Raw genomic sequence first — 144,179 nt, forward strand, 5'->3', positions numbered from 1 at the left:
AATTCTTGAAAGATGCAAAGCACAGCATTCAGGGGCAAAATGTCACATTGTCACTAATTTATTTAAGATTACTCCTTCATTAAAAATTACTTTTTGAAAATGGAATTTGGGGACACCTGCGTGACTCAGCAGTTAAGCATCTTCCTTTGGCTCAGGGCGTGATCCTGGATTCCCTGGGATTGAGTCCTGCATCAGGCTCCTTGCATGGAGCCTGCTCTCCTCCCTCTGCCTGTGTCTCTGCCTTTCTTTCTGTGTCTCTCATGAATAAATAAATAAAATCTTTATTTTAAAAAAAGGAAATTGAATTTGTATTTGGGAGAAGATAAATTTGGACTCATGTTGCCTAATATGCGTCAGAATAAACTCTAACATGATCATAAATCTGAATGTAGTGTTGCCAGTTAAAATGTAGAGTTGTCTACATTTGCCCCTTGGTACATACTTTACAAAAAATTATTTGTTACTCAAGTGAAATAAAAATTTAACTGATTGTACTGTATTTTTATTTGCCAATTTTAGCAATACTATCTAAATGGAAAAAATGAAACCATAGAAGTACTAAAACCATGAATGAATTTATTACCTGGGAACAGAGAAAGGCCTTCTATCTTAGTCCCAAAATCCAGAGCAACAGGATTGATAAATTCTACTACATAACAATTAAAAATTTGTTTTTACATGACCAAAAAAAATAACCCCATCCAACCTCCTGCCACCCTCACAAAAAAAAAGAAAAAAAAATTTTTTTTTCAATAAAAGCACAGTTAAAAGAAAAATGAGAAATAAGGGGGAAATATTTGTAACCTATATAACATTCAAAGAGTTAATCTCTATAATACAGAGAGCATTTTTAAAAACCAAGGTAACGAAGACCAAAAATAGAAAAATGGGCAAAAAAACATGAATGGACAGTTCAGAGTAAAAGGAAATGACCCTTATACATATGATAAGATTATAGTTTCACCTGTAAAAAACGGAATGTGAATTAAACAGTACTGAGATACCACCTCTTACCTATCAGATTAGCAAAAGTCCAAATTTGACAACACTGAAGGAGCTACAGACTTGGGGAGTGCAAAATGGCACAATTTCCCTGAAAGGGGGATTGGTGAGATCTAATAAAGTTACATGTCTATTTACCCTTTAATTCAGCAATCTCAGTTTAGAAATGAGCCCCAAAGATACATATACATAAATATAAAACAATATATGCTGAAGATTATTTGCGGAAGCCTTATTTGTAGAGCAAAAGATTGGAAACAGCATAGATATCCCACAGTAAGGTTGGGTAAAACTTATGGTGTATCCACACAGTGGAGTACTATTCAAATATTAAATAAACAAACGAACAAAAAAAGATGAAAATCTTTACTGATAAAGTAGGGAGTGACCTCCACAATATATTAAGTGAAAAAAGCAAGTGTAGACTAATGGACCTTTTGTGTAAGAAAAAAGGCAAAATATATGCTTGTTTATCTTTGCAAAAAGAAACACTGGAAGGATTTAGCTGGAAACTAATCAAAATGATTACCTATAGAGGGTGGGAATGGGGTTGGGTGGGTGGAGGGTCTAGATACTGAAGTGAAATTCCTCTGAGAACAACTTTATAGAGTTTTGATTCTTGAGCTATGTAATGAGGTTTTTATATTTAAAAATAAAATTACAGCTAAAAAGAGCAAACATTAAAATTGAAACCAAATGGAAACAGAACCTAATTATATATCAAATTGCTCACGTAAAAACAGCAATAACAACAACAACAAAAAACAAATTGCTCACGTAAACTCAGAGATACAAGAATTATTTCAAGTGGAAGGACCTTGACTGAACATCCTTAATATGACACCATCTAAGGACAAAAAGAATTTTAAAGAAGACTTAAGCATCAGTCAGAAAATATATTGATATTGATATTTTAGTATTGGCATTTTAATCTAAAAACTTTTTTAGTGATCAACAATTTTATATATTACTCAGTGCTCATCAAGATAAGTGTACTTTTAATCACCTTCACCTATTTTTATCCATCTTACCACCTACTTCCCCTCCTATAACCATATTTTTGTTCTCTATAGTTAAGAATCTGTTTTTTGGGTTGTTCCCTTTTTTCCTGTTTTCTTTCTTAAAATCCACATGAGTGAAATCATATGATACTTGTCTTTCTCTACTGTTTTATTTTGCTTAGCATTATACTCTCTAGATCCATCTGTGTTGTTGCAAATGGCCAGATTTTATTCTTTTTTATGGTCGAATACTATTCCAGTGTGTGTGTGTGTGTGTGTGTGCGTGCTCGCACCACATTTTATCCATTCATCTATCAATGAACACTTGGGCTGCTCCCATAATTTGGCTATTGTAAATAATGTTGCAATAAACATAGGGGCGCATATATCCTTTAGAATTAATGTTTTCATAAACAATACCCAATAGTGGAATTACTGGATCATATGGTAATTGTATTTTGAAGTTTTTGAGGAACCTTCATACTGTTTTCACAAGTGGCTGTAATAGTTTGGATTCCCACCAACAGTGCATGAGGGTTCCTTTTCTTTCTTTCTTTCTTTTTTTTTTTTTAAGATTTTATTTACTTATTCACGAGAGACACAGAGGTAGAGACACAGGCAGAGGGAGAAGCAGGCTCCATGTGGGTAGCCCGATGCAGGACTTGATCCTGGGCCCAGGGGATCACACCCTGAGCCTAAGGCAGGTGGTCAACCGAAGAGCCACCCAGGCATCCTGGTTCCTTTTTGTCTACATTCTCAACACTTGTTTCCTGGGTTCTTGAGTTTAGCCATTCTGACAGGTGTAAGGTGATACTTCATTGTGGCTTTGATTTGCATTTCCTTGATGATGAGGGATATTGAGCATCTTTTTATGTGTCTATTGGCCATCTGTCGGTCTTCTTTGGAGAATTGTCTGTTTATGTCTTTTGCCCATTTTTAAAATTGGATTGTTTTTTGGTGTTGAGCTATATAAATTCTGTATATATTTTGGATATTAACCCTTTATCAGATATGCCATTTGCAAATATCTTTTCCTATTCAGTAGATTGTCTTTTAGTTTTGTTGATAGTTTCCTTTGTTGTGCAAAACCTTTTTTTTTAATAACAATGTATTTTGTAAGGACCAAGATTTCTAGAATAAGAGAAATGAGATACAAATGTAGAAGCGCTAAAGAAAAAAGACAGTCTGTTAAATTTGAATTGAAAATCAATATATGAACTTGTAATTTAAAAAATACATTTCCTATCTCTGAACACTGAAAAGGCCTAGAAACAATGGTACCCAGTAGCAAAGAAAACATCTGTCATTCACATTTTGTTTCTATTACTATTTCCAAACTGAAGGAAACAAGGTACCTTGGAGAAATGACTGAGTCTAGGTCTGTGACAGGGAGGGTGCAGTTCTGTAAGAGGGAAGATACATAAGTGAGTCTAAGACATTTTGTGCCAGTAAGTTAGGAAGTTTCCCAAAACTAATGGCATCATGTCAAAAAGATAGGGAACTCAGTATAAAGCGACTTGTACTGGCTCCCAAAGAATAAGGATTACGGGATCCCTGGGTGGTGCAGCGGTTTGGCGCTTGCCTTTGGCCCAGGGCACGATCCTGGAGACCCGGGATTGAATCCCATGTCGGGCTCCCACGTCGGGCTCCCGGTGCATGGAGCCTGCTTCTCCCTCTGCCTATGTCTCTACCTCTGTGTGTGTGTGTGTGACTATCATAAAAAAGAAAAAAATTTGAAACAACTTGAGTCTTAAAAAACTCATGAATCTACAATGATACTCAAAAAGAGAAAGCCAGAAAAAAAAAATCTTTTCCACTACTTCAAGAAGGTATTATTAGATCAAATCCTTTACTTTAAAAATTTATCATTAAAGGGAAAAAAATTAAACAGTTACCCTGCTTTTTATAGTATTATTGAAGAAGAGTTCTTTTACACAGATCTTTCTATTAATGTAGAAAGAATAATAGAATTGAAACATTTTATTTAGAGACCAAGGATTTCACTATTAATTCAGGAAAGATTTATTAATAGACCATGAAATCATGGTGAAAATTTGTTGCAGGAATAGGAAATTGGCACTGTGCCAAAGCCTCACTCTAACTACCTGCTTGTTAACTACAAAGGGTGAAATATACCTAAAGGAGAGATCTGATAGTCACCATCAAAACAAGTGATCAAATTTAACATCAAATTAGTAGTTTGATGTATCTCTTGAAGTAATACAAAATGAAGTAAGTTCATAGCTATACTCTGACATATTCCTGCCAAAATGTTTAACCTGAATTTTATCACTCCTTTAGAGCACACTCTTGGATATATCCAGATTATGGGGCATTCTTAGAGAAAACCAGTCAGGTCTCTTAAAAAATAAAAAGATGAGAGGACTATTTTTAGAATAAAAGCAACTGAAGAGATTTAACTACTAAATGCAATACCTGAAACTTTATTGGATCCTCATTTGTAAAAAACAAAAACAAAACAAAACTCCTATAAAGATATTTTGGGGATACCTGGGAAAATTTGAATATAAACTGAATAGTAAATAATGTTAGGAAATAAGTATTAATTTCCTTAGGTGTGATGATGGTACTATAGTTATGAAGGAGAATGTCCTCATTCTCATAAAACATAAACCAATATATTTTTGGATGAGGCATCATGATATTTGTTTTTGCTTTCAAATTATTTTGTAAATAGCAAACAGCACGTATAAATACATACCTATAAAGCAAACATGCTAAAATGTTAGTCACTGGATCAGTGTAATGAGGATATAGGCATTCATTGTATTATTCTTCGAACTTTGATCTCTTTGAAGTTTTTCATAAAAATATTAGGAAAAAAAAGCATTTGAGTCAAACTTTGGAGAACAGAATGTGAAAGCTATTCTTTTATATGTGTATGAATATTATTCTTAAAGACTTATTCTTGTTTTTTTTTTTTAAGATTTTAATTTATTTATTCATGAGAGACACAGAGAGAGGCAGAGACACAGGCAGAGGGAGAAGCAGGCTCCATGCGGGGAGCCCAATGTGGGACTCTGTCCTGAGATCCCAGGATCATGCCCTAAGCGGAAGGCAGGCACTGAACCACTGAGCCATCCAGGCATCCCCTTAAAGACTTATTCTTACATTAATCATAGACAGACTCAGAAAACAGATTTAAAAAGTCTATGACACACAACCTAGAGACAGCTACTTATAATATTTTGATGTAATATGTGTGTGTGTATACACATCTCCAGTATAATGTGCACTATTTTTGTATTCTTTTTCAGCTAACAATATCGTGGATATCTGTCATTGAACATTAACATGTTTCCTGGCCTCACGACATTCCATTGTAGAGATGTTTCGTAACCTACTTAACGAGGCCTCCATGTCGGATGGTGCAATAAACATTGACATCTTTGTGTTAATAAACATCTTTCGTTCAAGCGTCTGATTACTTGGAAGGGTAAGAATTCAGGCTGTGGAAAGGGTGGTGTGGAAATAGGAGCAGAGGCACGGAGAGACGAGAAGAATAAGGCGTGCGTGGTGAAAGCCGAAGTTTACTTTTGGATACGTGGGCCTCCATCAGCGAGGAGGAGGAGAGGGGACAGCGTAGGATGATCTTTTTTTTTTTTTTTTTAAGATTTTATTTATTTATAGACAGAGAGAGAGAGAGAGAGAGAGAGGCAGAGACACAGGCAGAGGGAGAAGCAGGCCCCATGCAGGGAGCCCGATGCAGGACTCGACCCCAGGTCTCCAGGATCACGCCCTGGGCCAAAGGCAGGCGCCAAACCTCTGCGCCACCCAGGGATCCCCCCAGGATGATCTTTAATTGGAAATTAGTTTGAGAAGAGACCTGTTCTCCCCTAATCTTGGGCTATGGCCAGAGCAGCTCTGAGCACTTTCACGTGTCCACCTTATTTAAATTGCAGATACTACTGTTGTTACTCGTATCTATAGGCAAGGAAACTGAGGCACAAGTTGCCCAAGGTTACCAATCCAATGAGAGAGGAAGCCAGGGTTTGAAGGAATGGGAGTCTGGCTGCGGGGCCTGAGCGCTATTATCTCCACTTTGCATACGAGGAATCACCGTAAGATGCTGAGCTTAATTCCCGGGGCCTTACTGACGTCAAAACTTTAGACAATTGCACATATGTTTGCATATTTGCATGTGTGCAAATATACACATCGAGTAGTGAAGTTTCTTATAATAAACAGTGCTTTAAACTTTGAAATAAAGATGAATGAATCCATAAAAAAAAAACAACAACAAACTTTAGACAAAATAGGAGATAGTGACCGTGTAAGATGGATGAGAGCATCCCTAACAAGCACAGAAAGCATTAGTTCAGATGGTAGGAAAACCTTGATACGTCTCTTACGTTCAAAATATAGAAGGCAAAAAACAAAAACAACAAAACAAAACAAAACAAAATATAGAAGGCTTCTAAACTTAGCATCGCTCCCTAAGATGGCCAGTTGGCCCGAACTACACTGATTGGCAGTCAGGCTTCAACAGTGAAAAAACCCAGGTTCCACAGCGTGGTAATTAAATTCCAAAAGGCGCGCGAGCCTGCAGGGTAAACAGTTTCCCGCCTCCCAGCCGGTTGCAGCCAGCTCAGCAACAGCGCCGGGAGCCCGGCGTCGTGACGTCAGCGCAGACCCTACGCCCACCTCGGCGTTCCTCCCCGCATCCGCGCGGCCGAGCAAACCGGCGCGTCGGGACCTTAGCTCCGCCCATCGCCCCGGAAGTTAATGCCGAAGCCACACCCCTCTCCTCGTCCGGCAGGGGCGCAGCCATTTTAATTCATATCTGAGTGGGCGGTGGCGATTCGCGTTGGCTGTCTGGCTCCGCCGGGCCGGGGGTAACTTTACTGGTTTGGGGTGGTTTTTAGTTTAATTTTTCTTTTCTAGCTTCGCATCGCGGGCCAGCTCTCCCTTTCTAGTCAGCTGAGGCCATGTCAGGAGACGGAGCCCCGGAGCAGGTGAGGAAAGAGAGTGGTGGGGCCTCGTGGCGACCTCTTCTCTCCACGTCTGTGTCGGTCCGGGTGCTCCAGCCATGTTCGCCTGAGGAGGGAATTGGGGTCTGAGGAACCCGGAGGACGGGGTTCAGCGGAAATGGTGGGAACCGGGGAGCGAGAGCTGACGGAGACGTGAAATTCTTGTTTTGGCTTCTCTGAGGCGTTAACGCGAACACTTGCTTTAGACAATAGGAAGCTGCTTCGTCCTGTTTAGGTTTATGGGACTACTCCTGGGGGATTCCTTCCTTTAATAACCATTTTTGTTTTGGCATTAGGGTGGTTGAGGATCGATTACTTTGAACGTGTGGCCTCTGTTTTCGAAAAAAACTTGACGGTGTTTCCTCTGCCCCCGCCCCCCCCCTTCCGATATGCCCCCAGAGAGGTGACCAGTTTTGCGAAATAACGTGAGGTGAAACTCGTCTGGAGAAATGGTCTCTTCGCCAGAGCGAATGAAGCCGGAAGCAGTGTAGGAAAAAAAAAAAAGCGTGGTTAATGCTGAGATTTGGGGATTGTGTAGCTTTCTCCTGATACCTTCTTTTTTTTTTTTTTTTTCCCTCTCCCCCTGTCCGCATTTTCATTTTCGTTTTTCAAGCGATCCAAATGTTGCAGCATTTGATAAATCGGAAAACGAGAGGTCCTTTTTTTTTTTTTTTTTTTTTTTGCCCCTTCAAATAAAAACGTCTCCTTTAGTACTGGACGTAAATGATCTACAAGCATTTTTAAAATTCAGGTACTTAGCGAAACGATTGAGGGTGTTTGGCTCTTTATTCAGAATTTTGTAGAGTAGTATTTTTGCCTCTTAGTTTGAAGGAGGAAACTGCTACTTCATGAAAGATGTCAGTCAGTTTGCTTTTCGATTTAAGTCCTGGAATGTTTAGGTAAATAGTTTTTTAAAATGGAGGCCCGCTAGCCTGCAGAGTCTCAATTTCCTGAAATTCCCTGTTGCCACGGTAACGAACTACACTTAGGTTTTTGTTTTTTAAGTCCCCAGCTTAGAAGGTAGAGGCTGTTCTTGGAGGTTGACAGAGGCCAAAGTTGCAGTTCCTCTTGAGTAGTCTGGGGACTGTAAATGTCACGTCGGGAGAGCTTGCTAAATTGAATTTTGTGTTTGCTCGTTGACTGAAACCTTGTTAACATTTTACATGGTTGTCTCGATGCCCAGGAAAGCAAAATCTCCAGTCTCAAAACCATAATATCACATCTGCTTATGTATACCTATGGTTATTCTGAGATGTATACCTAATTTTGTCACTTGAAACTTGAGGAGTAACGTCCTAAGGTTTCATTGAAAGTTTCCAGAACTTTTTGTTAGTTCCAAAATTTTTCTTAAATTATAAGGACACTGAAATGAAATGTCATGACTTTGAATATTTCCGAACTCTCTTGTTTTGAATGAAAGGGGATGGTGGTGAAAATTTACATGAAAAAAAGAAATTAAAAGTTTTACCGTGCAAAGGAAACTTAGTACGTGAGAAAAGTTAAAAGTGAGATGAATGCCTGCAATACAGTTCTTAACCTATAATCAATAACTGTTAACTGTTTTTCCAAACTTGTTTTATCTCTGCTTGCATATTTATTTGAAAGTAAGTCGAGACATATTTCAGGCCCTTATATTTCATCATTCTTTTACTTAAGGACATTGATGCAGTTATATAACCATACCATTTTCTCACCTAAAAAAATTAATAGTTTAACCTATCATTTCTAAAGCCTGGTTCCTGTTCACATTTCCCTAGTTGTCCCAAGAATATGATTCATAGGGTTTTTCTCTCTCTTTTTCTTTTCTCTTATCAGAATCTAATCTGGGTTTACATGCCCCATTAGTTTTGTCTCTTGAATAGTTCTCCTTCCCCCCCTTTTCCCAGGGACTTGTCTGCAGAATCCAAGACAATTTTCTAATAAAACTTATTTTCTGGGTTGATTTGATTTTTGTGTATGTGGTATCATTTAACTCGTCCCTTCATCTTTTGTTATTTCCTGAAAACTTTGTGGTTGGTTAGGTCTAAACTGAGAGCTTTGATAATATTTGAGTTAAATATTTTTGGGTAGAATGGTATAATGTTACATGGAAAGGCACTTCATGCTAGGTTGTTCCACTATTAATGGTGGTTAAGTTCGATTATTTGGGCAGGGAGATGATTGCTGGGTTTCTTCATTGTGAAGGATTATTTTCTCTGCAGTTAGTAATCTGTGGATTGACTTTGTATTCCTCAGTAGCTTTTTAAAACTAGTTATGTGTCAATTGAATCACTTATTACTTTGGAGGTGGCAAATGGTGATGTTAAAAATTCTATTCTGTCTTTACTGACTCGCTCATGTTTTTCTGTAAAGAATTTTTTTCCTTTCTCCTTTTTTTTCCAATATTCTTTTTGTAAAGATTTTATTTATTCATGAGAGACACGGAGCGAGAGAGGCAGAGACACAGGCAGAGGGAGGGAAAAGGCTCCCTGCAGGGAGCTTGATCCGGGGACTCCAGGATCACCCCCTGAGCTGACGGCAGCGCTAAACCGCTGAGCCACCCAGGGATCACTCTTTTCTCCTTTTAAAAAATTATTTATTTTCAAACATTTTATTTATTTGAGAGAGCACAAGCTGGGAGGAGAGGGAGAAGCAGACTCTGCTAAGCAGGGAAGGTTGACATGAGGCTTGATCTAGGATTCTGAAATCATGACCTGAGTGAAAGGCAGACCATTAACTGACTGAGCCACCGGGCACCCCCTTAACCCCCCTATTTTTTTTAAGATTTTTTTTAAATTTAGAGAGCCCATGCAAGTGGGCGGGGTGGGGGGAGCAAAGGGAGGAGGAAAGAATCTCAAGCTGACTCCAGCAGAGTTGGAAGTGAATCTCAGGACACTGAGATCGGGACCTGAGCAGAAACTAAGAGTCAGATGCTTAACTGACTGAGCCACCCCGGTGCCCCATTTTCCTTTCTCTTTTAAAAGGAGATGACTGTGGATTCATGGGTTTCTCTGTATCTAATGTTTAAAAAGTAAGCGATGGTTATTTTTCTTTTGGATGCTTAACTTGTCTTAACCTTTATGGTGTCTCCTGTATCTTTCCTCCATCAACCTAAAAGACGGTTTTTGATGTCTGATTATCAACAGTGTTATTATATAATCTTTTCTTTAATTTTGTAATGATTTCAAACATGTAAAAAACGAAGAAATAGTATAATGTATGATGTTCTTATCATAGAGCTTTAACTGATGGCTGACCTTGTTTTTTCCCCATACTTTTCACTTGCTCTCCCCATCCTCATTATTTCCCAGCAAATCCCAGATATTGGTTTATTCAACTTTAACTGATAGTAATTGAAACACCTTCAATAGTAATTAGATTACACCTTCAAGAGTGACATGGTTAAAAAAATGATTCCACTAGTTTGCCTTGGAACTGGGGTGATGGGGTGGGGTGATGACTGCTAGGTTTCTTCATCGTGAAGGATTATTTTTCCTTTTGCAGTTAGTATTCTGTGGGTTGATGGTGGATCCCTCAGTAACCTTTTAGTCATTGAATATTTAGAGGAACAGGGTACCTAAAATGAGCTGAAATGATAGACAAGAAAAAGACTAAATAATACTAAAGAATAGTAAAAGCAAACAAAGAAACCAAAGCCACTCTGAATGGTGGTGCATTTGCTTTGGAAAGATACCAAAGGATGTGATGGACAAAGAATCTGGCAAGATAGGAAGTGTGGATTTCTTTTAGCCTTTTAGCAGTTGAAGCTCAAAGTTTGTTGAATAAGCCTGATTATATCTTAAATTTGTTATTAAAATATATATGTGGCTATTACTTTCTTGGTATTGAAATTTAGATTTGTGCCTTCTAGAAGGGGGAGATGATTTTGAACAAGTAGGATCACTAGCTAAGGTTTATTGTTGTGGCCCCCCCCCCCCGCCGCCTTTTTAAGCTTTTGTGAGGAAGTTCCATTTTGCATAGAGAGCTATTTAAATTACCTTGCCAGTTTTCAAGGGTATTCTTGATTACTGTTTTTGCCAGTTCAGTGGTGACAAAACTGTGCTTGTAAGTTCCCCTTCACTTCCCTAATGAAAACACATTTAGTTCCTGTGTGGAATTATGGCTATATTTTTGTCATATTTGTGTTTTACTGCTTGGTTCAACTTTTGATCTCATTCTTTTTAAGCTCCATTTTACCTTGTGCAGTACCCCTACAGCATTTAGCTCTTTGGAGTTGCTTCACTAGGGTTTAGACCTGAATTGAAGGGACTGCCGTTTTCCTTGCATCTAGGAATCTTGGAAATTCTGTTTTGACATTTAAAGATGTACAGTAAATGAATGGATGAATTTTGCATTTAAGCTCTATGCCATACATTACAAATTCCCATAGAATTTAATTTTGGAGGACAAAGTAAAATATTCTGGGCGTAAGAGTGGAGGGTTTCTAAAGCTTTATTAGATATGAAGAGAGAGAAAAATGTGTTCAGCCAGGCCTGTTCTTAGGAACCTTTAAATCCCTAAAATTCTGTTTCTGCACTCTTTTTTTAAAGGATTTTATTTATTTATGAGAGGCACAGAGAGAGAGGCAGAGACATAGGCAGAGGGAGAAGCAGGCTCCCCACAAGGAGCCTGATGTGGGTTTCCATCCCAGATCCCAGGATCACGCCCTGAGCAGAAGGCTCAACCGCTGAGCCACCTAGGCATCCCTCTGCACTCATTTAATAAAACAAAATATAACTTCCCCTAGGATTAGGAAGGCATATAATACAAACAAAATGATCCTCACTTTGGAAAATTTGCATGACTTGAAGAAGCATAATTACCGGTAGTTCTTAAAGAGAGGAACTTGCAGCCATAAATCATCGTCTTTTGGTCAAAAATAAGTTTGGGACGTTATGGAAAATAATGAAAACTGTTCTCTGCTATGTACTTCTTAAGATGAAAGATGAATGAAAGATGAAAGACATATGGTGTTGAAACCTGAAACTTGATTTAGGATTTTGTTGGGTAAGCATTAGTGCTTACTAGCAGTTAAAAGGTAATGGTAGTGCCAAAAAAATTTTAAAGCCAATGTGGATTTTGGGGAGGGGAAGGACCAAGTATTAGACGATGTGTTCTTTGGGCCCAGTTATTTTTTGTTTTTAACAATTTTTTTGTAATATTCTTTCCTACATTTTCTCCTCCTGTTGTGATACTTGGTGTAACAATTAGGGGCAGCCAAAATTGAATTCATCTTTATCGTTATTTTTTCGGCCATGTAGAATACACTAGTTGGCAATAACTGTTCCTAAGAGAGATTGGTCTGTATTTATATGAGTATTTATTTTCTTTAGAAGTACAATAGAAAGGTGCTGTGTTAAGAGAGATTGCATTCCTTTAGTGATAATATAGGAGTTTCAGAGAATACAGTTTACATCCCATGTAGACTTTCCAGAATTGCAAAATACATGTTAAGATGTTTGTACCTATTGGGGATCCCTGGGTGGCTCAGCAGTTTGGCACCTGCCTTTGGCCCAGGGCATGATCCTGGAGTTCTGGGATGAGTCCTGCGTCGGGCTCCCGGCATGGAGCCTGCTTCTCCCTCCTCCTGTGTTTCTGCCTCTCTCTCTCTCTGTCTCACATACATACATACATACATACATACATACATACATAAATCTTTTTTTTTTTAAAAGGATGTTTGTACCTATTAAGTGGATAATTGCCAAAAACAGTTCATAGTTTTAAGCTTTTCTGCCGTTATCTCTAAATCTTTTCTGTTTAGGCCAGACCTAGGTGTGAATTTGAGTTTTTTTGTTTTACTGAATAGTTGGTAATGTTGTGAGAATTGATGTAAAAAAGGATTTAAGTTAGCAAATTTTTAGATTAATGGATAATTAATAATCCATAAATACCGAACGAATAAAGCTAAGGAGGACAACAACACTGTGTCCAAATTGATGTTTTTCCAGTGTTTTACTTAGTTTATCTAGTGAATTAATACGTTGGCTACTTTTGGTCTAAAGCCACATTTTTTTGAATTCTAAAAGACTCTGGTCTTTATTTGTAGTTTGCATCTATTTGTTTCCTAGTGAATGAATAAACATTTAATAAGCAAATATGATAAGTACCATTATTTGGACCAACAATCTTTAGCCTGTTTTTTCTTAAGTTTTGATTGTTTACATGTTTAGTAGATTTTTAGTTTCTAGAAGGGTTGAAGAGATTATATGCAGGATACATACTCAGATTTATTTACAAAAAAAAAAAAATCTAGTAGAGTTCTTTTACACTATAAAGGAGTACAGGACTAAGCTGGCATTCAGTCCTAATGTCACCTGTCACATAAACTAAAGGGTTTATTCTCTAGGCATATGAATCATCTCAGTTACTACTTGCAGATAATCTTGCAAAGTGCTACTCTATTTTTAATTTTGAATAAAGGTTATCTACCAAGGGAGACTTAAGACTTCACATAGATAGTATAGTTTATGCAGCTTTATTAATGTTTTAGGGAGGGAAACCTGGGTGGCTCAGCGGTTTAGTGCCTGCCTTCAGCCCAGGGTGTGATCCTGGAGTACCAGGATCGAGTCCTACATTGAACTCCCTGCATGGAGCCTGCTTGTCTCTCTGCCTATGTCTGCCTCTCTCTGTCTCTCATAAATAAATAAACAAAATCTTAAAAAAAATGTTTTAGGGAAAAAAATGGAATGACTTAGGTCTGTTGCCACTTTATTTTTCATTTTGAAAAATACATTTACAGAACAGTTCGATTAAGTAGTGTTTCTCCAAATGGAGTCCATGGTCTATTGAATCATAATCACTGAGGTGATTTATACAAGTATGTGTGTGTACAACTTAATATCAGACTCTGTGAGACTGAGATCTTCATTTGAAACAAGTACCATACGTGATTTTTATGTAAATGAAGCTTGCAAACCATGTAGGAGTTGAAGATACCTGAACCTTAAAAGTTGTTTTTGAATATATTCTTGATAAAATAAGTGGAGAAAAACCGTAGATTGTTTGAGGATGGTTAGGCTTTTGATAGGATTTTATGGTTTTCCTTCCTCTACTGTATTTAATCAGTCATTACCCTTAATAGTGGTAGATAGTCATTACAAAACCATATTTGAGACAGATCCTCTACTTCTGTTGGTCATGGTCAAAACCTATTTATGCAGGATTAAATCCTTTAACTTACCATCTTCTCCTCTATACTTTTTGTGTTCATCACTTGGCTTAAATTTTCACTGACCTTTATTTTAATTTAACTTTGAGATGATGTAGCGTAACACCCTCCTCATTTACCATGAAAGCAGCTATTTGGAGAACTACTTTTTTCCTGTGAAAGTTGTACTCCCTGGTGGGAATGGGAAGAAGAAATTAGATTATTTTATTTTATTCAGCCATTAATCATGTTTGTCATTTCCCCCCTCCCCCCTCCCACCTCCTGTTAATCAGCCCCTTAATATTAGTTAGGCTGCCATATAGAAACTGGTTTGCAGTTTCAGTAAAGCTTAACTTAGAGTTTTTCAGAGGCTATATGAGCCATCCACAGTTATATGAAAAGACCATTAAAAGTGTTTTTCACTTTCTCAACTACATACATAGTCGTATACATAGTTACATAATCATACTTCATCCAAAACAATATATTGCAATAGATTGAAAGCTGAAGCAGATAATGTCTCCTATTCACCCGGATATTAAAGAATCACACACAAAATAAACTGCCATGGTTTTCAATTATTTTTTTTTTTTTTGTTTTGGAAAATATTTTTAAAGAAGATCAGTTTATCTTAAAATGAACTAAAAAACTTTCTATTTTAATTTCTATTATGTGATGATATTGATAGGTATAGCCCACATTTCTAAAAATTTTTCTTTTGTTCTTCAGTTTTTGAGAATGCAGAGTGATTTTTTACAAAAAGTTTGAGAATCGTTGAAATAGTACATAGTGCCTGTGAGGCCCTTGTCAAAGTCTGTTTCTCTGGGTTAGCTTCATAAAAACAAAGTTTTAACATGGTAAGTGGAAGAAACCCACCTAATGGGAGAAAACTTGTAAATCTGATATTTAATAAGGGACTTAATAGATGTATCTATAATACAAAAGACTTGCAATTCAACAATAAAAAGATAACCCAATTAAAAATGGGCAAAGAATCTGAATAAACATTTCTCCAAGGCGAATGGCTAATAAGAGCATCAAAAAATGCTGAACTTGATTAGTGATCAGAGAAATGTAGATCAAGACCACAAGGAGTTCCACTTTACACCTACTAGGATGGGTATAATCATCAAAACACAAGTGTTAGCAAGGATGTGGAGAAATTGGAACCCTCCTAAAACACTGTTGGTCGGAATATAAAATGGTTCAGTCACTTTAGAAAAGTCTGACAGTTCTTCAAAATGTTAAAAATAGAATTCCCTTGTGACCTAGCAGTTTTACCTGAGGTGTATACATGTATGAAAACACAAAATGATCTCCACTCAGAAACTGGAAACAATCCAAATATCCATCAGCAGATAAACAAAATGTGGGATTATCTATCCATACAATGGAATATTATTTGGCATTGAAGAGAAAAGTACCGAAACATGATGAAACTTGAACCTTGGAAACATGCAAAGTAAAAGCCAGAAACAGCACATATTGTGTGTTACAACTGACATTAAATACCTGCACACCCTGGAGACTGAAAGTTTTGGTGGTTCCCTGGGGGTAGGGGATTGGGAAATGGTGATGACTATTAGTATGGTTCTTGTTGGGTGATTACATGTTTTTTAAAAATTTATTGTGAATTGTATACTTGAGATGAGTGATTTGTGTATGGTCTTTTAAAGGCATTTTAAAAAAGAAAATTTAAAAAGGTCAATGTGTAATGAATTTACCCTTCTTTCATACTTTTAGTTAGTTGTACACTTGTTATTATTCAGAGAAATTAAGTATGTTAGCAATACCCTACCACTAGAAAAACAATTTATAGAACAGATGCTAGAGATAATTCCTGAGTAACATTTTGTCCCTATACAAAAAACACATCGTGTAGTTTACAGTTTTTCTGGGTTTTGCACCCATTTGAAATAGTGAATGTTGGTATGTATCTCTGTATATGCTGTACAGTTGTGTTATTTTTCTGGTTTTTACAATTGTGTAAATCAAAGACATTCCCAAAGTCCTACTAATATCATTGGTAATGTACATGGCTTGGGAAATAGTCCAGTTTTTGTTCTGCATTTGATTTGGGGTCCATCCTACTCCCTTTAAGATTCCCTAAAGAGGGACCCTTGGGTGGCTCAGCGGTTGAGCGTCTGCCTTTGGCTCAGGGCGTGATCTCAGAGTCCCACATTGGGCTCCCTGCATGGAGCCTGCTTCTCCTTCTGCCTGTGTCTCTGTCCCCCCCCCCCCTTTCTGTCTCTCATGAATATAAAATAAATAAATAAAAATAAAAATTATTTTTTTAAATAAAAAATAAATAAAATATTTTTTAAAAATTCCCTAAAGAATGGTAATGGGGAGGTCTCTGCCTTTGGCTCAGGTCATGATGTTCAGGTCCACAGCATCAGGCTTCCTGCTCAGTGGGGAGTCTGCTTCTCTCTCTCCCTCTGCACCCCTTTTTCTGTCTCAAATAAAATCTTAAAAAATGATAATGGGATTAAAGTTTATTCCAAAGGCAAAAGCTGGATTTTTGATATAATTTCTTATTGTAATAAGTTTTGGGGATTTATAACCATAGGATAGTTGTTCTTTTGCGATACTAAGCACAGTTTCGACCTCATTCCATTTCAAATGAGCATTGGAAACTTGTCCTAAATGTTCTTAAAGTAACCTATTCCTCTGATCTGGAATAAATTTAGGAAATAGTAATACAGTGCCATTCCTTATGGAGGTCCAGTGTCTTGTGGAATACTAGTAAACTGTTCAAATTTCCTTTGCCCTATAGAAATATGCCCAGGCAAGAGAACAGAAGTATGCTCTTGGCTACCCGCCTGGTTCATCATGATGAATAACTTTTTATTGTAGGAGTTAAATGTGGCCATAACTACCAGAGTGTATTCTTGGCCATTCTGGGTAGTTTCCTTGTTAATTAATGTACTTGATTGAGAATTATCTATGTAGATTGTTTTACGAACTTACATCCTTGACAAGAGGAAAATATGTAGGGGTATAACAGATTCTGAAAAGAGCTGAGCTGTGGTTCTGTCAGATTCTTACTGGACATTGAGAAGATTCATATAATTTAATTATATTTCTTTTTTTTTTTTAAGATTTTATTTATTTATTCAGAGAGAGAGAGAGAGAGAGAGAGAGGCAGAGACAGAGAGAGAAAAGCAGGCTCCATGCAGGGAGCCTGACGTGGGACTTGATCCCAGGACTCCCGGATCACACCCTGGGCCGAAGGCAGGCGCTAAACCACTGAGCCACCCAGGGATCCCCTAATTATATTTCTTATTATGAAATGGAGTTATTACTTAAAAAGGAGTGATTAATGCCTGATCTAGGAGATGCTCAATAGCTGTGGGTTTTTGTTTTTGTTTTTTTACATCTGTTCTCCATCCTTTGCATGGGGTTCTTAGGTGCATTGTAACCCCATCCCTGTGGTGTCTGGTTAGAATTTTAGGGGTTCTATGAAGTTGGGTGGGGAAAATAAAAATTTTTTTTTTTTTTTACTAATCTCTAAAATTGAGCTTTTCCTTCTATTATGAATGTAGGCAAGAAACCACACTAGCAGCATTAGCAACAACTGTAACTGGTTATAAATATTACAAATATTGTCCTTATCATTAGACTCATTACTAGATCCTGTTATTTAATGTGTTATGTATTATTGTGTAAAACTTTGAAAATATTTTAGTGATTACATTTCAATATAATTGGTTTCCTTTGAAGTCTCTCATAGTTTGTGTATTTTGTACACTATCTCATAGTTTGTGTATATTGTGTACAGTACATAGTTTGTAATGTATTTAAGAACATTATTCTTAAAAAAAGAAAAAAAAGAACATTATTCTGAGAGGGGCTCCAGGCTGGCCCAGTCAATAGAGCATGTATGTGACTCTTGATCTCGGGGTTGTGAGTTCAGGCTCCACATATGATGTAGAACTTACTTTAAAAAAAAAAAATGAAGGGTAAATAAAAACATTATTATTCTGAGAAAGAGCCCATAGGCTTTAGTAGACTATAGTCTATGAAAATAGACTTGGTGGGGCACCAAAAAGGGTTAGGAAACCCTTGGAGAGCTAAAGTTTTTGACTAAGGCTGACATTAGAACCATCTGGGGAGTTTTTAAAGTAAATAATGATTAAAAAAAATAAAATTGGTGATGGTTCAGGTCTGTTACTAGAGGTTCTGATTTAATTGATCTATGACTTGGGGCTTGAGCATCTTTTTTAAATCTCCGTTCTTCCAGGTGATTCTAAAGTGCTGTCAGGGTTGAGAATCACTAAAGGAATGCCTTATTTTATGTAGCAAGGAGACATTTATTTATACTTTTTGCTGTGATTTTGTGGTTGAATATTATCTTTTGAGTCTTCTCTGTTCTTTTAGATTATGGTATCTGTTATCTGATGTGGTAGGCTAATACTCAGCAATTGGCTCTTGAGTGAATAGACCTCCCATCCGACCGCTTTGAAACACAACACTAGTTAGCATTGTATTAAAGCAATTCAGGTATAGGTTAGCTGTTTTTTAGTTCCTGATTTGAAGTTCCTATATCATTTCTTATCATTAAGATTTCATAGTTGGTATCTTATAAGATCCTTGTTTCATTCAAAAAATTGTTTTTTCAAGAAGTAAACTCTTTGAAAGGAGAAGTCTTTATTTTGTTGTATCCCAAGTGTCCCGTCAACAATGTGTGGCACATATTAGGCACCGAACAAATATTTTTTCAGGTGAATAGTAAAAATTCAAACAGTAGAAGAGTTTATATTATAAAGTAAGTGTGTGTTTCTGGGAGTCTCTCTCTGTCTCCCCCAGCTCATGTACAATTTTTTTTACGCCCAAAATTATGGAGATAGTTCCATGTTGCTATCTATAGACTTGCCCTGCTGGTTTTTTTTTTTTTAAGTGACTAAAAATTCCTTTATTTAGTTTTTAGGTGTCATGATTTATTTATTTTTAAAGATTTTATTTATTTCTCATGAGAGACAGAGAGAGGCAGAGACACAGGCAGAGGGAAGCAGGCTCCATGCAGGGAGCCAGATGTGGGACTCGATTTCAGGATTCCAGGATCAGGCCCTGGGCCAAAGGCGGCGCTAAACCACTGAGCCACCTGAGCGCCCATGGTGTCATTATTTAAATACTGTTCTTCAGTGCACATCTCTGTGCATGTATGCAGTAGGAGAAGTTGCCAGAAGTGGAATTTAGAATCAGACATTCATATTAAATTTTGATCAAATTACTACTTGCCCCCATAACAATGTGAGAATATTTTTATTTACCCTCGCTAGTGCAGTGTTGGTTATGAAACAGTTTGGGGGATCCCTGGGTGGCTCAGCGGTTTGGCGCCTGCTTTTGGCTCAGGGCATGGTCCTGGGGTCCCGGGATGGAGTCCCACATCTGGCTCCCTGCATGGAGCCTGCTTCTCCCTCTGCCTGTGTCTCTGCCTCTCTCTCTCTCTGTGTCTCTCATGAATAAATAAAATCTTAAAAAAAAAAAAAAACACTTTGGATCTCTGTTTTATGGTTTACATTTGTATTTCCTTTGAATATATAAAGGTCATTGTTACTTCCTTTTCTATGAACTCCAATATTTAGCCCATTTTCTTTTTGAGTTTCTGGTCTTTTATTGACTATACATTAATAAATTTAGTACTCTGCCAAATATGTTGGATATTTTTTAGGTTTGTCTTCTGATTTTGATTATAATACTTTTTCATGCACAATTAAAACTGAATTAAGTGTACTTTTTTCAGAGGTTTCTGACAATTTTCTATGCAAAGATCCATTTCATTATATTTCCCTCTAGTTCTTTTTTGTTGTTTGTTTTAGCCCTTTACTCTATCCGAAATTTACCTTGCTAGAAAGGGTAAAATAGGAATTCAATTTTATCTTAATAAAGTTGACTGCAGTTATTCTAACACCATACGTCGAATAAGCCACCATTCTGATTTGAAATACCACCTTTCTTTGTTCATTTTCCGTAGATCATTCTCTTTCTGAACCATCATGAACCATTGATTCATGAACCATTATCAAACCATTTTGCCATGTCATTTTGGGTTTTAATATATGGTTGGGGCCAGCAATCCTCCTTTATTAAACTTCCCTAGTCTTAGTTTCTTGAGCTAACCTACTTGTAGAGCTCTTAGATTTTAATTTTAGAGCTTATGTTTTAGAAAAGTTTCATACAAAATTACAAAACATACTTTTACCTGTGGTAGATAACAATTTATTCCAAAGAAGAATAGATTTTTCCCGGGTATATTTGTTTTCCTAAACCTATGTCTAAAATATTTTTCCCAATTGGATTTTTGACATTTTTCTGTGAGATGTTAATTGCCACTGGGGGGGAAAAAAAGCTGTTAGGGGCAGTGTTTCCTTCTCTTATCTCCTCTTGAATATTGTGTATTGTCAGATTATAGATTTTAAGAAGTCCTGCAAAAAGACAAAACACTTTTATCTGACTTCTTTGAACATTGCTTTCTTTTTGTGGCACACAGTGGTATTCTGAACAATGATTTGAGAAGTAGTACTTGTATTTTTGCCTCAGGTGCTAGCTATTTTAGGCATCACTTTTTTTAAGATTGTATCTTTAATAAAAATAAAACTATCACCCACACATGACCACTAAACATTTTAGTACAGTCTTAGAAATCTCTTACTGTAAATTTATATTAGTTTTAATGATACTATATATACAATTTGTGATTCATATTTTTAAAACTTTTATATCAAAAAAAACTTTACATATCATTTCATGCTTTTTCTTTTGTGGCTCAGGATGAATGCTCTATAGCAGTGTTTCTCAAAATTGGTCCAGGGACCCGGGAGGTTCCCTAAGACTTTCAGAGGATCTGTGAGTTCATACTGTTTCATAATAAATTTAGGATACTTTTTTTACCCTTTCATTCTTAATCTCTCAGAGTACAGTGGAATTTTTACATGATGTGCTATCACAGCAGATTGAATACAGAAGCAGATACAAAAATCCAGCTACATTTTTTGAAAACCAGACCCTAAGCAGATTGGCAAATATACAAAATAAGGATATTCTTCTCACTGAATTTGTAAATTTATTTCTCATAAAAGTTATGTTAACGTGTAAATTTATTTTTATTGTACATGAAAAATAACATTTTTGTCAGTTTTAATTTGTAATATAGTAAATACTGAAATAATTGCTTGAGCAAAAGCTCTTTGGCATACTCAGTAATTTTTAAGAATATAAAAGAGGTCCTGAGACCACAGAGTTTGAGAATGGCTGCTCTATAATATTTAATATAAAAAGTGGGTTTGTTTAATAATGGCTTTTAAAAGTATGTGATCACTAAATTCTGTTTTCATGGAAGTGACTTAAATGATAACATATACATAGATTGTAGAAAGTGCAGGCCTCTTTTGTAAGAGTACATTTTTATGCTTTGTACTGGGGACTGATAACTTGTGCTTGGATTAAATTAGTCATGAAAGTTTTAAAACCGTAACATCAGTTCCTTATTTTTCTTTCCTCCAGGCAGCTGAGTATGTCCCAGAGAAGGTGAAGAAAGCCGAAAAGAAATTAGAAGAGAATCCATATGACCTTGACGCTTGGAGCATTCTCATTCGAGAGGCACAGGTTTAGTGATATAGGATTACATTTCCTTCTCTATGGGTCCAATCACACTACTTGGTTCTGCAGTAAATAATATTTCATAATCCTAACATTGTAAATGCTGTTTATTGGTTTTCAATTTTAGAATCAACCTATAGACAAAGCACGGAAGACTTATGAACGCCTTGTTGCCCAGTTCCCCAGTTCTGGCAGATTCTGGAAACTATACATTGAAGCAGAGGTTAATATTTTATTTTATTTTTTCTTATATAGCATCTGATGGGAATTGCAGCATACACTAGAGTGATAGAAAACAAGTTAGGAACATTAGATAGCACAACCAGGACAAGGAGGATTTAAATGTCTCTTGCCTTTATTTTGTAATATAGGTTTGAAGGAGTAATTAAAATGAATTTTTGAAATTTGGGTCTTTACAAGCTGATGATTGTTGCATTTTGGAGTTGCAACAACATTAAAACAGTTTCAATGGTATTGGAGTGCTTTAGCCTTTTATTTACTTGTCATGTGTCAATTTATTGCCTCCTGTGTCATTTATTTAGAACTCATTTTCTTTTTATTCCTACTTACAAACTAATATGGTATTATAAGAAAATACAGAAATGTTAGTTTCATAGGGTATATTGAGTGGTGGAATGAAACATGTTAGCTAAAAAATTATTTCAAGTTTTAATTTTGTGAAAATGCATGGTTTGTCAATAAATGTAAGCATTTTGATAATTTAAAGATAAGGTTTTTTAATAGGATAAAGTTTACATTATTCAGGAATAAGCTAATGTGATTCAAATCTGTGTAATCATAATTTACCCAATGATACTTTGGTATTTTTTTTTCTTGCTTTCTAACTTGAAATTTTAAGTTAGGCATGTTTATTTTAAAGAGTAAGGGCCTCATTCTTGTTATGATTAGAAAGAAGGGAAATGTTCATTTTTGACAACTGGAACTAGCAGTCAAGATGATAATAAAGCATTAATGTGTTGATACCAGTGGCACCAGGTAATCATCTTTCAGGTTATGAATTAATGGAAGGGATGAGGTGGGAATAATATCCACATTACAGTGAAAATTCTATCCATTTCTTTTTAACTTAGACTATGAAGTATTCTTATTTTGAATGTTAATTTTGTAATATAAATTCTCAACATAAATACACTGCAGCCTCATCATAACATTATCCATAATGACTGGAATTCGATAATATATAGGTCTGTTTTGGACCTCTTCAGAGGGCTTTAGTCATTCGTAGTACTAAACAGACTTCAGCACAACACGGTGTCTGTCACCTGTGATGTGTTCCTCATAATGGACCCAACTAACAGCCAGTTTAAATTGAGGCTACAGTGTACTTAACTATATTTGTGCTAGAGTTTACAGTATATTACTTCGGGGGTAGGTGGGAATTACTGGATAATAGCAGGAACATTGTGTGTGTGTGTGTTAAATTTTTTGTGTGGTTGTGTATGTGGTATGTATGTGTGTATGTGTGAGAGACTGTACCTTACATGGAGTTTGGTTGTGCTTTTGACCCAAGACCATATCCTTAGGGTTTCATCAGTTATCCTTTGGGACCATTTCTTTCCTTAATATATTTAATCATCAGAGTAGACTGGCGTGGAATTCACCAGGTGAGTGAGTAGGCCTGTCTGAAGTATGCTGAACCCAGTGCTGCTTTGTAATACTCATTAAAGCAAGGAACCTGGATCACCTGTACTTGTTCTGCATTCCAGTTTGATTTTGCAAACACATTAGCTTATATGCAAACTCATCAGAAATGAACATAATTAATACATAATAGTTTTTGTATAATGAAGTAGTGCTTTAGTTTTAGAAATTTCTCATATATTTGGGTATTTATTCATGCATTTTATTAAGCTTAAGTTAAACTGAAATTGGCTTTTAGATACTCCATTCTGTGAGTGTGAACACAATAAGTCTGTTTCTTCCATTTCCTAGCTAAAAATACCAACTGCATTCTAAAAAAGATTTCTAAGACTAGATGTTATTTCAAGGGGCTGAAAATTGTCTAAATAACAGGCTCATTTAATACTTCAGAGCTATTAGCAGTTGCCTGATATATTTAATTCATAATATTTGCAATTCTTTCTCATGCACACACAAATATGAATGTATGTATAAAACATCTTTTGAGAAGAAATGGTAAAGAATTATATATGTGTTTTGTAAAATTGACATTTTTGGTTTAGGAATTAAAATGTTAAATTGCTGATTCAGAAATGCATATCCTGAACTGTGTTTTTCTCTTTCTTGATTTGCTCTTTATTTTTTTTTTATTTTCACATTTTGTACTTTGTTTAGCCTGTACAAGGCTAAAGTTTTCTTTGGTCATATCACCCAGTGTGGCCTTTAATATTTCTGGAGGAGACACATAACCTATTTATAATACATTAAAATCTGAAGTAATAATAACAATGTCTTTACATGAAAGATAATACTAACAGTGTTTACATAACATTTTGTATGCACTCTCAAGAAAATAAAGTTTTTTTTAATACATTTGTTGTAACTCAGTACTTCATGGTGGGAAAAATATGTTTCATTTGTTTATGGTCACCTAAACCAATGCGTATGAGTCCAAATACATTTAGTTCTTTTCAAGTGAAAATACATACATCATTAATAACAGATAATTTTGCTTCCCCAGAGAAATTTGTAAATCCTTCTTAAGAACAAAGTAGCAAAAGGTGGGTTTTTTTGTGGGTTTTTTTTGCTTTCAAACTTGAAATATCAACATCAATTGCAAAAGAGCATAATAAAATTTTTAGTAGAGAAGATAATGATACTAGTCTAATATTTTTATATTTGTCAGTATATCAGCCCATTAGTGGCATTTGCAGTACCTAGTTACTTGTGTAAAATTAAAAGAATAGCTTTATTAAACTAGTTCAGAACTAGGTCAGATTACTTTAGTGTTGCATATGTTAATTATATAGAAACATCAGAGTTAAGTGGAATACCCAGTCAGAGCCTCAATGCTTTTTAAAGAACCACTTTTTAGCGTGGTCAGAAGGGTTGCTAACTATCACAAAATTGAGAACATTTTTATAGTTTTGCCATACTCTTTTTTATGTTCTTTTTTCCCCTTGTGGTTTCTGTAGCTTTTCATGTAGCTAGATAATCAGTGTGACAGCACATAAGCTGCAATATCTTACTGTTAGAAGGAATTTGTTTTGAATTGGGCCAAATTCATAATAAATTTTCCCATGAAAGAATGATTTTTTTATGGGTAGCTGAAGGAGAAATCATGAAGGTAATGCTGCTGATAATAGCAACAATGTATCTTGCTATCTGTGAAAGCTGTAATTCTTTAATAAAAGTGTGTAGAGAATTGATTGCTTTTTATTTAAAAAAATTTAAAAACATGAATCCTTATAAAAATGGGTTGTAAAGTATACATTTCAGTTTTTCAAAATAACCTTTCTACTTGGGAAAAATGACTCTTAAAAATACCTTTCTTCTTGGAAAATGGAAGTGAACTCAGGATGGAACATGAGTGACCTAAATTGAAATAAACTTCTCCACTGTCAATACTGTTTTAATTCCTCTTAGTAGCAGTTCAAACTACTGTTGTTATAATGCTTTGTATATACTGAGCAATGTGATTTTTTAAATGCAGATAAAATTATTGCATTCAGATTATAATTTCTTTCCTATACTTCAGCTTGCAATCTCTTTTTAAAAAAATCTGTACTCTTTTCTTATAGATCTGCTCTTTTCCTGTTTGTAATAAATGTTGGTCCATGTCTGTGTGATTATTCAGATTGTACTCTAAAACACAACATGATCTTTAACTGTAGTTTCTTAAATGCTTGTATACATGTAGTGTAGGGGTGTAAAAGAACACAGGAATGATTTACAAACACAGAACTGAGTAATCAAATATACAAAAGTGCTTTGAATGATTACATACTATTTTCAAAACAAAGGAAATATTTATGTGTTTACTATTAAAACTAGCAAACTTCTATTTCAATTTTTATTGAAATATCCTGTCCACATATTCCTTTCCATTATTGTAGCATAGGTGGTTAGGTTTTGTCACTAATACTAACTTGATCTATACATTTTTTTCCTTTGAGGCCTTTTCACTCAGGCATTATATAATAAAACTATTTTGCAAAATGACATGGTTAATTTAGATAACATTCTTTTTTTTTTTTTTAAAGAATCTTATTTTCTATTCTTTGTCTTCCAGATAATTTAGTATTTTATGTGAAACGCAGTAATTTATTTTCTAGCAAACCTTGTACTGATCAATCTAATAGCTTGTATATTTCTATTTCTCTACTTTATAAAGCAAAATTATAATCTTTGCAGACACTGATAAACATACTGAAAAAGCAATGCTCATCTTTTTCCCTCTGCAAAAGACTCCCAATTTTTAACCCAAATTCTTTATATTCTACTTTACTATGTGTAATAAGATTTATGGTATATTCTGAAAATGTGGAAAAGGCATTGCTAACCAGATTTTAATAAGTACACATCTAAAATTTGTTATGGAACAAAAAGGGCTATTTGAGCATGCAGTTGAAAGGTTCCCTATGAAAAATGCTCTAGCTTAAGTTTCTTGGGCATTTGTGGAATAACAATACTTGCTATATAATACCTAATAGTGTTTTTTGTTTTTAAATTGTGGGGCATTGTAATCAACAAGCTCTTAGGGGACTATTTTGGTATACGACCCACTTCCCCTATTCTAAGAAGTATTAATTAAAGTTATGCTGCAGCATGGCATCCATGAATAAACACATAAGCCCTTAATATTATGGAGTAAAACTTTCATAATTAGAAATACAACTAATCCTAACAGAAAAAGCCTTTTGAGGGTGCTTTGCGTTTTTGGTTCTAACTTAAGCATAAGGGAACCAGGTGGCAATTGACTTTCTCTTAAAAAGAAAGCAATAAGACCTCTTAAAGGCTCAAATATTTTCTAATGGGTTCATTGCTTTTGTTTGGTGTGTACTACCAACTTGCAAACAGCTGTTCATTTTGAATGAGTCTGGTTCGAGGCACTTCCAAGAAATGAAGATGTCTAAAATATACTGCTGATGTCTATTAAAAGCTGTATTTTAAAATGTGGACAAGAATGCATTTATCTGCTTGTAAATAATTTACTTTTTAGACTATAATTTATATAAACAGTTCTCTTAGCAACTTTGGAACAGAAAATGGTTAATATAAAGGTGTAATAAATTGAAGTCTGTATAAATTTTTTCCCCCACATATTCAGAATCCACAGAAATTTCAACAAAATTGTGAATATTTGGTTTGAATACAACTTGTTGAGAAACAAAACGGCTTTTCTAAGTCTCAGGGAAGCATAACCTGGGGTAAGTTTTACCATTTTGTATGCCAGGAGACCCACCCATGTCCCCAAACCCCACCCACTCACCCAAGGAAAAATTTTCAATTTGGTAATGTTAAGTGATAGTTCTAAAAACAAAAATCTGACAAAGACAGGTTTGAAGTATAATTTGGAATAATACTTCGGAATGTAATAAGGCCAATAGATAGTCCCATAGCTCTTTTTAAGCTTTCTAATAGTTTTATTTATGTGATAGAACATGTTCAATTATGGCCTTTTTTAATGCAAAATTTTAGTTCTAGCATATACCGGTACATTATTGTAAGTCTTATTTCTATATGGGAAGTAGTCTTATTTCTCTTCCAGTTGTGTGGAGATATAACTGACATATACCATTGCATAAGTTCAGGTGTACAACGTAATGATTCAATACATATGTATATTGTAAAACAATACCCACAATGTTTAACCTCTATCACCTCACATAATGATAAAGGAAAAGGTCTGTTATGGTGACATTTTCTGTATTTTTCATGTTAAATTTTAAGAAAAATGGGAGTGTTTACCAGATTGATTATGATTTTCTCAATTTTTTTTTTATTAAACTGAATATACAGGCATTGTGTATTTAAACCAGAAGAGGACATTAAATTAAAACCCAAAATTCAGAGCTGGAAGATAAGATTCTAAGGGGTAGTAGAATCAAAGATTAGAATCTACAGTGTTATAGGAGTACCTGGGAAGCTTTTAAAACCTGCAAGCTTGCAATTAGTATACCATTGCTGACGTGATCTCCACAGGATGAGCACACAGAAATGTACTATTAGCTATTTCTAGCAACTGGTTTTGGGAATCGAGGCTTAAAAACTCAATAATTCAATCTCATTTCTGTGAGCATATGTCATATCTCACAAACCTGTATTTGGACTATAGAGTGTTTAGTCTGGCTTGCTCTTTTGACTACACTGTGATAGATCACTTGATACAGAATCAATCTAGAAGTAATTGTAGAAGCATCTATTGTGTGCTTGGTGTAGTATTCCTGACAGTGTGGTGACTCTTAGATCTGAAATCAGGGTTGTGGTTGCGTTATTGAACTTTGACAGTTTTTTAGTTGCTGACTTTATTCCTGGATTTGAAACCCAGTTTTCTAGCTCTGTAAACTTGTTTTCTTAATAATATGATCATTTAAGTGACAAAGTCTAAGAGTCCCATGTGTTTAGGGAGGACCATGTAAGCTTGAGTATGGCTTAAAATTACTGCAGCTTTTTTTCTTAAAACCTTAATCCTTGAGAGTCTTTAAACATGAATACCACCATATCTTCATGTTTTCAGATTATTAGCCAACATCCATTCAGTTAATAAGTACTTGAGTCTTTATAAGTACTAATTCTTTTGGGGGATGGGAAACGGAATGTTCTAACAAAGAACTGGTCATTTCTAGCTATTTATGTAGTCAGGTTTCTGAATTTTTCATCACAGGAGTGCATTGTTTTTCAGGCATTTTTAATGAATATTTTCTTATTTAAAACTTTTTTTCCCTTAGTGACTTTTGGTAGCTTTTAAATCAAATAGGACTTTTAAAAAATGGTAATTTTATTATTTCTAGTCTGTATCTGACCTTAGGAGAGTTGGCTCTTTCCATCTTCTAATTAAGACTTGTGGCATCAGTGATATTTATAGAAGAACTGGAATAATATCTAAATTTCATAAAATTTAAATGTCCACCTCATTATTTTAAGGAAGTATCTAATGTAAGTGTAGACTGTATTGTAGGAGAGAGCTTAAAAGTATTTGGGGAAAGATTGCCAAGAAGAATGTTTCCTGCATGGTCTGTACATTTAATTCTCTCATCTACTGTTTTTTTAAATGAATTTGTCTAACTTGTTTAATAAGCGAATTCTTGGTTTTGTGGTTCTCTTAATTAGGTTATGTTACTAGATGAGAAAATGGGTAAAACATCACGATTTATTGGGAGTGGAAGATTCAAATTGTATGGCAGTTACTGGGGAATTACATGGTTTAAATCTACTTTGTTATGGGTTGAACAGTAAGAGCTTTGCTTTTATCGGTTACAAACCGACATTTTTGCTTTTTAAAGTTTTTTGAAAATATTTTAAACCTACAGTAGAGTTGTAAGAACAGTGCAAGGAACTCTTTTGTATGTTTGGTCCTGATTCGCGAGTTTTTAACATCTGACATATGCTTTGTCAGTTCTGTTTTTCCCTGAACCATAGAGATTGGGTTGCATATACATTACAACCTTTAATACTTTGGTGTATTTTCTTTTCTTTTTCTTTTTTTTTTTTCTTTTTTGGAGGCAGGGTGGGCAGAGGAAGAGAGAGAATCTCAACCAGGCCAGGCTCCACGCGGGGCTTATCATAGGCCAGACGTGGGGCTCAATCTCAGGCCCATAAAATCATGACCTGAGCTGAAATCGAGTCTGATTAATTGATGATTAACTCACTGAGCCACCCAGGTGCCCTATTTCAGTGTTTTTTTTTTTTAAAGATTTTATTTGAGACCGCACAAGCAGGGGGAGTGGCAGGAAGTGAGAGGGTGAAGCAGGATCCCCATCCCCATGAAGCAGGGAGGCTGATGTTGAGACTCCATCCCAGGACCCTGGAATCGTGACCTGAGCCAAAGGCAGACGCTCAACTCACCAAGCCATCCAGGCACCCTCCAACATCTAATAACACATCTTCTTATAAACACATAGGAAACTTCACATTAATAAAATTTTAATCTATAGTCCATGTTCTTTTATTATTGTTCTAGTCATGCCCTTTATAGCAATTTTCTAATAAAATTAGCATCTATATGTCATTCCTCTTTCGTCTCTTCTGAGGTTGAACTGTTTCAATGTTAGGTTTGGTATTTCCTCATTAGATTCAAGTGCTGTACATTTTAACTGAGAAGCTGCAAGTGATTTTGTGTCCTCACTATTTCATCCAGAGGTACATCATTTACACCTTATTGGTGATGTCCATGATGACCATTTTCTCAATGTGTAGTTACTATTTCTCCTTTTGTAATTAATAAAATAATGGGGAGATGCTTTATGATTGTAAAAATCAAATTTCTAACTCAGCAACCACCCACTTCATTTTGAAATTGTTAATTTTGTCAGGAATCATTGATGTTTTTCTTCTGATAAATTAATTTTTTGGTATGTTTGAGTGTGAATATGTATTCTATTCATGACTCAAACTTTGAGTTTATTTATATTTGAAAACTATTGGAAAGCATTAGCTTTTCTTGCATCTACATTTTTTCTTTTTAAGTAAAATTTTTTTGAAGATTTTATTTATTATTTGTGAGAGAGAACAAGTGGGCAGAGGGAGAAACAGGCTCAGAACCCTGGGATATTGACCTGAGCTGAAGGCAGATCCTTAACTGAGTCACCCAGGCGCCCCTCCAGATTTTTTTCGTTTAAACAGCTTAGTGGGGGCAGCCCCGGTGGCTCAGTGCTTTAGCGCCGCCTTCAGCCCAGGGCCTGATCCTGGAGACCCGGGATCCAGGCCTGTGTTGTGCTCCCTGCATGGAGCCTGCTTCTCCCTCTGCCTGTGTCTGCCTCTCTCTTTGTGTCTCTCATGAATGAATAAATAAAATCTTTATAAAAATTAGACAGCTTAGTGGTTAGTGTAGTTAGAAAAGAGATGATTTACAAGATTTCAATGGTTTGTGATGATAGCAAGTTTTGCAAATCATACACTATCATTTATCAGTAATACCTTTAAATTCAGTCATAAATCACTTAGGAAGATCACAATTGCTCTTCAGCTCATTAGGTTTATAGAACCTTAACTAGTTTTATATTTTTATGAGAACCATTGTAAGCCACAGAAAATTATCTTGAGTGATTTGTTAGTTGGCCAAATGGCAAGTTATTTCAAATAAGAATGTATATGTTTTTTAACAACCTTGAGGTCTTTGGCTTTAAAACAGAAAGTGAGTCTAAAAAGTTACTGTGTTTGCAAATGCTGTATATTTTAAGTATTTAGTTTTTTTGCTGCTTGAGGTACAGATTAGAAAGCTAACACTTTAAAGAAAACCATTTTTCTGTTAGCAATTAAAGATTGCTTAAACCATGGAAGTGGTATTTTCCTAGAACCCGGATGTTTGATTGTAAATTTGAATTTCCTGAGTTCCTAGAATAGTAAGATTTACATTTAAAGGACAGACAGGGAACCCTGGGTGGCGCAGCGGTTTAGCGCCTGCCTTTGGCCCAGGGCGCAATCCTGGAGACCCGGGATCGAATCCCACGTCGGGCTCCCGGTGCATGGAGCCTGCTTCTCCCTCTGCCTGTGTCTCTGCCAGTCTCTCTCTCTCTCTCTCTCTCTCTCTCTCTCTCTGACTATCATAAATAAATAAAAATTTTTAAAAAAAGACTTTAAAAAAAATAAAAGACAGACATTCCAAGTCAAAACTTATTTATATTTAGGTGCCTGATACAATCCTTTAATAGCTGGGGTGGTTATTTGCCATGGATCTCAATTGCAGCAGGATTACCTCTCCTCTGTTACTGCAACAATGGCATCAGTTTTTGTTAGTGCAGAAAAGATGTTTGAAAAATAGGTAGTTTCTTGAATTGCAAGAAATTTGCAGATTATAAAGGATAGTGTGGAAGAATAGAAATGGTACAGAATTTGAAACTTCGTGACCTAGGATTTTGTACTTTAAGCTCTTCTACTGAATTCCTGTTCTTTTAGGTAAGCCATTTATGTATGTGTGTGTGTGTGTGTATATATATATATATATATATATTTTTTTTTATTTTTTTTATTTTTTTTAAGATTTTATCTATTCATGAGAAACAGAAACAGAGAGAGGCAGAGACACAGGCAGAGGGAGAAGCAGGCTCCATGCAGGGAGCCTGATGTGGAACTCAATCCTGGGTCCCCAGGATCACACCCTGAGCTGAAGGTGGCGCTAAACTGCTGAGCCACCGGGGCTACCCTATTTATTTTTTTACAGTAGGTTCCATGCCCAGTGTGGGACTGGACTTCATGGCACCAAGATCAAAAGAGTTGACTGAACCAGCCAGGCACCTTCCTCCTCTTTCAAATTTGTATTATGAGAATATTAAAACAAAAGTTGAAAGAATAGCACGAATATTAAATACCTATATACTTTCTACCTTGATGTGTTGTGCCCATACATACTTTATCTTTCTCTGTATAAAGAATATTTTCCTACATAACCACTATACTATCACACTGAAAAGGAATACTGGTGTTCTATAATGTAATATGTAGATCATGTTTACATTTTTCACCTGTTCTAGATTCATTTTTTCTAGAATTCCCTGTTTCTATGAAGGATAAGATTATTTGTATATTATGCCTTTAAATGTTCCAATTCTTTTTTTTTTTTTTTTTTTAAAGGGAGAGTGCTCACAAGCAGGGAGTAGCGGGGACAGAGGAGAGGGACAGAGAATCTCAAGCAGGCTCCATGCTCATCACAGAGCTCGGTCTCAAATCTCATGACCTCTTTGAAGGCATGAACTGAGCTGAAATCAAGAGGTGGTGGCTTAACCAACTGAGCCACTCAGGCTTCTCCATAATGGTCCGTTTTCTGCTGTCCCTAGTGTTTAAGTAAAATTTACCACACAGATTTTGTTTCTTATTCTTAACCCTTCCCCATCTGAATAGGAGAAACATTTAATGTGAATTCAAGTATTGTTTCCAGTAATTTGTATAAAAATGAAAAGTCCTATTTATTCTAGACAAGAGTTGTCTTTAGAACTGTTGTAATGTTAGGAGTTTCAGTGAGAATTTCTTTTTTTTAAAGATTTTATTTATTTGTTCTTGAGAAAGAGAGAGGCAGAGACACAGGCAGAGGGAGAAGCAGGCTTCATGCAGGGAGCCTGATGTGGGACTTGATCCTGGGTCCCCAGGATTACACCCTGGGCCGAAGGCAGGCACCAAACTGCTGAGCCACCCGGGCTGCCCAGGAATTTTTTATATTTTTACTAAGGCAACTTATTCTAAATATAAATATGTTTGCAATAAACTAAAGTTTTTATAGATCTTAACCTAAAATATGCTTGGAATTGAACTGGAGTTCTTAAACATAGGCAGATGTTTTTCGATAATATTTTCATTGTAAATCTCAAAACTATTAAACTTTATGGAAACCTATGTGGACATCACATAAAGGAAAAAAGTATATGAGGAAGATATTTTTGAAGGTGAATGATTTTTCTACAATAGATTCTTAGAAGAGTTCAGGTTACATTTTAAAAATACATTGTTGATTTTCAGTTGTATCCTGCTGACAGTGATTTTACCTTCATTTTCATTACCGGCCTCAACAGTAATAGCTCAAATTTATTAGTCCTTTAATATATTCTGGCACTGTTTAGTACTCTGTATGGGATATGTGATTAATCACAGTTGGCCTTTTGAGGTAGGTATGTATTATACCTCATTTTTTCCAGATGATCAGCTTTTCTGAGGTTTTAGGTTATTATTATTATTTTTTTTATGATAGTCACAGAGAGAGAGAGAGAGAGAGAGAGGCAGACACATTGGCAGAGGGAGAAGCAGGCTCCATGCACCGGGAGCCCGACGGACTCGATCCCGGGTCCCCAGGATCACGCCCCAGGCCAAAGGCAGGCGCTAAACCGCTGCGCCACCCAGGGATCCCAGATTTAGATTATTTAAACAACTTTGTTAGCATCAAAGTGTTTAAAGAAAGTGGGAGGAGTTTATAGACAAGTGTTCTAAATCCTGGGTCTGGGCATGTAGTCCTTTGAAAAAGTAGATTATGTATAACTACTCACAACCACATACGGTTAAAAATGTTTTAGAAATTGGCATGGTTTAGGAACTTCCATAGAGCTTCATCTTACAATTTGTAAAATGTTACTTCAAAAATTCTATGTAATTTTACCCTTCACAATTGTAAAGTTACTCACAACCACATATAGTTCTTACAAGTGTTTTAGAAGTTGGCATGGTATAGGAACTTCCATACAGCCTCATCTTATAGTTTGTAAAATCTTACTTCAAAAATTCTATGTATTTTTACCCTTCACAGTTTCAAAAAAAATTTTAGCTGTGTATATTTTAGTCTAATTTCAAATAACAGGAGTTCTAAACACAAACACAGCAAATCTAATTCTGGACTTTTTATTTGGTAAGAGCTCATTCTTCAAAACTATATTCAACATTAATGTGAGAACAATCCATTTACCTTCTGTTCTTAATAAGCACTCATGAGTTTTATTAGGATGAAATATTCTTAAATCAAGGCCAGAATTTAAGATTTAGTGCCTTTGAGTATCTTACTTAACAGTTACCTTTTCTTTCTATGGAAGTGTGGAAGCCTTGCAAAAATAAGTTTTCTGATAGGATAGACTTATTTATTGTGGTGTGTGTGGGTGTGTGTGTGTTTGGGTGTTTTTGGAGGGGAAATCTTTAAAATATTTGAAATTATGAAAAACTTCATGAAAATAAAAATGAAAAATTGTAAAGGGCACAACAATATTTAGTGCTCCTTTTAAAAAGTTGTGAAAGAGGATCTTGGCTCCTATATTTAATAGGAAAGTCTTAGTTATTGAAGCTGGACCAACATTTCAAGTTATTTATAATTTATGGTTTATCAGACTCAGAAGGTTAAGATATTTTTGATACATCTCCAGTCTATGTCACTGAATACTGAAATATCTTTTTATTCAACTTCCTGGTACTGCTCAATTGATCCTAAATAAACCATTATGATGAAATGTAAAAATTCAGATTATTTGCCTATAAAATAATTTTGCAATTCTAAATTTCATAATTGAACCATAGAAACTCACTTCAGTGTATTCAGTGATAATCATTTTTTAACTTTTATCAGATTCTATGCAGATTAAAATATGCAAAATTTTATTAGCAAATCCTTTTGGCAAGTAATTTTATATATGGAGTCTTTAAAAGTACCTTAAAATTGGGGATGTTTACTAGAATGAAGACTTAATAGATATGTATTGATGTATTTGCCTGCATTGTATTAATTTCCCAAAGTGTTAAACTATTTTTTCTGTACTACAGTTGACTGTTGATAGGTTCTCAAAAAAGTCATCAAATACATTGCTTCAGGTTCTTGCTTTCACTTCATGTGTCAGGAGAAAATAGGGGAATTAACTTTCAAGTATCTACTGAATAAATGCATGCTAGACACCAAGGTGCTATGAACATCTCAGTGAACAAGTTTACATTTCGGTATAGAAAAATTATAAGATGGCTGTTGGGTGCTATGATAGAGAAAACAATATGTGAGGATTGTTCCAGGAAATCTATGGCAGCAAGACTTATCAACAGGCCTGAAATTTGTGAATCCCTGGCAAAGGGAACCACTAGTTCTGTCTCAATAGAGGCAAGAAAAAAAGAACATTGCTTTATTTGAGCAGTTGAAACCACTTAATAGTTGATAAGCTGAATTTTGCTTCTAGTCCTTCCCACTATTTCAAACAGATGACTTGTGACTATTACATGAAGTATTTCTTAGTTACAAAAACATAGGAGCTTGATAGTTAATAATTGCACCCAAGCTGTTAGGAAATAGAAATGGAGAAAAAGCTTGAATATCTGAAACTTTATAATGGGTAAAATAATGTGAATATAATTTTGCTCTAGGAAAATAGCAAGTTGAGAGAACATAATACTGGGCTATTGTTTTAAGTCCATGCCTACATAAATTTAGATGTTAACTGGAAGTTTGTTTTTCACTTTTCAAAGAAAAATACATGTTGGTTAGAAATCGTCTTTTGGTTTCATTTTTACTTGGCATTTCAGTCTTAGAAACTAATAGAATTAAGAAGCTATAAGACCCTTTATTCCCTGAAATTGCCTTCAGATTGAGGAAAATGTAACAATTGGCCAGACTTCTTTTGGGGGAAAGAAAAGCCTTTTCAAAGGTAGAAACTAGTTATTTTTTTATAGGTAGATAAAACCTAAGTGGTTGCTTTAAACAGTTTGATTCCTAGAAAAGTTTTCACCATAAGTAAAACCTGTTTTTATTAAATGCCTCTCCTAGGACACCACATACCGGTGTCTAGTTTACTCAGTAACATGATTTCCAGATTGGTTAAACAGAGGTTAGTGTGCAAGTGTGCACTAAAAGGGACAATTGTACCAAAAGGACAATTAACCAAGATTTTTAAAATGTCCCTTATACTTTTGTTTAGTATCAAAGATTGAAACTTCGTTTTGAGGAGAACCCTGGAACTAATAGCCTGATGTCTTATAAATATTTTTGGAATACATAAAGACTGGATAAAAATAAAGCACAAGAGCTGGTTTCCAAACATCTTTTTTTGGTAAATATCTATTCCAGTTTCTAAATTTTCAAATTTTTGTAAAGTATAAAAATCTCTTAGGGTGGAAATATTGTCTACCCACTGCAACATGTTAATGAGGAAGGAAGTATTAATAAGAATTATTGATGTAATGATAAGTTATATTAGAAAGGTATTACATGAAATAGTGTTCTTATAGCTATAAGAGTAATTGAGAATTATACTGGAACTTTGATTACTGAATTAGTGAATTCTGGTTCTTGACTGGTTTTGGCTACTTTCTGGAATCTTTTTTTTTTTTTAATTTTTTAATTATTTATTTATTTATTTATGATAGTCACAGAGAGAGAGAGAGAGGCAGAGACATAGGCAGAGGGAGAAGCAGGCTCCATGCACCGGGAGCCTGACGTGGGATTCGATCCCGGGTCTCCAGGATCGCGCCCTGGGCCAAAGGCAGGCGCTAAACCGCTGCGCCACCCAGGGATCCCTACTTTCTGGAATCTTTAACAATCAGTGTTCTCTTCCAATTGGAAATTGATATACTAATAAAAATTCATACATTTTAACTGAGTTCATGTTTGTAAATTTTATGTTTAAGAATTAGTTATTTCTTAGTCAAAATCTGATAGATTGATTAGTTTTTAATTAGGAATAAATACTGGGATGCCAGATTAAGTATAAAATTTTGTATTTGGTAGCTTTATATTATCTTTACTATTCACATAGTAACATTTCTTCAGTCTCCCGGGCCTCCTTAAATGTTCTGGACATATTCCCATCTCCAAGGTTTTCTTTACAAATTAACTCTTGTCTGCTTTAAAAGTATTTATCCAGGTAGCTGCTTAACTAAGTTCTCAGTCTTCAAGACCAAAGTGTTCTCTGTGAGATCTGCTGTGGCTACTGAATTAAAAATTGCTGCTCAATTCCCATCTTGTCAAAACTTCATCTTTCCTCTATTTTTTTCACCTGAAATACTTAATCATTTCCTAATATATTGAACAGTTTACCTATTATGCTTATAATTTGTCTTTTGTACTCTGATATATTTCAGAAACTGAGAACAAGGCTTGACACATAGTGGCACTCTATATTAATTTGTTGGATGAGGGCAGCCCGGGTGGCTCAGTGGTGCAGCCTTCAGCCCAGGGTGTGATCCTGTAGACCTGGCTGGGATCAAGTCCCATGTTGGGCTCCCTGCATGGAGCCTGCTTCTCCCTCTGCCTGTGTCTCTGCCTCTCTGTGTGTCTCTCTCTGTCTCTCATGAATAAATCAATAAAATCTTAAAATATATATATATATATTTGTTGGATGAAATATTGCAGTGGGAAGTAAAATTGAAATTATCAGTTTATAATACCAGAATACAATTTTTTTAAAAGATTTTATTTGAGAGCACAAGTTGGGGTAGGGACAGAAAGAGGGAGAAGCAGACTACTGAGCAGAGAGCCCAATGCACTCCTGATCCCAGGATTCTGGGATTATGACTTGAGCCTAAGGTAGCTGTTTAACTCACTGAGCCACCCACATACCCTTTGAATTTTAATTTGTAAGGATTAGAGTATGGTACCAACTTATGACAATGTATTATTTTTTATAAAATTAAAAATCCAGTAGCTTTCCTGTTAACAGGTTAAAAAATATACTTCCGAAAAAAAATGTACTTATGGTTTTTCTAAAAATACAAAGGTAGTGTTTTTGTTTGATACCCCCAGATATTTAGGTATTGTATAATAAGCTTCAATGACATTTAGAGTTACCTTGATGTATAACACAAAGTGTTTTTTAAAAATTACTCAAAGGGCATTACTAATATACCTGCCATTTTGAAGTAACTTTAAAAAAAATTGGTTGTGATTTAGTTTCAGATAAAATTTTAAAACCTGGTGTAAGATAAGTGCCCCACTAGTTATAATAAAGTTTTAGCAGTATTATGTTGAAGTGAAATTTCTGAGACATTTATATGAAGTTAAAACTTTTATTTTCACATGTTGATTTATCGATTTCAGATAGTTTTGTTGTATTAGTAAAGTGTAAACAGTCTACTTCTTTCCCTCCCCCTTTCACAGCTTTGACTAACATTGACAACATTGACACAATCCCAACATCTGATTGATGAGTGGGAATTTTTTGCAAATATTAAAAATATATTAATATTAAAGTATTAAATATTACTAACATATACAAATACTTATTTTAATCCATAAACCTAGCTTTAAATAGATTTGTTTTTAAAAACAAATATAAAAGATGAATTACTCTAGCTTTTGTCTATAAAATATTATATTACATATATTCTGTGTTAAGTATTATTTATCAAAAAAATATTATTTATCATTTTACTTTTTGTTCTTCTAATTTTCACCCAAGCTTCACTTACTTAGGCATAGCAGACATTAAAGGTAAACTTAAATTGCTGGATTCGTAAAGTGAGGATGAGTGACACTTAACTTGGGAATTGTGTAATAATAGGAAATATATTTTGGTTAGTTTAATTCTGTATTTTTTTTTAACCTTTGGGATTTAGTGTCTCAATGAACATTGGATTTTAAAGTTAAGTTACTTTTCAAGATAGTTTGCTACAAAATTTTTTCCCAAGTTTTTTGAATGCTAGATGTTTAAGAAAAATACGTTGAAGACTTGGATAGTATGGTGAGCTTGGTTACTCTCCATTAGCAACTAAAACTACTGGACTGAGTTTGAAAATCATCTTAAAAGCCTTATTGAAGATTTGATAGTATAGTAAGGAATTGCCAGGCCAAAAACATTGGGAAACAAATACAGAAAAACAAAAATAGGAACACTGGGAGATAAGCAAAGTACCTCAGTTGTTTTTACCCTGAGAATCTTTGCACACCAGGAGAATGCAAGCTGCAATTTTGAATGCTTCTAAGCTCCGGCAACAAAAGTCAAAGCCTTGAGCGTTGTGATCCTGAGTAGAGTGGAATGGAGAAGCCCTGATAAGTTATAACGCTGAGTTGTTCCTTGCATGGATTTGTGGTTCAAATAAATAAGCACTTGGTGTTTTTTTTTTTTTTCTTTTCTTTTTTTTTTTTTTTTTGATGTTTCAACAACAACAAAAAAACCCCACAAAAATCCATAAAGGTGGACTAAACCTGAATTTAGGCTCTTAAGAAACTGATAAGCTTACTCATACCCTTTCTGGAAGAATGTACCTTCATCATAAGTTGCAAAAGAATCTCCACAAATATTTTTCCAAGGAGAAGGATTTCAGTTGTTAAAAACAGCATGAAAGGAAATCACACATAGCAGAAACAGATCTGCAAAGACTTCGTTTAAGGTTGAATTGAGTTAAAACAGATTAGACACACTAAAGAGAATAGAAGAAATCCAGATTAGAGTTTAAAGAGACCGCGAGATAGGAAATATGAAAGAGGATTAAGAGCCACAAAGCATAGAGTGAAAATGTGTTTAATTGGAAGTTTCAGAAGCACAATTTGAAGATACACATACTAATTTTCCAGAATTAAAGAATTCAACAGATTGAGTATGCTCAATGGATCCCAAGTAGTTAAAAAAGAAAAAACTTCCCACCTAGTCACATGAAAATGCAACCATAGAAAACAAGACAAAATTGCAGAAGCCACAATATACAAAAAGTCAAAGGACCAGATGAATGCAGATTGATTGGCAACTTCCCAACAACAATGGAAGCCAGAAGACCTTGGAATTGCCTCTTTAATATTCTGAAAGAAAATAGCTGTCAAAGTTCTACATACAGAAAAATATGGGGATACAAAAATTCTAGGCAAGGTTAATAAAAACAATGGCATTGTCAAAGATAATAATTTTGGACATTTCCAGTTATATACAATTTCCTCAAGCTTAAAAATAATAGTATCCATCCGGTTACCATAAATATTTGTTTTCTTTAGTTTTCTCCCCCAAATTCACTCCGTTCTAATGAAAGTTCTCATAAGTGAATGGGCCTTTATTAGAATTGTAATTAATAGTATATTTTTAGTTTCACTTTTAAAGAAGAAAGCAATTAGGAATTTTATTATATTTATAAAATAAATTTGGTAGATCTTATTTCATCACTTTAGTGCTTGAAGTTTATGAAGTGTGTGTTCAACAGTTTAAGTGTTGACTCCTATTTTTACCCATATATAATCATTCCAATAATAAAATGTTACTCATACCTTATAAAACACTTTAATCTTGAGTTATACTAATGTCTTATTTCTTTAGTTGATACTCATTTTTAGGTTTGAAAATTATCTGAGTTAAATTTGTATGGTAGTACTTTATCAGTTTGAGATAGATTTCTTTTTAAAATGCTTAAATTCTTTTGAGTGTTTTGAAGTTGCAAAAGTCCTGCTTTGAATATATTGTTAATTTAACAGTATTATACATCTGATTTCTGCCTGGCTGCTCAGTTGGTAGAACATCCGACTCTTGTTCTCAGGGTCGTAAGTTCACGTCTCATGCTGGATATAGAGCTTACTTATTATTTAATTTTAAAAAATCAAAAATAAATCGGAAGATTGTAATTTCTGTGTGCATAATACATATCCCATGTCTTTTTAGAGTATTTGGAGGGTTGGTTTAGAGTTTTAAAATACATATATATTATTTAAAAATATGGTTCAGAAATCCAAGATACTAAAGGGACCTACAGTGAAATGTTTTTCACCTACCTGTCCGTGAGTCATCCGTCCTCTCCTCAGTGACAAATGCTCAGCCCGTATTTTTGTCTTCTGCTTTTACATGAATAATTGCCTTTTATTGTGCACCTTGCTTTTCTTTCTTTGTTGCTTAACAAAGTGAATTTTTAAAGTTATTATGTTTTACAGAGGGGTGTTTGGCTCTTCCCAGACTTGTTTTAATATGAACATTACTGCATTGAATGTCTTTCTACATGTCATTTCCTATGTGTGAGTATGTTGTAGAGTGTTTCTAGATGAGGAATTGCTGGATCAGAGAGTATGTTGGATTTTTTTGAATTCTCTATATCCACATTCCTTCCCTGCAGAATTTGTAAAAATTTAAAATACAATTGATATTCCTTGAAAAAACTCAACTTCCTCAGATCTTCTTAATATACAATCTTATTACAGTTTAAAACTTTTGTCAGTATAAGTAAATAAGCTCTGTGGTTTTCATTTGCATTTCTCTTATGAATGAGATTGAGCATGTTTGCATGTTGAAAGACTGGATTTCTTTTTAAGCTCTGATACTTTTACCACATTTTTCTGTTTTGCTTTTTATTTGCAGAAACCTATATATTATAGAAGGGATACCTCACAATTTGCTGTTTAAAAGTTGAAGTAATTTTGTCATAATCTTTAAATAGTATGCTCTCCTTATTTATGTTCTCGGTGTCACATTCCAAGAAAAGATAAATATGCCCTATGATGAAAAACCAATATTTCTCTCTCTCTTTTTTTTTCTTTAAAAAAAAAAAAGTTGGGATCCCTGGGTGGCGCAGCGGTTTGGCGCCTGCCTTTGGCCCAGGGCGCGATCCTGGGGACCCGGGATCAAATCCCACGTCAGGCTCCCGGTGCATGGAGCCTGCTTCTCCCTCTGCCTGTGTCTCTGCCTCTCTCTCTTTCTCTCTGTATGACTATCATAAATAAAAAATTAAAAAAAAAGTTTTTATTTATTCACAAGAGACATAGAGAGACAGAAAGAGAGGCAGAGACACAGGCAGAGGGAGAAGCAGGCTCCATGCAGGGAGCCCGACATGGGACTTGATCCCGGGTCTCTAGGATCACATCCGGGCCAAAGGCAGCGGCGCTAAACTGCTGAGCCACCTGGGCTGTCCCAAAAACCAATATTTCTCTTTGTTATTTTGGTGTTCTTGACTTAACTCTCAATACTTTGCTTTAAAATACATGTTCTGTGCTTAGATTTTCATTTAGTTGATCAAACTTACAATTTGCCATTTAAATCTTGTGTTCACAAGTTATTTTTCTCACATGTCTTGAGCTTTCTATATTCTTGCAACTCAATATTAGGAAGACATGAGAAGAAAATGTAATGATAATAGTTTTAAGTAGTACTTCAAGTACTTCTTTTGCTAGGTACTTTTTCCCCCTTAATTGACTTACTATAAAATATTTGTGAAGAAAATCTTGATTCACAGTATAAATTTTCTTGAGCTATTATTATTTTTTAAAAGATTTTATTTATTTATTCATGAGAGATACACAGAGAGAGGCATAGGCAGAGAAAGAAGAAGCAGACTCCATGCAGGAAGCCTGATGTGGGATTCGATCCCGGGACTCCAGGATCACGTCCTGGGCCGGAGGCAGGCGCTCAACTGCTGAACCACCCAGGTGTCCCTTGAGATATTAACAACAGGCTTCAAAATTATGAGGGCACTTTAAAAAATTATAGAAAGCGCTTTGAAGTGAATTTTATATATGGATTAATTTGTACTACCTAACATGAAACATTTTGTTTATTAACAGTAAACGTTTTTAAACTAGTTTTCCCAATAGTGAGGTAGTTAAACACTTGTAAAATCTGGATTTCCAACATGCATACCCTCCTATCCAACAATGTATCTCAAATGTAGCATTTTGGAAGTTCATCCCTACATTATTTTAGGCCTTGTTTGTGTGGATATTGCTTGATGAGAGGAATGGCAGGGGCGGGAGGCAATGGTCTTGTCTCTAGCCTCTTTCCTCAGGTTTAGGTAGTGGTTAGAAAAGGGCTGTCAGCTCAGCTTCTTAGAGAAACTGGGCAGTAGGAAACTTATTTTCCTATTACTTTTTACATGTCACAGATTTTGATAATCTGACAGCTACACTAACTTGTAACATAAAGTCTGGACAAAATTAGACCTGTGTATGTTAGAATCCACTAGAAAGCATGGCCATCTGTTTATTAGATGAGAGGAACCTTCCTCTAGATTTCATATATAAGCTAAAATATTACCTTGATCCAGAGCTTGCTATTCAGCTTTTTTTTAAATATATAAACAAACATAAAAATAAATAACAGCACTGTGAGGGTCTGGTTTTTTATAGCAGAAATGTCAGTATAATCCTTCGTTCTTGTCTACTGAAACCTAATGGCAGTATTCCATATAGAATTTGAGCTTAATTCTTTATTTTTGGCGATATCACTTTAGAAAATGTTCCCATAAACATATCTTTAGAGGACCTAAAATGTAAAACATAAGCCAAACATTTCAAACTCTATAAATCAAATTGCTTACAAAATAGGGCATACTTTTGTTAAGCCTTTATAGGCCTGCTTGGAGAAAGGTACTTAGGAACTTAGGTAGTAAGGAAAAAAGTTTTTAAATTTAAGTACCTGTTAGGTTATTTTATAAATATTCTGGAGATAATAAATACTTAAAATTTTAAAGTAGGACTTATTAAAATAGAATCAGAATTTGAATTTTGGAATTGTCCATCACAGAGAAGTTTTAGGTCTCAATCTTATTCCATGATTCTTTATAGAACTTAATATTGTTTTTACCTGAACTATTCCTTTGATTTTCATAAAGATAATTTGTTAGTTATGTCTACTGTTAAAATCTCACTTTCGGAGTCCCAATTTCTCATCTTTCCGGTGGTTATTTGAAGCAGTGCTACATGGGAAATAAAAACTTCATTTAAGAGAATTAAAAAATTGATTTGGGTGTTTGCATGGAGTTTAAACCATGTGAAAATCTATTTTCAAAATCCATAATATCATTTTAATCAGTCTTTATTTTATAAAATTGTTATTCTAAATTGACTGACACTATAATCTTTCTAAGCCATTTTATTAAGGTGGGGTTTTTCAGTTAATGTTTCAACAAGAGTTATAGAACTCATAGCTTTTTATAAAAGTTATTCATTTATATTTTTACATTTTCATAGGTATTTGAGTTAGTATAATATTAATTCCACAAGCTAACTTTGAATATGCAATCAATGATAAATATACCCACATTGATAGGGCAACTGTTTATTGAATGTTCTATGTAGGCACTTTGTAGGTGCTGTGAAATAAACTGATGAAAGTCAGTGCCTTTGTGGGATTTTTTTTATGATGTTGACTCATTTGTTTTCAGATAAGCCAATGGAATATTGAAAAAAATAGTTACAGCAGGCTTTCTTTACACAGTTGTCACTAAAGCTAAATATGTGGGTGAATAAAAGTGTTGATTAAATGGTTGAATTTTAAAAGACAAGCATAATGAAGTGGCATCAAAGGAATGGAAGTTAAGAGAAATGAGAGGAAAAGTGAATTTGTCATTATTTAAAAGGGAAAATAAAACTCCTATTTTTCTTTTATAAAGGAGTAATACAATACAATACCTGTTTATTGCAGAAGAATTTAAGTACAAAGGGGGAAAATCGTATTCCCACTACCTGACACTACTGTTAGCTCTCAAGATGTAGCTATCTATAAAATCTTAAGAATTTTTGCAACTTAGGTTTTCCACATGGTAGCATATTTTTGTCTGTCTTATACCAAATTGCTTTTAAATAATCAAAGTAATCCATTCTAGATAATGTGCTATTTAACCAGTCCTTTGTTGTACATTGTATTGTTTCCAGTTTTTTGCTTTATAAGAAACTTACACACACAAAAAAGAAAGAAACTTAACAAATAGGATTTTATTTAAATACTTTTACTTGTATAATTTCTTCAGATTAACTCTTTAGAATTGGCATTTCACTATCAAAGGTTGTTGGCATGATCTTTCAAATAAGCCAGGTAAATTGCTTCTGAATTTTAATGAGAATGGCCAGTGTATAGTTTGCCCAAGAATAGAGAGGAAAAAGATTAAATAAATGTGGAAATTTGGTGGAAAAGATGATTAAGAGATTATTTGGTGAGCGTATTCTTAAATGCAACTTGGAATTAGGTCATTTTAATAACTATGTAGGATTGAGAAAACTAAAATTGGGTCATAATACAAATGTTGGTTCTGGTGTTTTGGATAAACACCAAATGTCTGGATATGGAGGGCAGAGTTGCAGAATTTAATTATTTCTGATCTAAAATTAGAATATTTGAATAGAAGCATTGATTAAAAATGTAATATTTTAGTCTGAGGAATACACTAAATTTTGTATAATGAGGAAATGGATTTTTTCCACATTCTTGAATCTTGTGTTGATAAGGAAATTGAAAAGTAGGCAAGTTGCTCAAAAAGTAGAGAAATGCAATCTACTAAATTTGTATCCACTTCATTATGGAAGCTTAATCTTGCTTTTCCAGAAGTGATTTTCAGAAAATCCAGATAAAGTATTACCCATGATACTACATACCTTTATCAATGTTATACTCGATTTAGCAATGTAAAAGCATATAATCAATGCCAAGGAAATGAAAAGTTTATGATGCCATTGAAAATTGCAAGCGGAAAAAAAAAATTGCAAGCGGAATCGTTTTCTCATGAATCTATCAAAATGGGAAAGAAATTGATTAGTGAAACTAGAATGATTCACAGTAGAGGAGTGACTAAAATATGGCTTTTGTCCAATGATAATTCAATTATTAATTTTTTAAAATAGCAATTCTCAATTCATAAAATTGCAAATGTAGGGGAAAGTATAGTAAGAAAGAATTGTAAAAAGTTTTCAGTAAATGGTCTTCCACTTCAAAAATTTTCCCCTCCAGGGATGCCTGACTCAGTCGGAAGAGCATGTGAGTTAGTCTTGGGGTCCTGAGTTTGAGCCCCATGTTGAGTGTAGAAATTACTGAATAGAAAAATCCTACTCCATACGTTAAAAAATAAAATTGTATGACTATACTCATGGAAGAGTAACTCAGCAAATGAGAATGGAGTGAGATACTTTCTAAGGTGATACATAAAGTTCTTGTGAAATTATGTTACTGAATAGTATTTTAAGTATGCCTGGAAAGGTTTTCATTTTATTAAGAGGACAATTCGTAAAAGCTGAAAATTAAGGTAGCATAGAAAACAATATTTATATGGATTGAAAAGAAACTGTTAGACCTTTGAGGGAAGTGAATCAATACATCTGCTGAAGCATTACACAATTGCACAGCATTTTGGATTTGATGCTATTTTTGAGATCAGTAGCTTATAAACTTGGTTTTCTGACATTCCTACTAGCTCAAAGATCTCAAATTATTGTTCATATTTCCATATTTCTCATTCTCAATTTTAATGTACTGGATTTTTTGTTTGTTTTGAGTTTTTTTGGTTTCTTTTAAAAAAGTATGGAGTATCTTAAGCAGGTGCCACAGCCAGCATGGAGCTTGATGCAGGGTTCGCTCAGCCTCACAACTGTGAGATCATGACCTGAACAGAAATCAAGAGTCAGATGCTTAACTGACTGAGCCACCCAGGTGCCCCTACTGTACTGTTGAACCACAAAGTAATTTTGAAGGAATGATGGAGGTGGCAAAATGGAGCTAGAGTAGCAAACCAATGAGCCCATTGATAATTAGTAATTTTTTTTTAAAGATTTTATTTATTCATAGAAATGCAGAGAGAGAGAGGCAGAGACACAGGCAGAGGGAGAAGCAGGCTCCATGTAGAGAGCCTGACATGGAACTCGATCCAGGGTCTCCAGGATCATGCCCCAGGCTGCAGGCGGCGCTAAACCGCTGTGCCACCGGGGCTGCCTGATAATTAGTAATTTTTGATACTTAAGACCAAACTACTTTTCTCAAAAACTAAAATATCCTGCTCTTTTTCCTTACTCAAAATTTAAAGGATATTTTTGAAAAATGTTTGCCATAAGGTTGACAAAATATTTTTACTGGAAGCAAAGAATTTAGACATTAAGTAAAATAGGCCATGCCTATAGATGTCAAGTGGTAGTTTTGGCAGATACCCTGTAAGTTGGAGCAAAATCAAAGTTAGGTGAAAGTTTTACCTTTGATGGTATTGATTGAAATCTGTTTTGCGTGTTTACCTATCAATTATTTAACTTTTTTAGCTTTGTAGCCCTGAGAATTTCAGAGCATGTAAAAATGAATCTGAAATGGAGATGTTTATAACTAGTGAAAAGATACCAATAAACTACTCAGAACAATTTACTGCCCCAAATCAACTATGATTTTTTTTCTTAAAAAAAAAAAAACAAAAAACCCAACTCTCTTTACTGCAGTAAAATTGTGTTATAGAAAATGTGCTAGGGAAATACGTAACTGAGACAAACCTCAATTTTCCCATTGATAACAGTTTTGGTAACAATTTTGTGTACATTTCTCCTTAATTTATGTCTCTTGCACTCTAGATTGCAGTTGAGGAGGATAGATGGATGGGTAAACATACAAAATGTGTATATATTTTTAAAATTCCACCTATAGTATATTGCAGGTATTTTTATTTAGTATTAAATAAATCTACATCATTATTTTATGTATGTATATCCTATCCCACTGGTTTAGACAAAGCATAATTTACTTAGTCATTCTGCCTTTGGTCATTTACGTTTCCAAATTTCTGTATTAGAAGCAATCTTTCAGTGAATATCCTCATACTTATATCTTGCTAAAGAGCAGTATACAGTGTAGTCACTAAGAGCTCAGTTGTGCAATCATGTGCAAGTTACTAAACCTTCCTGTGCCTCAGTTTTCGCATCTTTAAGTAACAACAATACAATCATATTTTATTTACTTGACTAGTGTTCTAGGATTAAATTAATTAATATATATATACATACATATATATACACACTTTTATTAGAGTAGTGCTTAATTAAGCAATTAAGTAGTGCTTAATTTATTAAGTAAAGATGCTGCTAGTATAAGCAGCATTTTGTCATTGATTTCAACTTCTAAGAAATTGAATCCAACTTTTAAATTTAAATTTGTAATAGATAAGCAATAACCTTTTTTAAAAGATTTTATTTATTTATTCATGAGAGACATAGAGAGGCAGAGGGAGAAGCAGGCTTCATGCAGGGAGCCTGATGTGGGACTTGATGCCAGGACCCCAGGATCACATTCTGGGCCCAAGGCAGGCGCTAAACCGCTGAGCCACCCAGGTGCCCCGTTAAGCAGTAACTTTTATTACCAGTTCTACTGATCTTTGTTACTCCATTCCATCGACCTGCATATCCTTCTGTTCACCAGTTCTCTTATAATGTCCTTTGACTTTGATGTGATTTTGTCCTTTTTTTCTCATCTTATGTATTCTTCAGAGTTCTGTTCTTTTTCTCTGCCTGGTAATGCATATTTTTTAGAAATTACTCTTTGCTTATGTATATTCTTTGCTTTTAGGGAATATACCTAATTATATATCCTGGTATGTATATATTCCTTTAAAACAAGTGACTAGAATACAGATTCCTTAATCCTCAGTCTGATTTAAAAACAAATACCTTGTCTCTTAATCTTAAATTGTTTGTACTCAGGTACCATTTTATTGTCATCTCATTTTAATCTAATAAAAAGTAAATTTTACAGCAACTTATCAATATTTTTTTGTTCTCATGAAAAAAAAACTGGTTTTCTCCTCCTATTTCCCCTCCTTCAAGTTCAGGCTACTGTTACCCCACTTAAGGATGACAGCAACAGTCTCTTAGCAATTATTCTGTCAGCTAGTGCCTGCTTGCTTCATTCCGTAGCACGAAAGCCACCTCAGTCTTCCTCAGCCTGCACCTCCCACCCTACTACCGATGAGCCGTAGTTTCTGTACATTCCTTATTGGGTGACATCCATTTTTTTGTGTGCATCAGATTTAAACTCTACTTAGTTTTTTAGGCCCTTTGTAAAGTGCACCTCTACTACAATTAGCCAAACTGCTTTCCCAGTACATGTTCATTCTTATGTGGATGTATGTCTTGGCAATTCGACAGAAAATTCCAGAAACTCCTGTCACTGATTTACACAAACGTTTTTTCCTCATTAATGCCCTAGATTCTACCTGCTTAGTGAAACTTCCCTTGGTAACTCCAGTTTGCATGGAACTCATCTTCCTCTGAATTTTATAGGACATGGGACAGATACAAAATAATTGAAAGTTAGTCTTGTGTTCTTTCCAATAATTACTTTTATTTGTCCAAGTAGATTACAAGCTCTTTAATAGAGATCAGTTTCTTATTCTTGTATCCACTTGGTAAATCCTGTGCACACAGTAAAGATGACTTTAGTTGGTTCAGAAAAGTGGAAGGTCAATTAATACTTAGTCTGGTTAGTATGAAGTATTAACATGAACATAAACTTAATCTAGAACTGAAGATAATCCTATTTTTGCTTAGCACATTTTAATTTCAGTCATAATAAGACTGTAACAGTGGCCTATACCTTCCACTCATTTAATAATATATTATTTCTGTGACACATTTTAAGTGCTTGGAGAACTGAAATTTGTGGGACATGAACAGGTGTATCTAAATCTGTATATGTAGGCATACATTTATAACTACATGTAGTAGAAAGTTGTAAGTTCTAGATAAAATACCGTGTTGTAGGAAAAATAAGTACCAGATGAACAAAAAGTTAAAACTTCCTAGTTTCTTTAGTGACTTACTCACTAAAATAGAACTCCATGAGTTACAAAACTTAGTTTAATCCACCACTCTATCTCCAGTGCTGGAAAATGACCTACCACACAAGGCACATATTTATTTGTGAAATAAAAATGAATTTATTGCAGACAGTCCCTTGCTGATACTGGGACTAGGTGGTGGAAAGGAGAATGTTCTGCAGCTACTCCAGCAACTTAAAACTTGGTTTATCTTAAAGTGTTACTCTTCAGTGTTTCCCAAATTCCTTAAAAACTGCTTATATTCTTTAATCTTAAACATGTATTTTTCAGGATCTGAGATTGGAGAGCAGTGGGGAAAAGTAGATGAATAAAAAATAAATGATGTTTGCTTACAGCTTTTAGGATTGGGGCCAAACTTTTTGGATAATTAAGACAAGCAGAATGAGACCACTTCTGTAGCTCGAACTCAGTTTAAATGGTCTTAAATTCCACAAAAAGTGTGTCTACTTTGCTTTGGTAAAGATGTAGGGAACAAATTAGGAAAGCAGGTTTACAATTAATTTATTGATTCATCACATTTATTAAAAGCAATTACCATGTAAATTCACTTAAGATGAGGCCTAGCCCTGCCTCTGCTGGGTAGCCCAGTAGTGTCTTAACACACAAGCACTGGGGCACCTCACTGTCTCAGTCAGTGGAGCATGCGACTTCTGGTCTCAGGGTTGTAAGTTTGAGCCTCACGTTGGGTATAGAGACTACTTAAAAATAAAAATCTTAAAAAACAAAACCATAAGCACTGACTTTTCTTAATTGGTTACTATATAAAAAACTTAAAGTATATAGGGATCGTTTTGCATGTTCATAGTTACCGTGTCGTTTGGGTTTATTTGTCAAATGCTTTTGAGCTGCTTAAAATTAATTACACAGTTACTAATTATTATAATTGAAAATATTGTAAATAATGTTCTTTTTAAAATTCTGATGTTAGGAGATTTGTTTTCTTGTCCCAAAGCATAAGAAAAAAATTGAATTTGAGGAAATAAGCCAAAATGCTATTGACGTATATAGGTTTATTTGATAAGAAAAATGTTTTATAGGCATTTACACCAAACTTTTAAAGTATTCAGTGAACTATGAAAAATGTTCCAACATTAGCCAGGAAAAACTAATTTAATTTTGAACAGGTAAATATTGGGGCTCCTTTAAATTTCCATATAAAAATGTTCCAGGTAAGGGCATAGTTAAACTGTTAAAAATGGACATTACCACAGTTGGTCAAAGATTTATTAAACTTTTTTCCTCGTCTGACCCAGCTTATATTTTAAAAAATTAAATAATCTGCTGTAAGTCATCATTACTTCCAGTACTTACCGGAGGATAGTTATAGTTCCAAAAGACAATGTTCAATGAATGTTTGGGAAATAACTGGAAATTAAGAAAGGACTGGAAATAGGAATTGTTCAAAAGTGTTAGTGATGATTTATGTTTATTCAATGTTATACTTGTTTTACTCTGCCCCAAATAACCAGTAACCCCAATAACCCCCGATAATTTTTATTCTTTTCCCTCCACAACAACTTTTCATGTCATGGTAAAATTCATGATTCATTAAAAAAGTAGTATCGTAATTGTATGACATTCTTAAGGTAAACAGTAGATATATCAGAAAAATACTAAAAAGTATCCTTAATTTTTTCTTATAATTTTTTAGTTATAAAAATAACCACATTAGAAATTTTGAAAGAACAATCATAACATCTCACTAATACATACATTATTTATATTTTGGCATGTTTCTAACCAGTTTTAAAAGTCTGCATTAAGATAAGTTGCGATTTCTGTTAAAAAACAGGAGTCCAGGGCAGCCTGGGTGGCTCAACAGTTTAGCGCCACCTTCAGCCCAGGGTGTGATCCTGGAGACCAGGGATCCAGTCCCACGTGGGGCTCCCTGCATGGAGTCTGCTTCTTCCTCAGCCTGTGTCTTTGCGCCTCTCTCTCTCTCTCTCTCTCTCTCTCTCTCTCTCTCTCTCTGTGTCTGTCATGAATAATAAATAAAATCTTAAAAAAAACAAACAAACAGGAGTCCACACTTCTAAGGTGATTATTTGTACATTAAAGTTTGAGAGGGATCCCTGGGTGGCGCAGCTGTTTGGCGCCTGCCTTTGGCCCAGGGCGTGATCCTGGAGACTCGGGATCGAATCCCACGTCGGGCTCCCAGTGCATGGAGCCTGCTCCTCCCTCTGCCTGTGTCTCTGCCTCTCTCTTTCTTTCTCTGTGTGTGACTATCGTAAAAAAAAAAAAAAAAAAAAGTTTGAGAGCTGAAGGCGAAAGATAATTTTTTAAAGAGCCCCTGTTATTTTCATTTCAAAATTAAATAACATTGCTTTTATTTATTTTTAAGTAAACTGCCCCCAACATGGGGCTCAAACTCATGATCCCAAGATCAAGAGTCACTCTATCAATTGAGTCAGCCAGGTGCCCCCATAACATTTAATAGGCAAGATATGAGCAAGTTCTAGTAAGCTTTGTAAAAGCATGTGTATGTATATAATGGGCTTATTAAATGGAGACACTTTTCATTGGTTAATGGCAGATCCAATAATCTCTAATGTCAAAGTTCAAGGCAGTATCTAGAATTTTACATTAATTTTTAAAGATTTTTTTCATTAATTTATCAAGTAGATTCCTGTACAAGCCTATATTAACTATGATAAATATTAAGAACATTTAACTTCTAAATAAGATGTTTTCAGGTAAATTAGTAAATAACATAGCATAATGTTTAAAAGAAGAAAAATGGACTAGTAGTGTGACAAAGGGCAGGGTATTCACATGTTCTTATGCTGGTTTTTCACCAAAATGGAATTTGAATATGACCTGCAGCATAACCTTTGCTTTTCTATCAAATTAGGGCCAATTATAATAACAAACCTTGCCCTTTTTGGTTATTTGGTTTATATAGCTCTGTTTAGAGAATATGTAATGAAAAGTTTATACTCCTTGAGTTCATAATTTTATTAATTGGTATGATTTATGCATCTGGAATGCCTAGATGCTTTCTTTTCAATCCTTGGAAACTTTATAGTACATGTACTTATCCCTGTTTTATAAGTGGGAACATGGATTCTGGGAAAAATTCAGTATTTGATACAAGGTGATCAAAATCTTTTTATTTTTATCACACTGCTTTACCAAAGCAGGTTGATATTTTAAAATTTGAATATTTACAAAGAAATTAGATTACAGCTGCTATATTAATGCCCTCAGTGTAGGCTCTAGTGAGGGGCTATCAAATATTTATTGGTTGAATTAGTGAATGACAATCAGTGACCAGGTATTCAAGACCAGAGAATTCTATAGTTTTTCTACTTACATGTATTGAATGTAATACCAATTGAAGCAATAAATAATCCAAGACAGAGGACCAATTCATGTAGAGAAAAAAGCCAGATTTTTTGGTTTACATTTCTTACACAAAAATAGATTAAAAAATAGATTTTTTTCTATTTAAATACATAAATGAAATCGTATATGTGCAGTCCCTGAAGTATTGTCTCTCTTTTCTTGTCTGTTTTTCCTTCTACCCATAGTAGAACTCTGCTGTAACAATATTATCAACTTTGTGTGTATACCATATTTTCTCCGGGCTCCTAAAATTGTCTACAAATATAGATATGTACAAACAAGATTTATTTTTTATCATTGTTATATAAAAGTGAATTCTACACATTTTAATATTTTTTCATTCAATAAAATCTTACAGAAATTCTCCCAAGTTATCTGTTATAGCTTTAATTCATTTTATGGGTATATAATATTCTATCATTTTGATGCATCATATTTTATTAAACCATTTCCCTATTGATAGACCTTTAATTTGTTAACTATTTTTGTTGCTGCAAAGTTAGCAGTCAATAACTTTGTACAACACTTTGTATTCTGATGTTTTTGTTTCTGTGGGGTAGATCCGAGAATGGAATTGTTAAGTCAAAAGGTATATATATATTTTTTTGAACAGTTTTTGCCAATGGCTTTCCATAAACGCCATAACAATTCATATTTCCATAAGCAGTGTATGAACTCCCTTTTCCTCAAACCACTTCAGTAGTGTTAATACCCGTTTTAAACTTTTACCATACTAATTGGTATAAAGTGATATCTATTATTTTGTTTCTCCCGTTTTGGAAGTTTGTATTTGTTTGACACATTATTTTTTTAACCATTTGCATCTTCTGGTAATTGCCTATTCATATTCTTGGCCAGTTTTCTCTATGAATATTGGTTTTCCTGGCCAATTGTGATAACTGTATATAATTTGTCGTCTGCATCTGGGAAGTTGGTGACTTGAACTAATTTACTTCACTCCCACTTTCAACTCAACTGTTTACCTCTTCTGAGACAAGCAGGGGAATGCAAGGAAACCTTGGATTTTATGACTGCCTCAAAAGGAGGGCTCGTGGAGAACTTAAGGGAAAGAGTAAGAAACTGACCCATAAAAACACTTGGAACCCCTCAACTGCCTTTCTACTCCCAGAGGAATGTTGACATCAGCGTGGCCTGCAAGAAACCAAAAAGAAGCAGAACCAGCAGGCTGAATCCTCCCTACTCCTGAGCAAAGATTTCTTTCTGAATCTATGTCCAAGGACTACTAACAGCCTATTTGCTGTCTACACCCGCTACATAGCTGTCCTAGTAGGTCAAGGGTCAGCTACCCTGGTCTGCCAACACTAAGCTTCAGTGAATAGACAGAAAAAACAGCTGCACATCTAAGGATTCAGCAACAAGAAAGGAGTGCTAACTAAAACTGGACAAGCCCTAACAAAATAGAGGAGAGAGACAATAACTTCAACAAAATAATATGAACACAGTGATGTTGAAAGTGCAGTATTTTTGAAAAATGGGCCAAAATGGTAACATGGAGACCTAAATTATTGGCTTGGAAAATCTAGTGGAAGAAATAGTTTTAAACCTAGAACAAAAATTCAAACAGTGTAAAAATAACAGATTTTGAGGATAGAACAAGGAGATCTAATGGGTATAATAGTTCTAAAAGAAAAGAAGTGGAACAGATGGAAGAGGAAATGATTTTTTAAAAAGCTCCTGAGCTGAAAAATATCTGTAACTTAAAAGGGCATGCTGAATTCCAGGCAGATAATAGAATAATCGATGGCAATTACTATGTCCTCAGTTTGCCAGGCAGTGTTCAAATGGCTTCACATCAACTCATGGAGTCCTTGTAACAGACTTACAAAATAGGTACAATAATCCCAATTATTCAGATAAGGAGAAAAGAGGTTAAGTGGATAGTCTGTAAATCCAAGAGGTTTGATTCCAGAGTCTTGATTTAGCTGCCTGGAAGTGCAAAATTTAAGCATATCGTCTTAAAATTTATGAACTCTGAAGATCAAGAGGAAATCTTAACAAGTTCCGGAGAGAGCAAGTTATCAGCAGAAGAAAAAAGTCTGTCAAAATTTTCATCTGTGTCACCTGAAGCCAGAAAACAGAAAATTTACATATACTACTGAGAGAAAAGGACCACAAGCCAGGATTTCTCTAACCAATCAAATAATCCACCTACCATCTGATGAAACTACTCCGAGAAAGGGAAGTCTGATAATATTTAGCCTTGGTCTTTGCACATGTTATTCCTCCTGCTTGGAATAACTCCTCCCTTTCTTTACCAGCCTACCACCTCATCCTTAACATCTTCACTTTTTCCAGGAAAGTTTTTGCAAGTCCCCAAGACTCAGTTGTATGCTCCCCTTAAACACATGCATAGCACCCTATATTTTCCCCAACTTGGCACTGCTTTTCCCCATAAAATTCTAAGTCCTATGAGGACCCAGACCCTATACATGTTTTGTTCACCATGGTAGCTGCATTTCCTACTGCAGTGCCTAGAATATAGTAGGCTGACTGAGTGACTAAAATTTAATTGTAGTCAAAATTAACAAATCATTTTGCTACCATACTCAGATTGTTCTAGTAGTAGCTACTCAGGGAAAATAAAGCGTTAAGTCTCCAGTAGATAAAGCTTTATTCAAGTATGCCTTGTATAGATTTCTGTATCTACATTGTGACTATTTTACAAAATTTAAAATTTATAAAATCTCAATCTAAATAATTGTATGAAAGCTACATGTGTTGAATCAGTTTATATAAGGCATATTTACGATGCATAATTATCCATGTCATGCTCAAAATTCTATTTATTTTTGTAAGGCAGAAATAGTCAAAAGTGTAGGGAGGAATTTGCAAGATTAGTCAAACTCTGGCATGGTGTTTCAATACTCTAAAAACAACAATATTAATTCTATATTTTTTCTCTATTTTTCTTCAGATAAAAGCTAAAAATTATGACAAGGTTGAAAAGGTGAGTCTTCAGAAACATACTTTGAATTTTATGCTGAAGTTTAACTTGGGACTTAACACATATAGACTAATTTAGTAAAATGGTAACAATTGTTGAATCTGGGTAGTGATTATATAGGAATTCATTGTACTTATTCAACTTTTTTGTATGTTTGAAGATGTTCATTAAAAAATTTTGGAAAAGGAGATATTTATACTCTACTGACCAAAATCATCAGAATGATTATCTAAACTGAATATAGGAAGGATTTGTTAAATTGCCATTTATCTATATGAAGATAAATTCTTGGAAAGAGTGGATTTGTTTTTTTAATGTTCCATTTCTCCCATGTCTGTGTGAAATTTATTTAACTGGATTCTGATAGTAATTTCTTGTATTTATAGCTATTTCAGAGATGCCTTATGAAGGTTTTGCACATTGATTTATGGAAGTGTTACCTTTCATATGTTCGAGAAACCAAGGGTAAACTGCCAAGTTACAAGTAAGTTAAAACAAGATCTTAAGAATGCAAGTCATCTCCAGGCATACAGTCAATTCCACATAAACTCACACCTTCTCTTAACTCTGGGGAGAAGAGGTTTAAGAATTCAGAAAGTAGGGTTCTCTGAGAAGTCCGTAAAACTTGGAACAAGTGCTTCAAAGAAAGTCCTATTCTGGAGAATTGAATCAACTAAGCCTTTCTATGTTTGAAACACTGTACATTTGGTTTTTTTGTTTGTTTTGTTTTTAAAGATTTTATTTATTTATTCATGAGAGACACACAGAGAGAGAAACAGGCAGAGACACAGGCAGAGGCAGAGGCAGAAGCAGGCTCCATGCAGGGAGCCTGATGTGGGACTCGATCCTAAGACTCCAGGATCATCCCCTGGGCCAAAGGCAGGCGCTAAACCGCTGAGCCACCCAGGGATCCCAACACTGTACATTTGTAACACCAAATCATTTTGTTGGCAGGCTTGTTGTGAAACTTAATAAAAAAAAGTATCTTATTACTTGTCAGAGCACCACTCTTACTTTTGGCAGGTTACAATGCAATGTGCTGCCTACGTACTCAAAGCCATCTTTGATAGTTCTCTTATGTAATGTAACTCCCCACTATGACTTAACACCCACCTATCCTTCTTCACGGAAACTCGGTAATGGACTCTCAAATGCTATTTTTGCATATATTATGCATATGCAAACAGGCTAAGTTATTTCTATAACTAGAATTCTATCTTTGTTTTCTTTTCTTCATCTTTTGTTATCTTGTATTGAAGAGGAAGTTCTTCCTGCCTAAATTTTACTTAGGAGCTAATACATCTTCAGACATAACTTACCTCCTTAGTCAAAGAACCAGATATTTCCACATTTGAATCTGCGACATGTAAGATTAAGGCAGTTTAAAGGATATAAGAATAAGTGAAACATGGGCTTTATCTTTGATAAGCTCACAAACAGTAGGTAAAAGAAAGTATGTAAATTAACGACATTGACAAACACATGAGAACTACTTTCTTTATGTAATTGCAAATATCTTTACATTTTTGTTTATACAAAGTTTCAAATGCCATTTTGATCATATGATCAGAAGTTATGTTTTTATTTTTTAAAGATTTCATTTTTAAGTGATCTCTACATCCAGCATGGAGCTTAAACAACTCCAAGACCAAGAGTTGCATGCTCTACTGACTGAGCCAGCCAGGCACCCCATATGTTTTAGTTGTAGATATGTTTTAATAACAAATACGTGTTTTTAAAAACACATGTCTTGGGTCTCTTGGCTGGTTCAGTCAATAGAGCACATGACTCTTTTTTTTTTTTTTTTTTTTTTTTTTTTTTTTTTTTTTTTTTTTTTGAGCACATGACTCTTGATCTTGGGGTTATAAGTTCGAACCCCACAATGGGTGTAGTTATTACTTAAAAATAAAATTTTAAAGAGGATGGCTGGCTGGTTCATTTGGTAGACCATGTGATTTTTGATCTTGTAGTTGTGAGTTCAAGCCCCACGTTGGGTGTATAGATTTCTCAAAAATAAAATCTTAAAAAAATAATAAAATCTTAAAAATAAATAAACAAAAATGTCTTTCACGTTTATTTCAGAGAAAAAATGGCTCAAGCATATGACTTTGCACTAGATAAAATTGGAATGGAAATTATGTCTTATCAGGTAGAGTTAAATTTTTTCCATATACACACTTAATAAACTTGAAATTATTAAGAAAGATACTGACATTTTATTTTATTTCTTAGATTTGGGTGGATTACATCAATTTCTTAAAAGGCGTGTAAGTATTTTTATAGTTTTTTTTTTTTCCCATGTGAATAGTTGCTTTAGCTATAATATAATCGATGGCATTTTTTTATCGAATGCCAGGGAAGCTGTTGGATCTTATGCAGAAAATCAGAGAATAACAGCTGTCCGAAGAGTTTATCAACGAGGTTGTGTTAATCCAATGATCAACATTGAACAGCTCTGGAGAGACTATAACAAGTATGAAGAGGTAAATTAGGCCATAGTAGTTCATTATTATTATAAGTAAGCCATTTTAAATTTTGTTTTAATTTTTATGCATTGTGGATTTGTGGATTGTAGCCTCTCTAGTATAAGGTACCTGGATATTAGTGCTACGTAGGTCTGTTTTTACATTGATTGTAATCAAAGAACCACTCCTAATGTGTTTGTAAGGTTTTGAGAGTCTCCTACTATTATTGAGTTATTTTTTAGAGAATACCCTGGGAGATACTATAATTCTTACAAAACTGCTTATATCAATGATACACCATACCCATGCAGTCATACATACATACACATTACCATTCATCTCTTATGAAATGGGACCTTGTTAGATCTAATTGTTTCCAGTAATAATGATCAGTTGTGTTGCATATCTTTCACATAGAGTGCTGTGATTTATTGGCTTGCAGTGGGGCTGCAGTCCAAGCTTTTTGTTTCACTGGTGTATTTTTTTTTAAAGATTTATTTATTTATTTATGATAGACATAGAGAGAAAGAGAGGCAGAGATACAGGAGGAGGGAGAAGCAGGCTCCATGCCGGGAGCCTGAAGCGAGACTCGATCCCGGGACTCCAGGATCACGCCCTGGGCCAAAGGCAGGCGCCAAACCACTGAGCCACCCAGGGATCCCAACACTGGTGTATTTTTTAACCAACTGAGCTAATTGGCTCATAAATGTAAACATACATGCCAAATAAGCTGTATTGTTAAAAGAAAGTTTCTCGTATGTCCATTGTGATGGGGAAGAACTATGTAGGATGTTGAAACTGTTCCCTCATAGGCATGAGAAATGGTTCTCAAGTTTTTGGCCTTTAGATTTTAAGAACTATTAAAATCTACAAAGAACTTTTAATGTGTGTGTGTGTTTTTTTAAAGAACTTTTAATGTTAATGTGGCTTTTATCTATCAGTATTTAGCATATTGAGATTAAAACTGAGAAAATTTCAAGATTTTTTTTTTTAAAGATTTTATTTATTTATTCATGAGAGCTACAGAGAAAGAGAGAGGCAGAGACACAGGCAGAGGGAGAAGCAGGCTTCATGCGGGGAGCCTGACGTGAGACTCGATCCTGAGTCTCCAGGATCACACCCTGGGCTGCAGGCGGCGCTAAACCGCTGCGCCACCAGGGTTGCCCAAGATATTTATTAATTCACTTGAATTTCACAATAATAAACTCCTTACATTTTAACATAATAACATTAAAACAAACTGTATTTTCTAAAACAAGAAAAACTTTAGTGAGAAGAGTGACCTTGTTTTATATTTTTGCAAATCTCAACGTAGTCTAATAGATTTTTATATCTGCTTCTAAATTCAATGTGTTATGATACTAAACATCACGTAGCCTCTGAGAAACTCCTTTGGGCCCTGTGAAGGGGTCCTGGTTAGCAGGAATCCTTGGACTACTGTTTGAGAACTGCTAAATGTGAAACACAATGTTTATATCTCCATGCTACTTTTGCATTTGTTTTTAAAGTTACATGGAACTAGGTAGAAAATGGCTTTTAAGGCAAAGTGCTGGCTATTCACCCTGATGAATCTGTATAGCATTTTTTATTAATAGAATTTTCCATGAAATAATTGACCCTTTCCAAATCATTCCTTATCTTTAGAAATTCCTGATACCTGGAGATTTACTACCAGCTCCTAACAGATATAAGCAGATTCTCCTTGATCCCTGAAGCATGTAATGTGATTGACCTTGATTTTATTTTTAAAATGTTTTAAAATATAGAATTTAAAATGATTTAGTAAATGAACAAATTAACTGTGTTGTGCTAATATAGTATGCTTAATTTTAAAATAGTACACATTTCCCTTTGTTTTTCCTAGGGTATCAATATTCATTTAGCTAAAAAAATGATTGAGGATCGGAGTCGAGATTACATGAATGCTAGGCGTGTAGCAAAGGTATGGAATTCAACAGGTCACTTATTTTAATGATGAGTATGTTGTTTATACAAGAGTTTTCTTTGTTTAGTGTTCCTCTTGGCATTTTCAATTACTAGCAGTCTTTTTTTTTTTAAGATTTTATTTATTTGAGAGAGAGCGAGAAAGAGAGCATGAACAGGGGAGGGGCAGAGAGAGAGGAAGACGCAGACTCCCCACTGAGTGGGGAGCCCAATGTGGGACTCAATCCCTGAGCCCTGGGATCATGACCTGAGCTGAAGGCAGACTCTGAACCAGCTGAGCCATCCACGTGCCCCAGTTATTAGCAGTCTTAGCCAATGACAATTAATTTCATTGTCTGAGCAGATATATTTGAAATTAAACACCTCTTTATAAACATGTTAAAGGACAAAAATAAAATAAATCAAGTTTGGAAGAAATGTTTTTAAAACACATGAATAGGACATGGAGACAAAGTTCTACCTACAAAAGATGAAGTAGTTCTTATGTTTCCCTTCTATCTGTTCATATATATTTGAATACTGTACTGCTTTGTGGTCTCATAGCTCTCAGGGGCAGATTTTTGTCTTATGTGCATACCTTTCCATTCATTGATACTGTTAGAAGTAGGAAAGATAGCTTAGTAATACAAGCTATTGAAATTTTAAAAGACAGACAGTTTCTCCAAAGCTAGCAGTAATGATGCCAGCAGATCATCAGTCATGTTGATCTGTCAACACCTGTGTCCTGGAGAGTGACCTCCTAGATCACCTGCAGAGAGGGCCCAGGGGTGTTCTATTCACTCAGGCCTGGGGACCTGTTCTTGGGTAAGTAATCCTGTTATCTTTCTCCCTGCTCGTCAATAGTTTTTAGATTGTATTAACAAAGTGGTATTTGGGAAAAATAGGTATTTTGAACAACATATTCCAACCTGATCAACTCCATTTATCTGAATTGTTACTAGGCTCACCACAGAATTCTCAATGCTTGTTGTCTAGGAATATGAGACAGTAATGAAAGGTTTGGACCGCAATGCTCCGTCAGTGCCTCCTCAGAATACTCCCCAAGAAGCCCAGCAGGTGGATATGTGGAAGAAATACATACAGTGGGAAAAGAGCAACCCTCTTCGTACAGAAGATCAGACTCTTATCACAAAAAGAGGTAACACAATTAACCCTCCTGGGACTCCAATTATATATATGTTCAATCACTTGATATTATCCCATAGGCTATTTTTTACCTCCAGTCTTTCTTTCCTCTTATGTTCTTCAAATTCAATAAATTCTATAGATCTGTCTCCATCCATGTTCACTGACCTTTGTTTTATCATATCTGCTGTTAAACCCATCCAGTGAATTCTTCATATCAGATATTGTACTTTTCAGTTGCCTAAATTTCCATTCTAGATATTTTAGGGAGCGCCTGGGTGGCTCAGTAGGTTGAATGTCCATCTTGATCTCAGCTGAGGTCTTGATCTCAGGGTGGTAAGTTCAAGCCCCACATTGGGCTCCACACTGGGCATGGAGCCTACTTAGAAAAATGGTGGGGCAGGGGCGGGAGGTGTGTGTGCATCTGGGTGTTTCAGTTGGTTAAAAGCATCCAGGTATTGATCTCAGGGTGGAGCCTACTTTAAAAAAATGTATTTTTTATAGTTCCTCTTTTATAGTTTCCATTTCTCTGTTAATATTCTGTGTGTCTATTACCATCTTTTCCTTTATATCCTTGTAACAGTAGTTCCAAATCCTCATCTGCTAATTCCACCATGTGGGCCATCATGGAGTTGGTTCCTTTTTTTCTTGAGTGTGGATTGCATTTTCCTGTTTGGACATAGTCTAGACATTTAAAACTTTATTTTGAACATGATACAGATGTACAAATGATACATTGTAAAGACTGGATTCTGTCATCTTCCTCTGAAAAATGCTGAATTTTATTTTGGCAGGGAGTTAAATTACTGACAGATCACCTGGACCTTGTTAGAACGGATGTCTTTTAGTTTTGTCCTTAATCTCACGGTAAATCTCTTTGTCCTGGAACAAAATCTAAAACAGAATGTAAAGTTCAGGGTGTTTATCCAGACCCTGTAACTTGATGAGACTCAAATTCTAAACTTGGTCTCCATTCCAGTGGGCCGCTGCTGGGAAACCTCTTCAGCATTTTCAGCCTTCCAGCTTTGCTTTCCACTTGAGCTCTTTGTATTCTTCCCTGGGTATGTATATTTTAGAGGCCAGGTAAAGATTTGAGGGCATTTATGCTTAAGTATTCAGGCTCCACCCTCTGTGGCTCTCTCTGCGAGGGGGATTTTCTCCCTTAATTTTCTAGCTATTCTTGCTCCCAGGATGCCATGTTACTTACCTCAAGCCAGTAAGCTTCAGGATTTGACTTGAGAGCTAGCTATCCCAGAACTGTACACAAAAGGATGTGTCCCTGAGGGGAAAAGCCATATTAAATATGGATCTTACCCTGTGTGGTTCTGATTTTTTAAGGACTCAATGTTCTATGGTTTCTGTTTTAGCCATTGGTTTCTTTTGATCCGTCTTCAGTGCCTTTAAATAGTTGTTTTTTGTATTTTTTGGCTTATGATTTTTATTTTCAGGAGAGTTAGTTTAATAGAAACAACTCTGCTACTGTCAGAACTAGAATTTGGAACTTTAAACAATTTCTCAATCTTTTCTTACTCTTACCTATAAGCCTTTGCAGATAGTTTCCTTTGCCTACACCATGTTCCCTATTCCTTCCTGAGCTCTATTTACTCTCTCATCTAACCAGATTCTGTCCCTTCTTCAGGTTTTGCTTTAGAAATCAGTTCCTTAGTGAAGCCTTTCTTGAGTCCCTAAACTATGCTAAGTCCTGCTGCTGCAAGTTTAAGAGTACACTGTATTTTCCTCATAATAGTTATTATTTTATAATTGCCTTCGTAATATCAATCTTCCCAACACAGTGCAGACTCCTTGAGTATAGGAAGTCTTAGTCACTGATAGAATCAGTGTCTCTTACGTTCTCTAGCATATAGTTTGTGCTCAGTAAATACTAATTTGATAAATGATGGATGGATGGATGGATGGATGGATGGATGGGGCGTGGTGGATAATGGTGCCAGAAATCACTACAGCTTTTATTTCTAATTATCATTCATTATCAAGGGGCCTGTTTTAGCTTACAAAGTTAGTTGTGTTGCTTGTACTGATAGTTTCATAAATAATGTTTATTTTAATCGAATGTGGTGACTGTCTTCCCTAGTTATGTTTGCTTATGAACAGTGCCTGCTTGTATTGGGCCATCACCCTGATATTTGGTATGAAGCTGCCCAGTATCTTGAGCAGTCAAGTAAACTGCTTGCGGAAAAAGGGGTAAGTATTCCTCTCTCCTCCTTTGGCCTTTTCATGGTTTTAATAGAGCAATAATTTGCTAAAAATATAACATTGAATTTTGGTAATGAAGTATGAGTGTTGAAAATCTTAATCTCATGTCAATATAAAGCTTAGTGACACTCTGACTCCCTTAGTCATAATTAAAATATAGGGGCTGCTTTTTAATGTATTAAAATGATGGACCATTTAGATTACTTGTATGTTGCTTAACATACAGAAGAAGTCTTTGGAATTTTTTTAGAATCCAGAAATGCATATGTGTCCATATGTATACATGTGAGTGTCTATTCATTCATTCTCTTTCAGTTGTATGAAAATTATTAAAGAGTAAATTTTTTTCTCCTAGGATATGAATAATGCCAAACTATTTAGTGATGAAGCTGCTAATATATATGAAAGAGCCATAAGCACTTTATTAAAGAAGAATATGCTTCTTTATTTTGCATATGCAGATTATGAAGAGGTCAGTAACAATATTTAGAACTTTGTTATAATTGGATTTTTTCCCTGCAGGACTAAACTTTTTTTTTTTTCTGGTTGCTTCTTTGCCAAGCATGTTGCTTTTAGTAGAGATGATGCAAGATGAACAGTTACTAGTCCTCATCTCATTATATATTTATGCTCAAAGCAGGTGCCATTGTGGGGTGCAGCCTCTGGATTCCTCAGAGCTCAAATCCTGCTTGTTTATGAATGTATATTTATATCCACTTCTTCTCTACCACCTTAGAGTCGCATGAAGTATGAGAAAGTTCACAGTATATATAACAGACTTCTGGCAATTGAGGATATTGACCCTACCTTGGTGAGTAACATTATAAATCCCTTTACCACCTTTGCAGTCAGCTTTAACAAAAATTTTTAATTTACATATGTTAAAATTCACTGATTTTTTTTTTTTGAGGGGAGGGTATAATTCAGTGAATCTTGACCAATAACACTGAGTCCTGGGGCCACCGTCACAATTAAAATACACTTCAGTCACCTCACAAAAATTCCCTCATGTGACCCCTTCATAGCCAATTACTGATCTGTTCTTTCTTTCTTTTCTCTCATTCCTTTCTTTTCTTACTATTTTCTTTATTTTACGTAGTCTGCACACCTGATGTGGGGCTTGAACTCATGACCCTGAGATCAAGAGTTGCATGCTCTACCAACTGATCTAGCCCAATTTTTTTTTTTTTTTTTTTTTTTAACACAGCAGTATGAAGCAGTGGTGCTTTCTCTAAAACCTTCCTCATGATCACGGTTTAAAGCCATTCATGCTGAGGCACCTGAGTGGCTCAGTCAGTTACGCATCTGCTTTTGGCAGAGGTTCTGGGATCAAGCCTTGCATTGGGCTCACTACTCATCAGGGAGCCTGCTTCTCCCTCTCCTCCCCGCTTGTGCTCTTTCTCAATATCTCTGTCGCTATCTTTTGTCTCTCTCTCCCAACTCTATTATAACTCTATAAATAAAACCATTTATGCCACGTAATTGTTGCCTAATATTTCTTTTTAAATAAATCAAAACAATAGAAACCAATATTCTGGGAAGGAATTGAACAGGAACTCACTTTATCTTGAATTCTCCATAGTAGTGGTTATCCAAGCCCCAAATTTCTGTAAAAATACAATGAAGCTCTTTCATCCAGCGGGGGAAGGGATAGGCCAACGCATGTGGCTCTAGACATTCTGCCTCAAGTCAAATCTACTGCTTTTCTGTTTGTATTAGGATTCCACTGTTCTAATTGCTTGCATTTATTTATGATTTTAAAATTCACTTAGCAAATTGTTCTGTGCACCAGAAGTATGCTAGATTCCAGAAGTATGATGACAAATTAGAGAAAATCTCATTCCTCAAGGAACTCAGTTCATTCATCCATTCATCCATCTATCCATCAAAACTGGGTAACATAATTTGACATCATCAAAACTGGGCAAATCAGGACTCTACTCTTAGTCCAAAAACATTTGTTCATTGAACAAATATTATATATTTATATATTGGGCACCCTGTGGTGCTGAGTATAAAATGGCTCATAATCGTTTATCAGTAAAGTTATATTATATGGTCTTTGGAAAAATAGAGAAGGGGCTTTTAAAGCAGTAAACCAAGAAAAAGTAATGTTAAGTATATATTACTAAACATGCTTGTAGTAGATTAAATCTCAAGTTTTCTAGGTGTTGGCATTTATTAATGGAGTGTTTTCTAGTAGTTTTACTTCTGTTCCCTCCTTAAAATTTAATTGCATATTCTGGAATTAGATAGTAGTGATGATTGTACAACCATGTGCATATACTAAAAACTACTGAATTATATACTTTAAAAGGTGAGTTTTGTGATATGTGAATTATTTATCAATTTTTAAAAATTTATTTGCATTAAAAATTAATTGGCATGCATCTTTAATACCAGAAAAAAATTTGCTTGTGGGCTTCAATAGAGCACTATCTATAAGCTTACTTTCTGATATCTTGGGTATTCAAGATTGCTGTCTTCTACAGGAAACATACTAGTATAGGAATAAGGTGAGACTGTTTTGGATGCTGCAGGGATCACATTTTACCTAATCCGTAGAAAAGAAATGCTTTTTTTTTTTTTTTTGCATAGGTATATATCCAATATATGAAATTTGCAAGAAGAGCAGAAGGTATCAAATCTGGAAGAATGATATTTAAAAAAGCGAGAGAAGATACCAGAACCCGCCACCATGTCTATGTTACTGCAGCACTCATGGAGTATTATTGTAGTAAGGTAAGTGCTGAAATAAAATATAAAGGTAAAATAATTTCTTTTATCTGAGATAAATTGATTAAAAGATAGTCCTAGTTTCTATCATTAAGTTTTAATTGCTCCATATCATAAAGGAAGTCTAAGTGTATCTGTATAAAATTATTTGGAGGGGATCCCTAGGTGGCTCAGAGGTTTAGCGCCTGCCTTCGGCCCAGGGCGCGATCCTAGAGTCCCGGGATCGAGTCCTGCGTCGGGCTCCCGGCATGGAGCCTGCTTCTCCCTCTGCCTGTGTCTCTGCCTCTCTCTCTATGTCTATCATGAATAAATAAATAAAATCTTTAAAAAAAATTATTTTGGAGTATCACCCAAGTTCCCACTGCCTGCTAATTTATGCCTTATTAAATCCTTTGGTTTTTAACTCAGCAGTTTTTACTTAATATGATTTTAATTAACATTTTAATACTTAATGTAACTTGTTTAGGTGTTGTAGTTTTAATATTCTTTTGAGTATCTTGTCTGACATTTCATGGAGATCAGTATATTCTTCTTTACTTATAGGACAAATCGGTTGCCTTTAAGATTTTTGAGCTGGGTCTAAAGAAATATGGAGACATTCCAGAATATGTCTTGGCCTATATTGACTATCTTTCTCACCTCAATGGTAAGTCAATTCTAGATCTATAATGGTTATGTAATTATTACTAAACCATCAATATCATTCTCGGAAAATATGTTGCTGAGTTTCTTTTTTCCTCAACTGTATTATGATTCTGTCATCACACCAGAACCAGGTACTTAAATAGGCACTCAAGAAGTATTTGTGGCCTATCAACCATGAATTTTTATTTGAATATTGGTAGAGGACTTTTGACTCTGAAGAATGGTCTTTAGTGCCTCATCAGTGAAGTCTAATCAGTAGTAAGATAAAACAACAAATTCACACTTGGGAAACACAGTTGTTTATGCTCATCTGTGACAACTCCGGGCAAATCATCTCATTTCCTGGGTTGGGGTGGAGAAACAGACAACAAATATCTAGCTACCAAAAGTCAAAGCTGCCCAAGTAGTAAAGTGAAATGCTTGGAGGCTGCTGGGGAAGAGATTTCAAAAAGAAACATTATGTTTATTACCATCTTTATTTCTCTATCCTGTTTTTTTTTTTTTTTTTAAGATTTTATTTATTTATTCATGAGAGACACAGAGAGAGAGAGAGAGAGAGAGGCAGAGACACAGGCAGAAGGGGAAGCAGGCTCCATGCAGGGAGCCCAATGTGGGACTTGATCCCGGGACTTCAGGATCACGCCTTGGGCCGAAGGCAGGCGCGAAACCACTGAGCCACCCAGGCACCCCCTCTATTCTGTTTTAATAATAATGTCCATCCTTTGCTAAGATCTGAGTTAGGACCTTATACCAGGCACTGAGCTAGGGGATTTATATATATGTATATATGTATACATATATTTATATATGTATACATATATTTATATATGTATACATATATGTGTATATGTCTTTTAGTCTAGTTACCCACAGTCCAGTACGTGTAATTTCTTGACTAGAAATGATCTAGTGTAAAAATTGGTTTAAGAAAGAAATATACAGGGATCCCTGGGTGGCACAGTGGTTTAGCGCCTGCCTTTGGCCCAGGGCGTGATCCTGGAGACCCGGGATCGAATCCCACGTCGGGCTCCCGGTGCATGGAGCCTGCTTCTCCCTCTGCCTATGTCTCTGCCTCTCTATCTGTGTGTGTGACTGTCATAAATAAATAAAAATTAAAAAAAAAAAAAGAAAGAAAGAAAGATACAATTACGTGCCATGTAAATGAGTTAGATATTACAGGTATATATCGATGCTTTGAATGATATTTTAGAAAAATAAAGTATTCTTTATACCTATATAGTAGAAAATAATAAAACTTAAATATGGAGATGCCTGGGTGGCTCAGTGGTTGAGCATCTGCCTTCAGCTCAGGTCGTGATCCTGGGTCGGGGGATCGAGTCCCATATTGGGCTCCCTGCGAGGAGCCTGCTTCTCCCTCTGCCTATGTCTCTGCCTCTCTCTGTCATCAATCAATTAATCTTCAAAAAAAAAAAAAAACCCAAATATAATTTGGTATTTTAGCTTAGTGATTCTATACTCTGGAAGAGGACTTAACTCCAAAAAAATGAGACAGTGGAGCATTTAATTAAAAAGAAATTTTCTGGGCAGCCCAGGTAGCTCAGCAGTTTAACGCCACCTTCAGTCCAGGGCCTGATCCTGGGGACCCAGGATCGAGTCCTGCATCAGGCTCCCTGCATGGACCCTGCTTCTCCCTCTGCCTGTGTCTCTGCATCTGTGTGTGTGTGTGTGTGAGTCTCATGAATAAATGAATGAAATCCTAAAAAATTTTTACAGAATTAATGTTTCTCAAAAAAAAAAGTAATGTTCCTCACCAATTGCAAATTATTTTGCTTTATTTTTAAAATGCAGATGATAAATGATATCTGATATCAGCATTATTGTCTTCCAAAATCAGTGTTTTACATAGTTCGTTCATTTGTTCATCTATCCGTCTATTCATCATTTATTCAATACCTTCTGATTACTAGCCTGGGAATATGAAGGTGAATAGGACTCCATTCCTATTCTCAGAGCATTCTCATGGGGAATCATGTGTAAACATAACTGCATCATCATTTGGTTCTCAGTTGTAGCATGACTTCTGGGGTTAGGTGTATAATCTTGTTTCCAGTTTCTCATCTGTAGATGAGAAAAGTGCCTCTCATGGGATTGTTGAGAAGATTAGAATGAGTTTTTACATGTGTCTCACTTATATAGAATGTGGTATGCATATTGTAAGTGTTAACTACTTATGATGATGGTGGCAATCATGAAAAAAATGTCCTACTATAATAGAGCCCTGAATGAAGTACTCTGAAAGCACAGAGAAGAGAGTACAATTTAAGTTCTAGAGCTGTGCTGTGCAGTTATGGTAGCCACTAGACCACTAAGTACTGGGTACTTGAAATGTGGCTAGGCCAAAATGAGATGTGGTATAAGTGTAAAATATATACCAGATATCAAAGAGTCCCTATCCATAAAAAAATATATATATATAAATCATTTTCATATTAATTACACGTCAAAATAATTTAGACATATTGCATAAAAAAATATATATTAAAAAAAATAATAAGTAAATAAAATAAAATTAGGGGGATCCCTGGGTGGCTCAGTGGTTTAGCGCCTGCCTTTGGCCCAGGGCACAATCCTGGAGTCCCGGGATCGAGTCCCACGTCGGGCTCCTGGCATGGAGCCTGCTTCTCCCTCCTGTGTCTCTGCCTCTCTCTCTCTCTATCATGAATAAATAAATCTTTAAAAAAAATAAAATTAATTTCACCTGTTTTTACCCTTTTCAACATGGCTCACAGAAAATTTAAATTATAAATATATAACTTGCATTATATTTCTGTTGGGCAGTGTGGTTTTAGAGGAAACATGAGATGGGTCTTAAAGGATGAAGAGTAGTTAGCCAGGAAAAGATATAGGAAAATGTATTATTCCAGGTAGAGAACACAGCATATAAAGCAATGGGAAAATTATGTGGAATGGTAGAAAGTGTGTCTGGATTAAAGCAAAAATAATAAAATACAAGATTTACTTATTTCTTGAAGTACAGTATATTAAGTTTTAGATGAACGTCATGAATATGGTGCCATCTTCTTTGGTTCAATACATTTAATCTCTTGGTTTTACTTTGCATGTGGACATGTAGTAGTAAATACAATAACTATCCTGAGGCAATAAAACCCAACACTGCTGGATTTTTTAACACAACTTTATTGAGATATTTACATACCATAAATGTATCCATTTTAAATATACAGTTCAGTGATTGTTAGTAATTGCTAAATTTTAATAGTTCCCTTAGGAAGAAGTGTTATTTCCCACTTCCAGCTACAGAGGACCTACCAAGATTTCAACTTTAATTGTACCTATATGAGAATTTAAAGTAGTTATTTAGAGAGTCGTTCTGGTGCTGCAAAGTAAGAAAATCACTTATATATAAATTTGAGCTTGCTATCCATCACATTCCATATATTTAAAATATATCGATCATCTGACCCAATGTCAGCAGATATATTATTTTTTAAAGGCCAGTGGGGTGCCTTGCTCAGATATCACACTGTTGGAAATGGTCTGACATTATAACTGCAGTACACAGAAGGCAGGCTGAACTACAGGTAAGAAGACCTGGCTTCTAGTTCCAGCTTTTAATAACAGTGAGCCAGATCATCTCAATTGTTTTGAACCCCAGTTGTTTTATAGGTTAACTCCTCTATAAAAATTGGGGAAATAGTTACCTTTTTGCATAGGATTTTTGTCAGAATTAGAGATGCCTGTGTAAATACACTGTTGATAGTAAAACCTAATTTTTCAATACTTAAAATCTTTTTAATATCCTAGAGGACAATAATACCCGAGTTTTGTTTGAACGAGTCTTAACCTCTGGAAGCCTTCCTCCTGAGAAGTCTGGGTAAGCTGTTGAGAAAACTTGTTGGCTGGGTTCTGATAGCAGCTTTAATACTTGAATTGTGATCTGTAGATGAACATTTGAGTAGAAGTTTCAGGAGCAATTTCCCTTTTCTCTTGAAGTTTAATTTAACAAATGCCTGCCTGTAACATTTTTATACTTGTTTTAAGATTTTTAAAAAAATACTTGTATACTGGTTAGAATTGTTTTGAGATGTGTTGGCAATTTATTATTAAATATTTTAATATATCTTCCTAGGTTACCATGCCCTAGAAATTGCTATGAACAATTAAAAATTTTGAAAATTTTACCTTAACTCCAGGCAAAGACTCTTAGATATTGAAAGTTTGTTTGACATATTACATCCCTGGTTTATGCTTCTGGCTGTCAGTTTTACCAAACAGAGGAACATGGTTTAGTGGTACAGTGGTAAGGTGGCTTTGGAGTCTTGGCTTCAAATTGCAGCTCAGCCAGTTATACCTTGGGTACCTTTCATGACCTTTCCAAGCCTGGTCTCATCCAGTGATAGAAGGTCTGCCAATATAGGCTTTTTGTGATAGTGCCATGCCTGGTATGTAGTGGGCATTCAGTGTGTCATTTTAGTACAAAGGTGTTTACTGACATTTAAGTAGAGTCTCAGAGAATTAATTTTGGCAGTTACAACAGCACTGAGGTACAAATATGTCCCAAATAATCCATGTTAATGAGAAAAAAAACAATTATATAACATATTTTAGAATATATTTTTATTCATACATTTAATGAAGAAGGTATTCCACCTACCTCATGCCACTAGACAAAATGGGGAAGCCACATTATTCAGGACAAACTGGAAGTCTGTATATTCCTTTTTCAGCTCTTCTACTTAGAGTTTACCCCTCTTTAAGGTAAATATGTCTGTTGCCACAATCTGATAGGAAGATGTGCTAAATAAAATGTCAAAAATGGCTTAAATACACAAGTGTGCAGGGTGAAGGATTATATCTATAATTTTTCAAATCTTAAGCAAAAGCAAGATGAGGCAAATATGGCAAAATACATGGACGATGATTAAATCTAGGTAATGATGATGATGATCTCTAAATATTTGTTATACTGTCCTGTAATTTGGAAATCTTCATTTATTAAAAAAAAAAAAAAGCTTTTTATAATTAAATAAAGGGAGGAGGGAACTTGAGGTTTTTGGAAATGGACTTCCTGTTCCAAACCGAGAATAATTAAGTACTGATTATATTTATTACAGAGAAATCTGGGCTCGATTTCTAGCTTTCGAAAGTAATATTGGTGATCTAGCTAGCATACTCAAAGTGGAGAAAAGACGGTTTACAGCATTCAAAGAAGAGTATGAAGGCAAAGAAACAGCTTTACTGGTGGACAGATACAAGTTCATGGACTTATATCCTTGCTCTGCAAGTGAACTAAAAGCGCTTGGTTATAAGGTATGTACTTAGGATCAAGATGTGTGTAGCGTTCCTCCTCTTATGTTTTAGAATAGTTCAAGGATACACATCCCTCTAAAGCAAATTCTGAAATAGAAATTAGTTTTAGAATAGATTTTCAGAAAACCGGAAAAGTTCAGGAATTTTTTGAGTTCATGAAACATTGCATATCAAAAGTACTGAACAAAATGAGAATTAGAGTGAGAGTTAACTAACACTTTTAGCCTTTCCCTGAAATCGTTGGTGTCCTGTATCTTCTATCTGGTGGGCATGTGAAGGTATTGTGGAAGGAAGAAAAATTGTCATTTTAGGTATTTTGTTTTTGCTAAAAGTTCTTAAAACTATTAAACGTGTTTTGATAGATCTTAAGCCAAATGTAGCTCCTGGAGAGGTTTGTATCTTAAAGCAGTACTGCGGGGGCTCTTGAGGAAATTAGCTTATCTAGCAACAGAACTCCTTTATATAGACAACTGAGTCTTAAGAAATCTGAACCCTGAACCTGTTCAGGCTAGGGGTAAATTATTCTTTTGTTTTGTTTTCCTGTGTCATGAAAACAATGAAAATCTGAAGAGAAACTATATCCACAAAATCCTAGATTGGTCCCTTGAAGCCAATCAACATTAGGATGCTTTGGCCATCATTCTCTTCACCAGCCTCTTCTGGCCTGGGTCTCCCTTGTCTGGCATGTGAACTAGATTTAAATGTTTGAGGAAAATTCCCATAATTGAGCTTCAGACCTATTCATTAATGGAAGTCCCAGTCTGTAACTAGGGGTGACTGCTCAGGGTTCATTAAGTTCAGCTTGTAGTTTACTTCTCAATGAAAAGCAAAAGACCTTTAAGTGAAGTTACTAGCAAGGACTATTTCAACCTCACCAAGATGAAATGGAAATTAATAGAGCTCTTACTATTTCCAAGTAGAACTGTTTTTAAATATTCATATTTCATCTATTTTTGAGAGAGAATTATATATACTTCTGTGTGTATATAATGTGAGAGGGGAAGAGAAAAAAGGCCATTCTCCATGGGCCTGCTCATTTAGATCTGCCACCCACTGCATACGAGCAAATTTTGAGGACGTGAAATGCAATGATGGCATAAGGGACTCTTTTGGTTCTGGGCAGGTAGACTGACACCAGCGCCTATAGCAGAGGAACTTCTCTGGGATAGGATCTGTTGATAGATAGGTGGCCACACTGTCCCTTTCGACCTGTCCTGGAGAACTGTTCTCAGCCCTGGTGGGGCACTGCTGATAAACTAAAAAGAGGATGGTGAATGGGTTTGTGGTCAGAGGCCCGTGCTCCCAGTCCTCTCTGCCTTTTAGTTCTGTGACCTTGGAAATATCAGAACTCTGAGCTTCAGTCCCTTCTAGAAAATGGAGAGGTTACTATTTGCCTCATCGAAGAAGGAATAAATGGCTAAAAAATGTCTGGACAAACAGTGGCTGCTCACTCTATATCCCTATTTCCTGTAACAATATGTTGGGAATAATTTAGTTAACAGAATCATATTAACTAGTATAAGTGATTAGTTTAGCTTTCATGAAGAGGGACTTCACCTAACTCGGCTTCAGTTAAACCGATATTGTTCACTTCTAGTGGAAGGGAAGTGTCAGAAAAAAATGTCTAAAATTGTAAAGTTTTTCAAATGGCCCCAGTGTCTATCAGGTGCCCAATCTTAGATATTTACTCAAAAAAGCTGGTCTCTGTCCTACAACTGTCCTACCTACCCAGTAGCACGGGGTCTGACCATTCTTGAGCAGGGCGAGGGTAAGGGTTTGGGATTCCATATCTCTAGAGCCTTGCAGCTTTCCTTGTCGAATGGTTAACGGTCTGTACCGTCACGTTCTTACTTACCCTCTTGGTTCTCTTTCTGTGATTTTAACCCAGTTATTCACAGTGTATCCTCAAGATTGTAGAACTGCACAATTATATTCAAGCCCCTTTTTCAGGTTTAGGATTCTTCTGTTCTGCATTTTCAGGATGTCTCCCGTGCTAAGCTAGCAGCTATAATTCCAGACCCAGTTGTAGCTCCTTCTATAGTGCCTGTTCTGAAAGATGAAGTGGATAGAAAACCAGAATACCCTAAACCAGACACTCAGCAGATGATTCCATTTCAGCCACGACATTTAGCACGTAAGCCATGACTTTAGATCCAGTACTGAGACCTCTGTTTGTTGATTTAAATCCAGAGGTGGGGGGGAGTGATGTGACCTTTCCATTGCAGGTTAATTATTAGACTCTGGGTCACTACAAGTGACTTAGCTGTAATCTATGAAGCAAGATGAGTTAAGAATGTCTTTAAAAAAACGAAAAAACCCTCAGTGATCCGGATTCCAGTAACGCGCTTTGGCAGTGACGCTAGGCAGTCTTCAGAAATGCTGCTACATACAAATTACCTGTACGACTGGCAGTGTACCTCGGTGATGCTGTTTGGTATTATTTACACTTACTAACGGGTAGTAGCCCCTCCAGATCCTATTTGAACGAGGCCCTTATGGTTAAACATGCTGTTGAATAACCGACCTTAAAACAGGATTGCTGAACACATGATTTAGGCGGCTTAGAAATGGTCTCTGACAGAAACGGACTGGAGTTCAGCCCCTGGCTGTCTTCCCCAAAGTCCCTTGTTTACTTTCTGCTTCCCAGTGGCCACAGGGGTGAGATGGCTCTGTCTCATCCACTTTAGTTGGTCAAACATGCAAAGCACTAAGAGCAATTTAAAATGTCAAGAAAGCAACAGATCTGGAACTCTAGACATAAATTACTTCTGACTTATTTTACCTCTGTAGAGAGTCTTCCATCCTGTCTGATTCCTCCCCTCCTTGTGTCACAGCGCCAGGCCTACACCCGGTTCCCGGGGGCGTGTTCCCAGTGCCACCTGCGGCCGTTGTCTTAATGAAACTTCTCCCGCCTCCCATCTGTTTCCAGGTTTGTTCACTGTTATATACTTGCTCTGTGGCTTACAGTAATTATGTGCTTTTTCTCATCTCATGGAAAATGTCAAGTAGTGTGGTTTTAACTTGTCAGATTATTAGGGATTTTTATTTGTCTCAAAATAGGGTCCTTTTGTGCAAGTGGATGAACTGATGGAAATTTTCCGAAGATGCAAGATACCAAATAGTAAGTCACGAAAGCTCTGCTTCAGGGCCAAATTCACATGGTCTGTTATTCTTTGCCACTGAAGTTTCCAGATCCAGCTATCTTGCAGGAGTGCAGTGAGGCCACAGGGCAATCAAACCCTCCTTAGTCCAGAGAGGCTTGTTCACATTCTAATGCCACTGAGTAACCACCACAAAAGCCCATCATTTCTATGCGTGTGAAGGCTCCTAGGGACTTGGCTTCTGAGAGTAGTAAGAACAGCTTGCGTCTTTTCCTTTAATTCTGTAGCATCACTACTGCCCTCCCTTGCTCTGCCAGTCGTAGGCTCTGAAAGCAAGTGTCCCTGATAGTGCGTGCAGCCAGCCTCCCCCAGCAGTCCTTTCTGTGTGGTTTGCGCAGCTGTGGAGGAGGCTGTGAGGATCATTACGGGCGGCGCCCCGGAGCTGGCCGTGGAGGGGAACGGCCCGGTGGAGAGCAACGCGGTACTCACCAAGGCGGTCAAGAGGCCCAACGAGGACTCAGATGAAGATGAAGAAAAGGGAGCTGTCGTCCCCCCTGTTCACGACATCTACAGAGCGCGGCAGCAGAAGCGGATTCGGTGAGGCGGGCTCCCCCGGCTGCCTCCGGAAGAGAACTTCTCCAGGGTTCCCCTTTTGCCTCTTAAGTCGTATGTTTAAAAGAGACAATGCTTTGTTACAAGGTTCTTGGAAACAAAGTTGTATTGTCATTGGTGCCTCTATCATATGGTTCTTGAGAAAAAAACAAACCAACCTGTGTGAATTTTAGAAAATGGAACAGACCTATGCTCTAAGCAAAACTAGGTTTTCAAAAATGTGAGAACAGCACAAAATGGCAGAACCACCTTTGTTCCCTCTTCAAGGGTGTCTTGTATGTGCCGCTTGAAGATTTGTGAGTTTTCAACAGTTTTATTTTAAAAACTGGATGGCTTATGATTGTAAAGCATTTTATCACATTTTCTGAAAACAGTTCTCAGTTTGCCTATGTAGAGTCCTGCCTTATTGTTTGTTTTTATTTATGGCAGAATGTATGGAATCGGTTTTGTAGTTTAAAATTTTAAAACAGTCCTTTAAAAAAATAAAAGGATCTCAAAAATGTCATGCCTCCTGCTGCTGCTTCCATTCAGAATTTATTTAAAATAGCTATTTACTTATTTTAGGTCATTTAGCCAATACCATTTTAAAAAATAAATGCCAATACAAAGAAAAGTCCTCTTGTATTTACTGTACATACACTTACCTGCATGTCCCCTCCTGGGTTCAGAACCTACTGAAAACATGAGGGATCTAATTTAAGAGGCAAATTAAACATTTTAGAAATCCTCATATGAATGTGCTTTCCCCCAATTAATCTGAGGCAGATCTATTACCTTTCATGTCTCTTAAAAGCCATTTGTGGGAATTCCTTTCACCACCCACTGTGTTGTTCTCACAAACATTTCAGAGGGTGCTCAGTGCTCAAGAACATGTCCCTCAGGAGCTATGCACACATGGCATTAACTTGTAAGTCCAAAGAATTAGGTTTGTTGTTTAATCTAATTCTTTGTTAGCAACGAATATTCTAACCTAAACTTTGTTAGCAACATTACCTCCTCTTTAGTCATTTTTCTAGAAATGAGTTGCCAGAAAACTGGTTGAACGTAAGGGTTGTGATTCAGAATAAAAGCTAACGGGAAGGGGGAGAAAAAAGTATTACAGTAACATATGGGTACACATTTAGAATTTGAATTCAAAAGGATGAAATACATTTTTAAGCTGGCTTCAAATATTTCTATAAAACTCTTGCTTATAATAGAAAAAAGGTTATCTTGAATCCTTTTCTTACATAAGCTTATATTGCCTTAGCCAGGTAATATTTACTAAGGTATTCACAAGCCTGTGTCTCTTGTTTCTTCCCATTAATGCTAAAACAGCCTCAAAACAAGGTCAGCTGCTTCTAATTCAGATTTTGTCATCCTCTCAAGTATCATCTTTAAGCTGTGTAGTTGTCTTCCTTTATAATGTTTTCAAAGCAGTGTGAAAGGCAACAAGTAGTACCAAATAGCATCACAGGCTTTAATATACAAGGTACAGAATCTCTCTCGAAGTGCTGCTATCTTTGGGAAGGGCTTTTTTTTGGGGGGGGGGGGTTAAAGACAAAAAAGGGCTTCCATCTGTGAGGATGTCTGCATGAACGACAACACAAAGCTAATGAATGCATGAAAAATGATTTTTTTTTTTAGCATTGTAATAAAGAGAAAACCCACACATGCCTAACTTGAAAAGTGCCACTAAGCAGCCATTGGTGTGTTATAGCTGTTCTTGCTGCATTTATTTCTAGGCTGTTTCTCCCCTATTATTTGATCTAAACACAAAAAGGATTATCTGTTAGAAGAAACTATTTTCTGATGCTCTGGTATAGATATATATGAATTTTTAGATTTTAACATGTTTGTGAGTATTTGATCATTCCTTTCGTAGACACAGTTGATCAAGTAGCATGATGTTAGAAATCTGAACTTACTTTTAGAACCGTAATGTGAAAAAAAAAAAAAAAATAACCGTAATGTGCAGATGCTCATACAGCCAGTCCCACATGTCCAGGAACCGTCCTCTATCCGTAAGTACTAGATCCAGAAGAAAGTTCCAAAAGATATCCATGTTTCCCTTATTATAAGAGCAATGACATTTTCTAGAGAATCCTAGGACCAGGTAAGATAGAAGGACTCTAAGTCCTTAAAAATCAAACTCTAGCCTTTAGCACTGAATTTCAATATGCTGCCACACCTCGTAAAGGAAGAGGCTGTAGCTCCCTAGTAAATGTAAAACTGAACCAAATTTGTACCATTAGGAAAGAACAAAAAAATATACTTTTGTCAGTATATTAACCTTGGTCAGTAATTATGAATTCTTCTGGTAATTTTATAAACCCTCTGCTGGCCTGTGCTTAGCATGTAAAACCAAGAGTTCACTTACACGACAGTAAAGTCATAAATAGCATTTTCATAAATTTTTTTTACACTTCAGTTCCCAAAGCAATCATTAATGTCGGCAGTCCTCTTACCTGCCATTCAGCAGTGAAGTTCTATTTTTTTTTTAAGATTTTATTTATTTATTCATAGAGAGAGAGAGAGGCAGAGACACAGGCAGAGGGAGAAGCAGGCTCCATGCAGGGAGCCCGACATGGGACCTGATCCAGGGTCTCCAGGATCAAGCCCCGGGCTGCAGGCGGTGCTAAACCGTGGCGCCACCGGGGCTGCCCATATTTTTTTTTTAAGTGAAGTTCTATTTGAGATTTCAGTCCTGACATCATTTAGACGAAGTAACAAAACTCAGGTACCATGTTCCTGATCTAAGTAAAATCTTACATATTCAACAAAAGGTCAGCTTACTAAGCTTTGGGAATAAAAGACAAGAAAAACAATTCATCCATTTTCTAAATTTTCTTCCCTAGGCCCTATCCAGAGTTCTGCTTTGAGCACGAGGAAGACGGCACTTGGGAAAGCAGAGGTGGAATGAATGAAAATGAAGTGAGGGAGCTTCTTCAGTTCTAGGGTTGCCTTTTTTTTTTTTTTTTTTAAGATTTTATTTATTCATTCATGAGAGACACACAGAGACACAGGCAGAGGGAGAAGCAGGCTCTATGCAGGGATCCTGATGTGGGACTCAATCCCGGGGCTCCAGGATCACACCCTGGGCTGAAGGCGGCGCTAAACCTCTGAGCCACCCAGGGATCCCCCTCTAGGGTTGCTTTTAAGTCAGAACCATTTCAGAGTAAATCCATCCATCCACCCAGTCATTTATTCTTAAAATGGTTCTGTTTAGTTCAGATACAATGTAAAAGTGGTGAAAAATGTGACTTGTGCTACTGACTCTAGACACATCTGATTTCAAACCTCAACCAAGCCTACACATCAGTCCTGGTTCTTTGGTTCTGCAGGCAATATAAACAAGCCCACACTAGGGCCAGGTGTAACTCAGTTCTGCCCTTTCAGGTTTCTGACACTTTCTATTCTAGGGCTCTAGCTATTTCAGACAGGATCAGTGAGCATTTGACAGATTAATAGAGCTTATTGAGCTTACAGCGCTCCTCCGTCCCACAGAGTTGTTTTGAGCACTATGAACAAAACAGTTATAGAATTCAAAATCCAATATAAATATGCAATTGCAAACATCAATGTGGTTCTTTATTTAGATTGTTTTCAATTTAAATAGGAATTTCATAGCCCATCATCTGCCATCCTTCATTTGTTCACTCACATTCATTTAGTTCAAATACGGAGGCGAGGGTGGGGAGGAGTTGGTGGGGTGGAGGTGGAAGTAGGGAGAGGAGGAAAAGGAGGAGTGCAGCTTTAATACAGAAGAAAGTACGAGTCGTGGGACAGGGGAACCTTCCCTCCAGCCTGTAGAACGCGCCGACTGAAGGGAGGCTGGGCACAGACGCGTGTACAGACGCATGTACACCTACAGGTAGAGGGTTACATGCTCTCCTTGGTGGTTCACCAGGCGATTTATAGTCCTTTCCCATATACAGAGCATTCTAATATCCAGTATCCAATTTAATCCTCACAAGACGTATGAGTTAGTCATTTTCCCATTTTACAGATGAAAATGCTGAGGCCCGAGGGACAATGACTGGCCCAGTATCACATAACCAGTAAGAAGGCAACAGAGAGAAGACTCCAACCCACACCGTCCTCTCAATCAGGAGCTCTGTGCACAATCCTACCGCAGGATGCTTAGCTCACTCAAATGAGACACGTCACAGAATGTGAGGACTTGAACGCAATTTCAAGATCAAGTCTAGTCCTTTGACTTTAAATGTGCTGGAGGTCGGTCCTGATTTGCCCCAGTTAGTACGTATCAGAAATGGGGTCATTAACTCCAGTTTCCAGACAGCTCCCAACCTTTTCCACTCTACCACCGTGCCTCAAAAATGAAAAGAAATACAGTGTTCTACATAAAAACCAGAGCGTGCCAGAAGCCACTGGAAATCAAGAAGCAAACACCTATTCCCTTCATAACTCATCAGGAAAGGTGGTGGCAGCAAGCCCTTTATTCCCAGGAACCCTAAGGTTTTGGAGAAATGAACATAAGCACCTCCACAAAAACAGAACTGCTAAGTAATCCATTAGTCGTCAGCCTGTACGTGCACAGTATACACCTGCAGTGTCAGGCTTCTTAATAACTTCAAGAAAAAAAGCTCTTATGTACCTGCCTACTGCACTCAATTAGCAAGACATCCTTACCGGAAGTGTATTTACAGTCGGGTTATACGGTCACATAAACAGTCCCACTGTGCAGCTTGCTTTAAATGTAATGAGACTCTGAAAAAAACATCTATGCTGAAAATCCATCCATCCATCCCCCCACCAGGAGCTGACAAAGTAGCAGTTCCTGCCTAGACATTCATCCATGAGACCATCAGATAAACAAACTAGCTACGATGGACCGAGCTCAAGGTGTTCAGTTCTATTCACAGTAAAGTACTACCGCTAAATAAACCTCGCACTTTCCTAAAAGATGCTTGTTTCCACAAACCTGTTAGGAAATCCTGTCGAATCCAATCAGAATGCATGACACAGAACCAGTTCAATTCTGAAGGATCGTTGATACGTATCTTGGAGGGAGCACTGTATCGGGGGCGAGGGGAGATGTTCAACAAACATTTCCTGAGTGGCTAAATGAACTAAATGAATTTTCCTGGCCCTTAGTGATAATCCTATGAGATTCCAGGAAGAAAGTAGCTCACCTACTCCAGAGAACAACAACACAATTCAATATGAATATTGTGATTCTGAACTTTGCCTCCTTCATTCTTGGCTTTGCCACTTGGAGAACTCCACCAGTGGACACTGAGGTAGTGGGGGGCATGAGGGTCTGTGCAGGTCCGTTGTAATATATACATCAAGATTTCCAATGGTCCAAACTTAATGTTGTCGATTTAGGAATTCATGAGGGAGAAAAAAAAAACACACCTTGTAAAAAGTCAATCCTTATAAAAGAAGGCAAAAAGAAGGCTTTTTAAGATTTAGTAAGAATGACTACAGAAGCCCTAACTCCCCCGTCCCCCGACCCTGCTACATACTTGGAGGTAAAGCTCCTCTCCTTCATCCTTGGCGGAGGAAGGCCAAAACCACAAACACCGAGGTGGAGGCGGGCAAGTGTGCAGGATGGGGGGTGGCGGGGAGGCCCTGGCGGTTCAGTCGGCAGAGCATGCGACTTGTGACCTCAGGGTCATGAGTTCAAGCTCCACAGAGGGCACAGAGCCTCTCTGCCTGGGAGGACACCGTATGACCAACAAGCACAGCTGCCACAGAGCAATGAACTCCGGAAACACTTCCAAAAGCGACCTCATTTGAAGACGCTATTAAAGATGTGATTTTGTTCTTTAAAAGCTCTACTTACTGAACTTTTATTCCCTTCCAATGAAACCAGGGAAGATTTGTCCTTGAGTAAAAACTTTAACAATAGGATTTCTGACCACATAACACAGCATGTATTTCTGACTGCAAGTAAAAAACACCATTAGAACACAGTTTGTAGCACGTATTTGGAACAATCACATCCCCCCGCCATAACCGTTCCTGCTCCTGAAGCTTGGTACCCCTCGCGGTGAGTCTACACAGTGAACGTTCCTCTCGCGGAGGCTGCCAAGCCGACCTGCCCCTCCGCAACCCCTCACCAGCTTTAAGGGATTCCTTGCATTATCTTGCCTTCTGCTGTTCCAGCACTTGGAGTTCACGCTCGACTTCATGGCTCTGCTTCTAATATAATGTCCCTGTCTAAAACACACACCCACGCACACATACACCCACCCATGCACACACACACACCTTTTACTTATTTTTTTACCATAGCGGGTCATCCATCTGACCTCGACTACCCTTTCAGTCACAGGATATGTCAGGAATTCCAATCACTGAAGTTTCTCAAAAAATAGTGCTTCACAACCGGGGATTTTCTATGACTTCCTTATCCAAGTGAGCTTACACTCTTACTGTTATATCTGAAAACACTGAAATCTATTTCTCAAATTCAAATCCAATCAATACATCTGTGTATTGTATCAGAGTGAATTTCTCAGTAAAAACTTCAGACATCTGTCTTTTAAATTACACCAACATATATATAGTTTAAAAAAATATTTCCTCCTTAACTTTCAAAGCTTAAAAGTCAAAGAATCTCCTTTCTTCTAGATCCCAGAAGTCATAACTGCTGTCATCCAGGCTCAGGAATAATTCTGTATAAAAGAATAAGCTTTTTAAAATCAATTAAATCTCCTCTAGAGCAAAAGGGCTCCGGAGCTCTGGCTAGGCCAGGCAGGGGGAGAAAGCCCTATATGGGGGCCGCCTGGGGGGGCGGGGGACAGTAAGACTATGCATAGCCCTTCTAACACAAAATAGCTGGAGGGGACAGTGGGGGGTGTGCCAGAGAGGGGCAAGAGTCTCAACACTGTCATGGCTCGGTCTCTCATTCTCGGGTGTCCTAAAGAGAAAGGACCCAGGGGGCAGGAGAGAGGCCCCAGCCCCCTGGGAAAGACAAGGCAGCTAGAATCAGGACAGCGTCAGGCGCAGACCACGGCGGTAGCAGAGCTACCTCAAACTCAGGATAACAGGAAGCTTCTTGATTTGTAAACTTGCACTCATCAATACAAACCTTCAAAACAGAATTCAGTGCGCTTTTCAACAACTCTTTTCAACAGTGATACACGATAATCCTCCTTTTGGAATCAGGGCTGTTACACAGAGATGTACTAAATAGCCATTTTCCAAAGCAACATTATGGTGGAGAACAGGTACTGGACCAGGAGGCTAGTACTGCGGCAGCGGCTACGGAGCGCGGATGCGCTAGGGCGGGACGAGGACCTTACTGAGGATGACATCGTAGTAGGGACTGAAGACCAGCTTGTTGTAGTTGACCAGGCGCACAAATTTAATAGCAACTTCCTCCAGCTCTCTCTGAACCGGGCCCAATCCCCCGGGTACCGTGGGCACTGGCTTCTGATGACCTGTGGCAAGGTAGCTCTCTAAGAAGATCAGGATTCGGGAATCTGTGATCCAAAAGAAAGCAGTCAGTTGTTACTTGTTCGGGATGACTCTGCAAACCTCTGATGCTGCTTGGTTTTTAGCTTCAACATCCCCTTTCCATCGCCCTTCCGGGAGAGTTCTTCCCAGCCCACCCCCTAGCCCGTGGACCCACAGCACTGAGTGCTTCTGAGCATTCACCCCGTTTATGACGTTTCCTCTCGCACTCACGAGGCCTGGCCCCAGTAAGAGCTCAGAATACATTTGCGAAGGAAGGACAAATGCATGAATCAATAAAAGGAGACTAGAGGGGCGCCTGGGTGGTGCAGTTGGTTAAGCCCTCAGCTCAGATCACCATCTCTGGGTCCTGGGATGGAGCCCCACGTTGGACTCCCTGCTTCCTCTCCCTCTGCCCCTACCCCCTGCTTGTGCTTGGTCTCTCTCTCAAATAAATTAAATCTTTAAAAAAATTATTTTAAAAAAAGGAGACTGCAGTTTCAGTAGATTCTGCTGAGGAGAAAGACATACGGAGACCACCATGAGCCACTGCCGAAGAGCACATAAAAAATGGGGGGGTGGGGGGTGGGGAGGTGGTAGTAAAGCAGGAATTATAAATTCAAAAATGAGAAGAGATAAAAGAAGATTCCAGCATTGTCGGTTTGTGAGCCTTTCCTACCAAACCCACATGTAAGAAGCATGAACTTCCTTCTTTCATGCCCACAGCAGGAGGCCATGGAGCTTTGGCCATTTGCAGCTTCTACTTCTTGGGAATAACTTCAGTTGGTGCTTTTTAAGTCATTGCTCTCTCTGATGCTTTTGCACTGTCCTCGTCAACCAAAAAGAGTATGCAAGCCACGCTTCTCACAAATTTTATTAGAAAAGCAATAGGGGCATTTATATAATCGGGTTCTTTCAAACTGCACCTGCCCTGTGGGACCCTCTCAGGTACAAATGACCTACGCCCTTCGGATCCCAAGATATACTGACAGAGCAACTGCTGACCCAATGGGTCCATTACCCGTTTCAAAGTTACTTTGATTTTCTGAGGTTCTCAGAGCTGGAAGCCTCACCTAGAACTAGAGATCCTCCTATCATTCCTACCCCAGGGCTGGTTTTTATCCCCAGGGCAGTAACCAGTGGTCACTAAGCACCCAACATGGTGGGACACGGAGCAGCTTTTAGCCATCCGTCTCTTTACCGCATTTTTCTGCATCTCTACCAAGGTCAGTCATGTTAATTTTGATGATCCTTATGTCAGCAACAGGCTCCCCCTGAATGACCCACAGATGACACTGTGACCAAGCCAGGGATGGGATGAAGTAATTTAATTTTTAAAAAGTCTTCGATCCCAGGATCCCTGGATGGCGCAGTGGTTTAGCGCCTGCCTTTGGCCCAGGGCACGATCCTGGAGACCCGGGATCGAGTCCCACGTCGGGCTCCTGGTGCATGGAGCCTGCTTCTCCCTCTGCCTATGTCTCTGCCTCTCTCTCTCTCTCTGTGTGACTATCATAAATAAAAAAAATAAAAAAAAAAAGTCTTTGATCCCTATAACTTTTTCCATAAAATGTTACTTAAAAAGGATAAAAAAGGAAGTCATAGTATTAGAAGCAGGCTCACGTTACTGGTTCAGCCTCTACTCCAACCTGAAATCTGATAACCATGGATCATTCAGCTTTTCCCTGAAGCCTGCTAACTATTCATTATTTACATGTTGAACACCTACCTGGTTTCATAAAGAAGCTAAAGAATGACCTCAGAATTAATTACACTAAAGAGAAATATGAATTTTTTTAAAAATTAGATGAAAAACAATTTTTAATATTTTTTTTTTTGAGAGAGAAAGCACACTCACTTTGTGAGTGGGGAGAGAGGAGACACAGAATCTCAGGGAGACTCCCTGTTGAGATCAGAGCCTGATTCAGGGCTCGATCCCATGGCCCTGAGATCATGACCTGAGCAGAAACCAAAAGTCAGACGCTTAGCCAATTGAGCCATCCAGGTACCCCTAGATGAAAACATTTTTAAAAAGTTTAAGTAATCTCTATACCCAACGTGGGGCTCAAGCTCACAACCGAGATCAAGAGTCACATGCTCTACCGACTGAGCCAGCCAGACACCACAAAATTAGATGATCACTGTATTCCTCAATCAACCAATGAACAGAATTTTCCATAGTGCTACAGCTGTGACGATGAAGAGTAACAGCCAACACAGTAATCTTTTTAAGAACGGCTCCTCTCCAGTGAGTACCTGCGATGCGCTGCGGGCACTCTGATAAGCACTCTATAGATCTCCCGCCCTGTGGTCCTCCAGCAACCGTGCAGGGTTGTCCCTATTATTCCCCGTAGAGATGAGGAACCTCAAGCATCTGGTCACCTGCTCAAGCCATGCAGCAGGTGCTTGTGGAGAAAACCCCTGCTCCTCCTTCACTCTCACCCCACATCCCAAACACTCCAGCCCCAGATGTGGGGGAGGGCAGGGGCTCCCCACACCCAGTGATTCTCTGCTACACCGGTGGGGTGTCCTACAATTGTACCCCATTCTGTCACTGCCTGGAGGCAGTGTCACATCCCACACATCGGGCTCAGTCCCGCGAGGCTGACCCCCTGCAACCTTCAGATGCCAACTGCGAGTAGCAGGTCCCCAGGACACACACAGCTCCTGCTGATTTGGCTACAAAGTGGAGGTTCCCATGATCCTCTCCCTTGGATTTTGATTATTGGCTAGAACAGCTCACAGAACTCAGGGAAACACGTATGTTTACTAGCTTATTAGATAATAAAGAATTTGGATACAAATGAAAACCAGAACAAGATAGGGTGAGGTCTGGGAGAGTCGAGGGCAGGAGCTTTTGTGCAGTTGGGTACATCACCCTCCCATTACATGGATATGTTCCCCAAACCCTGTACTCCTGGGTTATTTATAGAGGCTTCATCATAGGCATTTCCAGCCCCTATCCCCTCTCTTGGAGCATAGAGGGCGTGCGACTGAAAACGCCGAGCTTCTAATCATGGCTTGGTCCTTCAGAGCCCACCCAGAGTCCTCTCATTAAAACAAAAGGCACTCCTATCACCCAGGAAATTCCAAAGGATCCTCTGTGTCAGGATCCAGGTCAAAGACCAATCTTAGAACAAAAGATACTTCTAGTGCTCTTATCACTTAGGAAATTACAAGAATTTTAGGAGCTCTGTGCTAGGAATGGGGGCGGGGGGGGGGGGGGGGAGTGACCACTACATATATTTTCTATTACGTCACAGTGCTGAAGCAGGGTTGTGAACAAAGCCTGTGATTCCTAAGTCAAAGCTCCCAGAACAATGACAGCTTCCTGGTCACTTGTCCAAACCTCTGGGTTGCTCTCATTGCTGGGAATTATTACTCACTCTCCTCACTCATCAGCACTCACAACCTATCAAAATCTTCCAAATTTCTTCAGAGGGGCCAGTCTGCCAGCCCCTCCAAGGGCACATCCCTGCCGCCCATCTTCCCCCCCAGTCATACCCATGATCCTGCGGATGGGGTCGTCGGGATTGGCCACAGCCTGGATCTGGCCCTTGAGCACGGCCTCCTTTTCCGCGGTGAAGGGAGTGAGCCCACACAGGGCAAGGCAACTGCTCACCTCCAGGCAGACCTTCTCCCCGATGGTAGTCAGGGCATCCTTCAGATGGAAGGAGCTTGAGAAAGGAGAGGAGAAGGCAGGGAAGAAAGAGCCCATAAACAAAGTGCACGTCTCCCCCCACTCAAGCCAAATAAGAGACCAAGCCCTGAGAAGAGTCACCATCACCCATTCACAGACTGACATGTTCAAAGAGAAAATCTGGGGCTCTCTTCTCTGCCCCCGCCCTTTCAGGCTGTGCACACTGGACTCAGGGGACTCCTGTGCTCTCTGCTGGAAAGGACACCGGGAAGGGGAGGGCTCAGGCTCTCCCAGCACTAACAACCCCAAACCCAACCTCTGGCTAGCTCTGTGTGCTGCAAGAAGCCTGAACCCAAAATTTGGGAGCTGTGGGACAGGAGCGGGAGAGGAAGTTTTCATTGGAAACCCTTCTGTCCCTTTTTGATTTTTGAAACATGGGAATGTATGAACTAGTTTAAAAGAATAAATAAAATTGAAATCCCAAAGTTAAGAAAATTAGCATCTTGATTTCCCGGAGTCCTAGGGCTCTCCTAGGGTATCTATGGGGAGCCCTCCTGCTGGTGGGTTTTCTCTAAGGCCTTTGTCCTGGACCTGGACCCTTTGTATAGTAGAAGCAGTGAGAGCAAATGTCAGAGCCTTGAGACTCACTGCTGGTACCAACTCTGCCGACCCGAGTGCCAGCGTGGACCCAACAGTGCAGGCCTGGACTCGTAAGGAAGCGCCAGACAGGCCCCCTTATCAGTAGCTTTAGGCAGTGGACAACCAGGTCTGCTGGGGGTGGGGGGACCTTGGTGACAGCCCAGGGATGCCCCGTGCAAGGGCCTCAGATCAGCAGCCCCCTCCTGGCCTAACACCACCACATGTGCACACACCCCTCATCACACTGGACATGTGCATGTCTTGTGCGAACTTGGCAAGAAAATTCCTGTTTGGGGGACGCCTGGGTGGCTCAGTGGTTGAGCATCTGCTTTGGCTCAGGGCATGATCCTGAGGTCCTGGGATCGAGCCCTGCATCAGGCTCCCTGCAGGGACCCTGCTTCTCCCTCTGCCTGTGTCTCTGCCTCTCTGTGTCTCTCATGAATAAATAAATAAAATCTTAAAAAAAAAAAAAAAAAGAAAGAAAGAAAAGAATTGCCGTTTGGTGAGGATGAATGTGTCTGGGGACATTCTCGAGGAATCTTCTGATCCGGACCTTGTCAGATATGGTGTTTACTTGTAACCATTAAGAAAACATTCTACATGCTGTGAACCCATGAACCACCTGACCAGATGTCTCTGCAAGAGCAGACCAGCAAGCTGCCCCCGCACAGGTGTGGGTCCATGCTGCTGGATCAATCTGATCCACTTCTACACAACACAGAATGGTCACAAGGAATGTGCAGAGGGCAGGAAACTGTCCACAGCCCAGGGACTCAGGGGGGAAGGCCACCTGCTTCTTATAGGACCTTTCCCTAGGGCTGTGTGGCCCAACCTGTTAGCAGGTTGTGAGAACAATTCAGTGAGTAGCAACTGATATTTTTTTTTTTTAAGTTCTAAGAATTTGTACTAAGCATAGAGTAAGTTTCACTTTGTGAAGTTTCTATTTCAGGCATGTGTGTCTTTGAAGTGTGTAGCAGGTCACAACGGAAAAGGAATTTCCTCCTGTGGGTCCTGGTCCTAAACATGTGAAAGCTACTCTCCTAGAGCCTTGCCAATCCTAGCATCGACTGTAACGCCATTCGTATGAACCTGAATAAATTCTGCTGGGACGAGAAAACCAGGGAGCAAGGGCATCTCTCAGTTCCTGGAGAGCAGCCCCGGGATCTCCCCACATCGGGAGACCTCATCCTAGTCTGTGTTCTGCTACTGCTGCCTCCCACCTCCCCCCATCCCTCCCAGCCCCATCCCCACTCTAACCCCCCCCCCCCCCCCCCAGCTTGCGGCCACTTACGGCAGATGCATATCTGTTAGCAGAATCTTCACGATCATCTTGAGTTTCTCAGCAAAGTCAGCCTGGCTGGAAATTCCTGGGGCTGCCATGCTGAAAGAGACCAGCAACACGGCCCCCAGGATGGTCAGCTGCTCCAGTTGGAGCTGGAGTTCTTGGAAGCGAACCTGGTCCATCAACACGGTCTGTAATGGATACACAGAAATGGTCCTTGAGCTGGAGACACAGGCTGGCCAGCAGAGGGCAGTGAGGCCACAGCTCCCACACATGCCTCCACAGGTTCCCTCAGCATTTTCTAGTCATTTCAGAGCTTAAGGGAGTCTGCGTGAACCACCCTTCCACCTCAGAGCCCCTTTCTCCTTCCGACTTCCATAGAGCACATTAAGGACAGGAGGCCCACCCTCACTGAAATCTCTGCTCATGCAAATTTCTTCAACCCTCTGAGCCCTCTATGAAGTGAGGACTCCTGCTTCACAGGGCTGTCTTTGGGATGGAAGACCAGGGATAGAAAGTGGGCTAGCAGAGCCAATACTCGATAACTAGGAGTTGTATCATTAGACAGGAAAGAGTAATGAGGTAGGAAGGGAGCCGAGAGACCAACTCATCCCAGTTGGTCCAGGGCTGTGCTGGCTTTAAAACTGGAACTCCCGAGTCCTGCGAACACTTCCCCCACCAAGGCCTGGGCAAAGCAGCCAGCCAGTCACCCCAGCCAGAGCACCTGGAGGGAAGGAGGGGAGAAGCTGCTTGAAGGGAGAGCCTAAGTTATTCACCTTGGTGTCCCCCTCAGTATCTAGCACAAAGGAGGCCCTAAGAAGTGGTAAGTGAATAAAGAACATGAAAAAGAAATGATAAGTAGGAAAAGGAGGAATGACAAATAACAAGCCAAAGCCTCCCGAAAGCAGGGAGTGAACTTCCACCACTGCATCCCCGGTGCTAGACACCTGTGGGTCCCACCAGGCCAAAGCACCCCCATGGGCGGCCGTTGGAGGGGTGGTGGGTGGGGTTAGGGAAAGAGCACTAGAAAAGCTGAGGAGTTATGCCTTCTGATCAGAGTTTTTACAGGTGAACCAAATAAATGTTAAGGACCAGTCTTGCTATAAGAAACTGACACACCAAAGCAAGACATTAACAATTCAGGGTCTTAGCCCAGAATTCTTCTCCAGGAATAAAAACTACCTTTGAAGATTCAGGATCCTCTATTGTTCAACAGAGATGCTGTGGCAGACTGAGCCTCTCCCTTGACTCTGCTCTGTTACCCAGCAGCATCCCAGCTTTGCTCAAGACTGGAGTTTAGGATACACAAGATTTCCAACGATCAATCCTGAGGGTAGATATCCATGTCCAAGGAAAACACCATCTCCCCCACAGCTGTATTTTAAGATACGTCAGTCTGCAAACTGCCCTCCAGGAGAGAACATGCCACTCTTCAGAAAGGAATCCTCCCTCCCCCACCAACCCTCAACACAACACCCTCTTTAAAGCTTCCTTTGGCACAAAACAGGGAATTCAGGGGCAAGAGGAAAGCCTTAGGCTTATAGTGTCTTGAAAGGAAAAATCAGGAACTTAGATGAGAAAGATTCAGAGAAGTAGCAGGTTCTGAGGCTAGAGATAAAAAGCCTGAGTGCCCTCAAAACTGAGGTGATGGTTTACACACCAAGCCAGCACGCTGCAGACAAGATGACCACAATCCCTTGTTAGTCATCTTCTTAACGGGCCACTGAGTCAGAGGTACTTATTGTGAAGAAGTTTTACTTTTTTTTTTTAATGCTCTATGCGGAATGGGAAACTATTATTTAGATAAAACTGAAAAGCAACATCACTGTCATGGTTTTAATCGAGTTGTGTAAAACAGTCCAGCAGCTCAGCAGCACAAACCGGAAGCCCCACACGCTGCTGGGGGATGGGAATGGGATGGGGCCACTGGGGGAGACTGCCTGGCAGCCCTTCCAGGTGTTACACTTAGAGCCACCACGTGACCCCGTAATTCTCATCCTTGGTATTTACCCAGGAGAACTGAAGACATGTGCCCCCACAAACACCTGCACACATATGCTCAGAGCAGCACAATTCACAACAGCCACAACGTGGAAACAACCAAAATGTCCATCAACTGAAGAATGAATCAACAAGATGTGGTACAGCCATACTCTGGAATATTGGTCAGCCTTAAAAAGAAAACGCTGACACACAACATGGATGAGCCTTGAAGACAATCTGCTGAGTGATGTAACCCAGACACAAAAGGACAAATGCTGTAGGATTCCAGCCTCTGAGGCACCCAGAGCAGTCAGATCCAGAGACACAAAGTAGAATGCTGGTTGCCAGGGGCTGTAGGGAAGGAGGAATGAGGTGTGTTTAAAGGCATTAAGTATTTAAAGATTTTGAATTTGTGAAGATGGAAAAGTTCTGGAGAAGGATAGTGGTGATGGTGGCACAATCATGAGAACATCCTTAATGCCACTGAACTGTACATTTAAAGATGGTAAATTTGGGGGTACCCGGCTGGCTCAGCTGGTGCAACATGTGACTCTTGATCTCGGGGTTGTGAGTATGAGCCCCTGGCTGGGTGTAGAGCCTACTTTTAAAAAATTAAAAAAAAGAAAAAAGGATGGTAAATTTTGTATTATGTTTTTCTTTTCTTTTTCTTTTTTTAAGATTTTATTTATTTATGATAGTCACACAGAGAGAGAGAGAGAGAGAGAGAGAGGCAGAGACATAGGCAGAGGGAGAAGCAGGCTCCATGCACCGGGAGCCTGACGTGGGATTCGATCCCAGGTCTCCAGGATCGCGCCCTGGGCCAAAGGCAGGCGCTAAACCGCTGCGTCACCCAGGGATCCCCATATTATGTTTTTCACAGTAAAAAAGACTCTGCCTGTGTCTCTGCCTCCCTCTCTCTCTCTGTGTCTCTCATGAATAAATAAAATCTTTTAATAAAAAAATAAAAATGAAAATAAATGAAGTATTGATACATGCTACAATATGGATGAACATGATGCTTAGTCAAAGAAGCCAGACACAAAAGGTCAATATGGTAGGCTCCCATTTATAGGAAACGTCCAGAGTAGGCAAATCCACGGAGACAGGAAGCAGATTAGTGGTTGCCAAGGGGGAAGAGAGGGAGGAAAGGGTAGTGACTGCTAATGGGCACAGGGTTTCTTTTTGGTGTGATGAAAATGTTTTGAAATTAAATTGTGGTAATGGCTCTGTAACTGTAAATAGACTAAAAACCCACTGAATTGTTCAATTTAAAAGGGGAGATTTTCTGGTAAGAGAGCTGTATAGTAACAAAAGTATTATTATTTTTTTAAAGTTCTGCAGCACAAAAAGAAATGAGTGGTTAGACTGCTCTGGAGCACCTACTTCGGGGAAAGGTTTCTGCAGGTGGTCCCATTTCAGAAGCTTCAGGTAGGCATAATTCTGGACAGCCACAGGATTTGGCATGGGACTATCCTCAGAGCCAGTGGCCCCTCCCCCAGCTGGCAGAGCATTTTTATACTTCTGATTCATAAGGTCATCTGCGGCTTCTTCCAGCCATTGGGTGACAAAGTCCAGGGAATCTGTGAAAAACAAGGCTGTGAACATTACTATGACACTCAGGAGGGAGGCTTCTCGGAATGACTTTAAGGAAGATCATCCTGAAGGTGTGCTATATATAAATATATATATAGCATATGGACTTTGGAATCAAATAAAACTCAGTTTAAATCACAGTATTGCCAATTACTAGCTAAGGATTATCAGATTCCTAACAAAGAGATGTACAATACCACCTCATTGGCAGTTCTGGGGATTAAACAAGATAGTGAATACAAAGCACGTAGCCAGGCCTTGCTCCCTCCTGATGGTTCAACAGACCACCCTCTTCACTCCCACCCGGACCACCGCAGGAGACCAGGCTGGGAGCTCTGAGGACTCTAGCTCAGTGAGATGCAGAAATTCTTGCCCAGAGACAGATGGGATGAGACACTGGTGACAGTTTCCCAGTGTAAAATATCCTCCACACTGAAAAGGAGGCCCTTCCCTTGTCTGGATCTTAGCCTCCCAGCAAGCTGGTTTGCTTTCAGCCTCATAGGGGGTGAGCTCTGGCACCCATACGACGTGTCTTCGGAGGCATCTGGAGCACTGTCAACAGGAGCTCAAGTGTCTTTCATCTGCCCTCATGCGCTCCCTCCTTTTCTAAGCTGAGAAACACACCATGGATTCTGAGGAGCATAAGAGAAAGATGAGGTTTTTTAATCCACATTATGGGAGCAGGTCTCAGAACTGGTCCCTCTGACAGGTCCCAGAACGTGCTGCAGCTCTGCTGGCGAAGGCCACCTTCCAACCAAGTGGGCGGCCAATGGCATGGTAGGTGTCCACTTTTCACCGCTGCAGGACGCACCTCCGCCAGCACACTGGTGGCACGGACGTCCTGCTGGGCAGCCATACCGGCCCTTTAGCCTTCTGTAGGCAGCACACTCCATAGTCCACCTGCTTTTACACATGAGGAGGAAGTCTGAGAGCAACTGGCTTGGGGAGTGCAGCAGTGGCTCCTCTGCTGCACCCGGGCTGTTGGCACTTGACTCTCCCATTGAGGCTCTTCCGTCGCAAGCCTGAAGGCCTCCTCAAAGGCAGGACAACACCAGTTGAGAAAGTGAACGCAGTGGTCAATCAGTTCTGGTCAAAAATTTCTCAAGATCAATTTCCACATCTGTAAAATGGGGTTAAAATGATAGGGTCTCCCTCGTAGGCTTCTGGTGTGAGGTTACAAATGATAATGCACATGCAGCCCTGGCACATGCCTCGTGTGCAGCATCAGCCCATCTTCTCCTGGTACTGTTTCTTCTACTCCGCTCTTTCCTGACCCCTCCTGGACCACCTTGGCTTTCTCTGTCTGCGGCTGCATGAACACCTGCTCTGGGTGCAGCATTAATAGCTATTCTGGTCAGGCAACAGGATCTAAAAAGAGATTGCCATTTTCATCTTGGAGTTGCCAAAGTTAGAGTCTAAGTGGAACTCGTAATAAATTGGATCCAGAGACTCTAATTTACCCAGAACATCAACTGTCAATGCAGAACCCCCCTAAAAACACCCTAGAAATGCAACCCAGGTTTGGATTCTATGATCCTGTTTTCCTGAAGCTGTCTGAGAGGCTTACGAAAATGAGACTTCTGGGTATAAAACCACAAGGATTTTCTGCAATATAAAATGGAGGCAAAGTAAAATTCCTCATTTACCTCAGAGAGAGGGGCAAGTGAATTAAACAGTCACAAGAAGTCTGTCATGTTTTAAAAAATCAAGGCCAAGCATACGATTTACCCCAAACTGGGGTTTTCATCAAAAACCCATTTAATTTAAGACCTCTTTGTTCTTTTAAATTTCTATTCTTATATTCTACTTGTTTCTCTTGCTTGTTCATTGTCAAGTCCAAAGTCTTGTGCTTTTTGGTCTTGAAATTAGAACACTCTCAAACAGAATTTTAGCTTTGTTTTGAAAACGGTATAGTTGTGCAACAAACTACAGCCCTGAAATGGAAAAACAGAGTGCAGGACACCACAAAGCATTAGACGTACTTGGCTGCTTCTCCAAAAGCTGCTGAAACTTCTTCCTTTCATATTCAACTGATTGCTGCATGAGATGTGGCCTAATGCTAGTGACAGCAAAGTTCGCCATGTCCACTTTCATTAGGTCCAACACAGAAAAAATTGCCCTGCGAGAAAGGGGAGAAAAGCATTTAGAACTGGGCACTTGTAAAGGAAGTGCTGTTTTGAGGAATGAGGGGAACAGATTTAGAAAGGCTTTCCATCTCAGAGAGGGCAGCAAATTGGAAAATTCTAAGAGTGTAGATTAAGAAAAACAAATTTAGAGGGGGTACCTGGCTGGATCAGCATGCAACTCTTGACCCCGGGGTCATTGATTATGAGCCCCACACTGGGCATAAAGATTACCTAACAAAAAATAAATACCAAATAACTTTTTTTTAAAAAAAGAAAAATTTAGAAAACACAAAAATTTAAATAATGGATTAAAAAGACTGCAAATTTTTAAGCTGCCTTCTGTCCCCACTCCTCCACACCATACCTCCAAGAAAACACAGCTCCCTCACTGCCTGTCTAGGCTAGAACTCATTCCTCGGCACTGGGTCAGTGCTCCTGGAAGCCACAAAAGAAGGACAACCAGGACCCCGGGTCAAGGACAGAGAGCTGGCCACCCAGTCTCTACTCTCATACAGGTTAATTCACTCTCCTAGGAAAGAAAGAATATGAACTCTCTTTTCTCATCTCCTCCTCTCCCAGGCTCTGTTTCAGGGCATGTTTTCTGTTCTAGTTTTGTGGCAGTTAACTACAAGTCCACACTCTGAATGTACCCAATGGGCAGACCTGACTCGATACTAAGGATCCCTTCAGTCCTGCCCATCATGTACCATAACCACTCTCTCCAGGGGCTGGGAGCTGCTAAGTGACCTACTTGCAGGAGGTGATTGAGAACCCAAGGTACAGGCTTGGGTGTGGCCCCACATGGAAGGAAGAACAGGGTCAAATGTCCTCTGAGTCTCCTGACACCCTCTGGGACTGACCAAACACCGTATGATGCAATGACCATACGTGTGAGTGAGTTTATTACGGAAAAGATACACAGTCTGAGGAACAATTCATGGCCTCTCCCCTGCCATCCTGTCCATGTCCCCAATACATGGGACAGCCCACTTCTCCAGGGGACATTCTGCGTCTTCTCTCTGAACGTTCCTTAGCAGTTCCCCAAATCCACCTACTGCAGACCAGAGACTGTTGGACACTGCCAACTGGCAGCCGCGGACTGGAGTAGCCCACAAACACATTTGTGCTCACAAAGTATTTTTAAAAACCTCCATTTTCAGCTTTTCCTGAAAAATCAAAAGATCTGACAACAGGGGCCCACATTCCATCATGGCCACAATCAGCTGCCTCCCTTTCAACAGTGGGTGGACTCCCACTTTGCCAGGCTCCCAATCCTTTCTCTTCCTAGTAGGAATTTGATTTAGGTTGAGTTTGTGGCAAGCTATCTCCCTAGGGGACTCACTTCCTAGGAACTCCTCACGTGTCCTTATTAGAAGCTCTTACTATTTCTCACATCCAGCACCATGCCTAGCACATAACAGATGCTCGATAAGAGTTTGTTGAATAAATAAATCAATTTTTAGGAGTTGTTTGCTTTTTGTTCTTTTTTTTTTTTTAAGATTTTATTTTTAAGTAATCTCCATACCCAACAGGGGGCTTGAACTCATGACTCTGAGATTAAGAGTCACACACTCTATGGACTGAGCCAGCCAGGTGCCCCTTTTTGGGAGATCTTTTCAAAGCTTTCTAAACCCTGAGGTAACTTCACAATGCAGAGTATTTTTGATGTACCAAATCCTTATATAATATCAAGAAAGCTGAACCTGAAAGGAACTTTTGGGAAAGCAATTTGGCAACATGCAATGAGAGTCTTAAAACTGTTCCTATCCTCTGACACAGTAATACTATTTAAGAACTTATAGTTAGGAAACAACCTAAAATATAGAAAAAAGTTGGGGATCCCTGGGTGGCTCAGCGCTTTTGCGCCTGCCTTTGGCCCAGGGCGTGATCCTGGAGTCCCGGGATCGAGTCCCACGTCAGGCTCCCAGCATGGAGCCTGTTTCTGCCTTTCTCTCTATCATAAATAAATAAAAATAAATCTTTCAAAAAAAAAAAAAAAAAAGGAAAAAGTTTTGTGCACAAAGATGTTCATGGCAGGATTAAATGGTAAATAATTATAAGTCCTCTAACTGTCCATGTTAATAGAGTAATAGTCAACTATATTTATGCAAATGAGTATTTTGCAGCCACTGCAAATGCTTATGGGGAGTTTTAAAAAATAAGTTGGGGGCAGCCCCGGTGGCTCAGCGGTTTAGCGCCACCTGCAGCCCAGGGCGTGATCCTGGAGACCCTGGATTGAGTCCCACGTCAGGCTCCCTGCATGGAGCCTGCTTCTCTCTCTGCCTGTGTCTCCGCCTCTCTCTCTCTGTCTCTATGAATAAATAAATAAAATCTTTAAAAATAAGTAAGTAAATAAATAAATTAATTAATTAATTAAAAGTTGGTTATAAAAAGGATCCTGTGGTGCTGGAACTGTCCACTATCTTGAATGCAGTGGTGAATACACAAACTTAAACAAGGGATGAAGTTATATAAAAATTAATATACATGCACACAAATGCATACAAGTGAAACTGGAAATCTAAGTGAGATCACTGGATTGTATCAAGGTCAATATTCTAGTTGTGATACACTATAGTTTTGCAAAATGTTAGTTTTAGGAGATACTGGATAAAGTGTACTGTATTATTTCTCAAAACTTCACATGAATGTAAAATTATCTCAATGACACTTTCAATTAGAAAAAAAGTTAAATGATTAGGGTATAATGTTCATAGAAAAAGGCCTATCATGCCCACCAGGAGGTCTTCTTAGATTCAATTGAACATTTGGGCTCACGAGACTACCATAAGCCACAGTCTGGCATCATCTATTCACACAGATGGCCAACAAGGCAGCATCAAGCATTCCTCTTCAGCATGTTACAGTATCAGCCAAGAGCAGACAGATATGTGGGAGCCACCTGGCTTACAAGCCTCATATGCTAATAGGTTTTGTAATAATTCTATGGCATGGCTTCTAGTATCTCCACTAGGGCCATGACCGGTTATAAAAGCTACTACCCTAAAGGATATCCAAGTATGGTGTCCCATCCAGTACTTATAGTTCATTATCATTTCTTTTAGACCAGATGCAATTTATCAATCAGAGATCACTTTCCCAATAAGCAATGTTGTATGGTAGCATTTTGATACATAACACCTTTATCTGTTTATAGAAAAACAGAGCTAAGCAGTTATCCAAAAGTCAAATTCTCAGACAGTGTTGTGTCAATCCTTCGTCAATAATACTAACATAAAAATTATACAAATTTGGGGCACCTGGCTGGCTCAGTCTGTAAAGCACACAACTCTTTTAAGATTTTATTTATTTGAGTGGGTGGGGGATGGGGTAACTGGGTAACAGGCATTAAGGAGGGCACTTGAGGGATGAACACTAGGTGTTACACCATATGTTGGCAAACTGAATTTAAATTAAAAAAAAAAAAAAAAAAAGATGGGAGGGCAGCCCAGGTGGCTCAGCGGTTTAGTGCCACCTTCAGCCCAGGGCGTGATCCTGGAGACCCGGGATTGAGTCCCATGTCGGGCTCCCTGCATGGAGCCTGCTTCTCCCTCTGCCTGTATCTCTGCCTCTCTCTCCCTCTCTCTGTGTATCTCATGAATAAATAAATAAAATCTTTAAAAAAAAAAAAAAGAATCACACACTCTAGTAACTGAATCAGTCAGGTGCCTCTGTTTTTTGATTACATAGAAGAATGTCACATTCTTGAGAGATACCTGCTCATTTAAGGCTAAAATGTCACAATGTCTGGAGGCATTAGTTGCTTGGCATCTGGGTGGCATAGTTGGTTGGGCATTTGATTCTTAATTTTAGCTTAGGTCACGATCTCAGGGTCATGAGATTGAGCCCTGTGTTGGGCTCTGCGCTAAGTGTGGAGCCTGCTTGAGATTCTGTCTCGCTCCCCCTCCTATCCCTCCTCCACCATGCTCTCTCTTTCTCTCTCAAATAAATAAAGCCTTAAAACAATGAATATATGAGTGTAAAGGATATATATCTGTGTAAAGGATATATGAGTATTAACTGCACTGTTTTTACAACTTTTCTGTAAGTTTGGTATTTTTCTAAATAAATTGCTGAGGGGGGCCTTTCTGCCCCTGGATGCCACCGAGTAAGCTTCGTTAAAATCTCCCCTCCCATTGCCATCATGTCTAAGTCAAAGTCTCCCAAAGAGCCTGAGCAGTTGTGGAAGCTCTTCATCGGAGGTTTGAGCTTTGAAACAACTGATGAAAGACTGAGGAGCCATTCTGAGCAATGGGGGATGCTTAGGGACTGTGTGGTAATGAGAGATCCAAACACCAAGCGCTCCAGAGGCTTTGGGTTTGTCATGAGTGCCACCGTGAAGGAGGTGGAAACAGCCATGAATACAAGGCCACACAAGGTGGATGGAAGAGTGTGGAACCAAAGAGGGCTGTCTCAAGAGAAGATTCTCAAAGACCTGGTGCTCACCTAACTGTGAAAAAGATTTTTGTTGGTGGCATTAAAGAAGACACTGAAGAACATCATCTAAGAGATTATTTTGAACAGTATGGGAAAACTGAAGTGATTGAGATCATGACTGACCAAGGCAGTGGCAAAAAGAGAGGTTTTGCTTTTGTGACATTTGATGACCATGACTCAGTAGACAAGATTGTCATTCAAAAATACCATACGGTGAATGGCCACAACTGTGAAGTAAGCAAAGCCCTATCAGGGGGATCCCTGGGTGGCTCAGCGGTTTGGCTCCTGCCTTTGGTCCAGGGCGTGAACCTGGAGACTGTGGGATCGAGTCTCACGTTGGGCTCCTTGCATGGAGCCTGCTTCTCCCTCTGCCTGTGTCTCTGCCTCTCTCTCTCTCTGTGTCTTTCATGAATAAATAAAATCTTTAAAAAAAAAAAAAAAGAAAAGGAAAGCTCTATCAAAGCAAGAGATGGCTAGTGCATCATCCAGCCAAAGAGGCCGAAGTGGTTCTGGAAACTTTGGTAGTGGTCGTGGAGGTGGTTTTGGTGGGAATGACAACTTTGGTCGCGGAGGGACCTTCAGTGGTTGAGGTGGTTTCGGTGGCAGTCGAGGTGGTGGTGGATACGGTGGCAGTGGGGATGGCTATAACGGATTTGGTAATGATGGAAGCAACTTTGGAGGTGGTGGAAGCTATAACGATTTTGGCAATTACAACAATCAATCCTCAAATTTTGGACCCATGAAAGGAGGAAATTTTGGAGGCAGAAGCTCTGGCCCCTATGGTGGTGGAGGCCAATACTTTGCCAAGCCACGAAACCAAGGTGGCTATGGTGGTTCCAGCAGCAGCAGCAGCAGCTATGGCACTGGCAGAAGGTTTTAATTACTGCCAAGAAACAAAGCTTAGCAGGAGAGGAGAGCCAGAGAAGTGACAGGGAAGCTACAGGTTACAACAGAGTTGTGAACTCAGCCAAGCACAGTGGTGGCAGGGCCTAGCTGCTACAAAGAAGACATGTTTTAGACAATACTCATGTGTATGGGCAAAAAACTCGGGGACAGTATTTGTGACTAACTGTATAACAGGTTATTTTAGTTTCTGCTCTGTGGAAAGTGTAAAGCATTCCAACAAGGGTTTTAATGTAGGGTTTTTTTTTTTTTTTTTTGCACCCATGCTGTTGATTGCTAAATGTAATAGTCTGATTGTGATGCTGAATAAATGTGTCTTAAAAAAAAAAGTTGAGGGGGGGAAAACATAACAAAATCAACATGATTAACAGTGATTTTGCCTTTAGATGGTAAACTTATGGGTGATTTTTTTCCTTCTTTTGACTTTTCTATATTTTATAAAGTGTTTGCTTTTTTAATTTTTAATTCATGAATATCTATACTTGAAGAAGTCTAAATTTGAAAACAGGCTCTGATTGAGCCCTGCATACGTGCTCAGTGGGGAGTCTGCTTGAGATTCTCTCTCTCTCTCTCTCCCTCTGCCCCTCCTCACACTAAGATGAATAAGTAAATTTAAAAAAAAAAAGAAAAGAGGCTCTGTATTTTAAGCACACTAAAGGCAATTAACACAATTCCCATACCTGAAAAGGGGCACAATTTCCTTAATGTCCTTTAGTTTCTTGACTTCCTCATCTCGAGCAGGTGCACACAGGGTCCCCATCATGCCAATAATGAATTCTGCCAGCTTTGAAATGTCTAAGGCCCCATTCTCTGCTTCTTGCTTTATCAGATCCAGATCCAAGACCTCTGTTATCTGGTTTCTCAGTCTAGTGTGACCAGGCAGCAAGAAAGATAAGAGTGTCTACAAGAGAGCATAATCAAGTTTAATCAAAGTTTCTTAGACATCACTTTTGAATATATGCAAAGGAATTTACAATTACCCAAATAAGGGCTTATCAATTGTTACTGTAACACAATTGTTACTGTGATACATATTTTAACTTCTAACTTAACAAATCTACAGAAAATATGTTTACGAATCATTTCTTTATTTTTAAAGTAGGCTCTACACCCAACATGGGGCTCGAACTCACAATTCTGAGATGAAGAATCACATGCTCTACTGACTGAGCCATGGACACATTTCTTCTTTGATACTACTGCTAAAGATATTTGCAAAAAGAATCTTAACTTCCATTTAATGCCTTCTCTATCCCACAGACCGAAATCACTTTTTGGCCATTTTTTTTTTTTTTTTTTAAGAAGGATCTTTTGAATTTTTTTTTTTAATTTTTTATTTATTTATGATAGTCACACACAGAGAGAGAGAAGCAGAGACATAGGCAGAGGGAGAAGCAGGGTCCATGCACCGGGAGCCCGACGTGGGATTTGATCCCGGGTCTCCAGGATCACGCCCCGGGCCAAAGGCAGGCGCTAAACCACTGCGCCACCCAGGGATCCCACTTTTTGGCCATTATATACTGAATATATCCACACCTATTAAAATTTTAAAAAATCACCAATACTGTAAAGTAATTTTTTTTCTTTAAATAATTCTGTCTTAAAAAATATAAGCCTCCAGCAGTGCCTGGATGGCATCCGACTCTTGGTTTTGGCTGGTCATGAATTCAGGGTCATGAGACTAAGCCCCATGTTCGGCTCCATGCTCAGTACAGAGTCTACTTGAGATTCTCCTCCCCCTCTCCTTCTGACCCTGCCCCTGTGCATGTGTGTGCACACTCTCTCTCAAAATAAATAATTTTTTTAAAGATAAATTTTATTAGAGAGAGAGAAAGAGAGCATGTACATAAAAGCAAACATGAACAGGGAGAGGGGTAGAGGGAAAAGTAGACTCTACACTGAGCATGGAGCCAGACGTGGGGCTTGATCCCAGAACTGACTGAGTCACCAACGCACCTCTAAATAAATCTATATAAATACACACACACACACACACACACACACACATACGTACATACATACCTTCATTTACAAAGTAAAGCCTTCAGGTTATCATAGCTTATTTCAAATTTTAATAAGGGCATAGAGGCAAAAATAGTTATTAATCCACATTTTAGGAAGAACTTTAACTTCTCAATCCTTCTATTTCTTTCAAGTCTTTGGCACGATAACACAGAGAGTTTGAATACTCATAACACACTAGAAAAGCACCACAATTTGCTCTTTGCCTCACCTCTTTGATTTCTCCAACAAGTTTGATGGCATGGTCATATGTTGGAGGGTCTTCACTTAGCTGGACACTCAAGCAATCCCAAAAAGCTTTATGTACAATCTCCTTTACTCTCTTCTCCAAGCTGGAAACAAATGAAAAAAGAAAAAACAAAATATTTAAGCCTCAAATCACCTTTAAAAGCACAAATTCTATGGGTTTAGGTTGAGAAAATTTTTTTTTTAATTTTTATTTATTTATGATAGTCATCAGAGAGAGAGAGAGAGAGAGAGGCAGAGACACAGGCAGAGGGAGAAGCAGGCTCCATGCACCGGGAGCCCGATGTGGGACTCGATCCCGGGTCTCCAGGATCGCGCCCTGGGCCAAATGCAGGCGCCAAACTGCTGCGCCACCCAGGGATCCCTAGGTTGAGAAAATTTTAAAATAATTTGGATGAACATCAGAAAGATGTCCCAAATATACTTGTCAATCACATATCTTATTTGTAGTTTAGTGCTTTATTTCAATAAATACCTCACAAGTGAGGTATTTAAAATAAAAAGCAATTTATTTCAAAAAATACCAAATTAATTTTCAACTAATTTGACATAAGACATTGGGCCAATTAATAGTATATAACAGTACCATATGATAAAAAGCATATCGAATAGTTCAGAACTATTTTCTTAATTTTCCCTGATACCAGCAAGTTTAACATTTTTTTGATTAGGTAGTTTAAGATAACAATTCAGCACATATAAAGACCGAAGGACTTGAAATAAAAGAAAATATAGAAATACAGAAAATATCCTATTCCTATGTGATACATGAGGGAATTGCTCAATTAGGTACCAAATTGTAATAGCTAATATATGGCATCTCATTAAAACCAATCTTTAGGGGTGCTTGGCTGGCTCAGGTGGTAGAGCATGATCTCAAGGTTAAGAGTTTGAGCCCCATGTTGGATATAGTGATTACTTAAAAATAAAATCTTAAAAAAAAAAAAAAGCCCACAGTCTTTATATTGTGAAAGCAAAACAAGTAATTCTTCATTATTAAGGTGAAAAAGTACTATCTTTACAGAACATAAAAATTGTCTGTAGGGCAGCCTGGGTGGCTCAGCGGTTTAGCGCCACCTTCAGTCCAGGGCGTGATCTTGGAGACCCAGGATAGAGTCCCACATTGGGTTCCCTGCAGGGAGCCTCCTTCTCCCTCTGCCTGTGTCTCTGCTTCTCTCTCTCTCTCTCTCTGTCTCTCATGAATAAATAAAATCTTTAAAAAAATATTTGTAAAGTCATAGAAGATTCATGTTGGCAACACTATAGCTTGGCAACCTAGCAGCCATTCCTCCTCCTTGGCTAACAGACTCCCAATATTTATATGGGACTTTTACAATTAAAACAGGCAATGATTTTTCTTTCTTATGACAATACATTTTAAAAGATACACCTTACAATCAAGAGTTTTAAATTCAATATGATATGTGCTAAGTGCTATGAACCTAGAGAATAATGCATAGTCCTTGTCTTTGTAGAGCTTACAATCTGGTGAAGAACACTAGTAAACCAACACTTATAGTACGATATGATAGTTACAAGCAATGAATGAAACAATACAATGAAAACACAAGATAGGACAGCTAAGTCTTAAGCAGTAGGGAGAAGCTGACATGAAAGCTGTCCACAGATTTCCTAGACCTTTTACTTATGATCAGTGGTCCTGAGATCCATTTCCAAACACTAGTAATTCCAAGTACAGATGTATTGTTGGGTGGGGTTTTTTTTGGTTGTTTTGTTTTAGCAACATACAAAAGGAAAAAATACACCTAAATATACTGACACCAAGTGAAGAAGACCTTTCCAGAACTGGAAAATGGTAGAGTTCCACTAAACAAGGTAACTCAGTAACCGCCTTACCTGTCTTCTGGTAATTCAACCGGTTTAATCCGAAAGTCTCCATTTACTACAATTTCATGGGCTAAAGCCATGTTAGTGACTCCTTTCGCTGTCTCTAGAAGTTCTTCTACTGTCACAAATCGAGGAGGACTAGCTGTAACAAAACCCAGTGTAAGAGATTGCTTCTCTAGATTAAAATTTCTATTAAAGTAAGGAGTAGGCAGTGGTTCTAGTACCAGCTAATAATTTTGGTTATGCCTCTATTTATGAAAATACTCTGGCCATTTCAAACAACAGAATTTCACCTATTTCATTATTTTTTTTTAACCTAGAATCCTAAAAACGGAGACCACTTCCAACATTCAAATTATCTGTTTTTTAAATTAAGACTGGTCAGTGGAAAATGATTAAAGGAAACAGAGACTTAAGCAAACTTTTTAAGGCACAGACTATTACATTTTCCAATATGTGGAGGGTTGTTTTCCAATCTCTTTCCTACATTTCTATCTTAAATTTAGGAAAGGAAAGCCAGATTTAGGACTTCCTCAATTGCTCCCATCAGCAGTTTACATTTTGCACCACCACTAATACCATGCCAGGAACGAATCTCCCCAAATTAAAATTCTGTCAAGTAATTTAGGGTGCCAGGTACTATTCAAAAAAATGCTAAAGCCACTCACTACCCTGTATAGGATGCTAAGAATGTTTTGAAACAATAATTTGAGAGGCACTGACCTGGAGGATAACTGTATTACTTTTAAGTGAGGATGATAAGATCTAGGCTTAAAATGAGATAAATAATGTCACTGGCTTGTATGGGGTTTAATAGTTTTAAAGATCAAAAATGGGATCCGTGGGTGGTTCAGCGGTTTAGCACCTGCCTTCAGCCCAGAGCGTGATCCTGGAGTCCCGGGATCGAGTCCCACATAGGGCTCCCTTGCTTCTCCCTCTGCCTGTGTCTCTGCCCCTCTCTCTCTCTCTCTCTCAGGAATAAATAAAATACATTTTTTAAAAAAATCTTTATTCAGGAACGTAAGGAGAAGCTGGGAATACTTGACAAAAATTCTTCCCAGTGTTTCTACAGACTATTAGTAAAAACACTATATAAATAAATAAATAAATAAAATTTGCTTCATGGATATTGGTAAATTAAAATGAATATCCAAAAGTCAAAGCCCAGATAAGAATTCTCATTAAGATGTCAATTTCTGCCAAGTGATCTGTTGATAAAATGTAATCCCAGTAAAAATCCCAGCAAGATTTTTGTTGAAAATGCCAAAATCATCCTAAAATTTACATGGAAATGCACAGGACTTAGGGAAATGAAAACTATTATGATAAAGAATAAAGTTAGAGGACTTACACTAATTTTAAGAGTTACTATAAAGCTACAACAATCAAAACAGTGTTTCTGGCATGAAGATAGATCTATATAGAGATCAAGTGAACAGAACAGAGGACCCAGAAATAGACTGATACACATACATACATATACATGTGGTCAATGAGGCAAGATTAGTTTAACTAAACAATGCTTGAACAATTGGCTATCTGTACATAAAAGAATGACCCACAATCCTTCCCTCACATGTTAAGTGCAAAGGAACTCAAAATAGACCACAGGTCTAAATATAAGAACTAAAACTAGAAAACTCCTAGGAGAGAAAGATGAAATCCTTATCTTGAGTTAGGCAAAATTTCTTAGAGTAAGACACAAAAAATTCAACATATAAGAGAAAAAAATTGATACCTTGTGCTTTACCAAAATTCCTATCATGAAAATGAAAAAGCATGACAGATAGGAGAAAAGATATGTAAGACACACGTGATAAAGGACTTGTATCCAGAATACAGAAAGAACTCTTATAACGCAAAAATAGACGACCACCAGTAAAATATGGGCAAAAGATCTGAACAGACATTTCTCCAAAGTAAATATACAAGTGGCCAATAGGCCATGAACAGCTACTGAATATCATTAATCATCAGTGTGAGATAATAGAAAAAAATATATATCGGTCTCTGCCCCTGGTTGCTGGCACAGAACTCCTAAAACCCTTCTAATTTCCTAAGTGATAAGAACGCTGGGAGCATCTTGTTTTAATATTTGGTTTTTGATCTCTTCCTTGACACCGGGCTCCTAAAACCCATGTTAAATCCTAGGTGATAAGCACAAGTAGCATGTTTTGTTCTGTTGAGGTAACTCTGAATGAGCTCCTGGGTGGCTTCTGGATGGGGACCAATTAAGACCAACCCATGATTAGAAATCTGGAATTTTCAGCCCTATCCTCTAGAGAGGGTAGCAGGGCTGAACATGGAATTAATAATTGATCATGCCTACATGAGGAAGCCTCCATAAAGTCTCAATAGCAGGGGGTTCAGAGAACTTCCAGGTTGCCAACACATCCATACTGGGAGGGTGATACGCCCCAACTTCATAGCGACAGAAGCTCCTACACTTAGGACCCTCCCAAACCTCACCCTATGTAGCTCTTCATCTAGCTGTTCATCTGTATTTATCTTTAATAAACTTGGAAACCATGTTGCCCTGAGTTCAGTGAGCCACTCTAGCAAATTAATAGAATCCATGGAGGGGCTGTTGGAATCTAAATCTATAGTTAATTGGTCTTCTGACCTAGATTTGTGACTACTGTCCAAAGCAGAAGGATGAGGGAGGGGTATTCTTATAGGACTAAGGCCTTTACCTGAGAGATCCAATGTTATCTCTGGGTAAATAGTGTCAGAATTTAGTTGAAGTGTAGGCCACCTAGCCGTGTCACAGAAAATTGCTTGGTGGGAGGAAAAACAACCCACATATTTGGTACTAGAAGTTATACATTTTGCATGAGTAGTAAAAGATACCCAGGAGAAAAACACAGGAGGAAGCACTCGGTTTTGCTCCACACAGGTAGAAAACTATAGGTTTTTCCTTTTAGAATCAGGGAAATGCAAATTAAGACCACAATGAGATACCACTGCACACCTACTAGAATGGCCAAAATTAAAGAGGCTAATCATACCAAGTCCTGACGTAGAGTGGAGCATCTGGAACTCTCATCCCTAAACAATGGCCATGAAAAATGGGTACCACCACTTTGGAAAACTGGTTCTTGGTTTCTTATAAAGTAAAACATACACTTACCACATGACCTAGCAACCTCACTCCTAAGTCTTTACCCAAGAAAACTGAAAATATATGGCCACATGAAGAACTGTACTCAAGTGTTAATAGCAGCATCCTTCATAACAGTCAAAACCTAGAACTAATCCAAATGTTAATCAACTGCAGAATAAACAAATTGTAGTATAACCACACGACAGAATGCTACCCAGCAATAACAAAGGAATAAACTGGTACATGCAAAGACATAGGTGAATCTTAAAAGCACTATCCCAAGTTAAAGAGTCAGATACAAAAGACTACATACAGTATGATTTTATTTATTTGAAATCCTAAGGAGGGCAAAATTAGAGGACAGAAAGCAAGGAAGTGGTTGCCAAAGGCCAGAACTCATTATAGGAGGTCAGCATTACCGTGACACCCAAACCAGATACTATAAGGAAAGAAAATTATAGGTCAGTATCCCTTATGAGCACAGATGCAAAGATCCTCGACAAAATATAGCAAACCAAATTCAACAATAGAGTAAATGGATTATACACTATGATCAATTGGTGGGAAAGATTCACTGCCAAGGGGCATGGAAGTATGGGGAGGTGGTGAAAATGTTATAGCAGCTTATAATTGTGGTAGTAGTGACACAATTGTAAATGTATTGGTCAAAATTCAAATTGCATACTTAAAATTCAATTTTATTCCATATAAATTATACCTCAATAAAGCAGATTAAAAATTCAAAGGCACTGAGCAGGAATTTGCTATATGCCTGATTATTAAAGCTAATATTTTCTGTTACCATTTATCAGAAAATGAAACTTCCATTGTGGTAGGTCACCATCAAGCATCAGAAGTTATTAGACTCCATAGAGTTCTTATCTTTTTTAAGATTTTACTTTTTAAGTAATCATAACGCTCAATGTGGGACTCAAACCTGCAACCCCGGGATCAAGAGCCATGCTCCACCAACTGAGCCAGCCCGGCACACCAAATTTTTATCTCTTAAAAAGAGATTCAGGGCAGCCCGGGTGGCTCAGCGGTTTAGCGCCACCTTCAGCCCAGGGCGTGATCCTGGAGACCGGGGATGGAGTCCCATGTCAGGCTCCCAACATGGAGCCTGCTTTTCCCTCTGCCTGTCTCTCTCTCGCGTGTGCTCTCTCTCTCTCTCACTCTCCTGTATCTCATAAATAAAATCTTTTTTTTTTTTTTTATAAAGAGAGATTCAGGATAGTCACCAGGGCTTCCAAGCTTTGTTTTAACTCTGGTTTTGCAAAAATCTTCAAATGTCTAATCATCTTAAATTTATGAAATTAACAGAAACACACCAAGTTTTCACAGTAAATTTACCATTTTTCAATAATTTTGGGCATCTGGGTAATGACAAACACTGTTTGCATGTCACTTAGTCATGAAACAATGGACAGAGCAAGTCAGGAAGAAGTCCAGCTCCTTCTAGACTCTTGATGTGACCTTGAACGAGAATCATTTAAATTTTCCAGGGCCAGGGGCACCTAGGTAGTTCAGAAAGTTAAGTGTCTGTCTCTCGGTTTTAGGTCCGGTTGTGATCTCAGGGCTATGGCATCAAAACCTGCACTCAGCATTGAGTCAGCTTGGGATTCTCTCTCCATCTCCCTTTGCCCCTAAGTCTTTAAATCTTCCAGAGCCATTATTTCCTAATATGCAAAAAAGAAGACAACTGAAGAAACATTCTATGAAAGAGGAGAATCTTCCAAATTATACACAAGTGTGTTCTCAGGGTTTTGTGCATACTTGAGACAAAACAGTTTGTAACAAGTGCTGGGAACTGGACGGAACATCAGACACCAGTTTACAGGAGCTGTCCAACTTAGCAACTACTTAAAATCAAACTCATTAATGAAGGATACCTGATCCAAAAAGATAAAAGCTACAATTCTAAAATATGATCAAGATACATTACAAATCTACACACACAGGAATTGTTCACTGCATACTAATTACAGGGTTGTAAGTGGGATTATTTTGTGTTTGAGAGTTCTCAAATGGCAAATGTCACCCCCAAACTACTATAGAGTGAGTATAGTGCAGCAAGGGTAAAGTTTATCCACAGAACTTACTGCACTGTGTAGCAACTGCTTGTTATTTTGTCTTCCTCACTAGACCACAAGCTCCAGGAGCAAAGAGATCACTGTGGGCCTGGCTCCCTGCTAGATTCCTGACACACAATATGCACTTAATAAATATTGACTGATTGAATTATGGTGTCTCTGTTCAGTCAAAGTTTAGTCATGACCTTTACAAATGTAAGAACTTAGGGGGGCGCCTGGCTGGCTCAGTCATAACAGTGTTATGACTCTTGTTCTCGGGGTTGTGAGTTCCCATGATAGATGTGGAGATTACTTAAATAAATAAATAAACTTAAAAAAATGTAAGAATTTAGTGTTACCATTTATCTAAGGATGTCTGGGATCTACTAATTAAATTCACAGGGGCGCCTGGCTGGCTGGCTAAGTTAGTACAGCATGCAATACTTATCTTAGGGTTAAATTTGAGCCCCATGTTGGATGTAGGGATTACTTAAAAATAAAGGGGCACCTGGGTGGCACAGTCGGTTGAGCACGTGACTCTTGGTTTTGGCTCAGGTCGTGATCTCCGGGTTGTGAGACTGAATCCCGAGTTGGGCTCTGTGCTCAGCATGGAGTCTGCTTGAGACCCTCTCTCCCTCTGCCTCTGCTTCCATCTCTCCTGCCACACATGGGTACACTCTTTCTAAAATAAGCAAATCTTTAAAAAATAAAATAAAACCTTTAAAAAAATGTAAGAAAAAAATAATAAAATAAAATAAAATAAAATAAAAAAATGTAAGAACTCAGTGTCATCCATTTATCTAAGGATGACCAAGACCTACTAATTAAACTCACAAAGACCTGATTTAATAAACCAAAATGCTAAATGGAAGATATTAACTGGAAAACAGTTCTTTTTTTCATCAAAATACAGCATCTTTTATTTACTGGTCAACAGGTGATTAAACACCAGAACAGAAGGTGCTTTGTGAGCAGAGAAGCATATAGAAGTAGAGAATCTCAGAGGAGACATTAAGTTACAGTTGATTGATCCTTACCCTGAAGATCTCAATGTTTAAAGAACAGATCATCTTTTGGAATCAAGTCACCACCACAGATTAGTGTCAACCAGTTCTCACAAGCCAGCCATTTTTTCTTTTTCAATATTTTGTATCACTTACTAAAGGTTCTGCCCCCAAACTGCAATGTGTTTTTGGTGGGGGGCAAGGTAAGGTGTTTTTCCTCTCATACCACCACGCAGTTGTCAGACAGCAGTTGAGTGTCCTACAATCTAATTCCATTTTGACACTATCTACCTGCAGGCAGTGTCAGATCCCATAGGTTAGGAGATAGCGGGGTACTTGCCCCCATTGCAAGTCCACATGGTCACCCGTGTTATAGATCTGAGGTTCCAATGACTCCCTCCTCAGGTTCTGTTAATTTACTACAGTAGCTCACAAAACTCAGAGAAACACTGACTTAACCACATTCATGGTTCAGTATAAAAGGAAATAAACTCAGGAGCAGCCAGATTAAGAGATGTGTAGGGCAAGGTATGGGGAAAGGGCATGTAGCTTCCATGTTCTGAGCATGCCACCCTCCCAGTACCACCACGTGTTCACCAACCCAGAAGCTCTCCCAACACAGTCCTTTTGGGTTTTTAATGGAGGCTTCATTATATAGGCACGATTGATTAAATCACTGGCCATTGGCTGTCTCAGTTGGTTAAGCAGCCAAATCTTGATTTCAGCTCAGGTCATGATCTAAGGGTCTTGGGATCAAGCTCCATGGTTCCTGGGGAGTCTGCTTAAGGATTCTCTCTTAGCCTCTCCCCACTGTGTGCCTCTGTGTGTGCTTGTGTTCATGTGCTCGCATGTACCCTCCCATGCTCTCATTCTCTCTCTGGATCTCAAATAAATCTTAAAAAAAAAAAAAAAGTCACTGGCCACAGGCAATTGATTCATCTTCCAGCCCCCTCTCACCACTCTGGAGGTTGGAGAATGGGACTTTGATCACATGACTTGGTCCCCTGGCAACCAGTCCCCCCTCCTTTGGTTACCTGGGTGCTCTCCAAAAGTCACTCGTTAACATAACAAAAGACTCCTTTCTAGAGCTCATCACTTAGGAGATTCCAAAGGAGCTCTTCTCCAGAAACTGGACAAACACTAAATATATTTATTTTATAAATCCCATGATCACAGTTGCCAATAGCAATTCTATCCTTAAAATATTACTCTATTATAATTTTCAAGACTAAAGGTTATCTTTTTGCTCGTTACATTTTAATTCGTAGAATTCCAGAAGTGATTTTAGAGTTACTATAAACTCAAATGTCCGCAAACAGTTTCTTATTTTATAAATTCTTAATTTATGCTCTATGTGTGATCAGTGATGCTTCCTGATGTGGCCCCCAGACTATGGGGTCTGAGCTTTACCACAGAGGCCCACAGCCCTATGCCTACCTATTATGATAAGGAGAAAGAGCAAGGAAGCCAGAGGAATATTTTAGGGCACTGATTTTATATCTTGTTTTGGTATAGGCTTCTGTGAGAATTTAATGAAATCCTCCATGATTTTCTTCCTAAAAAATGCATATGCACACAAATTTTGATATACTTTTCTGGCTGTTCCTATGACCCCCTATCAACTCGATCAAGGTCCCAGGATAAGTACTCTTGCTTAAAGGCATAACTGTATACAATCTCAGATAATGTAGCCTAGTGTTGGCTTGACATTAATTTGGAGTCATGCCATTAGACAGACAGGATGCCAAAGGCAAAGCCATCAATCAAAGAATGACTAAAGATCTAAACCAAAGGTCCTCCTTTATCAGAAACTGTAAAGGATAAAACCATTACTATACATCCAAATTATAGCAATCAGTCCTGGTATCTTTAAATGCAACAGATGACAAGCCAGTAGTATTAACAACTAATATTTATCAAGCATTTATTAGGTGCCAAGCACTATTCTAAATGCTTCATATGAATTCATTTAATCTTTACAATCATCCTAAGAGATAAGTGTATTTTCCTCATTTTAAAAATAAGAAAACAGGGCACCTGGCTGGCTCAGTCATTAGAATATGTGACTCTTAATCTCATAGTTGTAAGTTCAAGTCCCATGTTGGGTATAACGATGAGGTAAAAATAAAATCTTAAGAAATAAAAAGTAAAAAATAAATAAATAAAAATGAGACAGCAGAAGTCTAGCTATACATATTGGAGACCAATATGACCAAGGTCATATTTGCTTACAGTGAGGTCTTTGTACACTTTGCTTGCTGGGAGAGCCTGCCTTTTTTTTCCAAAAATAATTTTTTTTCTGTAAGGCCTAACACATGCATGATAGACTGTTATTAACAGCATGTTTCCCTGAACCTACCAGTATACCTATCAAAATCTATGTGATACTAAACCATTATAAGATGGGGTCCATAATGTTTGCTGTAAGAATACTATGTTGAGGGGCGCCTGGGTGGCTCAGTCAGTTAAGTGTCTGCCTTCGGCTCATGTCATGATCTTATGGTCCTGGGATTGAGCCCTATGTTGGGCTGCCTGCTCAGTGGGCAGTCTGCTTCTCCCTTTCCTTCTACCCCTCCCCCAGCTCATGCTCTCTCTCTTTCTCTCTCAAATAAAATCTTTTTTTTTTAAGATTTTATCTATTTATTCATGAGAGATGCAGAGAGAGAGAGAGAGAGAGAGAGAGAGAGAGGCAGAGACACAGGCAGAGGGAGAAGCAGGCTCCATGCAGGGAGCCCGACGTGGGACTCGACCCTGGGTCTCCAGGACCATACCCTGGGCTGAAGGTGGCGCTAAACCGCTGAGCCACCAGGGCTGCCCTCAAATAAATAAAATCTTAAACAAACAATCAAAAAGAATACTATGTTGAGGGGTGCCTGGCTGGCTCAGTCAGTAGAGCATGCAACTCTTGCTCTCAGAGTCGTGAGTTCAAGCCCCACATTGGGTGTAAAGCTTCCTTCACTGAAAAGAAAAAAGAAAAGAATACTGTGCGGACTAATAAATTACCTGGGAAGGGCTTTAATCATTTTAAAAGAAACATACCTCAAACCCAAAAATGTTCATGCTTCTTTCAAATATGAAGAACTACTGATCATCTACACTTTAAAGAGATAACATCAGCACTGACATTCTTAGACTATGACACTTCCTCTTAAAACTTTCATTTTTGGACTCACTTCAAAAAGCTTAAGTATTCTTAATAAAAGACATGAGTTGGGGCGACTGCTGGGAATACTTGCGGAAATTACCACCCTTTCATCCGCGAGCCTGCTCCCTGCCAGGGATCTGAAATGACTTCACCACACACTCAGCAAGCTGAATCCCCTCAACTTCGTGGGAACTAAGCCCCCAGGCAGTGAAGTTAGGGTGTGGTGACCTCACTCACATTCAAAACCTATTTCTTTTTTAACCTGCACAAGCACAGTCCTGGCTGGAACCTGCCTCAGACTTTTCAGATGCTTTTTAAATTAAAGCTACAATTTGCACTCCACCCTCTTTCTCAGAGCACTTCAGAGAAAGTGGAATATTATGGAGACTGCAGGAAGACAGGAATATTCTGGACATTATCCTGAAATTTTAATTTCTCAAGCAATTGAAAACCCACAAATGACTAGGCTGCCAGCGGAGAAACTTGCTATTCTTAAATGCCAGTTATTGGCAATGATATCACAGTATTAGAACCCTGCTCAGGGCCACAAGGAAGCCTAATCAAAACATCATCTGAAAACAGCAATATTGCTTCTAACCAAAGTCAAATCTGCTTACAGTGAGGTCTTTGCACTCTTCGGGTGCTGGGAGAGCCCGACTTTGTTTTCTGTAAAGCTTCATCAGAACCTTCCACAGCATCTTCAAGGTCTTGCTCAGAACCATTCGATTTTGATTTTCCGGCTTCATTTATATTGGGCTTGTCAGGGTTTTCAGACATTCTCAATTAAGTTTATTCACTTCCCTAGGAAAGAAAGACAAAGTGAACCACACGTTCTAGCTCTGTCACTAACTAGCAGTGTGACTCTGGGCAAATCAGTTATTCTCTTTGGGTTTCAATTTTCTCACCTGTAAAAATGAATCGGCTTGCAGAGACCTTATCCAGCTATCATACTCTACCTCAGTGATTTAACAGATTATTTGTAAAACTATGCTTGTAATGTATCAAATCTATGGACCTGTACTTCAGATACAGAGTAACAAGTTTGAGTATTTTTGTCTCACTTCTAAGTACCACGTCAAAAGAAAACAGGACCTTACATTGTTGGAAGATAATACTATCAACTGCCTGCTTCTATTTTAATCAAAGAGTGATTCTTCAATTTTTTACTTTCATTCCTGAGAGCTGATAGGCAAAGTCTCTGAAAATCATGCTTTTAACTTGGGCTTCCAATTGAATACACTGGACTGAGGAGCTGGTTCTCTGATTCTGGATAAGAAATCGAGGGATGACACAAGGCGGAATCTTACAAAGCACGTAAGAATGTGTGGGGCAAATATTTTTATTAACTTCTTGCCAGTCAGCAGGAAAAGATGGTAAGGAGGAAGCTGCAGACAACCACAATGTACCGGTTGGGGTGGGGTTTTAATTTTTTTAAGTTGCTGGTTAGAACAAGAATAATACTTAATACATCGGTTTGGGCCAGTTAAAAAAGGCCTGAAATAGTATCCTCTTTTTACTGTAAAAGTTTTTGTCAAGTTTTCCTCACCAACCCCCCCCCCCCCCGGTTCTTTCCTAGAGTTCTCTCTTCCTAAGGTATTTCTAATTAAGAGAGAAGCTAGACACGTTTCTGCATTCATAATTCTGCAAATAATTAGTATTTGTACCATCAGCACTTGGAGATCACAAACCATTTTCATAAACACTAATTAGCCTTTATTGTACACCTGGAGGGCAATGCAGGGATCAAAAGAAATGTTGACTGCTTTCAAAAGGTCTGGCAGGCTCTCTTGCACATTAGAGAAGAATCACTTGATTTAATTATCTGAAATTTCAGATCCCTCCATTAAATAGAATGAAGTTACTGGAATTGACATTTTCAGGCCTGTATTTTTTTTCCCAGGCCTGTATTATTAATATGAGGGTTGCTTTATTGCAGTTCCCCCTTACCTTCCAATATCCCACTCCAGACACCCATCTCCTCTGTCTTAAATCCTATTAGGCTCTGGATATGCTCCAAGATCCAAAAGATAACACTACCAGCATATTCTATGAGAAAGGACAAACACACACACACACACACACACACACACACACACACTTCTAATTTTATCTTTCACATGCTGAGAATGAGCTCAGAAAGGATGAAGTAACTCTTACTGCACAGTGAGGAGGAAGGCATGCTTTCCTGGTCTCTAACACTCAGTTTAGTAAACTAACCCCATCCTTTTAAGGTGCAGCTCAGGTCTTATTCCTCCCAGGACACCTTCCCCACAGTGTGTGCACCTTTCTCTGAACTCTCGTAGGGCCAGTTACTGCACATTTGGCATGCATCATTGCCTTAGATCTGATTCAATATATATACTTATTTAAGTAGGTTTGGAGAGGGATGCTTGGGTGGCTCAGTCAGTTAAGTGTCTGCCTTGGGTTCAGGTCATGATCTCAGGGTCGTGGGACCCAGCCACACCCAGGGCTCCCTGCTCAGTGGGGAGTCTGCTTCTCCCTCTGCCCCTCCCCCTGCTCATGCTCTCTCGTGTGCGCACGCGCTCTCTCTCTCTCTCTCTCTCTCTCTCGAATAAATAAATAACCTTTTAAAAAAAATAGGTCTGGAAAGGGAAACACACTCACAAGGAAACAGTGAAACTTAAGCCTTGGTGACATGATAAAACCAGTAAGAGAGCACAGCACAGGGAGAAATGAATTCTGCCTGGAAGGAGGTTGGGATAAGCTTTCCAGAAAAGGTGACATTTGAGTTCTTTTAAAACAAGCAGGATTTATGGGACACCTGGGTGGCTCAGCGGTTGAGCATCTGCTTTGGGCTCAGGGCGTGATTCTGGAGACCCGGGATCCAGTCCCACATCAAGCTCCCTAAATGGAGCCTGCTTCTCCCCCTGCCTGCGTCTCTCACAAATAAATAAAATCTTTAAAAATAAAAAAATAAAAATAGCAGGATTTCACCCAATTAATAAGTGTCTAGAGTGAAAGAGGAGGTGAGAAGGGGGACATTGGGACGCCTGGGTGGCTCAGCGGCTTGGCGCCTGCCTTCAGCCCAGAGTGTAATCCTGGAGACCCTGGATCGAGTCCCACATTGGGCTCCCTGCACAGAGCCTGCTTCTCCCTCTGCCTGTGTCTCCATTAATAAATAAAATATTAAAAAAAAAAAAAGAAAAGAAAAGAAAAGTGGGGCATTTTACTCAGAGGGCACACGTGAAGGCACAGGAAGATGAGAACAAGTGGCCCACGCTGAAGAGGGAAAGATGGGTTGGGGAGAGCCTGTGAAATGGCTAGTTTTATTTAAAAAACAAAAACTGAAAAAAGGAAAACTGTGTGGAGGTTCCTTAAAGAGTTAACAATAGATCTGCCCTAGACCCAGCAATTGCACTGCTGGGGATTTACCCCAAAGATACAGATGCACTGAAATGCCGGGACACCTGCACCCCGATGTTTGTAGCAGCAATGTCCACAATAACCACACTGTGGAAGGAGCCTCAGTGTCCATCAAAAGATGAATGGATGAAGAAGATGTGGTTTACGTATACAATGGAATATTCCTCAGCCATGAGAAACGACAAATACCCACCATTTGCTTCGACGTGGATGGAACGGGAGGATATTATGCTGAGTGAAGTAAGTCAATCGGAGAAGGTGAAACATTATATGGTCTCATTCATTTGGGGAATATAAAAAATAGTGAAAGGGAATAAAGGCGAAAGGAGAAAAAAATGAGTGGGAAATATCAGGGAGGGAGACAGAACATGAGAGACTCCTAACTCCGGGAAACGAACAAGGGGTGGTGGAAAGGGAGGCGGGCGGGGAGGTGGGGGTGACTGGGTGACAGGCACTGAGGGGGGCGCTTGATGGGATGAGCACTGGGTGTTATGCTACATGTTGGCAAATTGAACTCCAATAAAAAAAGAAAGAAAAAAAAAAAAAACGAAAAAAACCCCACACAACTCTTCACCTAGATTTTTGACTTCTCCGTTCCCACCAACCGTATTTCCCACACATGCTGCGTCCGTGGTAAGCCTGCCTTCCAGACGCCCACTGAGTATCTGTTGACAGCTGTGTCCTCCCCGCGAGGTCGGCGCGTGTGGAGGGAAGCGTGGGCGTTGGCCTCAGGCGGACCCGGGTTCCAATTCGGACCCTTCCCTCGCTGTGGAACTTCAGTTTCCTCATCTGCCAACCAAACGCAGCGACCTACTCCTTGGATGGGGGGGGGGGGGGGGGGTGGTCGGGACGACGGGCGCGCACCGCGGCGGCCGCGACAGGGCTGCCGGGGGCGCGGCTCTCAGCTGCTCCTTCATTCCAGCAGCTCCTGCTCCGCCCGACAAGGGGCCCGAGGGGAGGTCGTCGCGCGCGCCGCCGCCACAGACTCCTCACAGGAAGGGTCTGTCAGCAAAGGCAAGGCGCTCGGTCCGCCGACGCCGGGCCCGCTCCCTCCCGCAGCCGGCGCCCCTCGCCCCCGGGCTCCGATGTAAACAACCGTGCGGGCGGCGGCGGGCGGCGGGGCGGCCCCGAGGGGAGGGACAAAGGCCGCCCTACGCCGCCACCCGCCGCGGCCCCTGCCTCTCCCTCCTCCACCCGACCGCGCGGGACCCGACCTGCCCGGAGGAGCCGAAGAAATGCCTGTGACTCGCACCTGGCGCCTCCCGTGCGGGCCCCGCGGGGCTGCCGGCCTCCGTGCGCGTCCCTCACCTGCCGCGGAGTCGGCGTTCTCCCTCCTGCAGCTCGGGCCGGAGCGAGGCGGAGGCGCGGAGCGACGCGCGGCGAGCACGGGATGCTTCAGCCTCCGCCCTTCTGAGGCCGCATCCCCCGGCGCGCTGCGGGCCGTCCTCCCAGCCCGGCTCCGGTGGGCAGCGGCCAGCGCGGTCGCCCCTCCAGCGTCGCCGAGGAGGACGCAGCCCTCTAGCCGGGAGGCCCCCGCCCCTCGTAGGGCGGCGCCATGTTTCCGTACGGAAAGGCGGGGGGTGGGGGGGCGCGGTCCCGTGCGGGCCGAGGGCGCTCAGCGGGCGGGGGCTCGAGCCGGGAGACGCCATGTTTCCGTACGGAGACTCGGAGTCGGCCGGCGGGGCTCAGTGGGAGGGTGGCTCCGAGCCGGGCGGCGCCCGCCCCGTGCTGGGCGGCGCCATGTTTCCGTACGGAAGGGTGGGCGCCGCTGGAGTGTGAGGCGGGAGCGGAGCACGTGGTAGAGGCTGCGCGGACTCCGTCAAGGGAAAGGAGACCGGCCGCGAATCCGTGAGCTCGTTCAGAGCCTCCCCCGCTCGGGTCTTCAGGCTTCGGTAGTACCGTCGTCGGGTTTCCGTAGCTGCACGTTGTTTACTATTCCCTCAGTTTGGAAAAAAAAACCAGGTAGCCGAGGCTCCCTTCAGTGGCACAGAGTCACTGTCGGGGGGCGGGGCGGGGGAGGTCATCGCTTCTATCTAAGTGGCTGCCACACTTTGTCGACAGAAAGAGCGAGACTTCAGCCCCGCAGAGACGCGGGGCGAGGGGACGAAGGGCTCCGGTGACGGTCCAGCCTGGTGTCGGTAAGGCGTGCGCGCTTGCAGGCATTTTAGGACCTGGGAGTTCTGGAAGGGAAGCCGCGGTGCCGAGCCAGGCGGGTTCCGGAGCCTCGGCTCCCTCCGTCACAGGCACTGGGGGCCGCGATTATCTCAGCGCTGGACTGGAGGCTGCTCCAAAAAAAACAAAAAACAAAAAAAAGGGGCTTTTCTCACCTTTTTTAGCAGTTCGATCGCGAACTACGTGAATAGGAACAGTTTTTGTACCTAAGCTTTTTTTTTTTTTTTTTTAAGATTTTATTTATTTATTCATGAAAGACACACAGAGAGAGAAGCAGGTTCCATGCAGGGAGCCCGACGTGGGACTCGATCCTGGGTCTCCAGGATCACACCCTGGGCCAAATGCAAGCACTAAACCACTGAGCCACCCAGGGATCCCTATAGCTAATCTTAAAAAAATAAAAGCTATGTGGGTTTTTTTTTTTTTGTGATTTGTAAAAATTCTTACTTTTATTTATTTTATATGACTTTTTAGTGGAGTTTGATATGCCAACATATAGCATAACCCCCAGTGCTCATCTCGTCAAGTGCCCCCCTCAGTCACCACAACCCCCCCTCCAACCTCCCTTCCACTACCCCTTGTTCGCTTCCCAGAGTTAGGAGTCTCTCATGTTCTGTCACCCTCACTGATTCTTTTCTTTTCTTTTCTTTTCTTTTCTTTTTTTAAGATTTTCTTTATTCATGAGAGACACAGAAGAGGGGCAGAGACACAGGCAGAGGGAGAAGCAGGCTCCATACATGGAGCCGGATGTGGGACTCGATCTGGGGTCTCCAGGATCACACCCTGGGCCGAATGTGGCGCTAAACCGCTGAGCCACCCGGGCTGCCCCTCACTGATGTTTTCCACTCATTTTCTCTCCTTTACCCTTTATTCCCTTTCACTATGTCTTATACTCCCTGAATTAATGAACATATAATGTTTGTCCTTCTCCAATTGACTGACTTCACTCAGCATAACACCCTCCAGTTCCATCCACCTAAAGCAAATGGTGGGTATCTGTCGTTTCTAATGGTTGAAAGCTTGTGATTCTTAACTGTTCAATTGAAAAAATGCTGCAAGACTGAGCATAAGTCACGTATGCCTTAATTAAGCAAAATGATGGTAATAAGTCTACCCATAGCCTATAAAACTTGTTAAATTTAACTAGAAAAGCAAGATTTAGTGAAATTAGTGCTCTCAGACACTGCTGAATAGATCACACGTGGGCAGGTACTCCTGGAGTCTTGAAAGCTTAGTGCAATACAACACCCTCCAACCTTTCATCAACTGCCACATGAGGTTTTTTTTTTTTTTTCTTACATACGCACATGAAAGTCCTCAGGTGAGGATTCACTTTAGGAGAGGGGAAAAAAAAAAAAAAGCCAAAAGCCTTAAGATACTCAACTGGAATAAAGATTCACCAAAGAAAATACTCAGTTTTCACTTCTGAGTCCAGACTAATATACCAAAGAGTCTCTAGATGAGTGGTTCTCAACCCTGACTACACCCTAAAATCCTCTGGGGGTAGGGGAGTATTCTAAAACGATTATCTGAAACTCTGGGGGTGATGCCAGGGAAAAACTAAGCTTTCTAGGTGATTCCAACGTGCAGCCGGTTAAGAACCACGTCGCTAGAGAGATCCACTCTTCCCCTCACCCCATCCCTACTGAGAGTCTACTACCTTCTTGTAGGGAATAATATAAACAGTTTTCACTTCTGGAGGTGACATTGCTACACTATCAAAACCAGTAGTTTCACTTGTAATGGTTTCTTATCTTCTGATAGATCTGGAACTGTTTCCTTTAAATATTAAGAACCTATTGACACAATTTTTTTGGCTGCAAGTACCGGAAACTCAAATTACCTCAAAATAGAGTTCACTGCAAGGCTAGGTAGGGTTGGGAAGGAGAAAGCTGGCAGCTGTTCTAGAGATCAGTACTGTTGTCATCTCCCCAAGACACACAGGATGGTTCTCATCACATCTCTGCTCCTTGCTGCGATCTCCTGCACTCTTCTGAATCACAGGCTGGTTTCTCTATTTTCTTAGTTGTTACTCCCTTCTATTTTTTATTTTTTATTTTTTATTATTTTTTTTATTTATTTATGATAGTCACACACACAGAGAGAGAGGCAGAGACACAGGCAGAGGGAGAAGCAGGCCCCATGTACCGGGAGCCCGACGTGGGATTCGATCCCGGGTCTCCAGGATCGCGCCCTGGGCCAAAGGCAGGCGCCAAACCGCTGTGCCACCCAGGGATCCCTATTTTTTATTTTTTCTATATAGAATTTCCTTGGCAAAGCTGACTTTTGTGTAAAATCAGTCCTATGCCTATAGGGAAGTTGTCCTTGGATCAGTGCTCAGCCCAGGTCTACTCAGCTAAGGTGGTGGCAAGGCTCACGGTCACCTAGGCACGAGGTGTATAAGTGGGGATGGGTCCCCAGGGGATATGGATGAGTGAATGAGGGCACACAGCAAGCAGCTGACAGTCGAGGGATACGGAATGGTTGCCCACAGCATTCAGGGTAGCACACGACCTACACCTTAAAACTCTTGACCATGCTCGCAGTAAATAGAGCCAATTTTTCTTAAAATTTTATTCTTGTAGGACGCCTGGGTGGCTTGGTTGGTTGGGTGTCTGCCTTCGGCTCAGGTCATGATCTTGGGGTCTTGGAATCAAGCCCTGCATTGGGCTCACTGCTTAGCAGGGAGTCTGCTTCTCCCTTTTCCTCTGTCCCCTCCCTTGCTTGTTTTCACTCTCTCTTCTCAAATCTTAAAAAAACAAAAACTATTCTTTCTTAGGAAGTTTGAGGTAAACTGGTCTTGCTAGGTTTTCTGTGAAATTATAATTCTATTAGAATGATACTGCTTCTAGGGACATGAATGTAATAACTAGGCGGTTAGTTCTGGCTTCCCCTGAAGAAGTGGTGTTAGTTTTGTTTGCCAAATAATCATTCAATTATGTGCAAAGTAAAGGTTGCAAGTCAGATAGTACACACAGTTGCTCTGCACTCATGTACAGTCTCTAGATGGATTAGTCGTTTTCAACCCTGATTACACCTGAGAATCTCCTAGGGGGCAGGAGTTCTAAAATGATCATCTGAGACTCCAGGGGTGATGTGAGGGAAGAACTGTTAAATTTCACAGGTGATCTGAGTGTTCAGCCAGGCAAGAACCACCTCCACGCCCCGAATGTGGTCTCATCACACTTTCAGTAATTTCTGAAAACTTCCTAAACACTTAAGTCACGAACCATCTTCTCTTTTTCACATAGTAAAGACAACTGCCTTCCCTTACCTATGAAAACCAAAACCAAGAAACCTGACAAAGTTATTCCCTGCTTTATTAGGAGAACAGGAATCACAGATACAGAGTCCTCAACCTTCTATTCAAAGACTAGTTGGTATCAGATGTTAGAAAATAAGATTGACGTAGTAGCATATTGGCGCATCATTTGAATTCTCCCTGCCGCTCTTTTAAGATTTTTTCTTTTTAAGTAATCTCTATACCCAGCGTAGGGTTCAAAAGCACAACCCAGAGGTCAAGTCACACACATCAAATGACTAAACCAGCCTAGTGCCCTTCCTACCTCTCTTTAAAAGTCAAAGTAGGGATGCCTGGATGGCTCAGTGGTTGTGTGTGCCTTCAGCTCAGGTACTAATCCAGGATCAAGTCCCACATTGGGCTCCTTGCTTCTTCCTCTGCCTATATCTCTGCCTCTCTCTTGCTCTGTGTCTCTCATGGATAAATAAATAAAATCTTTTAAACAAAGTCGAAGTAGAAAAATTGTTTCCTTTTAATCTTTTAATTATTGTATGGATGAAGTTTCAAATTGTAATTGTAGTATATTGCTGGTCTATTTACCAAATATATCTTGATAGTGCAGTTCCAAAATAATCATAACCTTGGATGAAAAGTTGAAGATCTTAGTGCAAATGACTAGTTCAAAAGAAATACAGGATACGAGAGGAACATAAGAGATAGTACAGGCTTGCAATCAGCACAATCCAGATTGTGGGAAACTAAAGAACTGACTGGGTTAGGTTTATTTGATGACAGGGAAGGAGGACCAGTGAAAAGAACATCCTATAGGTTAATAGACTTACAAAGAGCGTTAACCAACTGCAATTTATGACCCTTAATGGGACCCTATTTGAATAAACTGTCAAAGTCATTTAAGAGCAGAAAATGTGAATATTGACTGCATATTTTATGGTATTAAAGAATTGTGGGTTTGTGTGGATGTAATGATGATATTGTGGTTATTTTTTTTAATGTCATTTTTTTAGCCATGCATTCTGAAATTTCATAGATGAAGTGATAGGATGTCTGAAGTTTGTTGGGTTGGGAGCAAGGAACACATGGGGGTATAGGTTAAATGAGATTGGCCATAAATTGCCAATTGCTGAAACTGTATAGCGAGTACATGGAAGTTACTCTATTATTCTATTCTTTCTCATTTTTACATATTTTGAATAAATAATAAGCTTTATAAGATGCTGAAATTTTCAAAATCAATAGGACAGTTCAATTTCTGACTTGTCTACTGTTTATGGTAATTAGCAAATTCACTTTATCATAGCCTGAGTTTCTAGCTTGTATCTTTAAGGAATACCTCTCAAGGTAAAAACCACACTCCTATTAACTTGTAATTACAGACTTTCTTACTATTTAATACCTTGTTATGTAAATACTGCCATGTCATAACATTAAATTTCTATGATGTTCTATAAAGCATTGGGCACAGGAATTATAAATCAGCTCACCCTAAAGAGGTCAATACTTAACAGCAATACACCATCTAATACTCAGTTTCAGACACGGAACTTTATACAAAAAAACTTTTATTAAGTACAATTTCATATTTAGAATTCTAAGGTTACAAATGTGATTAGATACTTAGGATACATAATTTATTCTTAAAATACATAAATTATATACAGACAGTAAAAAAATTAGTCTCCAAAATACTCAATAAAGATGTCTGGATGACACTTATAGAACTGACCTAGCAATTTTTTCTTCTCTTTGGCAGACAGTTTTGAATCTTCATCAATAGTCTTTAGTAAATTCATTAGTTCATCCTTGGTTGTCTTCTGTGTACGGTCAGAATAATCACTTTGATCAATTCTCTGGCAATATATATATCCTTTAAGTTTAAAAGTAAAAAGTTAAAAATAAATAAATAAATAAAGTAAAAAGTTCGGTCAATGAATCTATTTCTCAGATTTAACTTTAAAAAAAGCAATATTTTTATTTTTCAATTTGTAAAATGCACTGAAGATGCTAAGCACTGCTGACTTTCTAACCTTGGTCAGGTTACTTTTTGACAGAAGGAGGCTCTCTACTAAGTCTAGATAACTCTCAGTTTAAAGTTTAGTTGAAATTAAAGGGCAACTACTTAAAGCAAAACACTTTCAAATAAACACTAGGAATTTATCTTTGGTAGACCATGAAAATAGTATTTCTCTGATTACCTGTGTCTCTATTTGGATCTCTTCCTTTCTGAATGGCCATGAGCTTAACACTAACAATTTTATGCAGAGTTCCTGGAATCTTTAAAAAAAGAAAGAAAAAAAAAAAAAAAGAGAGACAGGACATTATTCAAGTGCATTTTAATCTAATGATCTATTACATAAGCTCAACTTAACTACCTTCAGAATTTTACCTTAAAAACATCTTTTTGATGATCCATTAAAAAGAGTACCAGAAGATCAGTTTTGCCTTTGGATAAATTTTTATTGTCAACAATAGCTTTTGAGAATATCCTTTTCACAACCATTCGGTTGTCACTCTATAAAAACAAAACAAAACACACCCAATAGTGTATATTTAAAAGAATGAGTTTTTAAAAAAGGCAATGTTGAATATTAATAGCCATTATTCATTTCAACATACCTATGCCCATGTAAGATAACCTTTTTTTTTTTTTTTTTTTATTTATTTATGATAGTCACAGAGAGAGAGAGAGAGGCAGAGACATAGGCAGAGGGAGAAGCAGGCTCCATGCACTGGGAGCCTGATGTGGGACTCGATCCCGGGTCTCCAGGATCGTGCCCTGGGCCAAAGGCAGGCGCCAAACCGCTGCGCCACCCAGGGATCCCCCATGTAAGATAATCTGACATGTGGGTCCTGTAAGTATTAAGGCTACTGAATACAATTAACATTTAGACAAAAGACTTACTTCTTTCTGTAATTTAAATTCAGAAGGATGTGCTGCAACAGCCATGAAATACAGTAGTCTTCTAAACTCTTCTCTATTTTGGGAATCCAAAAGCTTTAGAAAGAGCTGAGTGGCTTCTAATGCTATTTCAGTCTTCCCGTTCACTTCAGCCAAAAGAAAAAACTGCTTTTAATTTTGACCAAATATGACTCTCAAAGGGAACAAAATTCAAGGTAAAGCTTAAGCTAAACACTCAACTTACTCAAAGCTATTATCTATTTATTTATTTGAGAGACAGAGAGAACACGAGCGGTGAAGAGGGCGAGAGAAGCAGACTTCCCACTGAGCAGAGAGCTGAACACGGGCCTTGATCCCAGGACCCCGAGACCACGACCTAAGCTAAAAATAGAGACTTAACCAACTGAGCCACCCAGGTGCCCCTCAAAACCATTTTCAAAAGCAAAATAGAACAAAAAGACTAGTAATTACAATAAATGATCGATAGCAACCATCAAGGCAGCCTATTCTCAAATTGGCAACTAATACCCTAAATCTTTGTCATAATTAACTTAGGATTTTTTTTTTTCTATTTCTAACTTAGGATGTTAAATCAAACTCTTGGCTTCGTAAATGAATTCCCAGCCTGCTTTTCATTAATTCAACACATTTCAGGGATACAATATGTGTAAAGTACTGATGTATCTGCCTCTACCTGAGAAAAGTAGAAAGGATTCTCTGAAACCCCCAATTTGTTTTCAACAAACCATGTGGAACAGTCTGGCTCATTGGTAGAGGGACAGAGTGTCTACCATTTTGAAGACAATGAAGGGGGAAAAATGGTAGTGCTTTCTAAAAAAGAGAACTGCCACACTATACTTATTAAACTTCCAGTGAATGAGGGCAGCATTTCCCTGTGCCAACCAGAAGTCCCTGCATAACTTTAGAGGTTACTAAAGCCTCTTTTCAAATGAGCCCTAGAAGTTTTGAAGTAAACATACCTTCCAGGGATTAATCCAGATCCATTTCAAGCTTGAAGCAGTGCCATTTGGTTAATTCTGAGGATAATTAACTTTTTCCTGTTTCCTCCAAAAGACAAATTCCAGTATTTAGTAAGATCTTACTTACCTAAGAGTTCTGCAATGCCATTATGAACATCAGATAAATGATTTAACAGAGGTTCTCTGCCACTGTAATATTTGCCAATGGCATCAAACAGAAGTTCTTTCACTAAGTCTATCCTATCTGGTTGCTCAGGAAAGTTTCTGCTTATGTCCACCACCAACTGGTCTGGAAGGTATTCTAAGCAGTCAGTTGCTGCAGAGAGCCATTCATCTTCCCTATGGGGGAAAAAAGAACTATTTTTTAAAATATATTTTAATTATTTTATAAAGCAAAGAATAACATATATACACACAGTACCTAATTTACTACCTATTTCAAGTTTGCCATGAGGGTAAATTTTTATACTTAGAGATAGATATATGTAATTCTTTTTAACATAGAGCTAGATCGTGTATCACAGATAAAAAGTTTGGCTTCATATGTCTTTTTTTTTTTTTTTTTTTTTTTTGAAGTGAAAACAGAAGCTATCCACTACAATATAAACTGAAAAAATCAATCAAAATCCAGTCTGTACTCTTAAATTTGCAACAGAGGCCCAGAAACTCTTAAATTAAGTTCCTTGCTCAAGGTCCCAGGCAGGACTAGATCCCAGATCTGACCCCTAGGCCAGTATTTTTCTAACATGATGTTGTATACTTTAGAGCTTTATGTATGATCAATCTATCATCTCTCACTTTGCCTAGGAGAGAAAAGAAAACCATAAGGTAGGGTTTCAAACATAACATATTAATTTCCAACATAATGCAACCCGGTAACTTCAGAAAAAATGCTACATTTCAATAAACAGAATGAATAACTTTATTTATTTATTTTTAAGATTTTATTTATTTATTCATGAGAGACACAGAGAGGCAGAGACAGAGGCAGAGGGAGAAGCAGGCTCCATGCAGGGAGTCTGATGCGGAACTCAATCCCAGGTCTCCAGGATCACGCCTTGGGCTGAAAGTGGCGCTAAACCGCTGAGCTACCCGGGCTGCCCAGAATGAGTAACTTTTAATTTTCAACTTGTTAATATATGCATTTTATATAAAGTTTAAAAAAAACAATCAGGGCAGCCCCCGTGGTGCAGCGGTTTGGTGCCGCCTGCAGCCTGGGGTGTGATCCTGGAGACCTGGGATCAAGTCCCACATCGGGCTCCCTGCATGGAGCCTGCTTCTCCCTCTGCCTCTCTCTCTCTCTCTCTCTCTCTCTCTGTTTCTATGAATAAATAAAATATTTTGAAAAAATAAATAAATAAAAATTAAAAAAAACAATCATGTTGCTCTACTGCTATGAACCCAGGCGAACTAACTCTGCCATGACCCAGATGCATTATTATCGGGCAGGTCATGTCACCTTTCTGCACATCAGTTTTATCAAGTTCATAGGAAGATGCAGCTAGATGATATTTTAAGGTCACTTCTAGCACAATTTCTCACTCTATTTAAAATGTAAGGTAAACTGTAGAAATATGGGGCGCCAAGCTGGCTCAGTCGGTGAAGAATACAATTCTTGATCTTGGGGTTGTAAGTTTCAGCCTTGTGATAGGTATAGAGATTATTTAAAAATAAACTCTTAGAAGGGCATCTGGCTGGCTCAGCTGGTTAAGCATCTGCCTTTGGCTTGGGTCACGGTCCTAGAGTCCTGAGGCCCTGGGATTGAGCCCCATGTCAGGCTCCCCACTCAGTGCAGAGTCTGCTTCTCCCTCTCCCTGCTCTTGTGCTCTCTCTCTCTCTCAAATAAATAAAATAAGTCTTAAAAAAAATAAACTTAGAAAAAAACTAGATGACAGAAATATGCTTTAAATTCTTAAAATATATATAGAGAGAGATGTGTAGAGCACCTGGGAGACTCAGTTAAGCATCCTGATTTTAGCTCAGGTCACAATCTCCGGGTCATGAGATCTAGCCCTACCTTGGGCTGTGTGCTGGGGGTGGAACCTGCTTAAGATTCTCTCTAGCCCTCTGCCACTTCCCCCTCTTCAAAAAAAAAAAAAAAAAAGGAGATTATAGGTGTGATTTATTCAATTTTATTTTTTATAAACAGTGCTCATCATAATGATTTAAATACTTGTTGAATAATAAGCTGAAAAATTTAAGTTCCATTCCTTTTAAACATTCCCATCTCCCTAACTACTGCTGAGGCGAAATAATTAAAAATTAAATAAGCTAGAAAATACAAGATTTTAACCTTTAATAATTCTACTTAGAAGAGTTTCAAAGTTGCAAGGAATATAGAACCCTTCCTCTTAACGGAAAAAAATCATACTTCCCTTAGCACCTGAAATTAAGCCTTTACACCTTAAGATTTATATTCAGAAAAATGATAGTCAAATATGAGAGCAAGAGTTACTTTCATTTCTTTAATAAAACTAGTTAAATAAAAAAATACATATTCAATATATTCTGCAGAAGCATAAAAGTATAGGTAATCAAATGAGTCTAAGAATTTGCCAAATTGAAAAAAAAAACAAAAAAAGATTTTGCCAAATTGGTGGGATGCCTTGGGTGGCTCAGCAGTTGAGTGTCTGCCTTTGGCTCAGGGCGTGATTCCAGGATCCGGGATTGAGTCCCACATCAGGGTCCTTGCAGAGCCTGCTTCTTCCTCTGTGTCTCTATCTCTCTCTCTGTGTCTCTCATAAATAAATAAAATCTTAAAAAAAAAAAAAGAATTTGCCAAATCTCTTCATTTTGTAGCAGGTCCTTTTGAAGACCAGAGAGCCCTACATTTTAACAAAGATAAGAAGATGGGACTATAAAACATTTTCTTCACTTGATGTACGACTAACGCGTATCTGATCCTGTGGACGGAAGAATTCAAAAGATTATCTTAAAACCATGACCTATGATCTTCCTACAAACACACTCAAATTATTAGATAAATGTATTGCCACATACTGAGAGTCACTGTAAGCCTTGAGAATCCCTCGATCCAGATAGTTACTGCTGTTGACCAAGTCAGGTTGCCTCTTAGGCTGAGGAACTGTGGATACCTCTCGTTGTTGGAGCAAGGAGTCAAGAAGCGGAAGGTCTACCAGCTGCAGGAGACGTCTAATGGTTTCCTCTTGCCATATGTCATTAATAACTACACAGGAAAAATGACAAGGTAAAAAGTAACAGTATTTACTAAAAGCTCACCACAATACTTGTCTAGGCAAGTCTTAGGTACAAATTTGTGGCCAAATAAAAGGAAAGAAAAAGAAAAGAAGGAGGGGGAAAAAGGCAACCTTATGAAGTGGGTTCTTATGACAAAGTAAAACAATTCAAGATTTGTTTAAAGTGTAGGAGAACAGACTTTGGACGACAGGAATTCTTGTCATTCTTTTTACTGTAAAAGCAATATGGCAGAGATAAGAGATCAAGTCATATAACATGTTAATAAGGACTTTGGAAGAAAGAATGATTCATTATTCAATCTGAAAACTGGTTTGAAACTATTGGCTGATTATTCCACTCCGGGTTTCCGTAACTGGGGTGGGGGAGGGAAGGTAGAAATTGGTCATTAATCCACATTCCATTGCCACAGACAAAGAAGAACATAAGTTCTGTAATGTCTGAATGTAATTTTCAAAATTTTCCTTAACCTAATAAAATGTTAGAGAAAGTATCTGAGGGCATATTTTAAATAAATAAAAATCTACAAGCAAAAAACACTGCAGATTTGAACCTCCTCCAGCTGATAGGACAAAAGTCAGTGTTCAAGAATTCCAACACTGATCTATTTGTTAAAGATAATAGACCTCTGTTAAAACTTAATATAAACAGCTTTAATACACAGTGTGCTCTTTCTTTGTGCTTTGAATATTTAAATTCTAATAAAGGTTAAGATTGAAAAGTTTTAAATAATTTTATCCGAAATTAGTCTTCTATTTCTCACTTGTATCTTTACTTACCTTGTGGAGACAAGGTTGCAGAGATGTTTACATGAGGGGAGTTAGTGGGCTTTAAACTCAGATTTTCCCACAGGTCCTCTAAACTTGCTGATTTGATATCAGAGGACTTAAATAATGCATCCGAATACCTAAAATGAATTTAATTTTTAAATTAATGTTTATTAGTAAGCCCAGAGAAATACTTTACTATCAGAGAGCTAAGAGTTTCTACAAAGTTTATGTATTTCAGAGCAAAAACACAACAAATGCAAATTATAAGAGTAGAATACAAAAACATCCACCTTCTTTCTCAAGCCTAAATATACTCTAAATTTTCCTTTGAATATTTAGATTTAAGTAATTCAATGACTAAAATTTTGATCTCCAATTTTAAAACATAATCAAACTTCATTATGCTTACTGTCTTTATCAGTTATCTCTATTGCTGGGGCATTTTTTGGTGGAAAGTGCTCATCATTTTCCAAATATAGACCTATAATCCTTTATCCACAATTCTGTAACCCAAAAAGCTGTGAGAAATCTAAAATTCATTCAAAACTCATACGGTGGGACTCCTGGATGGCTCAGTGGCTGAGCATCTGCCTTTGGCTCTGGGCATGATCCTGGGATCCAGGATCAAGTCCTGCATCATGTTCCCTGAGAGGAGCCTACTTCTCCCTCTAGGTCTCTGCCTCTCTGTGTCTCTCATTAATAAATAAAATCTTAAAAAAAAAAAAAAAAAACTCATATGGTGACAAAATTGGTCCCGAGACTTAGTCTTATCCCAGTTGGTAGAAGTATTTTGTTTAAAATACTAATGTAGAAATACTAATGCATTTGGTTCCCAGATGCTCTCCCAGGCTCCTCTAGGAGTGTTATCTAATAGATGGTCTAGGTACAAAATTATCTTTTTAAAAACCCCAACATTCCAAATTTCTAAATGCATGTGGCCCCAAAGGTTTCAGATAAAGCATGTAGACCTGCATCTGGAAAGCACTGATTTGGCCCTGCCTTACCCTCAAATTTCCTCCCTATATGTCAAAATATATATATATCTTTTTTCTATATAGAAAGGTAAATTTTTTCATCTTTTTGAAAGTTATTACATTAAAAAAAGTTATTACATTAAGATAATTTATACATTAAAAACACACAATATTTGATACACAATACATTAAAAATAACTGAAAGTAGCACTAAAACTCTTTGGGTTAATCTCAATTATAAGAGCTTCAGTTACATGGTCACTGCTACAACAGTTTAGCTGAAGGAAATAAAAGGGAAATGTTTTATTGCATGACAAATAACCAATTATGCACTTATCCCATACATCCATTTCAAGCACTGGGTTCTACTATTTTTTTTTTTTAAGATTTTATTTATTTATTCACAAGACACACAGAGAGTGGCAGAAACATAGGCAGAGAGAGAAGCAGCAGCCTCCATGCAGGGAGCCCGAAGTGGGACTCAATCCTAGAACTCCGGGATCACACCCTGAGCCAAAGGCAGATGTTCAACTGCTGAGCCACCCAGGCGCCCCGGAGTTCTACAATTCTGTCTCCCAGTCTCCCTTTAAATGATTCCTTCTTCATTACAGCTGCTTAATTCACTCTCATCTGTAGAATGCACTATTGCAAGAGATTCCTACCTAGCTCTCCCTGTTAGGCTGTCTGCATGGCTGCCAGGATGACCTTTCTAAGAAACAAGATCATTTTCTGTGGCCTCCCCAACATCTGTATGACGGATCGCAAACTCTTATGTCATAGGAAACTCTGCGTTCTGGGCCCCACATGTCTTTCATACTTCACATCCACCATTTCCTGGATTCTAGTGATAACCTACCTGCCTACCTCCACCTTTTCTGTTCTCATACCACTTTGTGTATAAACTAATATATTTTTTACACTGTAATTGTAAATTGAAGTAGAAAAATCAGTTTGTTGAATATTTCTGCCAAATATAAAATATGACTAAGAATTCCAGGAGACACCAAATAAACAGAAGTCCACTGTATTTTATCAAATTTACCCATGGACCCAGAATTTAGCCTAATTTACAATTTCTAAAACAACATAAAGCCAGTCAGTCTCTCACTGAAAAGTAGATGAAATCCTGCCAATATCCCCAGGATAATCTTTTTTTTTTTTTAAAGATTTATTTATTTATTCATGAGAGACACAGAGAAAGAGAGAAAGGCAGAGACATAGGCAGAGGGAGAAGCAGGCTCTTCGCAGGAGCCTGAAGTGGGACTTGATCCCGGATCACCACCTAAGCCAAAAAGCAGGTGCTCAACCGCCGAGCCACGTAGGAGTCCCAACCCCAAGATAATCTAACATTATATACTGACCTGGAAGATGAATATAGTTTATTCTCTTTGCCTAATTGACTGTCTTGGTTAGGGATGGTTGTGAATCTATAAAGGCTGCAACTACTATCTTCAAATGTAGGTTTCTTGTCTTTTCCAAAGACTTTGGTTGGAACTGCTTCAAATACTTTATAGTCCATAAGTGCTTGACACACTCTCACCACTTTGGCCCGAGGAATATCTATATCCCCAAAATATTTATTCTGAATTAGGTGAGAAAAAATGACATCCACAGCTTCTGAACCAACAAAGCAGTCATTGTGTCTTTTTAAGTGGTGTCTTCGCTTTTTCACCTCCACCTGTGTTTGAAGAGTGTTTATAATGCTGCTCCACACGTATGTGGCTCCAAATGGTTTCTGGGCCACACTGAAACCTGGAATGGAAAAAACGCAGAGTAGCCTTGTTCATTTATAACCAGGTCTAAGCAATCCTTAAGCAAAAAGCAGCAATTTCTAAAGTTACTAATAAGGAACTATTATGAAGTCAGCTTGCTATTGAACTTTTAATTAGTAGCAACTCATTTAACATGTAGTACCTACTATATGCTGAACATTGTTCTATGTGCTAAGATACAACTGTGAGCAAAATAAAGTCCCTGTTCTCATGGACTTATACTTTATGGGAAGAGGCAATATGTATATGTTAGATGAATGCCAAGAAGAAAAATAAAGCCTGGTGAGGGATCCCTGGGTGGCGCAGCGGTTTAGCGCCTGCCTTTGGCCCAGGGCGCGATCCTCGAGACCCGGGATCAAATCCCACGTCTGGCTCTCGGTGCATGGAGCCTGCTTCTCCCTCTGCCTATGTCTCTGCCTCTCTCTCTCTCTGTGTGACTATCATAAATAAATGAAAATTAAAAAAAAAAAAAAAAAAAAAGAACTTCTTAAAAAAAAAAAAAGCCTGGTGAGGAGGAGAATGCTATTCAGATGAGATGTCAGGAAAGGTCTGACAAGGTGATATCTAAGCAGAAGCCTGAGTAAAACCGGGAAGCAAGCTGTGCAGATATTTGAGGAAAGGGCAGAGAGAACAGAAAGAGCAAAGGCCCGAGAAGTAAGAGTGCTTGGCCAGGAGAGGAGGAACAAAGCCAGCATGGCCTGAGTGGGTGACCAGGGAAAAAACATTAGGAAGTGAGATGAAAAGGGAGTGGAAATGGTCTTTGGGGTGGGGGAGTACAAATCAAGCAGGACCTTGTGGCAGTTGCAAATTATGTGCTAGAACTCTAAGTGCCTTACAGAAATAGTATTGGGTCATTAGCAACCCTATGAGATAGACATAATCTCTATTTGAGAGATGGAAAATAGATTCACAGGGATTAAGTGTAACTTCCAGACATTTTATTATAAGAGGTGATACTGGCCTTTGGCTCATGGTCTATATGATTTTAAAGCATTTATCAGTAAATAGATAAATGTATAGTTATACACACACACAATTAGTTGGAATAAACTAGTATTTTTAAAGCTTCCTATTCTGCAGGCTTCTGAGTTAAGTATTTTGTAACAGGGAAAACTGGTTCCTGCCCAATAGGAGCTTACAGGCTACCACAGAGATAGGAAAAGCACAGAAATTGGGCAAGATTTTAGCAAAACAGAAAAGAAAGAAAACATGCTTTCAAACATTTATCACATTTACCCTCGTTATAATAAACTGCTTTTGGCAAAACTACAAAGAAAAGGAGAAACAAAAGGAAAAAAAATGGACCTTAGGTTTTAATAAACTGATGGAATAGAGTCTAGCTAATCATCAGCTTGTTGGCTGGCTGGCTCCCTTTTTACATAAATACAAAGTATGCCTTTTTAGGTGTTACACTTTTCAACGATCCTCTGAATATTCAGTGGTTCTAATTTTTTCACCAGTGGTTCTAATTTTTAAGCCCCCATTTTTGTTAAGTGTATTACTTTAATTTTAGGATACTCTGCAGTGAAGTTGAAAACCTTACTTCCCTTAAGGTCATGTAAAAAGGAAAACTATGTATCAGTACAACTGTAAGGAATAAGAAGAGCTATAATTAAAGAAACTGCTACCTGAAATTATCTTCCTGCCTTTTTAGATAAAACAGAATGTACAAGATGAAAGCAAAGATAAGTTCCTGAAGGACATTAAAATTCCACTTAATGTACTTGGGTCATAAATTTTAAGTGGGTCATTTGGAATTCATCTTTTGTATTATAATAAATCATAGTGAACCATTACACATATTCACTTACAGTGTCATTAGGACACTTTTAGAAATTTTAACATCTTCACCATGAAAATTACTAACACACACACACACGCGCGCACGCCCTTTGTTTATTTGTATACTTCCCATACCAAACGTAGATGGGTAACTTATCCATTATAATGTTAGTTTAGAATAATAAGCAAGACTGTCTTTATATTTTAAAATTAAAGATACTCCGTAATCCAGTACTAAACAGAGAAGGTAGTAATTGATGCCAGCTATCCACATATCATGTGAGCAGTTTTAAGGACTGAATTATGGAGAATCAACTAGATAAACCAAGCTGGAACTAGATTTACTACTGGCTTAGTACTTAATATCTACTGAATAGAGCTGGAATGGAGCATTTAATGAAATCTCAAAATATGTCCAGGTCATTCCTGATGTCTAGAACTCTGTACTATTTCCTGCCATAAGAACTGAAAAAAAAAAAAAAAAGAAGTATTCACAGTTAATATTCTTAACTTCTTAAAATAGTAGATATTATAGCTGAGATTTAAATGAACTTAATGTCTGTTCTCTAGTCTCTTTTCAAATCTTCATCATATTGTTATTAATAAGAGCTAATATTTGAGTACTTAAATAGGACAAGCTCTGCCTTCTGTTGTTTAATCCTGATAAACTTCTTTGAAATACTTACTAATAATCTTATTTTGAAGAAATTGAGGTTCATGAGTTAAACAAACTTGCTCCCAGTTTCACACGTAGTAAATTATACTTTCTCTAGTACTCAAATGTAAATATATTAAAAAGTAAGTCACCAGTTTCGGCATCAACCTTTCCTGGAAGATTTGGATTAAGTGAAAGAGCTTTAAGCGAGCCAATAAGATTAGAAGAAACAAAACAACTTTAAGATTTGTGAGCCCTGGGCAGCCTGGGTGGCTCAGCGGTCTAGCACCACCTTCCACCCAGGGCATGATCCTAGAGACCGGGGATCGAGTCCCACATCAGGCTCCCTGCATGAAGCCTGCTTCTCCCTCTGCCTGTGTCTCTGCCTCTCTGTGTGTGTCTCTCATGAATAAATAAATAAAAATCTTAAAAAAAAAAAAAAAGATTTGTGAGCCCTAAAAAAAAAAAGAAGAAAAGGAAAGAAGATTTGTGAACACTTAACAAAGCTATTTAAAAAACAGCAGTCATTAAATAAAACAACCAATAAACAAAAAGTCATTATTCCTAAAATATAGTAAGATATCATAAATTCTATACTATATACTAGCCATAGTACACAGGATTAGGACAGGAGAGGAAAATAAGATCCAAACTTGTAGAGATCAGAGAGCCTTTTAAGTAGGAGTGAAACAGACTTCTGGGCTGGTAATGATATTAAATTTGAAACACATCAGTCATAACAGTTAAATTACAAGTAGGTAAGTACAGAAATCCTAAAAATCAAGGCTGAGTCACTTCCTACTTGGAGATCAATAAGACAACAGAAGGGAGTGGGAGGGAAAGCATACACAGCTTCAGTGACATGGAAAAGGCTAATGTTCAGAGGGGAAGTAAGAAGAATAAATTTCCCCGTATTAACTTGCTACTTAAATATGGGAAATCAGGAAGTTTTGCAGGTTGGATAACGCAGTATAAAAGATTAAAGAACAGGTTAGAGCAGGATAGTAGGCACCTGTGAGCTACACAGTGTTTCCAAAGTCCTCCAGGCATGATACAATTCAGCCCTTTCAGGTCCCCTCTGTTCTCACTGACCATTAATTCCCAACATTGCATCCTGGGATATTTCCCCCCAAGCATCACCACCCACAGACCCAAACTAGCTCATGTTCATACAGATACTTTACTACATAATATACCCTGCACTTGACAAGTACATGTGCCAAAACCCACGCCAGGATAACCTGTTTTTTTAATGCTGACTTCACCAGCTGAACACAGATCCCACATGCTGGTTTGAAACTTATTTATCATCATCTAAGAGCTGAAATGAATATGAGTATAGCAGACCATGGCCCAGGAAGACAAATTACTGTGACTTCTAAACAGGATTCAAGAACCAGTAGTAGACAATGAGCGCTTTGTAAGTCCAGCATCAGAATTTCAGCTTTGGCTTGTCCCCAACCCTCACTTGCATATGAGCTAGACATTTCTTACAATTCATCACTATCTGGGGTGTCTGGGTAGCTCACTGGGCTAAGTATCCCACTCTTGATTTTATTTTATTTTTTAAGATTTCATTTATTTATTCATGAGACACACAGGCAGAGACACAGGCAGAGGGAGAAGCAGGTTCCCTGCAGGGAGCCCGATGTGGGACTCGATCCCGGGACCCAGGGATCACCCCCTGAGCCCAAGGCAGACACTGAGCCACCCAGGTGTCTGCCCACCCCACCCCCGTCTTGATTTTAGCTCAGGTCATGATCTCAGGATTGTGAGATCAAGCCACATGTTAGGCTCTGTGCTGGGCCTCTGGAGCCTGCTTGAGATTCACTCTCCCCCTCTCCTTCTGCTCCTGCCCCTACCCCCTCTCTCCATTCTCTAAAATAAATAAAGAGGGGTGCCTGGGTCTCTCGGTCAGTTAAGCATCTGCCTTCCTTTTGGGTTATGGTCCCACGGTCCTGGGATTGAGCCTCAACTTAGCAGGGAGCCTGCTTCTCCCTCTCCGTCTGTTATTCCCCCCTGCTTGTGCTCTCTCTCCATGTGTCAAATAAATGAATAAAACATTTTTAGAAATACATATAATAAGAGACGCCTAGGTGGCTCAGCAGTTAAGCATCTCCCTTTGGCTCAGCATGTGATCCTGGAGTCCCGGGACTCAGTCCCACATCAGGCTCCCTACATGGAGCCTGTTTCTCCCTCTGCCTGTATCTCTGCCTCTCTCTGTGTGTCTCTCATGAATTAATAAATAAATAAAATCATGAAGGAAAGGAAAAAAAGGAGAAAGAAAGGAGAAAGGAGAGGGGAGAGGGGAGAGGGGAGAGGAGAGGAGAGGAGAGGAGAGGAAAGGAAAGGAAAGGAAAGGAAAGGAAATTCATTACTATCTGTATCCTGATGCTTCCTTATTTACTTTTGGTCAAGAATGTTCTAAAAGCATGACGGAAGGATCAAAGAGTCTAGAGATCAGCTGTGATAACCCTGGATAAGAGAATTAATCTCTACAGGTTGGTTTCTTCACTTACTGATACAAGAGCTGAACACTGTGTTTAAGGTTGGTTTCAGGTCTAAACTGCTGATTATAGGATTTTAGAGACTGAAATTCTACCCATGTCCACTTAGATATGGACATTGAACACCACATAAAATATAGTAAGAAATGAGGCTTAGGAACAAATATGACCTTATCAGATAAAACGATTTTTGGAAGATGGCCTAGAAAATTGTTTTAAACTAGATCTATAACATACTATACATGCTTGTAAGCACTATATAAATTTAGGCTAGTTAACATTCATTTTTCTTTTCTTTGTTTAAGATTTTATTTACTCATGAAAGATACGGAGAGAGAGAGGGGCAGGCAGAGAGACAGGCAGAGGGAGAAGCAGGCTCCATGCAGGGAGCCTGATGTGGGACCTGATCCCAGGACTCCAGGATCACACCCTGGGCCAAAGGCAGACGCTAAACCACTGAGCCACCCAGGCATCCCAACATTCATTTTTCAAGCAGACTCATCTTTTTTTGTTTTCCAGTAGCATGTACTTGAAATTTACCCAAAAGAGTTTACCAACAATAAAAAAGGTAAATTTCTAAAAATTGAAGTCTGATATATGTGTAATACTAAGTTATCTTTCTTTCTATAAATACCCATTAAATAATCGAGTTATTACAATAATTCTCTAAAAATCAAGTCATAAGGCAGACATGCCAACAAATTACTTATTCAAAGTTACAAATAAAAAACAAAGTTACAAAGGGACAATCAGCTTGAACCATGATCTGCAGAACACATCAACTGTGGCCCTGCTGGTGAAACTTATTTAGGATCAAAAACAGTTCTATAATTACTTCAAATTAGGATTATTCACCTCCTTAGATCAATATACACATTATGAAAGTGGATCCCAATGCAAGGTAAACACACACAGAACTATGAAAAAAAAATGCTACTTCTAAATGAACATGTAACAATCTCCTTTTCATTCTTGAGCATTAGATTGCCCCCTCCCCACCAGAAAAAAAAAAAGAATTCAGATAGCTCATGTTAGGCAATTTTCCACAAAACTTGAACAGTGAGCTAGTACCTTCTTTTTTCCAAATATCTTTACAGTTTTCAAAAGTTCAACTTATTTAACTGCCTTATAGACAGTTACATAATACATAATACATTTGGTTATTTAATACTTGTTAGTTGTAGATGAAAATTTATATTACTTTAAAATTTTTTACAGGAGGGCTAATGCCGGGGTTCTTAGTGGATGATTTTACTCCCAACTAAATATCTGGCAATGTCTGGAGACGTTCTTGGCTGTCAGAAGCTGAGAAGGGGTAAGTGCTGCTGGCATTTAGTGAGTAGAGGGGCTAGGGTCGCTGCTAAATACAGGCCAGTCCCCACAACAAAGAATTTGTCAGCAGTGCCCGAAGTTCAAAAACTGGATTGACTGAATACTATTTAGACACAAAAACTTGTGTTAGTGCAGCAGGTACCGTGCTAGTTTCTGTGGATACACACAGACAGAAGCACGAGGTACCTGGGTTCTATTCTCAGTTCTATCATTTACTAATGATGCAATCTTGGGCAAACACCATAACTTTTGTGCTGAAAACAGAGCTAATTCCAGGTCTCTCGGTCACTGTGAGGATCACAGGAGATAATATATGTCAGGAGGCTAGCATCAGTACCCTGCAACGATCAGATGTGTAACTCAAAACAAAGGGGGAAACTGTCAGAATCTAGAAGAGCCTAAGGACTCGATGTAATATAATATCCTGCATGGGATCTTGGAACACAAAAAGAACATTAGGCAAAAATTAAGGAAATCTGGAATAAAGTATGGGCTTCAGTTAATAATTATGTGCTAAGATTGGTTCATTAATTGTGACAAAGGTACTAACGTAAGATGTTAATGGTAAGGGAAAATCAGTGAAGGGCATATAGGACTCTACCAACTTCATGACTTCTTTGTAAATCTAAATCTATTCTAAAGTCTAAAAATGTATTTAAAAAGTAAAAAGAACTAAACCATTCATAAAAGACCCTGCTTCTGGGTCTGGATTTTGAACATAGCAGGGCAGCTCTCTCGCTGTGACCTATTGAAAGTCAGCCCTTGACACAAGTGTTTGAAAAAGAATAAAAAAGACCATAAAGGGATCCCTGGGTGGCGCAGCGGTTTGGCACCTGCCTTTGGCCCAGGGCGCGATCCTGGAGACCCGGGATCGAATCCCACGTCGGGCTCCCGGTGCATGGAGCCTGCTTCTCCTTCTGCCTGTGTCTCTGCCTCTCTCTCTCCCTCTCTGTGTGACTATCATAAATTAAAAAAAAAAAAGTTGGGGGGGATCCCTGGGTGGCACAGCGGTTTGGTGCCTGCCTTTGGCCCAGGGCGCGATCCTGGAGACCCGGGATCGAATCCCACGTCGGGCTCCCGGTGCATGGAGCCTGCTTCTCCCTCTGCCTGTGTCTCTGCCTCTCTTTCTCTCTCTGTGTAACTATCATAAATAAATAAAGGAAAAAAAAAAAAAAAAGGAAGCTGCTTCTTTAAAAAAAAAAAGGAAATTAAAAAAAAAAAAAGACCATAAAAATGGTTTAAAAAAGTAAAAAGAGAAGGTATCTTTCTTCTTCTTCCTTCCTCTGAACTAAGGGGATAGAGTCCCTACCCTCAAAGAGTTTATCCTTTAACTATTCATACCACCTGATGATGTCAAACTTTAAACAGTAAAGACTGCTAGCAGATAAGACAGATGTGTCACATACCAGAGGATTTTTTAAAATAATTTTTTTAAAAGATTTTATTTGAGAGAGAGAGCACAAGCAGGGGGGAGGAGTAGAGGGAGAAGCAGACTCCCCACTGAACATGGAGCCCAACTCAGGACTCTGGATCCCAGGACCCTGGGATCATGACCTGAGCCAAAGGTCACGATCTTAACCGAATGAACCACCAAGGTGCCCCATACCAGAGGATAAAACTCTTCATCAGAAAATCGTATGTAAAGCCTAAGTCATTTAGGATTAAAGAGAGTTTCAGGAATTTTTTTTTTTCCAAGAGGTTTTAAAACATTACTCACAGAATTGTCAAGACAAATGAAAAGAACATCTATTGGACATTAACCAAAACCTTATAAAAACAGACAGATGTAGAGAATTGAGCTTTGGGGATTCACATAAACAGCTGTGATTGAGTGGGGAAAACTTGCTATACACTGATACCAAGATGCAATGCTTTTATTGCATACTGGTTTTGATAGTCCAAAGTTTGTTTTCCCCTTACATTTATTAGAGATGTCAGGCTAAAGACAGACTGCCTCTAAAAAGAAGGCCGCAAGTAGGTAAAGTATGTAAAAGAAATATCTTCTAATAACACTTTTAAAATAGGTTCGGGGAACTACCCACCTAAGTAGGCACTGGCCCCTACTTTAATTCATAGAGATTAATGAGATAGCATATGGGAAGTACTTTGAGCTCCTTGGAAAAGTGATACCAGGTGAATTCAAAGAATTAGGTTACAGTATAAAGGGATAGCAGGAGAACGTACCACTTTCTTGTTTGTATTAAAAGGCAAATATCTTCAAAATACATGCTGAAGGTTAGCTTACAGCGTTCATTTCTTCTACATAAATCAGGTCCCTGGTTGTTACAGGTGTGGAAGAGTAACTAATAGGCAGAAAAGGAAGAAGACAAAGCTGCTCGCCAGAGCACACAGAGAGCGAATAGCAAGGGACCAAGAAGCAGCACAGGCTCCTATTACTGTGCTCCATGGGACTGTGACAGAGCCACTAAAGGGTGGAAGAGGGATTAACAAATGCAAACAGGTAGGGTTCCAACTCTTAACAAGCAAAACAAATGAAAAAAGGCAGTGGGCCCTCCTCTGCCCCCTGCACCTGCAGTGCAGGAAACTGGTCTTTTCCTTGGGTTCAAATCTGCTAAACCAGCATTTCGGCTCTTCCCTCTGAGAGTCGTCTATTTAATTTTGAATACATCCTCCCTTATGCTGTCTCAGAACTTGTTCACAAATGCCCAAAGCTCAGAACTGGTATCTCAGCTGTCAGAGAAGACAGGGTGCTATGTTTCTTCTAATCATGGAAAAGCTGGCAATTTCTTTCACTCAGAAAGTAAGCCTAAAGATTTCCCAAGACTGTTTCCAATTTTGAATTCTCAAGTGATGACTGAATCCCTTCTCTTCAGCATGTAAAACAAAAAGAAATTCTGAATGTAGTCCTCATATGCTTATCTGAATTCTTTAAATTGGAGCTGAATAAGATCAATATTACGAACCTTCCTAGGCACGTAGTTCTCCATCACCATTTATCATTAGTATTTTGAAGATTAAAAGGAGCATTAGTAATTATAAATCAAACACAAGACTGGAGCCATTGAGATGCACCCAACTGGCCTAAGTCAATTCACTGACTACTGTCGTCTGGAGGAAGGAGTCAGTTTCACTGGTTGGTATTTTCCAAAGGAAAAGTTTTTGTCAGACAGGAACCTGTTAACACCCCCACACAGCAGATACAGAAAGGGAGAAAGGTTGTAACTTCTCTAGAAAGGGGGGGGGGGGGAAGACAAGTGTTATCTGAATATCTTTATTTACTGAGTTGTACATGTGCTAGGATCAGAATTTTAGAACCGATCGTCCATTCCGTTCATTTGCTTGGACGTTCAAAGAAAGATGCAAAAAAAAAAAAAAGAGGCCAAGCAAACTGCCCCCAAAGAGAGGGTCAGGCTGGCGGCAGAGTTCACCAACACCTCCCCCCGAATGTCATAGGACCATTTTTTAAAAGTTCAAACTTCTATTCACTGAAATGCTGCTCGTCCAGAAAATTATAACGAATACTTTTTTTTTTTTTTAAATGCCAAGTCGAACAGAAACAGCCCGTCACTCCCAGGGAGTCTGGAGAGCAGAGCGGGCGAGAGGGGCGCGCGGTGGAGCCAAGCGGGCGGGGGCACCGGGGGCACCGGGGGCACCGGGGGCACCGGGGGCACCGGGGGCGGGGAGGCGGGAGCCGGGGAGCGGCTGGCTCCGGGGACCGGGGAGCCGGCGAAGGGCGGCGACGTTCGAGCTGCGGAACTAGGCAAGAGCTGGGCGGGCGGGGGTGGCGCCCCGCGGGAGAAGGACCCAGCTCGCCTACAGACGGGACCGGCGCGAGCGGCTGCGGGGCGCGGGATGCGCGCAGGACGCAGCCTGAACCCGCCCCCTGCCCGGACCCGGGTCCTCAGCACCTACCGGGAGGCCTCTGCGCCGGGCTGCGGAGAGCCGACAGGTTCAGCGCCGCCGCCTTCTCCCGCACCGTCGCCATCGCCCCGGAGCCCGACCGCCGCTCCGCCGAGTGGGCGCCCGCGCCTCCGCCGCCCGGTAACTGGCCCGGGACGGGGCGGGGCCTGCCCGGAGCCCCGCCCCCGCCCCGCCCCGGAGCCCCGCCCCCACCCGGGTCACGTGCCTGCCCCGGCGGCTTGTCGCCCGCAGCCCCGCGGGCGCGAAGAGGTGCGCTCCCGGGCTGCGCTGTGCGCGGGGCCCGCGCGGCGGCCGAGTGGGGAGCGGGTCAGCCCGGGCCGGGGGGCCGCGCCGCCGCCTGCTTCCCGCCGCTGCTCGGCGTCTCCCGAGCGCCGGCTGCAGTGAGCGCCCCGCCCGCCCGGCTCACCTGGGCGCAGGCCGTGCCCGCCGGCTTAGCTCACCTGGGCGCAGGCCGTGCCCGCCGGCTCGGCTCACCTGGCGCAGGCCGTGCCCGCCGGCTCGGCTCACCTGGGCGCAGGCCGTGCCCGCCGGCTCGGCTCACCTGGGCGCAGGCCGTGCCCGCCGGCTCGGCTCACCTGGGCGCAGGCCGTGCCCGCCGGCTCGGCTCACCTGGGCGCAGGCCGTGCCCGCCGGCTTAGCTCACGCGGGCGCCGACCATGCCCGCCAGCTCGGCTCACCTGGGCGCAGGCCATGCCCGCCGGCTTAGCTCACCTGGGCGCAGGCGGTGCCCGCCGGCTCAGTTCGTTTGTCAGGGTGCCGACCTGCGCCACCGTTGGTTAACTCCGGGACTCCGCAAGTGGCTTAACTGCTCTGTGCCTCAGTGCCCTCACCGGTGGGGTGGAGGGTTTTTTTGTTTTTTGTTTTTTTAAGTAGGTTCCACGCCCAGCATGGAGCCCAAGGGCGCTGAGGTCCTGAGGCCAAGACCT

The 144,179-nt window shown here is 38.8% G+C and overlaps 3 protein-coding genes and 2 long non-coding RNA genes across 13 annotated transcripts in view; 2 read left to right on the forward strand and 3 right to left on the reverse strand.

Moving 5' to 3' along the window:
* Positions 1-6,752: 6,752 nt before the first annotated feature.
* On the forward strand, positions 6,753-76,727 carry CSTF3 (cleavage stimulation factor subunit 3). Of its 3 annotated transcripts, none has more exons than XM_025452409.3 (21): positions 6,753-6,979; positions 21,630-21,731; positions 21,853-21,948; positions 56,062-56,094; positions 56,478-56,575; positions 58,174-58,240; positions 58,324-58,358; positions 58,448-58,574; positions 60,421-60,498; positions 61,476-61,638; positions 63,718-63,827; positions 64,195-64,311; positions 64,576-64,650; positions 66,438-66,581; positions 67,119-67,221; positions 71,007-71,076; positions 72,317-72,512; positions 74,493-74,646; positions 75,347-75,441; positions 75,573-75,633; positions 76,012-76,727. In XM_025452409.3, exons 1-21 carry the CDS (start codon positions 6,953-6,955, stop codon positions 76,212-76,214), a joined length of 2,154 nt encoding a protein of 717 aa, XP_025308194.1. In that variant the 5' UTR covers positions 6,753-6,952; the 3' UTR covers positions 76,215-76,727. The 3 variants fall into 3 exon arrangements, with proteins under 3 accessions (XP_025308194.1, XP_035557356.1, XP_025308196.1); XM_035701463.2 differs by lacking the exons at positions 6,753-6,979; positions 21,630-21,731 and adding exons at positions 26,977-27,076; positions 36,230-36,361; XM_025452411.3 differs by lacking the exons at positions 6,753-6,979; positions 21,630-21,731 and adding an exon at positions 26,977-27,076.
* LOC118351349 (uncharacterized) lies at positions 70,360-72,322 on the reverse strand. The gene is made up of 2 exons (XR_004806660.2): positions 71,857-72,322; positions 70,360-71,139 (listed from the first exon to the last, which is right to left on the reverse strand). It is a non-coding gene; the product is annotated as an uncharacterized LOC118351349 (long non-coding RNA).
* A 3,046-nt stretch (positions 76,728-79,773) lies between the features above and the next one.
* Positions 79,774-118,628, reverse strand: TCP11L1 (t-complex 11 like 1). 4 transcript variants are annotated; one of them, XM_025452416.3, is made up of 10 exons: positions 118,362-118,628; positions 114,287-114,470; positions 104,358-104,490; positions 102,466-102,586; positions 100,913-101,133; positions 94,749-94,885; positions 92,557-92,753; positions 89,200-89,381; positions 87,134-87,306; positions 79,774-83,661 (listed from the first exon to the last, which is right to left on the reverse strand). In XM_025452416.3, exons 2-10 carry the CDS (start codon positions 114,444-114,446, stop codon positions 83,459-83,461), a joined length of 1,527 nt encoding a protein of 508 aa, XP_025308201.1. In that variant the 5' UTR covers positions 114,447-114,470; positions 118,362-118,628; the 3' UTR covers positions 79,774-83,458. The 4 variants fall into 4 exon arrangements, with proteins under 4 accessions (XP_025308201.1, XP_025308202.1, XP_035557357.1 ...); XM_025452417.3 differs by having other exon boundaries at positions 118,306-118,442; XM_035701464.2 differs by lacking the exon at positions 118,362-118,628 and adding an exon at positions 118,268-118,286.
* LOC118351350 (uncharacterized) overlaps positions 118,615-144,179 on the forward strand; it is a 36,095-nt gene continuing 10,530 nt past the window's right edge. The window contains exons 1-3 of one of the 3 annotated variants that reach the window (XR_004806661.2): positions 118,615-119,015; positions 119,092-119,191; positions 139,258-139,354. This is a non-coding gene — a long non-coding RNA (uncharacterized LOC118351350). Of the gene's footprint in view, positions 119,016-119,091; positions 119,192-119,458; positions 120,520-139,257; positions 139,355-144,179 lie in introns of those variants that run through there. The other 2 variants (XR_007403677.1, XR_004806663.2) reach the window with 2 other exon arrangements.
* DEPDC7 (DEP domain containing 7) overlaps positions 124,030-144,179 on the reverse strand; it is a 26,952-nt gene continuing 6,802 nt past the window's right edge. The window contains exons 1-9 of one of the 2 annotated variants that reach the window (XM_025452412.2): positions 143,245-143,401; positions 132,685-133,075; positions 130,359-130,486; positions 129,364-129,550; positions 126,491-126,702; positions 125,387-125,529; positions 124,871-124,996; positions 124,680-124,758; positions 124,030-124,351 (exon numbers count right to left, since the gene is read on the reverse strand). In XM_025452412.2, the coding sequence (XP_025308197.1) occupies positions 124,158-124,351; positions 124,680-124,758; positions 124,871-124,996; positions 125,387-125,529; positions 126,491-126,702; positions 129,364-129,550; positions 130,359-130,486; positions 132,685-133,075; positions 143,245-143,317 (1,533 nt within the window). In that variant the 5' untranslated portion in view covers positions 143,318-143,401 and the 3' untranslated portion in view covers positions 124,030-124,157. Of the gene's footprint in view, positions 124,352-124,679; positions 124,759-124,870; positions 124,997-125,386; positions 125,530-126,490; positions 126,703-129,363; positions 129,551-130,358; positions 130,487-132,684; positions 133,076-143,244; positions 143,402-144,179 lie in introns of those variants that run through there. The other variant, XM_025452413.3, reaches the window with a different exon arrangement.

This window comes from Canis lupus, chromosome 18 (assembly GCF_003254725.2).
Source record: "Canis lupus dingo isolate Sandy chromosome 18, ASM325472v2, whole genome shotgun sequence".
NCBI lineage: Eukaryota > Metazoa > Chordata > Mammalia > Carnivora > Canidae > Canis > Canis lupus.

Coding starts and splice junctions, on each gene's coding strand:
- CSTF3 (XM_025452409.3), top strand. CDS start 6,953: ATGTCAGGAGACGGAGCCCCGGAGCAG. Junction 6,980..21,629: donor GAGACGGAGCCCCGGAGCAG/GTGAGGAAAGAG, acceptor TCTTTCCTCCAG/GCAGCTGAGTATGTCCCAGA. Junction 64,312..64,575: donor CATATGCAGATTATGAAGAG/GTCAGTAACAAT, acceptor CTACCACCTTAG/AGTCGCATGAAGTATGAGAA.
- TCP11L1 (XM_025452416.3), bottom strand. CDS start 114,446: ATGTCTGAAAACCCTGACAAGCCCAATATAAATGAAGCCGGAAAATCA. Junction 104,491..114,286: donor AAGAGTGCAAAGACCTCACT/GTAAGCAGATTT, acceptor GTTTTGTTACAG/CTAGTCCTCCTCGATTTGTG. Junction 94,886..100,912: donor GAAATTGTGCCCCTTTTCAG/GTATGGGAATTG, acceptor CCTTTCTCGCAG/GGCAATTTTTTCTGTGTTGG.